The 144,179-nt window shown below is 41.3% G+C and overlaps 4 protein-coding genes and 1 pseudogene across 11 annotated transcripts in view; 2 read left to right on the plus strand and 3 right to left on the minus strand.

Annotated features, from left to right (window-relative positions):
* Window positions 1-5,940: 5,940 nt before the first annotated feature.
* Window positions 5,941-45,750, plus strand: KATNAL2 (katanin catalytic subunit A1 like 2). The gene is made up of 14 exons (XM_059410059.1): window positions 5,941-6,101; window positions 7,441-7,483; window positions 10,911-11,028; window positions 12,391-12,489; window positions 14,775-14,873; window positions 15,076-15,153; window positions 18,614-18,712; window positions 20,660-20,723; window positions 20,922-21,040; window positions 27,323-27,414; window positions 29,559-29,669; window positions 42,984-43,146; window positions 44,069-44,171; window positions 44,889-45,750. The coding sequence occupies exons 1-14, from the start codon at window positions 6,026-6,028 to the stop codon at window positions 45,026-45,028; spliced, it is 1,404 nt and encodes a 467-aa protein (XP_059266042.1). The 5' UTR covers window positions 5,941-6,025; the 3' UTR covers window positions 45,029-45,750.
* Window positions 45,751-51,519: 5,769 nt separating this feature from the next.
* On the minus strand, window positions 51,520-86,187 carry HDHD2 (haloacid dehalogenase like hydrolase domain containing 2). Of its 7 annotated transcripts, none has more exons than XM_059409608.1 (8): window positions 86,045-86,187; window positions 79,398-79,441; window positions 77,820-77,930; window positions 74,188-74,396; window positions 68,657-68,741; window positions 58,913-59,129; window positions 56,719-56,782; window positions 51,520-52,903 (listed from the first exon to the last, which is right to left on the minus strand). In XM_059409608.1, exons 3-8 carry the CDS (start codon window positions 77,918-77,920, stop codon window positions 52,800-52,802), a joined length of 780 nt encoding a protein of 259 aa, XP_059265591.1. In that variant the 5' UTR covers window positions 77,921-77,930; window positions 79,398-79,441; window positions 86,045-86,187; the 3' UTR covers window positions 51,520-52,799. The 7 variants fall into 7 exon arrangements, with proteins under 7 accessions (XP_059265591.1, XP_059265589.1, XP_059265590.1 ...); XM_059409606.1 differs by lacking the exon at window positions 79,398-79,441 and adding an exon at window positions 84,734-85,069; XM_059409607.1 differs by lacking the exon at window positions 86,045-86,187 and adding an exon at window positions 85,705-85,869.
* LOC132024083 (U4 spliceosomal RNA) lies at window positions 82,055-82,212 on the plus strand (annotated as a pseudogene).
* A 3,638-nt stretch (window positions 86,188-89,825) lies between the features above and the next one.
* Window positions 89,826-106,961, minus strand: IER3IP1 (immediate early response 3 interacting protein 1). Its single transcript, XM_059409609.1, has 3 exons — window positions 106,761-106,961; window positions 92,192-92,293; window positions 89,826-91,009 (listed from the first exon to the last, which is right to left on the minus strand). Exons 1-3 carry the CDS (start codon window positions 106,849-106,851, stop codon window positions 90,954-90,956), a joined length of 249 nt encoding a protein of 82 aa, XP_059265592.1. The 5' UTR covers window positions 106,852-106,961; the 3' UTR covers window positions 89,826-90,953.
* A 20,555-nt stretch (window positions 106,962-127,516) lies between these two features.
* SKOR2 (SKI family transcriptional corepressor 2) overlaps window positions 127,517-144,179 on the minus strand; it is a 52,877-nt gene continuing 36,214 nt past the window's right edge. For both annotated transcript variants that reach the window (XM_059409611.1, XM_059409610.1), the window contains exons 7-9: window positions 141,145-141,212; window positions 133,170-133,235; window positions 127,517-128,165 (exon numbers count right to left, since the gene is read on the minus strand). In XM_059409611.1, coding sequence (XP_059265594.1) covers window positions 133,173-133,235; window positions 141,145-141,212 — 131 coding nt within the window. In that variant the 3' untranslated portion in view covers window positions 127,517-128,165; window positions 133,170-133,172. The remainder of the gene's footprint in view (window positions 128,166-133,169; window positions 133,236-141,144; window positions 141,213-144,179) is intronic.

A 144,179-nucleotide genomic window follows, 5' to 3' on the forward strand; every position in this document is an offset into this window, starting at 1 on the left:
GCCCACTTCCCCTGCTTGTGCTCTCTTGATACGATTGGGGTTGTTTCTGTAAAAAAGAAATAGCCCAAAACAACAAACATCTCTCCCAAGGTCTTTTCCTGTTCCCCTAGTAAGTTTTCAGGCTCTACCCAGACTCTCATCTTCAGGACATTCAGAGCTATCAGCCAAACCCAGTGCAGCCTGTGCAGTCCTGGGGACCACAAACAAAATGCTCCTTAGCTAATCTTAGCATCTTACTCATAAGAGAACAGGTGCATCTCTGCCTGTTTAGATTAGGAAGAAGTGCATGCCTCCAGTGTGAAGGATGGAGACACTCTGAAATACATGAACAAAGCAACTAACAGCTGTGGAGCAGCCACTGATCACTGACCCTGCTATGGGCACAGCACCCCACAGTTTGCAAAACATTCTCCAGTTGGAAATGGCACTAGTCAGTATCCAGTGAAGTTCCTCTGGAAATGGACACGGCTCTCATGGCTCTTGTAAGAGACACCATTCATGTGTTACTATGTGGGGTTAGCTAAGAAAGACTGTGTGGTAGCCATGACTGTTTGATTTTAGCAAATTTGGCAGACGGATTTTGGCAAGTTAAAATAGCAGCTTCTCTGTAGTCTGTGGTTAATGGGAAGGGGTAGGGGTGGGGATGGTCGAGGAGGGGGTAAGAGCAGGGGAGGGAGTGATGGGGAGAAGAGCACTGGGTTCTAATCTCAACTCCACAGGCTTTTGAGCAAATCTCTTAATTTATCAGGATCTTGGGTTCCTGAGACTCAATGATCACCCAGTACCTTCTAGACTCTTCAAATTCTGAATCTAAACCCCAAGTGTAAACTTGAGAATTTGTATATTTAGAAACATAGCCCATCACTTTTACTATTGCTTATTTAACAGGTGGTTATATTTTTATTTTGTAAACTTTATTTGGACTGAATTTTGTGATTGTCATCTTTATTATGCAAATAATAATTTGGAACTGACCTGTATTTCATGAAGTGCTTCCCCTCCTAATACACTAGATGGCGCTAGAGGCAAGGCAAATCAGATTCCCCCCCAAAAAAGGCGGGGTTTGGGGGGTGGTTTTGACCAGCAAAGTCAAAGTTATTATATATGGTAAATTCAAAAGGCTTCAGTCTTTATCAAGAATCGTTGTATCAACATCTTCAGAAAGGTGAGCGAATACTGCCAGTGATAAAAATCTTAATATCAGGATAGTGTAAGATTTTTTTGTAGAAGCTTTCATACTGTTAGTGTGACCAACTATAAGATATCTTAGATTGGGGCCCAACACGTATATTGCTAAATAAAATATACGTGTTGCTAAAGCAACAGAAGTGCCACAGAGCAATGAGCAATCCTAAGCTTTATTCCCTGTCATGAATTCTGAGACAATTCTATTGCACTGAAGGGAAGTCTTGGTGGGATAGAGGGGAGTGTAAATGACACGTTTTCAGATGTATTTGATGGTGAGGAAAGTGACAAGGGGCCGTTAGAGGTGTGTTGGTGTTTGAAAATTAGCAATAGGTATACAGAAGAGTAACCAAGCTTAAAAAAAAAAAAATGAGGCAATTATTCATTCCAAGAAAAACAATGTGCAGAAAGGAAACGTACTTTCTGACTCGGTGGTGAACACTGTTTACATGGTTCTAATAATAGAATCCTGGAATACTGATATCAGTGGCAGGGTAGGGGGAGAAGTTGGATGACTCCTTAGTTCTCATCTACCTTAACAGGATGTGACTAGTTAATGCCTAATATTCATGTATCATGGAACACTGATATATTTAGAAACACAGAGGTAAATATCAGCAGAAACAACTAAAGTAGTTAAGGTTGTTGCCTCTAGGGAGTAGATGGGGGGTGGGGTAGAGAAGTGGGGCAGAGACTATTGGTTTTCCTTAAAATGCATAGTGCTATTATTCAGCCTTGAAAAGAAAAAAAAAATTTGGACACACATGACACCATGGATGAACCTTGATGACATTTGCTGAGTGAAATAAACTAGACACCAAAGAACAAACACTGTAGGAGTCCACTTCCATGAGGTACCTAGTATAGGCCAGGTCATAGAGAGGAGAAGGAAAGTGGTGGTCACTGGGGTTAAGGGGATGGGGGGGGTGGTGGAGGGCTTTGTTGTTTAATGAATACAGAGTTTCAGTTGGGAGAGATCAAAAAGCTCCCAAGACAGATGGTGGTGATGGTTGCATAACAAGGTAAATGAGCTTAATGCCACTAAATTGTATGAATAAATGGCTGAAATGGAACGTTGTATGTTAGATATGTTTCTGCACAGTAAAAAAGCAAAGTAAGAAGAAAAATGATTTATAGTACTGCTTGAATTTTAAACAGTCATATGTACATTTTAATTTCATCACATTAATTTTTAGGAAGCTTTGGATGCATATCTGAAAAGTTTTTGTATGTATTGTGAGCTGAGTGTTTGCACATAGATTTTTATGATACGATTTGGGCCACTCGGGCCTTTTTTGTTTTTATCCAGCTCTTACCTGTATTCCCCTTAGATAAAAATGTTAGATAAGCTATTCTCAAGTCAGGGAGGTATTGCTGAAAGTAGGTATTTTACGAATACATTTCAGGGGAATTTGAGATGCCCGATAACTAAATGGAGCCCATGAACCCTAAAAAAATGTGCAGATGCATTTATGCAGGAATGTCCCTTTTCTGACCTCTGCTACTCTTAGTGGATAATCTGGGCATTTTGCTGTGTGGCCACCTGCTGAATGGCTTACTGGAATCTGTGCCCCATTTGTGCTGGGACCGGGTGGGACTCTGAGTGAAGTGAAGTTGTCGTATCAGGTGAGTACCTGTGATGTCAGAGCTGGTTTCTAGGTCATGAGCTTCTCTTTACCATCACTCTCCTGAACCTGGCCCAAATAGGAGCGTATCAATTTGCTTTTTTGCAGTTTGGAGCAATCAGATGCCAGTTAGCTTGGCTGTAAGAAGTTGACTAGTAAAGTACAATTCTAATTGAAATCATCATACCCTCAGTTTGCAAATGAGAAGGCAGCTCTAAGAAGAAGACAATGGAAAATAACTTTATATATCCTTAGAGACCTCAAACTGCCTTCCAGCCTTTAAGTCATGCTTCTTGGTTTTGACAGGTTACATTTTCCTTCAGCGGTTTATTGCTCTAAAAAGAGTGTTCTCTCTCATTGTCATCCCATCTAAATTTTCCTTTTTGTTCACAGTGCGAGATGAGGACAGAAGCACGGCGAAAAAATCTCCTTATTTTGATTTTGCATTACTTGACACAAGAAGGGTATGTTACATTACAAATGTTTACAGAGATGAATCCTCTTTCCCTGACCCCCACTTTTCCAGATACACACTTAACAAAATAGTTCATAGAATTTATTTTTTAGAATAGTTTTCTATTTATAGAAAAACTGAGCAGAAAGTATAGAGAGTCCCACCTACTGGGAATCCCCCAAGCCAGTCTCCCCTAGTATTAACCTCTTGTATTGGCGTGGTGCGTTTGTCACAACTGGAGAACCGATTTTGATACATTAATGTTAGCTGATCCATAGTTTCCATCAGGGTTTACTCTTGGGCTGTAGAATTCCGTGAGCTTTGACAAATGTGTAATGTCATAGATCTGGCATTGCAGTATCATATCCAATAGCTTCGCCCTAAAAATCCCTTGTGCTCTGCCTACCGATGCCCTCATGTTCAGCAACACAGACACAGACACAGACTTTTATTGCCTCATTTACATAGATATTATTCCCATTACGCATTTGAAAATTTTAACAAAGCTACCCTGTTCCTGAAATACCTTCCCTTTCCCATTCAGGTTTCAGCCCTATCAAATAAGATTCCCCCGGGTCCCACTGCTGGGTATCTACACAGAGATAATGCTCTTAGTCCTCAATTCTCCTTCCCTCAAAATAAAGGTATCGCATTTACCTGATGACCTGTGCTTGACTCTCTTTTCTGTGTAATGCCATTTGTTAACTGGTAGGAGAGGAAATGGGAAGCATTTGAGTTTGGCCACCAACCTGATTCAGAAACGGGCAAGCCCTTGCCATGAAGGCTGAAGGTGTTCTGGGTTTTGTGAGGAAGAGAGCTCATCCACTATTTACTTTTGAGTTTTCTTTCTTTCCAAGCCTCGGCCAGGAAGAAAATATTTGGGTTTTAGGCTTAGGGCTTGAACTTTCAAGTAAACGTAGCAGTTCTCAACTGGGGTAATTTTGCCCCTTGGGGGACATTTGGCAATGTCAGGAGACGTTTTTTGACTGCCACAATGGCACCTGGGGGGAGAGAGCAGGGATGCTGGTAAACATCCTTCCATGCACGTGACAGCAACCCACAACAGGGTTATCCAGCCCCAGGTGTCAACCGAGCGAAGGCACTGTATCAGGAAGAACTGTGAAAACAAAGAAAAGTCAGCGTAGTTATCCCTTCTGCTACAGTGCTTACTGTTATTCACCAAGCATGCATTTCCCCTATCTGCCACAAGATGGCCCCTTACATCTCGCATTCATGAAAATTCGACTAGAGTTGCTCATTGTCCTGAGAATCCCTTGGTTAAGGTACTTTTATGAGTGGATTCTCAAGATGAGAAGTAAACTTCCAGAAAAGTAGACCTGCCCTTAACAAAATACTAAGAATTTATCTTCACAAAGAGGATAGATTATAGTGGATTGAAATAAACAATCAGAAAAAGCTTTGTAGAGAAGGTGATGCGAGCTGGTCTTGAAAGATGTATGGAGGATGGAATATGTATGAAGTATGGATAGAGAGACATGACGGACGAGGATGTTCTAGCAGGTGCAGACAGAAAGGAAAGAAAGAAAGAAAGAAAGGGCATGAGCTAAGTGGAACAATTAGGTAGACAGAAAGATCAGAGGTCGACTATCAATTGACACTTACAATGTCTTTAAAATTAGCAGGGTCACCGGAAATAATCATGGCCACCTCGTTTAAGAAAGTCCAGGCTTCCAACTGACCTGAATCTGGGGCAGGGAAGAGAGGATAGTAAATAACGTTTTCTTCTACTTTCCCAGACTGGAACCAAACAGCAAGAACTCTGTCCTGCAGCAGGAATTCTTAATCTGAGGTCCTTGGATGAAACTGTATGTTAACTTGTGCATATCTGCACACTTTTCAGGAGAGAGTTGTTGGTTTCCATAAGAAGCCAAGAGCTAAGATTAAGACCTGGAGAGTCTTTCCACTTTCAGAGTGAGACAAAGCATTTGCTTTTATTGCTAAGACCACCGAAGTTGGACGGCCCTACAACTGAACAGGTTAAAAATGACAGTGAAGAACTCCCGGTGAAGACAGTCCTTACATCCCCAGTCTGGTGCTAGTGTCACGTGTGACTGAAGAAAACACTACCAGGAATAATACATCCAAGCCGATGATGTCTTCTTATGCTAACTTTCCCTCAGTGATATTGATCAACATAGTTTCAGAATTTCCTTCAAAACTCAAAACCTACCCTTTTCAATTGCTTCAAAATCATGGCAGATCTTGCCTCTTGAGGTTGAATTTGGGTTTATCAATTGCCCGATGTTATCTAAAAGGAGTGCTGGTGAATAAAGAGGTAATTGAGTTGGGCAAATACCCACTTTAGGCTAAAAATGAGTAAAGGTAAAGCATAAAACATTTTCTTAGTTGATTTCCTTATTTGACTTTTAAGCACTTCCAAAAACATTTTGAACTTACTCATTAGAGTAAGTATGTAACTTCCCGAGGCAACTGCTTTGAAAAACACTACGTGCATGTCTTTACCATATGTGGGGCTTCTTACTCTATAGGTGAACATTATGTATCCTACTGTCATCTAATGTACCATTTAACATAAGCTTACTATTTGTATTGAACATGTTTAGACTTGTCGTGCGTGTTTGGCTTTATTCATTTCACCCAGAGTCAATTCTTTTGTTTTGCTTTTTTCTTCTGTGAAATGGCCAGATACATCGATGCAGCCAATGCTTTGGAGCAAGAAACTAAACTGGGGTTACGACGCTTTGAAGTTTGTGACAACATTGACCTTGAAACTATTTTGATGGAGTATGAGAGCTACTATTTTGTAAAATTTCAGAAATACCCCAAAATTGTCAAAAAGGCATCATCAGACACAGGTACATGGCTATTTTCTAGAAATAAGGTTTTCTCTCATCTTTAAGATTGGTGTTTCTTCCTCATTGTGTCCCCAGATGGATGCTACTGCCACCCTGCACTGAAAGAATAGACCAGAAAGACCATGTAGCCTCTAGTAGATCCTATACAGATAACGTCAGTGTGATTGTCTGGGCCATGATGTCCCTAGAGCCATGCTGCTATTTGTTCAAGGATTATATATTTTAGGACAAGGAGAGCAAAACCCCAGTGTATCACAGGTACTTTTTAGAAGACCAACACTACTTTCATTTCTTTAGAGATGAAAAGAGCTGTTGGAAGAGGATAAATGATAGAAGACTTTTTCGTTGTTGTTGTTGTTGTTGGGAAGACCTATTATCTATCTTGAAAATAACATGAAAATGAGTATTGGTGAAGCTAATAGCTCATGTATAGATAATGAAATGCTTTTGAAAGCCATCAATCCAGATAATGATCAATAGAATGTAAAGACCCAGTATAGGTTAGCAGTCAAGGAGGCTGGCTGGAGGAAAGATCTAAAGTGTGGGCCCTATGTTTTGTAGTAACATTGACTTAGAAGTCTGTAAGTGGGGGAAGTAATTATAAACCAAGGGAGATCATTGTCCTGTTTACCAGGCACTTGTTAAGCCACAGACTTTAACATTTCATGTGGGGACCAGGAAACTGAGAGGAATGGCGATTAAAAATAGCCGGGGGCGATTCTCCTAGCTGGAGGGGATATTTTATGTGAGTTCCTTTCCAGTGCAGCGTTCAGAGCTCCCAAGTCCTTGGCTGAGTGTTGGATCTGGGTTTTGGCAGAGAAAACACTGATGCCTAACCACTGAGCCACTAGGACTATCGCTGACACAATCTAGTCTCTAGATTTCTGTTCTGATCTAACTTGGAACCATAGTCTCCTGGGATACTGGGCACAGTGTGTTTATTTTAAGGTAAATTGGCAGAGTACAATTGATAAGTCTCCATGGAATTGCCCTGGTGTCCCACAGACCACAGCAAAATGGTGTCAAGTTCATGAAAACTTGAAATGATTACTGTCACCTGGCACACACTGAGGTCGCCACCAGGTTCATGGTTTCCAACACATTTCATATCTGAGGGCTTTGGGATCCTCCTCTGTGTGGAAATTCTTGGCAAACATGGGCTTCTTTCTCTTTGCTGGTAGTTTCACTTCTTTCTACGTGAGAATAGCTTTGACTTCCCAGATTCTACAAGGCTGTAACACAAATTTTAAAAATGATGTGAGAGGACAAACATTACTGACAAATCACTTTCTTTTAAAAATTAACTTTCCTTTTCCTCCCAATATTTGTTTTGTCACAGTGGAAAATAATTTACCACAAAGAAGTGGAGGGAAGACCAGAAGGTAAGATGAATGGTAATTCGTCTTAGTCGACCCAACTCTAGGAGTTTGTGGGACCCCTTTCCAGAAGATTCTCCAGCTCAGCTCCATGTCTGTCTACCAGCAATTGCAGACTATGGTCATGTGACCTTGGTGGGCCCAGCCATGGGTTCTTCTCATGTCACAGGTGCCCAGGATATGGGTCACTGTCTGTTGGTTCTCCTGGTTTTATCACAATTAACTGCATTCATTGGTGCTCTTTCCAAGCTCTGTGCTATGAAGAGTACAGACCTCAGCGAGGAAAAGATCCAGGTTCAATTCCTGGCTCTGCTACTCACCAACTTGGAGCAAGTTTCTGACCCAAAGTGAGGTCCCCACATGTAGAGGGCCCCCTGCGTGCTTCATGATAATACTCTCAGTAATGTTCTGCCTGAGGCTACCTTTGTTTTGTGCTCTTCTTTGGGAACGGTTTTATTGTTTTGATCAAAGTGTTATCCTTTTATTTATAGTTTCCATAAAGCTAGTCAGACTTTGACAATGAATGATAACTACTTTTTAAAGATTTTATTTATTTGACAAAGAGAGAGTGAGCACAAGCAGGGGGAGCAGCAGACAGAGGGAGGGGGGAAGCAGGCTCCCGCTGCGTGGCTCCATCCCAGGACACTAGGGTCATGACCTGAGCCAAAGGCAGAGGTTTAACTGACTGAGCCACCCAGTGCCCCCCGATAATTACTTTTGAACGGAAATGGTGAGGAGCATTTTAAGGGGCCAGCTTTGGCGTGCATTTGGATTCTGATTATTTTCCAGCCACTCACGCCTGGAACTTCCCCAGCATTCCCTATGTGGCAGAACATTCCATGAGCAAGTGTCTTCTGGGCACTTTGCTTCTCTTTAGGGATGGAGCTTGGCAGCCTAGGTGTCTGCAGCTCCTCTCTGAGTAAGTGTTTGTACACAGCAACCATAGAGGTCAGCCTTCAAATGGCTGGAGTCAGGAAGGATAATCAGGAAAGTAATGAATGCTGTTTATAATTTTATAATTGAAGACAGATATTGAAATGAGAGGTTGTGTCATGAGACTGGCCATTAGCAAATGAAAGTACCTTTTCCTAATTTGCGCATCTCACACCAAAGAGCAAGCTCCCAGTGTACCGATTTGCCCATGACCCAGGGGAGGTATGGTTATTTCATGGGATGGGTAACAGAATTAGGATGCCAAAAAAATCTTGGCAATTTGGAAGATGAGCCCCAAATAACAAGATGAAATTGAACGAAATAAGGTATAAGCTCTAACCAAAGATTAAGACAAATAGCTCCTTCGTTACAAAATCAGAGACCTAGAAATTTGAGTTAGCAAAAATGCAGTGTGAGTCAGCAGAGTGATGTGATTGCCCATGTGATCTCGGCCTCAGCAGAAATGCAGTGTCCACAGAGTGGGAGGTGACTGTTCTGGTCAGAAGACAGTGGATAAGGGAAAAGTGACCAGGATGAGGATGACTCTCAGAGCAAGGTAGTCTTTTTTTAAAAAAGATTTTATTTATTTATTTGACAGAGAGAGAGATCACAAATAGGCAGAGAGACAGACAGAGAGAGAGATGAGGAGAAGCAGGCTCCCTGCTGAGCAGAGAGCCCTATGCGGGACTCAATCCCAGGCCCCTGGGATCATGACCTGAGCTGAAGGTAGAGGCTTAACCCACTGAGCCACCCAGGCGCCCCAAGAGCAAGGTAGTCTTAAAAATGACTGGAGCATCTGGTGATGTTTAGCTTGAAGAATGGAAGACTTGGGGAGGAGGTGCCCCTAGAACAACATGGTACGGGTCTTCACTCTCTAAAGAGGATTGAGCCTTCTTTGTAGAATTCCACAGGGCACACCTGGGAGTGGCAAATAAAGTTACAGTAGGATGAGTTTGGTTTCATATTAGGAAGAATTCTACAATCATTAGAGCTGACAGGAAATGAATCACGCTGCTCTGCACATTAAGCACTTGTCTTTGATTGTGTTAAAGCAAATCTGTGAATCACTTGCCTCTAAAGGGAAATCAGAGTGGGGAATCAGACTTCCAGTTGCCAGCCCTGCAATGACGTTAGGCAAATATATATATATATATATATATACATATATGTATATATATATACATATATGTATATATATATATGAAACCTCACTTCATTTAAATCAATACTATTAATAAGGGTTTACACTTATAAAATGTTTGGTATTCATTTCCTAGATAATTTCATTTTTGTGCCAGCTAAAGGCCCGAGGGACAGGCTTTTTTATTCCTAATTTACAGATGAAAAATAAATGCCATACACCTCTTAGGACGCTCACCCCTGTGGGTGAACTCTGGGGTTATCGCATATGGACACTGAGGGTATCATTGGTGTGGGCGATCTTGCTGGCCAAACATCTGTTTACATTAGACACAAACAACTTTTTCTTTCTCGGCAAAGACATGGAGAAATAGCTGCTCTCTGAGACCCCTTAGAACATGGGAGACACGCTTCCAGTGAAGCTCCTGCAAACACATCTCACGTGTAAGGACAAAGGAACTGAGAAAACTAAACAACTTCTGCTATGGGGTGCCCTCCACGCAGTCCTGCCTCTCTCTGATTCCATGTCCTATCCAACAATATTCCAGTACTGAATTTTAGGTCTCATGGTGAGGACCTCATGTATAAATTTGTTTTACTCTTGCATTGATGTAGGTAAAACATGTAACATATATGCCATCCAACCCATATATATACACACATGCTGTCAAACCCATATATGCTCTTCTAAGTGCCACACCCCAGCACCCCCCGCCTCCCAATAGGCTCCCTTTCCAGCCAATACTCCCCATCTCCACCAGAGGCAACCACTGTCTGAATTTCCAGCCCCATTGATTTGTTTTGCTTTAAGTGAACAATATTTGGTGAACATTTGTTTTGCAAATGTGAAGATCTGTGACAAAAGAGATGAGTCAAGGTCTGCTTCCCTTCCGCAGATCCCCTCTAGGTACACCCCGCACACCAGGCCAAAACCACTGGCAAATCCCTAGGCTTTCTCTTATCTCCCCACAACCTGCCCCCTGGTCTGCTACTGTTCTTTAAGGGAAGTGGGAATGTTGGAGAAATGCTTATGAAGCCATGTGTTCTTGAAATACAGAGCTATGTGCAGAAGGGCTGGGGTTGGGTGGCATGTGGGGAAAGGAAGAGGAAGTCAGGGGTCTCTGGGAGGAGGTGGACACTCTAGCCTGGTCTTGGAGAACCCTAAGGGGTAGCCTGGAGCAAGCCAGAGCCAGGACGGATGGGGTGGAAGGACAGGGCAGATGGAGACCCCAGCTGGGGCACATAGGCCTATCTTTCCAGAATGCCTTTTTTTTTTTTAAAGGTGCTAAACAAGTTGTTTAGTTACCTCAAGTTAAGTGGTTAAGATAATTTCCTCCAAGGTCTTTGTTCCCTCCCCTAGAGTGATGAGCGACAGCTGTCAAAATCTTCCCAAGATCAGTCAGCAGAGGCCACGGTCCAGAACCACAGCGGGGAAATCAGGGGATGCCAAATCCCTCCGTAAGGAGCATCCTAAACAGGTCTGGACAGCTTTGTTTGGTGTTGGTAAAATTATAGGTGGCTGAGAAATTGCTCCAAGAAAAAAAGTCACATTTATTTATTCAAGGACATATGTTTTTAAAATGCTGTGTGATTGTGTTAAATTGTAGATTTTCTTCTGGATTAAAACCGCAGGCAAATCTCCAGTCTTCCTAATGTCTTCTAATTTGAGTGGGAGGTCTCCTTCCTTCCCTTAGCCTTACCCCCCTGGTCAGAGTCCTGGATGACAGGCTTTGAGGGGTGAGCCCTGGACCCAGAAAGAGCAGGGGGCCTGGTTGCTACAATGCTCAATCATCCCATTTAAGGTAACTGTAGGTGACAAGTCTTCCTGTCCCAAAGCACATCCAGGATGAGGCCAAAGATTAGCCAGAAATGGTTCCTCCATTCCATGGACTTCTCCAAAGCACACATGGTTGGTCCCCCTCCGGACCAACACACTGGACCATCTCAGGAACAGGGTGGGGAGAAAAGGCAAGAGCCCAGCAGGGGGTGAGATCAATGGCTCCTGACTCAGGGATCCATACCTAGAAGCTCTTGGGTTCAGACAAACATACCAGGTTTCAGAGGAAAGAAAACCAAGTGAAATTGTGAAAAGGAGGGGGTGCCTGGGTGGCTCAGTGGGTTAAGCCTCTGCCTTCAACTCAGGTCATGATCCCAGGGTCCTGGGATCGAGCCCCGTATCGGCCTCTCTGCTCAGCGGGGAGCCTGCTTCCTCCTCTCTCTCTGCCTGCCTCTCTGCCTACTTGTGAGCTCTCTCTGTCAAATAAATAAATAAAATCTTAGAAAAAAAAAAAAAAAGAAATTGTGAAAAGGAATGGCAAGAATGGCTGTCAGAGATGCCTGGCGGTATAGAAAGGCGTTTAATCATAAAATTCAGTTGTCGGAAGGAATCTCTCCCTCTCAAAGAGGTTGTACACTCCTGGCCAGTGTAATCTGCCTCGCGGGGAGGGGAGGGGGGTGAGATGGGGCAGGAGAATCCCACAGGTGGCGGGTTGAATATCAGCTCTGCTCCATCTCTGAACTCAGCCCCTCCCACATCACACACCTCTGGTCACAAGAGAAAAGTCAGTGAGTGGGTCTGGGTTGAGGCACCATATGGTTTCCTTCACTGGAAAAGCTGCTTGGAGCCCATGGCTTCCACTGACAGCTCTTCCACACGGCTCAGGCAGGGAGTGAATTCATCTTGCTGGGACTACACAGAAGTGGCCCAATTACACACGGGGTTTCCTTTCACTGAACTGAGAGCCAATGTGTGAATTTTGGATGATGGAATGGGCAGTTTCCGCCAACATCTGTCACTTGCTTTCCACGGCTGACTTCTCACTGTCTTCCTCTTTCTTCAGGAGGCTGTCAGTAATTCCCACGCGGAGAGTGCTGACTTTGGCTTGAGCATATCAGGAATCAACAAAGGCGGTGGAGAAGAAAACATCCGCCCACAAAAAGTAAGTAGAATTCATGAACATAGCACCAAAATGGGAAATTGCTTTTCTTTCTAAAAACAAAAATAAAAAATGTTATCGTTGTCAAATAGAAAAGCTAATAGAGAATGGTCAGAGCCTGGCTGTTAGGTGAGCTGAGGAGAGCACTGGCTGGGGGGTTGAGCCCTGGGGTTCTGGTCTGAATCTCCTTTCTGGATGGATGGTCTTGAAAGAACAGCCCCATCTCTAAGAAGCTCAAGTCTCCCTATTTGTAAGCTCAGGGGTTTGGCTTCTAATGTCACGGTCAGCTTAAACGTCCTGGGACTGAAATGGGAAACACTGGTGTTCTGGGCTATTGAAGGAGTTATGGTGGTGCACACATCCTTCTCTTCCTCTCTGTGTGTGGTACCTGACTAGTAGTGGCCCCTTTCCTCCCTGGAGGTGTGGCTCTAGGCTTGAGTGTCATTTCATGTGAGCCATGAAACCTCAGTTGAAATAGGGTGGATAGGGGTGCCTGGGTGGCTCAGTGGGTTAAAGCCTCTGCCTTTAGCTCAGGTCATGATCCCAGGGTCCTGGGATGGACTCCCACATCGGGTTCTCTTCTTGGTGGTGAGCCTGCTTCTCCCCTCTCTCTCTGCTTGCCTCTCTGCCTGCTTGTGATCTCTGCCTGTCTAATAAATAAATAAAATATTTAAAAAAATAAAAAAGAAACAGGGTGGATATTGTCCCTAAGAGATAGCTCTACCCCTTTCATAATGAACCTCATGTCTTGATCCATCAATAAGAGCGGCTCAGACAGAAAAGACTCAGACTGGGTAGATGGAGGCAAAAGGCTAGTTAACACATGTCCTTTGAGGATGAGAAGAAGCAGTATCAACATCAACAGATTTCTCTTGACTGTAACTTCCGGGGTTGTATTGTACTCCTCGTAAGAGCCATTGTTCTTTCTCTGGGCAAGTTCTCAGACTACAGGACTTGGATTTAGCTCTGGCCAGCTCTTCTTGGATAAACGAGACTCTGGCTGTGTGTGCCTGAAGGGGGCGCTGGGAGCATCTCCTTGGAAGTCAAGGAGCTCTCACTGGCCTCCAGAGGCTCCCTGGAAGGGCCTCGGTGATACGGGTGATCGCTGGAGATGATGCGTTCAGATCAGTGCCTCCTGCGGAGAAATGCTTCCCGGTTTACCTCTGCCAGTGTCATTGTGTTTTGAGTCACTTTGGCCTAGTAATTCTGTGGCCCTAGTTTCTCCCATGAACATCTCGTGTTGATATGAATAGTCATTTCTGATCGGGTCACAAGGAAGGGACTCCTTAACCCAGCACTTAACCTTTGAAGGAGTCTGGTTATAAATTCTCTTTCCAGCAGAAGTGTCCTGAAGAGAGTATCCTTAAAATGCAGATGGGTTTCTCCCTAGCACTACAAATGTTCATAAACTGAATTAGGGTATATGGCCAGGGGCCCATCTCCAAAATGGGCCTGTCATGGCCATGTTAGGGTTCCTAGCTTCGGCGTTCCTGGACCCCCTACAAATTTAGTAGGCATTTCTTAAAGGCAGTAGTCTGTTTGCCTAGGTTCAGAACCCTGCTCCGACTTTCTCAGCTATGTGACCTTGGGCAAGTTGCTCAATCTTTCCAAGCCTCGTTTCTCTTTCTCCGGAAAATGGAAATAATCAGTGCCTGCTTTAAATATCTTGAACGGAGAGTGTTAGCCTCGTGCCCGGTGTATAAGATGGAGGTCTGCACATATACCCGTGTATGCTGGCTACTGCTGTTAAACTGTTTTGTTTTCTGCATGCATCCTTGCTTTTTCTTTCGGCCTGTCCCTTGCGGGGACCGCAAGGGGCACGGGGAGGATGGGGGACAGACATCTGGGTTTGAATTCTGGCCTTAAGCCACTTGTAACCTGGGACTCTACTGAGTAGAGAAGGTACACGACTGTAAGTAAGTGGGCGCTCTTGTCACTCTTGTGCCAGTGGATTCTTCCTGGGTGCGGGATGTTTCAAAGGATCAGACGATGAGGGGAGGCAGACCTGGAAGGAAGCAGAAGGCATGGTGTCAGAAAAATGCTTGTGAGTTTTCATTCAAACAACTTCATTCTGAAGGGTTTATCTGCAACTTAATTTTCTTTTCTAGAGTGTCCAACTTGAAGAAATCATCTCGTTCATGATTAGTGCAGGTCCTTTTTAAGGCCTCCCTCTAAGTTTGCCCTACATACCAAGATACATAAATGTGTCTTGATTTACTGAAGCTGAGCTATCAGGGATAGTCTTCCCCCATGTCTTAATGGTGTAAGTAACCATTACTCCGTTTCAGGGCCAAATCGTTGACTTCCGAGGGCTGCTCACAGATGCCATCAAAGGAGCAACCAGCGAACTTGGCTTGAACAGCTTTGACTGTAACCCAGACCCCTCAGTAAGTGGCTAAGATGCGACATTGCAAACTGCCAACCTCCAGACAAACTTCAGAAAGATAATTTTGAGTCCCGAGAAACCCTGAGATCAAATCGAAGGTCACAGCAGCCTGCTAACACTTATGTCACCGAGATCCATGCCCCCTTTCGCTTTCTAAATTATGAGGAATATTGTAACATAAAGCTTTCTGTTCCCACCATCAGGAACGATTGTTGAAACCTCTGAGTGCATTTATTGGCATGAATAGTGAGATGCGAGAATTGGCAGCCGTGGTGAGCCGGGTAAGATCTGATATTCAATTCACAAATTTACGGAGGCGGATTGGGGCTCCTGGAGCATTGTGGGCTGCTTCTTTTATTAATAACAATAAATATGATCATTTATTTATAAAGTGCCCCCACTTGCAAAGGCACTCATATTGTTTAGAGGCACAATAATGCATGATAAATAAATTATAGAATCATAAAATTACAATACAAAAAGCCCACCATCTCACTACAGAGGCCAAGAAAACCAAAAGGGAAAAAGACTTAGAAGGGAAGGGACAGGTGAAAGGTTTTAGAGCAGAGCCAAGAGTTAAGGAAAGAAAGCCTCTTAGAGAAGGAAAGAGCACACCTGTGTCTGGTTTCAACAGTCAAAGTCTAGAAACACAGATGTTGGCAGTCTGATGATTTCATAATTGGAAATTTCCACAAAAAACAAGATTAGTAGTAAAGAGCTTATCATGTGGACTACTGATTTTTAAGCTTACCCTCCAGAATTTATTTAATTTTCTTCTTTCTTTAAAATTTAAATTCAGTTAGCCAACATACAGCACATCATTACTTTTAGATGTAGAGTTCAGTGATTCATCAGTTGCATGTAACACCCAGTGCTCATCACACCACATGCCTTCCTTACTGTCCATCACCGAGTTACCCCATCCCCCCACTTACCTCCCTACTCTCCAGAATTTAAAAGCAGTGAAGTCTCCTGGTGAGTGACACTGGCTCTGGAATCAGTTGAGCTGGATTTGATTTCTTTATCCTTCTCTTTCTAGCCATATGACTTTGAACATGTTCCTTGGGAACAGAATACCTTCCTGAGTTACAGGGCACTTATCTGATACCCAGCAATCTCATATTTAATGAAAGACTAGAACCTAGGCAGACTCCGAGAGATGTTTAATATGCTCCAAGATGCACAGCTTGTCTGCAGTGATTAAGGGTTCCCTAGCTCTGGCTGTTCTCTTTGGCAGCTCTTCCTGTCCCTATTAGCTATCAAGCTGGGGGGTGGAAACACAAAGATGAACGAATCAGACACAATCCTTGCCTACAAGAGTCTCTCATGTCATGGGTAAGGAGAACAAAAGGAGGGGTATTTTGTGTCAAAGTATAGGGAAAGCATTAGGGAAGAAGATACACAAGAGACAGGCGCATGGAAATGCACAGGAGGGAGGGTGGAGGATTTTGTGTCAAGCAACATGCCTGCAAAACTGTACAGCTTTTAGCCGAATGAGCCACAAGGAGCAGTGGGAAAGGAGGCTGCAGAGAGAGGTCACAGTTTCTGGGTAAGGGGCACAGTGAGTGCTAGCCCACGGTTGGAAGTGGCCTGTAGGACATGGGGAATCTTCGAGAGGTGTCCATCAGGAGAACGGGATGCTCAAATGTGCTTTTAGTGTGTCCTAATGACAGTGCGGTGGATGGAGAGCAAAGAAATGGAGATGAGGAGACCAGCTCTCAAGTTATTACCAGTGAGAGAGGATGAGGTCGGAGCCAGGCTGTGGTAATTAGGATGCAAAGGAGAGCAGAGGAAAAAAAAAATGATGCCCATAAAAATCAATAGTCTAATTACTGTTTCTGCAAAAAGACAACATGACTGGTGATGACAGAGTTGTAGAGTAGAACTGGCCCCAAATGATTCCACCTGGCATCTTTTCTCCAGTACCATGGGAAGTAATCATCCAGTCCCTGCTTGAATGTTTACAGTGATGGGGAGATCACCACCTCATGACTGATAAGTTTTGTTACTATAAGGAGGAACTTCCTTTTAGGGAATTAAACATTGCTATGTGGAACTCACTATCAGCTCTAGACGAGGACAAGAAATACTGCTCTGATATACGGATGCTTTGAATTCCAAGGTAGATGAATCCCCCATCTGTGCCAAGCTTTTCCTAAGAAACTGTGGTAATAAGAGTGTGTGGGGGGGGATGCCTGGGTGGTTCAGTCAGTAAGCTTCTGCCTTCAGCATGGGTCATGACCCCAGGGTCCTGGGGTTGAGCTCCACATGGCGGGAAGCCTTCTTTCCTTCCCCCACTCCCCCTGCCTGTGTTCCTGCTTGTGCTCCTGCTCTTGCTGTCTCTCTGTGTCAAATAAATAAATAAAATCTAAAAAAAAAAAAAAAGAATGTGAGCGGGAGGTAGGCTAGCCTGCAGATCCACAATATAAAGATAGGGGGCGCTCTCCCAAGTTTGTTTGTTTTTTTTTTTTTGGTTTTGTTTTGTTTTGTTTTTTGGAAGACGGAGTCCTTTCTCTGTCGCTGTATCGCAGGATTATGCCTATTAGGCACTACCAAAATCACTCGTATGAATACTTTTGCTAATAAAAGTGGTCAGGCATGGTGGAAGGATGTGGGAGGACAGGGGACAGGGATGGGGACATAACATCTCACCAGCACTGAAAAAATGTATTTTTATATTTTAAAACATGTTTATGTATTATTTAAAAATTAGATAATATAGGGGTGCCTGGGTGGCTTAGGTTAAGTGTCTGTCCAGCCCTTGGTTTCAGCTCAGGTCATAATCTCACTGTCCAGAGATTGAGCCCTGAGGTGGTCTCCACGTTCAGCAGGAAGTCTGCTTGAAGATTCTCTCTCTCTCTCTGCCCCTCCCCCCATTCAGGTACACAAACTCTCTCAAATACATAAATAGATCTTTAAAAAAATTAACTGAATATAAAAATAGTTACCAGATTGTTCTACAGTCACTCAAAGTGACTTCTAAAAGGAAGCCTTTTCTGTCTGATATGACTCTTGATACTCACTACGCCTGGAACAGCTTCTACTGAGAAAGGCCCTGAGTGGCTGTTCTGAGACGTCCTGTGGAACTGAAGTTTGGAAACTGTAAAGTAGTTATTAGTAAAAGCTGCCTTAATTGATTGTTCCGGCTGGTGGCTACAGGGTTCCACTAGGAGAGGGCAAACCGCACTTTTGCTTGCTTGTTGGCTTCCTTGGATTTTGTAGAAGCAATTGCTCCTGATGGGAAGTAGGGAGGGAGCATTGGGGGAAAGGAGACATTGGTTTCAGAGGAGCATTATCTCTTAGGTCACAAAAAAGCGTTTGTGAGATCAAGGAGCAGGCGAGGCCAGGCCCTGGTTCGGAACTCTGTTTTGCAGTAAAAGCCAGTGTAATTTGAAGGCACATTCTGTAGCTTCTTTGATTACAGTCATAAATCAGCATGGTTTGCTATTGACTGAAGACAGGTATAATCCATCGTTAGGAGATTTTGTTTCCTCTTAAAAGTACTGTATTATCTCATCAATCTCCTCTTGGGGGAAAAAATCACTGAATGTGTTCATGGCATCCATTTTGGTGAACTAGCCCGTAATTACCATGTATATATACACATATATCTAATATGAAGAGTTTTTATCACCAGCACTTTATGCCCCATTGTAAGTCAAGTACTCTGCTGCTCCTGTGTTTATTACAGCTATGGAGGAAAACATTAGTTTTAACAAAATGATCAAATGTGCATTGCAGGACATTTATCTCCATAATCCTAACATAAAGTGGAATGACATTATTGGACTCGATGCAGCCAAGCAGCTAGTCAAGGAAGCTGTTGTGTACCCTATCAGGGTAAGGATGGGAAGCCTCTTGGGGGTGGTTTCTGTTCATTGTCCACCGGACAAACTGTATGTCACACACCCATCAGGAAGAGGACAGGATGTTCTTCTGTCATCGCCTTAACTTTTGGGCTGTGTCACAATATTTGGTTAAACATGGAAGTACCAAGGCCCAGGCCACTGCAGGCAGTTCGAAATCCTGTTACATACTGGGTCAAGGCAGGGTCTGCTCAAGTGATCATTTTAGATCTAAGACTTGTCAGTTCCTACAGATTGGTTCAAATTAGCCTGCCTCCCTAAAAATATACTTACTATAGTAGAAATGCCTCCTGTAGGAGAGGGCCTCTCACTTTGTTTCTACAGATCGCCCTCCCCCTTGACCCCCTTCATCTAGGGTTCTGTTTCTGACTTTTTGTAAACACCAGGCAGCCCCTTCCAGGGCACTGGCCAGGAAAGCCATTGTATCATGCTCACTGCTCTTTCCTGACAAGTCTTTGTGCGGAGCAGTTCATGAAACAGGAAGGAAAAGAGAAAAACAAGACATTCCATGTTGGGTTTGCAAGTGTGGTGATGAGAAGGTCTGTGTACCCCATAGCTGTGGCTGTATAACAGACCACCCCAAGACGTTGTGCATTTGGTAGGCAGTCTGGGTGGCGGGAGGCAGTCTGGGCTGGAGCCTGGGAAAGCTGGTGTAGACAGGATGACTGAGACTTGTCCACGTGCCTCTCCTCCCCCAGCAGGCAGGAAGGTGGCACAGACTTCCCAGACAGAAGCAAGAAAGGGCTGGTGCCACTCCAACAGCATTTTCCACGTCTCTTCTTATAGTTCCTATATTTTCAAGTCTCTTCTTATATTTGCTGATGTTTCATTGGCCAAGGTCATAGGGCCAAGTCCAGATTCTAGTGTCGGAGAAATATACTCTCTCGGTGGAAGGAGCTGCAGCTAATTTGTGGCCATTTTCTGTGATCTCCCGCAGTCAAGATAACACATTTGTTGTATTGACTAATCTATTGATTCTTATCACTGAGATAAGAATGCAGACCCTAAATTTTGGCTGCTTCTAGTCTAATGAGACAAAAATCAGTAAATCTGGATGGTCTCCCTGCCTTTTCTTCCTGTATTCAGACATGGGAGGTAAGAAATATACTGGCATTCAGATTTAGTAGAAATTTATTCTCTTTCCTCTGAGTGGCTCTACAGTACAAGTCTTCTGGGAAAGGATGGACATCTCATTGGAGCTCTGGGAATGTCATCTCCATGGTGTTATAAGCTTTGTGTGTGATGGCATGGAGATTTTGGCAACAGCATCAGCAAGAAAACAGGAGCTTAGTTACAGTTTTACTATCGTTTTTCCTTCTCCCTTGTTCTCTATCAGCTCTACTTACTATCCCCAACTGTCTGGATTTGAACTAATGGGAGAGAATCATGGAAGTTTGTGGAATATGGAAGTCCATGCATGTCCTCTTTGGAGTTTGTGTCTCAAGGCATTCAGCACTGAATGTTCCCGACTTCTAAATCAGGCTTTGCCATAGCTTTGTGCTTTATTCGCATACACCGTTGTTGGCTGGTTTTAGTGTTTACCTTAAAGGGCATTCCTGGTTCACAACATTCCAAAGATTGCCAAATACCCTGTACACAGAACTCCAGGAGAAATGATGTTATGTATGTAGGAAATAACTACTGTAACAGAGAAGGAAAGTACCCACATATGCCTTTCTTTTCCTTAAAACAAATACTGCTCTTTTAAAAGCCACAAAAATTAAACCGGGCATTGCTATTAAGTGTGAAAGTAAAATGGGGAGAAATCAGATGTAAACAGAAGCAAGCAGTGAGCCTCAACAAAAGGAAGACCTGACTCGTTGTGCTGTGTTTCTCCCCAGCTTCCTTCATTTGTCTGTGCTGAGGGTGTGCCGGCTGACATACTGATTCCAAACCTCATCTTTGTTCCTTGTTTCCATAGTATCCGCAGCTGTTTACAGGAATCCTTTCGCCCTGGAAAGGTCTACTGCTGTATGGTCCTCCAGGTAAAGGAATCTTTCTGATTTGGACTTGATGTGAAGTGTGGATGCCGAGGGTGAGCTGGCCTGTCTGTCCTCATTCAGGCGGGGGGCTAAGGACCCCTGGGTGGCCACCTCCTTTTCCACTTGGGAGACTGACTTCTATCTGTGAGCAGAGGAACGGAGTGCAGGGGTCACTCGCATTTTATCCTCATGTGTCTCTAGGCACAGGAAAGACCTTACTGGCTAAAGCTGTGGCCACGGAGTGTAAAACCACCTTCTTTAACATTTCTGCATCTACCATTGTCAGCAAATGGAGAGGGGATTCAGAAAAACTTGTTCGGGTAGGAATTCTTGATTTTATATTTTTTTACAATAAGCTCCAACAGAATACAGTGGTTCAACATGATGTTAGAGCTTATTTGTTTTTAAGTATTTGTATGCTAGAATTTATCCTGGATTTTGATGACCAAAAGCCCAGGAGATAGATTGACTATTATATGTGGATATTAATCCTGTTCCCATCAGCAAAATATGATCTCCTTTCCTTTGGGGATGTGACCAGCAGTGCTTTTTTGATTCCTGTAGCTTAGGAATGGAAGCGGGGACAAAGGTTGTTTAGGAAGTGGAATATTTTTTTTTCTTCCTCCAAGAAACATTTATTTTTAAGCATGTGCAGTATATTCAGCTAACGTTTATCGAGAAGCTACTAGCATACGCTAGTACCTACACTAGATACCCTCAGAAAGAATCAAGAAATTGAAAACAATTATCTTTTTTCAGATGCTCTCAGCAACTTTCCTCCACAGTGCCCCATAGCTTTACAGTTTTTTCCTCTCCTTAGTAGAGAAATAGAAAATATATTTTATATAAAATATAATACAAAATTTTTTACTATAAAATTTTACTATACTTTCTGGCACCTTAAGAGAACATCTGTTTATGATTTAACACCTCAATGTAAGGTGGGTCCTTCTCAGAAATCCTGTTAAACTGTTGAATTCTGTAGAATGCCTGGAAAGTAATCAATACCAAGTCAATGTAAGTACTATATATTTTCTGAAAAGAAATTACTCTAAAATATTATGCTTAAGTTACATTCCCTTGGATGATTCATTTTCAAAATATTATGGCTTCCTTGGAAGTCATAATGGAATATTTTTATAGGATTGATTTACCTAAAATGGTCTATCATTTATTACTTTGATTCTTTTCTCAAGTTACTTTAAATGTGTAAGTTTTTACAGTTCTTATCACCGCTTCACGATTGTAATTCGTGGAAATCCACGTTGACATCTGTTTCTTTGTTCTTTGAGTCTACCCCATCTAAAGGTGGGGTTGGAACTCACCTGTTCCTAAATTTGTGGGTTCTATGTGATTCTAGTTAGTTTGATGTCAATTAGTTAAAATCCAGCTAACTATAAAATCTTCATCAGCCTGAAGACTTTTTCTTTTTTTAACATTCCATTTCTATGGGCTGAAGAACAATAAAACTTTTACAAGATGCCCCCAGAATCAGTTTAGATTTCTCTTCTGTCATGAAAAGTGGTGTTCACAACTGTGAGCACTAAACACTGCAAGAAGCTCAAAGAAAGATTACATTATATTCCCTGGACAGAGAAGAATAAATTCAAATATATTATGATTATTCTTTTTTCTTAAAGATTTTATTCACTTATTTCAGAGACAGAGAGTGAGAGAGAGGGCAAGCATGAGCAGTGGGAGAGACAGAGGGAGAAGCAGATTCCTCGCCAAGCAGGGAGCCTGATGTGGGACTCGATCCCAGGACCCTGGGATCATGACCTAAGCAGAAGGCAGTCACTTAACTGGCTGAGATACCCGATTGCCCCTCTTACGAATATTCTTTTTTTTTTTTTAAAGATTTTATTTATTTATCTGATGGACAGAGATCACAAGGAGGCAGAGAGGCAGACAGAGAGAGAGGAGGTCTCCCCCTGAGCAGAGAGCCCAGTGTGGGGCTTGATCCTAGGACCCTGGGATCATGACCTGAGCTGAAGGCAGAGGCTTTAACCCACTGAGCCACCGAGGCGCCCCTCTTGTGAATATTCTTAACGAAGACTGAAACTACTAAAAGAATTATCTTGTTTAATGTTGGATAACCAGAAAAGTCACTTAACAGGGATTCTCCATTCTGTGAACATTTTATTTAACTAAAGTTATCCTTTGCTTCAGTATTATTTTGTTAGGATTCTAAGGGTGAGGAAATGAGTCCTTCCCCCAGTTCTCCCCTTCCTTTATCATATATTTGAAAAAAAAAATAACTAGTGTTGGGGAGCCTGGGTGGCTGAGTCAGTTAAGCGGCTGACTGACTCTTAATTTCAGCTCAGGTCATGCTCTCAGGGTCCTTGGAATCAAGCCCCACATCAGGATCCACAATCAGCAGGGAGTCTTCTGAAGGATTCTCTCTCTCCCTTTCCCCCGAATCACACTCCCTCTCTTTCTCTAAAATAAGTAAATATTTTAAAAAATAACTAGTATTTTTGGGAAGAAAAAAGGGTACAAAAGGAAATATAGACCCCTGAGTCCTCTTCCTAGAGGCAACTACTACAATCTGCTAGTGCAGCCTTTTAGAAAATTTATCTGTATCTATATTAAGACCAACAATTTCATCCATATCTCCTTCCTTATTAAATACAAGTAGGAATATACTACACAATACCCTTCTTTTACTGAGTTTTTTGTTTGTTTTGTTTTTTTGTATAATTTTTTATTTTTTTAAATTTCTTTTCAGTGTACCAGAATTTGTTGTTTATACACCACATCCAGTGCTCCATACAATACGTGCCCTCCATAATACCCACCACCAGACTCACCCAACCTCCCACCCCCCCACCCCCGTCCCTTCAAAACCCTCAGATTGTTTTTCAGAGTCCATAGTCTCTTATGGTTATCCACGCCCAACTCCCTTCTCCTCTCCATCTCCCCATGTCCTCATGTTATTTCTTATGCTCCACAAATAAGTGAAACCATATGATAATTGACTCTCTCTGCTTGACTTATTTCACTTAGCATTAATCTCTTCCAGTCCTGTCCATGTTGATACAAAAGTTGGGTATTCATCCTTTCTGATGGAGGCATAATACTCCATTGTATATATGGACCATATCTTCCTTATCCATTCATCCATTGAAGGGCATTTTGGTTCTTTCCACAGTTTGGCAACCGTGGCCATTGTTGCTATGAACACTGGGGTATGGATGGTCTTTCTTTTTCCTACGTCTGTATCTTTGGAGTAAATACCCAGTAGTGCAATTGCGGGTCATAAGGAAGCTCTATTTTTAATTTCTTAAGGAACATCCACACTGTTTCCCAAAGTGGCTGCACCAACTTGCATTCCCACCAACAGTGTAAGAGGGTTCCCCTTTCTCCACATCCCCTCCAACACATGTTGTTTCCTGTCTTGCTAATTTTGGCCATTCTAACTGGTGTAAGGTGGTATCTCAATGTGGTTTTAATTTGAATCTCCCTGATGGCTAGTGATGATGAACATTTTTTCATGTGTCTGATAGCCATTTGTATGTCTTCATTGGAGAAGTGTCTGTTCATATCTTCTGCCCATTTTTTGATATGATTACCTGTTTTGTGTGTGTTGAGTTTGAGGAGTTCTTTATAGACCCTGGATATCAACCTTTTGTCTGTACTGTCATTTACAAATATCTTCTCCCATTCCGTGGGTTGCCTCTTTGTTTTGTTGACTGCTTCCTTTGCTGTGCAGAAGCTTTTGATCTTGATGAAGTTCCAAAAAATTCATTTTTGTTTTTGTTTCCTTTGCCTTTGGAGACATATCTTGAAAGAAGTTGCTGTGGCTGATATTGAAGAGGTTACTGCCTATGTTCTGATCACCAAGACAGCACGGTACTGGCATAAAAACAGACACATAGACCAGTAGAGAGCCCAGATATGGACCCTCAACTCTATGGTCAAATAATCTTCGACAAAGCAGGAAAAAATATACAGTGAATTAAAAGACAGTCTCTTCAATAAATGGTGCTGGCAAAACTGGACAGCTATATGTAGAAGAATGAAACTCACCATTCTCTTACATCATACACAAAGATAAACTTGAAATGGATAAAAGACCTCAACATGACACAGGAATCCATCAGAATCATAGAGAACACAATACCCTTCTATACCTTTTGTTTTTTTCCCACACTCAACAATATAACTTGGTTATTGTTCCAAACTATTATAGACAGAACAGTTCTTTTATAAGTCCGCATGGCATTTCTTTGCCTGAGTATACCAAAAAGTATTTTACCAGCCTTTTCTTAGTGGACATTTAGGTTGTTTCTAGTCTCTTGCCATCATGAACAAAGCTACAGTAAACAATCTCACTATATACATGTCCTTGCATGCATAGTAATGTAGAACCATTTCTCTGAAGTCAAGTTGCTAGGTCAGAGAGAATGAAAAATCATCAATTGCCAAATTGCCTCACAGCAGCTTTGCACCAGCTTGCACACCTATCAGTGATGTGCATGTTTGCTTTCCCCCACCCTGGTCAACACTGTGTAGAACCCCAATTTAAAAATCTTTGTCAATCTGATAATGAAACTAATATTTTGATGCTCAAATATGCATTTATTTAATTCTGAATGAACTTGAGCATCTTCTTATAAGTTTAGAAGATATTTATATTTTCTTATTTTCTGTAAAATGCAGTTTTGGTTTTGGATATTTAAAAAAATGTTTTCAGGAGGAAAACAGATAACCTCTGCCAACCTTGAAAGATCTCATCTTCTGTCCTTTCAGAAGTTATTTTCTGAGCTCTTGGAAGGACCCTCACCTGGAAAATCTTGGTCATGCTGTCAAGATCTTTACTATGAAGCTTTCAGATAAAGAGAGCCCTTCAGAGTCTTCCTCTAAATCAGAGGCACATTCCTACCATTTGTTTCTCTTTCTAGTCCAATTAAAGAGTTATTTATAGGGAACTCTTGGGTTATGTTCCTCCCTCCCCTCCTAATGTTCTTGCCTCCTAGGAATTGATGCTCTTGAATAGTTGAGTGGTCTCTTCAGCAAATGCACACACCTGTTGGTGCTTACATCTTTCAACACTCTTCCCTGCCCCCCAATCATATGATTTTACTTCCTCCAAGTACTTTAGAAGATTTTAGACTAATGCTTCCAGAGCACTTACCCGGAATTCTATATATTCTCTGGCACTGGAAAGAGCAGTGGCGTGGTCAATATGGAGACATGGGCTCCAGATGTGGTTCTCCTTCCAACTGGTTGTTTGGTTTTTTAGAGCCTCTCAGTCCCTATGCCCTTTAGGGAGCACCTTAAAAACACGTGTGGTTCTATTAAAAAGTTCTGATATTCCACTTTTCATTAAGTAGATGCTGCTTTTGCGACATCCTTAATATCAGTTATATTGGGGCGCTTTTTTTTTTTTTTTTGGTGATAAGTGAAACAAGTTGCTGGCTTCTAATGAGAGGGTCTCTATAGTGTCTTAAGAGACATTTGTGAGGTGTGTCCCAGCATTGACACTGTTCCTTCAGTTCATTAGGCTGAGCCAACTGTCTTGGCCAAATTAAGTAGGATTCTGTGAAAGGAAAACACTTGAGGATGAGCATGGTCATACCACACGTGCACGCAGCAGTGAAGGTGAGGGATTTCTGGCTCAGTGACAGGGAGACCTGTAAGGGATAACCTGCCACTACTCATGAAAGCCACAATCTGGCCTTCTCTGGGCTCTTCTCCTCTCATTTGTTCTGCGCTGCTTTGCTAGTGCTAAGTGACATGGAGAATAAATCCCCTATGCCTATTAAAGAACCTCTATTCTTTTCTAAATCTCTACTGCTTTCTCCGATCAACCAGTGAAGAATTGTATATGGTGCTCAAGAGATCAGTTTCAAGGTTAAAAAAAAAAAAAGGTTTAGTTTTTTATACTCTTTTCATCACCACCACATCTCCCTTTAGAGCTCTTTATTTTGTTTTTATATGTCTGTTCTTTTGCTGGCTGCTCTCCTGTTCTTGTTCAATCTATAATATTTTATTTTGGAATGGAACATTTTTTTTCAATTGGGAATTGCCTTCAAGCACCTGAGCCTACCAAACAGCAGTGTTTGGAGTGGTATGGGGACCCCACAGAGTAATCTGGGGAGCAGAAAGGGGCAAAATTCTTCAGCCTTGTTACCCAACATGGGAACTGTATCCACTCCCTACAGTTCTTCCTTCTGAGAACAATCTTCATTGTCCCTAAAGGTTAAGGGAAAATCATCAAATGACTTTCCACATTCCAAGGCTTTTGTGTCCTTATGGAACATGTTCTTGGCAGGGAGTCTCAGGGGCTAACTAACTGACTAGAAGCTCAAGCACTGAGTTTTATCTTAAGCTCTCCCATTTATGGTTAGTAACCTTGAGCTAACCACTAACTCTCTCTGGCTCTAATCTTATCAAGTGATAAGTAGAAATAATTGGACCACCCATGGGATTTTGCTAAGGAGAAAAATTGCAATGATTATAAAATTACTGTGGAAGAACAGAGTGCAGCATAAATCCTTAATAGTACAGCCAGCCTAAGCTTTTCATCTCTGGGAGCATCAGTGAACTTGAACTTAAGTGTATGAATTTGAACATGTGGTTGCTTTTCTCCCTCCCAGGTGTTATTTGAACTTGCCCGCTATCACGCCCCCTCCACCATCTTCCTGGACGAGCTGGAGTCAGTGATGAGTCAGAGAGGCACTGCTCCTGGGTAACAGACAGGGGGGTTTTTTGGGTCATCACTTCTCCCCTCTTGTAAGTGTGTTTGATGGTCGGAAGCCCATCGACATTTACCAGCAGAACGAGCCTATTAATAAGCCCACAAATTTTCTGCAGACACATGGAAAGGTCTTTAAATTAGATCCTGTTAACTGAATAGCTGATTTAAGTAGTTTTTATAACCGGAGGAAATGTCATCCTCCCCACAGAGTGGTTTTCAGGACTGAAGATCACCCAGCCCCATGATCCCCGGCTGCCATCACGGTCTCGCCGGCCCAGAATAGCTGCCTGTGACCACTGCCTCTGGAGCCAGAGGGGCTGCCTGTGGGGAATGGGGCTGCAAAGGCTAAGGCCAAGGGGCAGCCCTTGACAAGGTGTGTGAGGCCGGGGAAGCCACCACTTCTCTGTGACATCAGGTTGTGGCTCAGCCTGATTTTAAATATATCACATACATTATCTCTAAAGATGAAGTGTCCACTAATGTCCCCAGCAGGAAAGCACACATCTCAGACTGCTGTGAGCCTCCTATGTGTGTGTGTTTTAAGAAAGTCTGTCTTCGTCAGAAGTATTCTTCTTTGAAACTTTTTACTAAACCTGGCTTGGAAAAACACATCTCTGGCAAATCTCAACACAGCTGCATTTATTAATGGCCTCTAATGGTCCATTATCAAGGCCGAACTAATAGTAATAAAAGGCAAATATTTAGCTTCTTGGATGTATAACTACAATATAATTTATGAAATTTTACTTATTGAAAATCATTTTCCTAATGGCAAAGCAACCATTAAGATGCACCCAAGAGACATGGCATTGATGACACTGATTGAAATGGGACAGTTGCCATGGCTTAATGGGTGCTAGTGAGCCCCAGGCTGGGACACCCTGTCTCTCTCTTCAGGACCTGATGGGAACAGACCAGTGCACCGGCACCCACCAGACAGATCAACCACCCTACTGGTCATTCCCTCTGCAAAGACCCGGCCCACCTGGCCTGCCTCACCAGAGTGACCTGTGTGCTTGTTCCTTCTCCGCTCCCAGGGTTCCCCCCAGCTTTGAACAGGCTGATTTGGGAACTTCATCAACTGTCCTAGGGTGTACTCCAGGGTTTGTGTGGAACGTCAGCTTCCTTGTCTGGAACTTGGATCCTAAAACTAGAGTCTTCAAAGGGTCAGGGAATAAGGGCAGGTGCTCTGAAGATTTCATGGGTCATATGATGTTAAAAGATTAATTATGAGTCATTGATAAATAAATATATAACTATGTTGTGAGACTGTCCTTTCTCTTAGGACAAGGCAGTTTGATGGTGAGTGGCACAGTTCTTAAAAAAAAACAAAAAACAAAACAAAAAAAAAACACATACCTAATCTATGCTGCCACCGTGCACATGCAGAGATGAGAGGCTGGCTGTCGTGTGGTCCAGGAAACGGATTTTTTTGTCCTTTTACTTTAATCTTTACAAGAAAAGAGGAAGGAGAGCCTGCTGAATGTAGTCAGTACTTAGAGCCAGTCTACATTGTTAGGTCCTGTACTGAGGTCCTTCTTGCTGGAGGGGTCTTGGCCGTGATGGAGGAGGGGCTCAGAAGGTGAGTTTGCATGGAAGACAGCCCTCATCTGCTGTGTGGGGCAAGCATACTTTCTGTGTCATTGTCTTGTCTCTTATTAGAAGAGAATGAAACAGATTCATCATGGTAGCTCATTTCTTTTCTTCAATAGATTATATCCACAAATTATACTAAAGGAAATACTGTGTATAAATGTACTTTCATGCCTGCTACCAAAATGGAAGGATTCTTCTCAATTACACCGTGTTTACCAAGGGCAGATAGCGCTGTAGGGGAACATGGTTGCTTTGAGTCCATTGGGGCTACTGTCTACTTTTCAGCTCTTTTCTAGCACACTGCCAGCCTTTGGATTTCTTTTCAATATTGTCACTATATTCATTTACTTCCTTTCTATCACCTTCTATGTGAAAATAGTACCATACTGTTTGTTTCCTCCAACCTTAGTACGAGTGGCTCCTTAGAATGAGACAGGGAACCTGTTCTACAGAGACAGTCATTGATGTGAGTGCCAGTCTTGTCCTAGAAGCAAAGGCTCCACATCTTGCAATAATCTCCCCTCTGTGTCCCTTTGTAGCGGAGAACATGAAGGAAGCCTTCGGATGAAGACAGAGTTACTGGTGCAAATGGATGGGCTGGCTCGCTCAGAAGATCTCGTGTTTGTCTTAGCAGCCTCTAACCTGCCATGGTAAGAGATCTTAGTATATTTTAAATACATTTTTAATAAAGATTTGAGAGAGAGTGTGTGTAGGTATGCAGCAGGGAGAGACAGAGAGAGATGGAAAAGGAATCTTAAGCAGACTCCCCGCTGAGTGCAGAGCCCTATGTGGGGCTCAATTCCACTACCTGGGATCATGACCTGAGCCAAGACAGTCTAATGCTTAACCGACTGAGCTACCCAGGTGCCCCTTGATACATTTTCATGAGCCAGTGAGTACAGATGAAGACACTGTGTTGACCATTTTGGGCAAAGTCTCATGGTTTGGTTCCTGCCCTGGAAGATTAATCAGAAGTCTTTCCTGGTCAAGTCCTCAGTCCTTACTATCTGTACCAGGAAAGAATCTGCCTTAATAGAAGGAACATAGGCCAGGACTACCACTAACAATATTCAAAATGGACATTCTGGGGTGTCTGGGTCACTCAGTTGGTTATGTGTCTGACTTCAGTTCAGGTCGTAATCTCAGGGTTTTGGGATCGAGGTCCCATGCTGAGCCCCACGTCAGGGTCCATGCTCAGAGGGAGTCTATTTCTTCCCCTCCCTCTGCCTCTCCTGCTTGTGATCTCTCTCTCTCTCTCTCTCTCTCAAATAAATAAATAAATAAATAAATAAATAAATAAAATCTTTAAAAACATAAAATGGACATATATTTTGAGTTTCAAGTCAAATTATTTACTCTAAGTAGGGTTTTGGCAGAGAACTATAAAGTGCTAAAATCTTCAGGCAGGATTCAAGGAATATTCCAGAAATAATATGCTTATACTTTAAGAGTATTAAAATCAAACTCTTTTTTAAATTAGGAAACTCTTTAATGTTGCATAGTAAATAGAAAGCTAAATAATCTCTAATTGAAAATATAATCTACTCACAGAGTCTTTTATTCAAATTGTATCCCAGAGTGGTTTAAGAACAGTTCTAGAAGTGGAATTGGGAAATAAGAGAGGTTGACTAGGGAAAAACAATATCTACTTGGAGAGTGTATTTTTAAAAAATAATGATAATCCCTTTATAGTTCCAATACTATTTTCACATATATTATTTCTTTTGAGCTGCAGGTAAGACAGGACACAGATAAGGAAGTGCTATTTTTCCCATTCAAAGACAGGTACCAAAGTCAAGGAAGGTCAATCCACCCAAAATCCAAAGCAAATCTGCCACGGAGCTGGGACTTGTAACTTGTATCCCCTCACACTCACCCCTACCCCATCCATTTCTGTTTCCACATTCAAAGATGAAAGAGAAACTCTTCTGCTGTTTCTCTTGCTGGTTATCTAAGCTCCCAAAGAAGTCACTGAAAAGTTATTCACATGTAATCTGTTATTTTAAATATATTCTTAATTTCAACCTGGCTCCAACTCCCCTGAAATTTATAAGACTTCACTAATGTGTAAGGTGATCAGCACTTTATGTGTTCACGATAGAGGTATTTACATACAATATTAAAGTGAAATCCAAGCAGAGAACTGTCATTTAAATGTGATTGTGAAATCCCTCAGAGAAAGAATCTCCATTGCTTCATCCATTTGAAATAGGGTTGATCATAAGCACTTTACTCCTATCCCAGGTGATGTGGGAGTCAGCTGGAGAGGGTCTGTGTATGGCTCCGGGAACATCTGTGTGTGTCCCCTGGGGAGACCTACACATTCTCTACAGGAAAAGAGAAACTTCTGCTCCCAGGGAATATGTAGGACTTTGTTGAGGAAGTTACTGTGCTGCCACAGTTTCCCTGAGGTCATCAATTTTTGGTAAACACCAACTAAAATGATCAGAGAAGAAAAAAAAGGCTAACACTCAAATATTAAAGAAGTCTTTAAAGGCTTTTCCAAAAGAATTGCCCCTCATCTTGGCAAATAGCAAATACATGGCTTTGCCTACATCATGACAATGTACCGTGGAACCAATATGTTTTTTCTGTATGTTTCTATATGTTCTATAGCAATGCTGGGCTCTAAAAAAAGCTTATTACGAAAAATTCCAGACACTAAAGAAGAGGAGAAAGCACCCATCATTTCCCAGTTTCAGTAACTAACATTTGCCTGATCGATAGATTTTTAAAGATTTTATTAATTTGAGAGGGAGAGAGCATGCACAGAAGGAGAGGGAGAAGCAGGCTCCCCACAGAGCAAGAAGCCCAGCACGGAGTTTGATCCCAGGATCCAGAAATCATGACCCGAGCTGAAGGCAGATGCTTCTGGCTGACTGAGCCACCCAGGCGCCCCTTGTCCACTGATTTAATCTATTCCTGCCCCCTCCCTCGTTTTGCTACGGTACCTTAAAATAGATCCCAGATTGTTCTGTCCCTATTGTCATGTCACTTCTCACAAATATACCTCAGTACACATCTTTCTAAAAAAGGACATTTTCTTCCATTACTGTACAATGCCATTACTACCCCCAACAAAATCAACACCAATTCCTCCATATCACTTACTACCCAGTGTTTTTTCAGATTTCCCAGATTGTTCCAAGATGTCTTTTTACAATTAATTTACTAAATTGATATCCAAACAAGGTTTGCACTTTGTGATTTCCTTTAAGCATCCTTTGATCTAGAACACACCTCCTCTCCTTTTTTTCCCACTTGCCATTGACTTGATCGTCAGGGAAACTGTCCTGTAATACGTCTGAAGAGTCTGGATCGTACTCACTGTATCCTTTGATGGGAAAAATAATACTTAGGGAATAGCAATCTCATGATTTCAGGCGCTCCTTGCTAACTGGATTATCATTCTTCCTTGGCCTCTTGATCGGGCAGAACTAGGGAAATACATAGTTTTAAAAAGAAGCAAATAATGACGTCATACTAGTATTTCCCATTCAAATTTAAGATTATCAGAGCTTTAGTTAAATTATTTGATTTTATGTTTGTACCTTTTCTCTAATTGTGAAAATCCTCTTTCTTTTTTTTTTTTTTTAAGATTTTATCTATTTATTTGACAGAGAGAAATCACAAGTAGATGGAGAGGCAGGCAGAGAGAGAGAGAGGAAAGCAGGCTCCCTGCTGAGCAGAGAGCCCAATGCGGGACTTGATCCCAGGACCCTGAGATCATGACCTGAGCTTAACCCACTGAGCCACCCAAGCGCCCCTGAAAATCTTATTTCTTAACACTAATATAATTAATATGCACTCAATCCTAGGATATAGATGTATTTTGTATTTGTATATGGAACACAGTTTCTCAGTAATGATACCAATACTCTTATGACAGCAACATTTTGATGAGCATGACGGTACACACCTGGCCTGAAACGGAAGTGCTAAACCCAGATTTCTTTACCCCAGCACTACTGATATTTTGGGCCAGATAATGCTTTGTGGGGGCCTGTCCTATGCATTGTGTGATGCTAGGCGGCATCTCTGGCCTTGCCTCACTAGATACCAGTAGCACTGCTCCCTATTGCAACAAAAATTATTTGTTTTCAGACATTGCCAAATGTTCCCTGGGCAGTAAAATCCTCCCCAGTTGAGACTCACTGAACAGAAGTAAGTGACAGACATTAAATAGAGACAAACTGTCACATGCTCCACAGATGAACTCTCAAGGTTTCTTTTAACTCCAAAAAATAATTGAATTTGGTTACACAAAAGGTGGCGTATGGTATAAATTGTTCTGTATCTTGATTTTTTTCTGAACAAAATATTCTGAGCAGAAAGTTCATTCTTATTCCCTTGATAGCTGTGTATGTTCCATTTTGTCCATATGATAATCTATCCCTATTACCCAGTGATGGGCATTTGGGTTATCCCTACTCTTGCTATTATGAATAATGTTGCAGTGAATAATGGTGCACATACATCACTTTGTGTATTTGCCAGTGTATCTCTGGGATAGGTTCCTGGAAATAGAATTGCTAGGTCAAAGGGTTAATGTACATGAAATTATAGTAGAGATTGCCAAATTTCCCTCCATAGAGGTTGTACATTTTGTATTCCCACTAGTGTCCTGCTTTCATTACTTAACATTATAGTGAGAACATTTCCAAAGTCATTAAATAATCCTTGAAAATTGGATTTTGTAATGGCTGTCCAAAATTCCCACTTGTGAATATACCACAATTTAGTTAATCATTCCTTTCCTGTTGAACATATATGATGCTCCCAACTCTTCTCTATTATAAATAACACTGAAATGAACTTCCTTGAGTAAAAATCTTTGACCAAAAAATTTTTTTTTCTTTAGGACATATTTCTGGAAGTAGGATTACCGTATAAAAGAACATGGATGGTTTTTAAGCTCCTTGCTATATACTGTCCAAGTCCATCTGTGAGGAGATACTATATTCTTATTAAGGCTATTGGAACAGACCTTTATCTTGGCTTCAGGGTCTTCCATGAGAGAATAAAATTATCTGATTAAAGCAGAATGTCCTTCTGGGGGAAATAACTAAATGATACCAAACTATATCAAAACCCAATCTTAAAATCCCCAGAGATTCTTCATGGTTAGTTAGTGGTAGTTCTCACCCATAGCATCTTTCAGGGCACAAGGCTATCATATACTACTCGTTAACTTACCATTTTCCATGGGGGGAGTCCATCTGTCTCAAAGGGTTGGTCATTTCTCCCTTCTCAGCAGTGAGACAGCGTGCAGCCTCCCTCCCAAGGGGCACCTCCCTTCATTTATAGCATCACAGAATGGACCAGAAGGAAGCAAGAAATAACTGTGGCTGTGTCATTCGCTGTGTAAATCAGCAATAAGGAGAATAACAAATGTTGCACTTGTAATATATTATCATTAAAATAACAGCCACGTAAGAAATGTTTAGTGAGCACAATTAGGGCTAATTTGACCCACCTCAATTGTTAAGTATGCACAAACTCAGGCCTAAGAGCCTAGAGGGAAACAAAATACTGAACAGGGTCATTAAGGCAAACACCATCTTTAGATGGCTATTTAACTTGATGGTAGTTTGTACAAAAAAGGTGTGAAAATTTTATATGCGAAGCATGCTGAAGCTCATCTCCTACTTCCTTCTGCAGAAGGGCTAGAGAGTTCGCTATCCTTGTTAAAATTAAACACCACTGAGTATGACCAAACTTTGGATTAAAAACAAGTAAGCCTCAAGCCTAATATTCAGAAGAAAGCACAAGATCCAGGAGATTATTGCACTGGGAATGTTCAAGAACTTAGATAAGTAAGAACTTACCTTATGTAAGAACTTACATAACTTACTTCTTTAAGTTTAAAGTAAGAACTTTAAGTTCTTACATAAGGTAAGTTCTTACTTATCTAAGTTTTTGAACTGACTTCTTCTTGTAGGAGCTATCTCCTCTCTGATGAGATATTTCTATAAAAATGCGTGCATGGGATTGAAAAGCTCAGTACACACAACCCCAGTTCATTCCACAATCTCTCCATGCATCTCTTGTGCTCTAGGGAAAAGCCTCATGCCTTCGTCATCATCACCCTTTAGATCAACATTTCTCTGAGTAGTCTGTCATAAGTCAGCAAGCATTATCCGAGGATAGAATCTAGTGATCTAATAAGCTCAAGAGATACTGAATTAAAGATAGCTCAACTATCTTCTCAGATCTCCTCAGTGCCTTTAAGATATTATTGTGTGTTGTTGACTTTCCTAGAGAAGCTTCGAGAACGTGCTGAGCAAGTGGTACTTTCCGTACTTATTTGACCCTGGAATCCTTTCCTCAACGAGCATTTCACAAGACCAGTTTTCCATTTGAGAATGCTTTGGGAGACAGTGGTTTGCGTGAACTCACTCTGATGATCGCATCTTTTTCACTGCAATTGTATTCAGTCACGCTTGCAGGCTTTTTATTGTTCACTGTATTTTTGTGCCTACCAGTGGTCAAACTGTTTTGCTTGAAGTTGCTTCTGTCCATATATAATGCCACTATCCCATGCAACAATATCGAGTCCATGATCCTCCACGTGAGGTTGATGGGTGACTCTAACACAACCAGGAAAGGGTGTGGTGCAGGACTGGCTGAGCAGGAGGTTGCTTACTAGTAACCTTGTCTTTGTCCCGTTCACCTCTTACTCCATTGGCTTGGTTCCGTCAGACAGAAAGAAGTCTTTCAACCTGGCTCTACCGTGGCATTACTCTTTCTTCTTAATGGTGCAGGCTGACTTGTGAACTGTAATTTTAAAACTAAATTTTATAAATTATACAATTAATATAACTGTTTTATGGGAAATTTAAGAGCTGGAAAGAAACACTCATAAGTTTACCACTGTGACACAGGTATTATTAGCTTCTTTGTATAGGCCTTGTGGTGAAAGTGGTTTTGATATTATCATTTGTTGCCTGTGTGGCTTTCTGGGGTAGTTTTTTTTCTTCCCAAAGGGGGAATAGTTTCACTGCTTCAGCTCTGCAGAAAAGTAATACATGCTCATTAAAAACATAGTATATGCGTCAGTATTGCTTGAAACTGAACGGTCCCCTAGAGCTGTACCTTGGCAAATCTAAACCCTCCCAGAGTCTTGTGTGTGCACTGTAGACACATATACACACAAACACATATGATAACAAATGTCATCACCCTGTGGATGCATATTATTTTCTTATATGGCTTGTTTTTTTTTTCCTTTTATTTCATATATTGTGGTCAATTTTGAAAATCTTCCCAATTCCATATAGAGTTCCACTGTATGGGTAGGCCATAATTGATTTGATTTTCCTTTTCTTTTTCTTGAGAGTTTTAATATGGCATCAGCCTACTGGGTCATGCTCTCCCCACCACGACTCAGCTCCCAGCTCCGCGCCACAGATACTCTTAGGTGGGAAGTAGTTTTTTTCCTTTACTGTCTGGCTGGAGTAGGGCAGGTTTTATCAAAAAAGGTTTTCATAGCCTTTTGGATAAAAGAGAAGGGGCTTTTGCCTGGGAATGTTCATGGGCGTCCCCAGTACCCTACTGGGGATATGTGAGAGGCAAAAAGCAAACCCACAGAAGCCACTGTCACATCATCCCTCAAGTCCCGAGGTGCCCGGCCTGTCCTCCTGCTCCTTTCTACCCTTCACCATTTCCTGGCATTTGTTTGCTGTATCGTGTCCAGGGATTTTTAATTCTGAGAGGGTGGGCTCTTCCATCTTGGCCAGAAGTGAATGTCTCCTCTCTTCTCCTGGACTCCCTTTTATCTTTTATACATCTTAAACACAACAATTTTATGCTCCAGGTCAGTGGAATCTAACTCTGTTAGTTTATCCTGTTTTCATTCATGGTGGTTTGTTATAAAGGTCTTGTAATTTTAGACGGTGAGCTTGCATTTAATGAAGGGGACTCCGTCTGAGTCTTGCATGTGCCCTCGCAGAGAAAATTTGTATTTGACTGTATTAAGCTTTAGACCCTTTTAAGCTAATCCTCAGTTTAAGGTCTCTCTGATCATGCCAATGAGGGTACGTATGTAGTTCTGAATTATGAAGGAAGACTTTTTCCTGAAATGCAAGACAGACAGCTTTTCTGTTCCTTTCTTGGTAGTGGACATATTTTTCTAACCCACCCTTTCCTAGAGGATGTGCCTCTAGTTGTTTTATGTAATGGGCCTTGACTCCACCTCTCATCTTGAATGGGCCCAAGACCTTCCATGCTCTCCCACATGTAACTTTCAGATCCAAACCTTTTTGTAACAAAGAGGCAAGCACCCCAAGTCAGCCACAGCTTCAAGTTCAATTGCTCAGTGTGGATTTTCAGCTTCTTCTTCATTTTTAGTCCTTAAGAATTTTGGCCCTGCTTCCTTGTGGGCTCATTTATTGTGTTTTCAAAAAGTGTTTCTATAATTCATCGTTTTAAAAAGGGGCTTTATAACAAGAGATTTCTGGATATCTAGAGTTCTTCACTTTGCTGGAAACAATCTTCCTATTTTTTAAATAAATTATTGATAAAATATTTGCTGGTAAGAGTAATGGGAATATATCTTCTTTGTTGATATTATAGTAATTAGAAGTAATTTTTACTCTTTATTATAAAGAAATGATGTTCTTAACCCAAATACCAGTAAGGCCTACACTGAACTGATTGCTCCAGATTTTCCTAATGGAGACTCTTGTCTCAGGCTTGTGAATTCACACCTCAGGATAAGACGTCTCTGGAGATGAGAGGCTGGAAACTCCACCTGGAGAAAACATTTTTTAAAAAAAGATTTTTAAAAAAAGATTTTATTTATTTGAGAGAGAGACAGAGAGAGAGAGAGAGAGAGAGAGAGAGAGCGCACCTGTATTAGCAAGGGGGGGATCAGAGTGAGAGGGGAGCAGGCTCCTCGCTGAGCAGGGAGCCCAATGCGGGGCTTGATCCCAGGACCCTGAGATCATGGCCTGAGCTGAAGGCAGATGCTTAACCGACTGAGCCACCCAGGCACCCCAAGACAACATCTTTCATCTTCAAAAGTATTTCCCAGCCAAGCCAATTTGATGAATCATCCCCTGAAATCTTTGTTTCCATTATTTTCACTAAGGATGAAAATAGAAAGTTTTATTCTCTTTGCCCAAGTTGATGCTGATTTTCTCTATTAATAAGAACTAATGACTAGACAATCCCAATTTTCAACAAAACAGATAAACCTTCATAAATAAAGGCTGGGCTTTAAGAAAGCAGATCATTTTACATGAGGCCAATAGTCCTGCCCCAAAAGCTCATTCATTCCTCCAAGCTGTATTTATTGAGCACCTCTTCTGAGTATTCTGCTTGATGGATGGACGGGAAATTCAAGAAACCTGGTCCATGATCACTGGCCTCTGAAAGCTGGCTATCTGATGGGACATGAATGACATAAACACAAATCATCTGAGATGGGGAGATAGCCAGTACTAAGCAAATGGTACAAAAAATAAGTAAAATCCACTTGTATGGGGAAGAGGCCATTTCGGAGAAGAGAAATTTAAATTTAAAAAAAAAAAACAAAAAACCTTTTTGGACCAGAACACACTTGAACTGGGCTTGTAAAAATGACCTGGCTCTTGGTAGACAAAGTGGACGAAAATCGCCTGAGTAGCAGCTCAAAGAGAATTTGGCAAAACGCAGATTCCAAGAAGAGCAAACGGACCAGCTTGGCCCTCGTGGGAAATGTAGCTAAAAGTCAGCGTATGCGGGATTCACTGTGGGAGACAAAGTAACCTGCCATGCTGTATTCTTTGGCTCCCCGTTATCTGCTACAGAATATGCAGTTCCTTATTCTGCTTTTCAAGGGCGGCCATGATCACTACCTTTTTATGGGTTGCGGACATACTGGAAAGGCTGCTTACAAAATGGAAGGTTCCTTTTCCTCCCGCCATGCTGAGATGGTTTGAACTTAGTGTGTTTTAGCTATTGAATGAATGAAATAGAATTACGTTCTGGTTCAAAATTCTGTAACATCTGGAATTAACTCTGTTCCAGAAACCACACAGTTTAACAGGGGAGACAGGCAAAGGGGAGGCCCTGAGTTCAGGTTTGGAGCAGATGCCCGGGAGCTTGGAAGCAAGGCCTTAGGGCGCGGGCGACTGCCCGGGAGGCCAGTGAGCATAGGCCCAGCAGCCCAGGCCTGAGGCCTTGTGAGGCTCCGCTGTGTCTCATGTCACTGTTGCTAGTTGGTTTTGCCTTCCGAGGTGATGAAGGTACCAGAGTAGCAAAATAGAGGACACATGAGAACCGAATAACTAGTCGAAAGTCAAAGTGTAAGAGCTAAAGGGAGTGTTTTCTGGTTGCCACACATTAAATTTTTTCATATAACTCTATTGGCATAAAGAATAATTCCTGGGTACATTCCATTTGTCCTTTGTTTCCTCCCTTGTATGATTATATGATTATTGATGTCATTAAAAGTGCATTCATCAGACCTGGCTGTCAGAGAGTTGCACTTATTTTATGCCCACAAGCAGTTTTGAGGTAAATCTCTTGCTTTAGGGCATTAGTTGATCAATACAGACATCTATAGTGAGGTATTGTTTCCCACCTCCTGCATGACTCCATTTTCCTAAGGCATTCTGGGGATCTGGTCTTCCTTTCAATAAGAAGTCACTCCAGATGGGATGGGGAGACCCAGGAGAAGGTACCCTACAAAATAACATTTCTTCTGCAGTCCCCTGCCTTTGCAGGAGGGGCAGCTGGTCCAGGGAGAGGCCTTGAAAAGAAATATAACAACTGCCTGTCACCCCCAACTCTATAATTTCCTTCAGGGTAGTCTGTTTCCTTCCTGGGTTTTAGTCCTATCTCAAGTCCCCTTTTGATCTTTGATATTTATAGGACTAACATTCTTGCAGTCCAAGGCCAAAACCTCCCCAGTATTGCCTCCAGTTACTTATAAGGAGAGAATCCGTCTCATTAAATTCTGTATTTTGAAGACTTAGCACTGATAACACACTTGGCAATGGTCAGTATTGCTGAACTGAACTCCTAAAATGTGAGTTTAATGGTTTCTCCTCTGTTAAAGTTTCCTTCTTGCCCTCTGTTCCTTTCCCACCTTCTCCTCCCATTCAGCCACAACTCTCTGCTGTCTCAGTCCGCTCTGGGTTCATTCAGACACACCAGGTATTCAATTTCATCTTCTTGGAGCCTGGTTTGCCAGAACCTACTTTTAACACCAAACTGACCTGAGGTTCCTCTGCACCCAGTACATAAGGAGACCCAGGGAGCTCACCTCATCATCCTGGAAATTTCCTTTCCTTTCTGTTTCTTGAATCCCACGAAGCCCTTTGGTTTGGTTTATGCTCTCCCTTTGGTCTTCTAGTACTTTCCTGAGAAAAGGTGTACGGGAGGTACATACTCACAGGCTTTGCATTTTGAACATAACTTAAGTCTGTCCCCTTAGTTGTTTGATCAAGATGTAGACTTCTACATTGGAAATTATTTTTCCTCAGAAGTTTGAAGGTGTCGCTCTATTTTTTCTTACTGTCTTGCACTGCTGATGGGAAGACTTATTACTGATCCTTTGTCTGTAACCTGTTTTTGTCTCTGGAAGCTTTAACAATCCTCTTTGTTCATGGGGTCCTGAGACTTCACCATGATTGGAGTCGGCAGTCTGCTTACAGTCTTGGTGCTGGCATGAGACCAGAATCCGAGCCACAGGCCCTGGGCTCTCACCATTTGGGTTCAAGTCCCCTGCCACCGTTCTCTAACTTTCTTACCTCAGGCAAGCTACTCAACCTCTGTGCCTCAGTTTCTTCACCTTAAAATGGCTTAAAAAATAGTACCTAACTTGTAGGGCTGTTGTGAGAATTCAGTGAGTTATTATCTATAAAATGCTAAAGCCAGTGCCTGCCACTTAGAACTACTCCATAAGCAACAGTTTTTATTCACATTTCAAATACAAAAAAATAGTTTCCTCAACTTGCGCAACATTTCCTTGACCCTGTGCCTTGAATAGAAATCTTGGCCTTGAGAGGGGGAGTGGCTGCACAGAGGGAGAGGGTCTGGGTCTCAGATGTGAAATGAAATTTCAACAGGGCAAGTACGGTAAAGAACAAAGCGGATGCAAAAAAGCAAGAGGTGATTGTTATGGCTGCGGAAGCACCCCCAGACTCTGGATTCTCAGCTCAGGACTAGAGGAATAATGAGTAAGGAAAAAATAGAATCTCTAAAGAAATCTAGTCACCCCAAATTAGGACTCACATATGCTCCCTGAAAGGGTGTTTTCATTTTCTGATGCAAAAGGGACTATCAGGACAGAGATTCAGAATGAGAGTAAGAAGAACAGGAACACCTGTGTCTTTATGAGTGAGAGACATCTGCTGATACAGAAAGGCATTGCCTAATTCCTGGACCAGGAAATCAAATAGATGTTGCTCTCCCGTCTAGGAACCTGAAATTTTAACATATAAAGAGTTTACAAACTCACACATAAAATCATCTATGAATAGGAATGGTAATTCAGGGTAACCAAAGAGCCCCAGTTAATGAGGGGGAAGCTCTATCTTACTAAATAGTGCCAAATAATACATTTGGAATGAAAAAAATTTTTTTAAATCATGATTTTGCACCACTCTTATGAAATAACCTATTCAAAGATCATTAACAGAAGCTAAAACCACTAGTTGAAAGGGGTTGGGAAAATAGGTATGTACACAGTGCCAAAGTATTGTACATAGGATACTTATTACTTTATAGTGGAGGTCAACAGATGATCCCAGTAATTGAACAGCACATCACTAATTGTGAGACATGCTAACATGTGGATCCCGACATAATGAATTTGAAAATATATCATCATCTATGAAATATACTTGCCAAAAATCATTACCCTGATTCTAATTAAACTTTTAATCTAAATTCCATCTTAGAGGGCAGGGCACAGAGGAACCAGTTACAACAATACTGTGAGGAAAACATCAGGAAAGTCCAGAATGTGCCTTATCTTGGTCAAGGCAAAGTCTAAAGAAATGGCAAGGAGACTGGTCTAGATGCTAAGAGATTTGAGATATAACGAAATGTAATGCATGATTCTTGATTAGATTTGAGTTAGAAAAGATATTTCGGGGATCACTGGAGAAATCGAATATGGAATGAGCATTAGACATATTTTGCAATCAGTGTTAATTCTGTTGGGTGTCATAATAGTACTGAAGCTATGTAAGAAAATGTTCTTACTGGGGGAAATGCATGCTAAGGCATTTAGGGGTGGGGTTTCATGACGTAATTTGAAATGATTTCGCTGGATAAATAGATATGAAGCAGATACAACAAAATGTTAATTGCTGTTCAGTCAAGATGGAAGGTTTGTGGATATCCATTGCTTTATTCCACTTTTCTGCTTGGAAATTTTATATTAAGAAGTTTAGGGAATTGGCTTGCAGATGCAAATTTGTATAAACCTGGCCTGACAGTGTTTTGGGAGAAGAAGGCATGCAGGGCTCAAATGGCCACATTTCCGTTGGGCACGCTGGAAGGAGCTTTGCTCTTTTGAATTCCGCAGAGCAATGGCGTGAGACAGTCATTCACTCCAGAATGTGAGAGAGTTTGGGAAGAATTAATGCACATTCCAGAGTGCCCAAATTATTGTCAGGAATAATAACTCACTGGCAGCATCAGACTGAATTATTCATGGTACGAAAGCAATGGGAATGCTCACGTGCGGTGGTTGTTAGTTGGAATTTTCCCCCAAATTAAGTCACTTTAAAATTCTCTCTTTTACCTAAGGTATTGTGAGGATGTATTTTCTTTCTTTCTTCTTCTTTTTTTTTTTTTGGCCAAGTCTTTCTCCCAAACAACGTGAGGTAATTATCCTGTTCGCTCAGGTACAGATGTAAAGTTAAAATGCAGAACTGCTTCCTACGATGCTAAACTGTTCTTAAAATGTTGCTTAAGAAGGGAGTTGACTGCTCTAACCGGTTCCTCTGTTTCCCACATGATCTCAGGGAGCTGGACTGTGCCATGCTACGCCGCCTGGAGAAGAGGATACTGGTTGATCTCCCCAGCCAGGAGGCCAGGCAGGCCATGATCCACCACTGGCTGCCCCCTGTGAGCAAGAGCAGAGCCCTGGAGCTGCGCACAGAGCTGGATTACAGTGTGCTGAGCCGGGTAAGCTGCCTGGAAGGCGCCCCTGCAGGCCAAGCAGCCGCCGCTGGAATCTTCTGAGCAGGGTTCTTGTGAGCTGGTTTGGGGCATATTCCTGGAATCACTTAGAAAAGACTCGAGCAGCCCCAGCAATGCAATGCACCTCTCCTTCGTGAGTGAGCTCTCTGTTCCTCAGAAACATTCAAGCAGGGAGAAATAGTATGACGTAGAGGAAACAGCATAGGGTTTTGACTCAGAGAACTATGTTCACATCCTGGTCTTGCCCCTTACTAGCCGTGAGGTCTCAGGAAAACCACGGACTTTCTCAGTCTGTTTCCTCATCTGCGAAACAGGTAACCAATATGCCATGAAGGATTGCTGAGATGATTCAAGTCTTTCACACATGGAAATGGAGGTACATGTATGCTCCGCTCATTGTCACTGGCGTCACTCGCTGCCTCCTCTGAGTGGACCCTGGAACAAACATCCTCTGGCCATCTGCATGATGTTCTTTGAGGTTCCTCAAAGGCAGGTGTGATCTTACAAGAACAAAAGTGTCTACCAAATTTGGTCATGCTTGGATGTGAGCACAAGGGCCCCATTAGGCTACCGTGGATGGTCTAGTCTTTCGTCAGCACCTTCCAGCGTGCATCTGGATGGGGTCAGGAAGCCGTTTACGCTCCAGCGTCTCAGGTCGCCAAACACATAAGCAGCCCCAGACATTACAGATCTGGGAATCTGCGTGGTGTTTGTGGCGGACGGAGACAGGTTCTAAACAGGGGCTCTTTTTATTTATTTAAGTTCAGTTAGCCAACATATAGTACATCATTCGTTTCTGACGTAGTATTCAATGATTCATTGCTCGTGTACCGCGTCTTGCCTGTGAGAGCGTAATCACCACCGGCACTGCACCTGCTGACCCACGGCTGCTCTGCGGCTGTTTCAGGAGACGGAGGGCTACTCGGGCTCCGACATTAAGCTCGTCTGCAGGGAAGCGGCCATGCGGACTGTGAGAAAGATCTTCAGTGCCCTTGAAAATCACCAGTCAGGTATGGTTGGGATCACAGCGGGGGTGCTCTGGGAGAGAAAGCTCTTTAAAAACCCAACTTTCCCCAGCAGATGGAGCCTTGCTCCTGTTCTTGGCTGTTCTTTGCGCTTGCGAACGTTCTTTGGTCCAACTGTCCTCGGCGTACTCAACTCATTTCTCCTCTGGTGTTGTTTTGGATCAACTTCGCCCCAGCTGATCAACTCCTTAAGGCTCAGGCTTTTATTTCTTTGGCACACTATGACGTGGGCGGGATCCATCTGCTGCACTGTGTTACTTTTAAACACTGCTTTGATAGGGAGACATTTAAGTCCCATTTTTTTATCTGGGCTTCAGGGGCTGAGTTGCGCATTAAAGAATTCCTTCCCCAGCTCTCTTTAGTCTTGCCTTTTGCTGCATTAACGATTAAGAATGCTGCATTATGCAGGGGCGCCTGGGTGGCTCAGTGGGTTAAGCCGCTGCCTTTGGCTCAGGTCATGATCTCACGTCCTGGGATCGAGTCCCACATGGGGCTCTCTGCTCAGCAGGGAGCCTGCTTCCTCCTTTCTCTCTCTCTGCCTGCCTCTCCAACTACTTGTGATTTCTCTCTGTCAAATAAATAAATAAAATCTTAAAAAAAAAAAATGCTGCATTATGCATTGTCTTGAAAAAAGGTCTATTAGCATTTTAAGAGCGCTGATGGAGGTAAGGTCAGTTACTGTGCTGTTGTGTTTTGATCCAGAGAGCAGCAATTTACCTGGAATCCAGCTGGATACAGTGACCACTGCTGACTTCTTAGATGTGCTAGCTCACACCAAGCCTTCAGCAAAGAATCTGACTCAGAGATACTCCGCCTGGCAAAGTCAGTTCGAGTCTGTATGAAATCACACCGACCCTGACCGGGCCACAAAGACCACCATGGAGGCCTTCCCATTTATTAGTGTAAACAGGAGACGAACATGATGGTTGGGAGAGAAAAGAGAAAATTATACTTGAAGACTGAGTTCGTTTGAACAACTGGACTGTTTTGGAAATGAGAGATACTTTTGTTAACCTTTCCTGCCTGATGCCAGCAGAACATGGAAGATGTCAGTTACAGGTGTTCAGGCTATTAGTCGCGCGATGCAGACTTCTCCCCCTCCCACTGAGACTCCCTACACTTTGATGAACTATTTCTTACGGTGTTCTGTGTTTGTGAGTTGGTGTTTTCATTCTGAAGAAAAAGATGTAGTGTTGGAAGCTGTGCTGGAATGCACAGTGCCTCCAAGTTGGGAGGTGGTGGGAGGCCCGTGGAAGCAAAGCGTGACAGACCATCCGGCCAGTTGACGGGCTTGCGGGGGGTTAAGAAGGGGTGCGGGAAGGACACATGGTGTTTTTTTCTGACGACGTCCTGAGTGTCATCAGCTCTCCCTAACTCTGACCCCAGCCAGTTTTCTCAGCAGCAAAGCCTCAGCAGACTAGCCCCCCCAACGGAAGTCGCTGCTCTACCTTGGGGGGAGGAGCTTCAGGAGCCTCCAGCCCCCAGCTCCCAGTCCCAGCGTCCCTAACATCTTCCCACTCTTCAGGGCACGTGTGCTCTGCCCTCTCCTGATGGCCACAGCTCCTCGGTGGATCCAAAGCTTAGGGAAGGGGAGTCCCAGCGCAGTCATCCTGGGGCTTCCCTTCCCTTAGGCTCCCCTGCATCTCCTTATGGGGTTGTTAACGGAAGCAGTTCCCTCAGAAACTCGTGATCTGGGCCACCTACTTTAAACCCTTGCAAAATGCCGCTAAGTGATGCCACCACCCCTCTCCCCCGCTCGACCTTACCTGTGGCTGTCCCCTCCTTCTTCCCTTCCTCGCGCATTTTCTCCATCCCGCTGCAAGGCACCCTCCTCCCCTGAAGGAAAACTTGCAGGAAAACGGGTATTTTGGATAGCTAAACATTCCAAAGGATTTTATCCTAATTTTAAACAAAAACAAAGCATTTGGGGGGTACTGATTATTTTGATAATATTCTTAAATGCCTTTTAAAATGCCATTTCATGGGTAATGCAATCAAACTGAAAATACACATATAACGAATTAAAAACAAAAAAGACATTTCATCTTACTATATGCTCAACTTAAGCTTCTTCACGACCATGGAAGTCTTATAATACCCAGCACTAGCCCTACCCTAGATGTAGACGTCTCTAAATGGTCTCAGACATCTGCTTCCCATGTTTGGGGTCATTTTTTCCTTCCTTCCTCCCTCCCTTTGTTTTCTTCCTTTTCCTTCTTTTCTTCCCTTCCTTTTTTCTTTCCCTTTTTCCTTTTCTTCCCCCCGCCTTTTAAAAAAGATTTTATTTATTTATTTGACAGACAGAGATCACAAGCAGGCAGAGAGGCAGGCAGAGAGAGAGGAGGAAGCAGGCTCCCTGCTGAGCAGAGAGCCCGATGCGGGGCTTGATCCCAGGACCCTGAGATCATGACCTGAGCCGAAGGCAGAGGCTTAACCCACTGAGCCACCCAGGCACCCTTTCTTTCCCTTTTCATTTTTTCTTTCCTTCCCCTCTTTCCTTTTCTTCCCGTTTTCTTCGCCTTCTTTCCTTCCTTTACTATCTCTTTCCTTTCCTTTCTTCCTGCCTTTCTTTTCTTTTTAAAGATTTTATTTGACAGGAGAGAGAAGCACAAGCAGGGGGAATGGCAGGCAGAGGGAGAAGCAGGTTCCCCGCTAGGCAGGGAGCCCGATGCAGGACTCGATCTCAGAACCCTGGGATCGTGATCTGAGCTGAAGGCAGATGCTTAGCCACCTGAGCCACCCACGCATCTCAGGGTCATTTTGTCAGGTTGTTCGGGGGTGTTTCTTGCTGCCATTAGTCCATCCACTTGGGGCCACTACTGTCCTTTCTGATTTCATACAATCTCAATCGGATGGAACCTCAACTGTTGTTGCTACCTTGTTGTGATTAGAAGTAGGTATGTTTGTGTGTGTGTACTTGAAAGTGAACAGGTAAAGGGGCAAAGGAGACAGCCCCTATGGATAAAAGCTTTGTGACAGTGTTTGGCCCCTTTTAGCTTACTGCTCTTTACTTACTTCAATCAGCGTAAGCGTGGTTTTGCCATCCCTCACGGCAAATACACACAACCCCACACACAGCTGACTATGTACCTGACACACCCCCACATCCTTCCTGCATTCCTCCTGAGAATCTCCAAGTTCATCTTCGTAATACTTCCGTCTACTTCAATTGCATATTCAATCCTCCTCTGTCCCTTGGAAAATATGTCTCTAAATAATAATTCAAGTATGTTTGTGAGTCATGCTGTATTTCATGGACTCCTTTGTACATTTTATACACTATCTAATGACTTCCTGCTTTGGATGAAATGAAATGCAGCTCTTTCATCCCTCTGCTGTGTTCCCATCATCGCCAAATAGTTATTTTAGGTTTACTCGATAATCGGTATTTTTTTTAAAAGATTTAATTTATTTATCTGACAGATCACAAGTAGGCAGATAGGCAGGTAGAGAGAGAGGGAAGCAGGCTCCCCACTGAGCAGAGAGCCCGATGCGGGGCTCGATCCCAGGACCCTGAGACCAAGACCTGAGCCGAAGGCAGAGGCCTAACCCACTGAGCCACCCAGGCACCCCAATAATCGGTATTTCTATGGGAACGTGTACTGTTCATGCAGAGCCCCCAGTGAATCAAAATTACAATTCCTTTATATGTTGGTTTTGTCTTCCCAGGAATTAATAAGTGCCTTGCCAATATCAGATAGACTGTCAATTGCATTCCCATATCCTCTGGTCTTGGTGTTTTAGGGAGAAAGGAACCAAGAGCCCTCACAGAATAAGCAGACATGTACCTAGCCCCCATCTGCAGCCCTGTAGCTCATCCTGGCTCACTACCACACCCACTGTCCCCAAGGCCTTCACTTCATGTTTCCTGGGACTCCAACCATTTTGTTTACCAGCTTTGAATCTCAATCCTACCTCACACCTCACCTTCTCTCTACCTAGTCTCCAAGACTTCAATATTTGAGTTTCTACAGGATGAGTTTTGGTTGTCTTTCTTTGCATGGAGTTTTGTTATCAACAACCTATCCACGTTCCATCCTTCAAATTATTGTACCCTCTCATCCACTTGTGCCCATCTGTCCTCTTGTGGGCTCTCCTTGTGAGTTTATAACTTCTTTATCCCTTTACTTTGATTTTAGTGGGCTCTGAGAAAGAGAGACCAACCAAGACATATGATTAGTTTATGTTTAGAGCCTCTTATTATTTAAAAAGTAGATCAGAAGTACATCTAAGTTTACAGGGCTATAGGAACCTGGCCTATTTTCAGAGAGAAATGTAACTTCATCCAACATGCGGTACACTTTGTCCTAAAGCAGAAGTCACAATGCCTGTAGGAACACGGAACACCCGGGTAAGTAAGCTGGGTGTAAGACGAGGAAGAGGAGGGGCTACGATGGAGGGTGAGATTACCTGAACGACACAGCAGTGGTGCAGCTCCCACAGCTTAGACACTGGGACCCAACAGCGCCGATCTTCCAGTCTTCCTAGGAAAATCTGTAGTAACTGATGTCTGCATTTGAGATCTCCTGATACCCAATATTGGCCACTAAGGCTAAGTATCTACGTTAGGATTCGTGGCCTGTCCCTGCATTTCATTCAGGTCATCATCAAAAGCCTGGTGGACTTCTACGTACCCACTGGACTGGACTCTACTTATCCAAAATAAGGCCCTCCCTCGTTTCTCGTCCTTCATGGAGCCATACAGCTATTGTGTTACACAGTTGTGGGTACGTTTTATCGTCTTGTGCCCAAAACGTTAGCCGCAGGGCTGTGGTACTTCTATCACTGCCAGTGAATGCAGCCAACATTCTTTACAATGGAGCGCTGAGTCTGCTTCCCACGCAAGAAGCTGTGATGACTGTTCCGAAGCACTTAGTTCACTGCACTCGACCTCTTCTCTGAGAGCACTTACACGACACACCTTTTACTTTACCCATAGTTGGTGTTTCATAATTTGGTTTTCTCGGGCACACTAGCTGGTGAAACAAACAGGAGTTGAGACGGGTAGGATGTGAAGGTAGGCACTGAAAACAGTAAGATACTCAAAATTGCTGGATTTTAACAGATACATAACTTAAATGATAAATGATTTCTGGTGTTCTGGTGTCTTGTTCTGGTTGTCCCTTCAAGAGAGCAGCATGCTGTGGGGTAGTCAGCCCTGACGGCTGGCATGACCAAGTCAGCCAAGGTCCTATGCATTTATGCCAAAGGAAAGTTTTTGGGACTACATCAAAGGAACCTGGTAACACAAAAGTGGCTTTATGCGAGCAACCACTGATGTGAGAAAGGGATTCTGCTGGCAAAGTGTTTCGGCGAAAGAGACTAGTACACTTTAAAAAATTCCTTACTGTAGACGCCCAAGGATTTCAGTTTCATCCTACGTGAACCACCACTGATCTCAAACCAGATGAACACAACACATACAGGTGTGTTTTTGACTTCCCGGTCCAACGTGGTACAGTACTTTTTAAACGTGGGGTTGAGAGTGAGGTGATGATGCTACCCTTCCAAGGAGTTTCTGACATCCATGGCTACAAGTGCTCAATGGCCCCGATCAGCTCCAACAGATGCAGAATGATAGGTGGAATAGCTATAGCAAAACAAGCCAGTTTTGGAGGGAGAAGAGTGAAGCAGTGGGGCAGCCATCGGTCTCTACCACTGGTTCCGCCTTCTTCCAAACCCAGCACACACCTGGCTTCTGACAGATGCTCAGTAATCTTCTCCTGACACTGAGTGTTCCTTACTGCCCTTTCTAGTCCCAAAATGGCACTTGTTTCCTTTTCTGGGCCTAGGAGAGGATTATAGTAAAACTGATACAAACACTGCCCTCAAGGTCATACCATTGAAAGAAAGCCCTTTAATGGGATCGCTGGAAAAACGAAGTCTTTTGGGGACTTCACTTATTAAATCTCCTCCATGAGGCCCATGGCAGACCAACCAGCTATGCTGGGAATGTTTACAGTAACCTGGATCTAAAACCAGATTTTCATTTATCCTCATGAACCTCACTGTGGACAGGTCAATTAACAAGACCTATATAATGCTTGTTAAAGAAATAAAACAAGAAACAAAGATTTTAATGGCCCAATACGGCCGAACTAATATGCAGGAAAGAAGCCACTTCTCTTGGCCCGGGACCTTATGCTTACGTGGTCTTAACCTCTTCCTGCCCCTGTCTGACTCCTGACACATCAGTGACGTCTACTTCTTTGCTTTAGCTCTAACCTGTCTCTAAAGCATCAGATCTGTTATTTCTGAGTGTCTAATGGGGCCTCCCCTATGGGTAACCAGTCTTCTCCTCCCTACTCCCAGTTCTACCTTCTGACAGTAAATTCCTGTAGTATTTACAGCTAGTTTGTATTGGTTCGAGAACCATCTGAGTAACCAACTATCTTTGTTGCAGGAGATATAAAAAAGAATGAGCCACAGTCCTGTGTTGGGGGAGAAGGGACATGTAAGGACCGAGGCCACAGTCCCGTGTTGGGGGAGAAGGGGCACATGGGGACCGAGGCCACAGTCCTGTCTTGGGGGAGAAGGGACATGTGGGGACCAAGGCATCATGTAACAAGCGCTCCCTCCACCTGCAGTCAGGCGGACATCACAGGGCAGGCCCTGGAGTGTGGAGAGCAGCTTCTCCACTCTCCCTAGCTCCTCCACTCGTGAGGGTCCTCAGGACAAAATCCTTTCCTTACACGCTCTATTATTTCCTAGCGTGGCACTTAGCGCGTAGCAACCAGCAAACGCTACTCAGTGGTGCTTGAGCCAAGGCATCCCTGAGCCAGGCGGCCAGGTACCCGGTCCCAGGCGCATGGAGCGCAGCCGTCAGCGTCAGGCAGCACGCTCCAGCCGCACGCCCGGCTGACCATGCCTCTGTGTGCAATGGAGTAGCATCTCCTTTTCTTAATCGGGAAGACCTCCCCCATTGAACTGACTGTGGAGATGAGTTCTATCAAGATTTATCAGATTATTTAGTGTGGACAGTGGCACTATGTCTGCCTCCTCATCGGCGCCGAAGACACAATGTGCTTCGAAGATGCTGCAGAATGTGGTCCTCAGCATTTGGCCAATTCTACTCTCCGCACTTACTACGCTGGTCACACATTTAACCCTCATGACAAGCCTGCGTGGTGGGTGCCGTCACGGTCTCCATTTTACACAGATAACTACAGAGCTAGTTAACTGCTGGCGAGGCCCCCAAACCCATGCTCCTGGCCATTCCACTCGTGGCTCTGATCGGTGGTGGCCGTCCTATCATGCTGTCCTTTGCACTCAAGGCTGTGTTAAGTACTAAGTCAGGGCATCTGCAAAAACAAGAACCGAGCGAACACCAAACCACCAGAAGGAGAGAGGGCTGCCATTTATTTAGCTCTGCTCCCTGCCATCTAAGACCAAGCTGATCTCTAAACAAGCATCAAAGCCCGAAGCTCATTAACATCAGCGCGTGCTTCAATAAGGTGAACACTACAATGATATACAATTACATGCTAATAATTCAATGCCCAAGAGCCCTGTAAAACAATTGCAAAGGCCCAGGATGATCACAGTATGCAAATGCACGAGGAAAATCATTACCTACTTAGGCCCCTTCATTTTGGTGGGTTTAACATGAGAAGAATAATCCAGGCTACAAGACGAGATTTCATTTTACAGCTGTAGTAACCAAGTACATAAAAGCTTGAATCTGTCCCAATAGCTTCTGAAAGATTTTTCCCATAGTGTCAGAGGCAAAAATAATGAAATCTTGCAAATGTACAGTTAATAGGACCCCGGTGGACACTAACTTCAAAAATGCATGGTCTATAAGACATTAAAGGCTTGATTTTAGTTTCTGCACTGTTCCTGTTAATAACAATGTCTAATTAAAACATCTGTAAAATACTGATAGTTTTAATTTTACATAAAATTTCCAAAACAACTGTTACACAGTATAATAGGCATCTGCAATGAATAGGTTATTAATGGAAATATTATTTTAAATTAAAATCAGGTTCTAAATTTAAATTAGTCATCTCTGGCTAATGAAGAGAAAAAGAAGTCACCCGTGCTGGGAATAATACGGTAGATAATCTAGTTTTCAACATCCGTTAAGGCAAATTCACTTGATCACTTGGGCTAAAGGACAATTTATTTTGCCGCTTCTGACTTGTACTCCACTTGGCACTTCTGACGGATTTCACAGTTGAACTCAATATTAAAACTACAGCCGAAATGCACTTTCCAACACATTATTTTATAATTTAAAAAAAATGCCATTCAATCTCCTTCACACTCGGAACACTCCCCCCTCCGGGCAGACCAGCGAGGAGGCAGCAGAGAACGTGATGCCCACAGGAGGCTCTCCCTCCCAGCCCTGCCGGCCTGATGAATATTTTAAGAGGAATGGCATAAAATCTCGGCTTTCCCTTTCTCTGGGTCTCATCTTCTTTTACAAAATAAAACAAAAGGGATATACAAGGCATAGTGGCTGCCTGCGATTCGATGCCTTTCTTCCTAATTACTGCACAACAGAGGAGCACTGCTCCGCGCCGGTCTGGGCTGGCACGGACACGGGGAGGGATTCGTTCAGGACAACGAACAGCTGCGTCTCCGGCTGCTTCTGAGTGATGTAAAGGATCACAGGAGATGCTGCAGAATGTGGTCCACGGCATGAGGGAAGCTCTCGCAAGTTAAGTAAGGAGGCGGATTAATTTTTTCTTCATCTGCTGCTCGGTATTTCCCTGAAATGAAAGGAGAGCCAGTGAACAAAGGCTACTGCTAGAAAGCCACATTCATCACGTCCCGTGAACACCGGCGCCACCTCCGAAACACCCTGGCGAGTACTGGAGAACTAGGGGCTCCTCATCTCCCAAAACATCTCTTAGTGGAGCTTTTGGCTGCGATGAGGCAGTTCAAAGCAGTATCACGTCCAGCATCTTCCCCCAGGACTCCGGTCCTTCATAATGGACAGTCGCAGGGGCCACGACACCTGGCCGTTAAGGTTTCCTTCAGATCTCCACAGCTGGGGAAATCATTTTCCTCCCCATCAGCCCTAAAGATAGGAATGGAGACTGAAGCAATGCTTTTCAGTGGAAGCCAGGACAGGACAGGGAGGAAGACTTATCAGCTCCTAAGAGAGACTGGAGACAGCATGTGCTGCCACCCAGGGACCCTGAGAGCACCCAGGGGTGGGGACAGAAAGAGACGAAGGCACACAGGCCTGGCTCATTAGGACGGCGCGCCCAGCAAGTGCACTGCCGCAGTCTCCCTGGGCTCTGGAATGTGGGACACATAACCGAAGACCCCAGCACAGAGAGGAACCCTTCCACAGAGTAGTCACGGGCAGCTTTACAAATGTTTAAGTCGGATGATGCATGGTCCCTATTTAAACACCCTTAATGGGTCCCAAGGCCCTTCAGAAAGAACCCAAATCCCTACCACTGCCCTTTGTCATGTGGTCCAGCACCCCTCCAACCTCAGCACGTGCTACCTTCACAAGACTGCAGTCCTAGACGGTACCTGGCTCTTTGAGGACCTTCACACCTGCTGTCCCCTTTGTTGGCAACAGTCTTCTCACCCCACTCATCACCTCCCGCACGCTTCGGGTCGAATTTCATATTCCCATTCCGGTTACTTCTCCTCCCTGCCTTCCCCCTAGACCCTGCTCTTTGCCTCCACATTTATAATGCGTGGCCATTCATGTATTTATTTGCTTAAGGTCTCTCACCCAAGACTGTGAGTTCTCTCAGAGTAGGGACCCTCTCTGTTATCTTCCCCATTGTGTTCATTCCCAGCACCGAACACAGTGACTAACAGAGGTGAGCACTCCGCGAATGCAAAGAAGGAAGTGAGGGAGGAGGAGGGAGGAGGAAGCGGGACACTGCGACACTACTTCCCTGGGGAACAAGGCCAAGTGCCCTGGAGCCACGGGGGCTACCTCTGCCCTTTCCCCTTCTCTTTGCTCTCTCATCCCTTTTCCTTTGATCTCTCCCCTTTAACCCTCTGCATTCTCCAGCACTCTCTGCCTGAATCCAGCTCCCCTAACAACAGGCCCACCATTTCCTACAGTTCCCGCCATTCTCCATTCACTACCTCTTTATGAGGCTTTGCTCAACAAACAGAAAGCCTGAAAATCCTGCTCCACACCTCTGCGCTGTGGCGAAAATATTTTCTGCTTTGACTTACTGACTGTGAAGTCCCTATAGGACCCGAGCCAGCATCAAATGCACAAAGCGAACAAACACCGGCCTCATTCACCTCATCCAGGCACCTGTCCATGGTAGGGGCCACACAGAAACCTCTGCTGCTAGTTCTTCCTCACCCTTAAATTCCATTAAGTACAAACTCTTGCCACATCTCTACTTGGTCTCAAACAGAAGTCACTGACTACTCCTCTACCATACCACCTACTTCCCGGATCCAGTGGCCTAAGGGCACATATGTGAAAGTCAAGTTTCTGAGCCACAGAGTTAAGGGCTTGCAGAATGCTCTTGCCATCTGGCCGTGCAAGTGGGGGCTTCTACAAAGTCCACACCGACACAGTGGCTTACAGACGTGGGTGATAGCTCCAGCACCTCAAATGGCGGCTGGCACGCAGCAGGGGCTCACTGATGTGGGCTGCGTGAATGAAGCAGGACACCAGCATGCACGCCTGCCTCACTCACTGTGGCAGTCTATGCTCTCTGGGATGATGAATTCCTGGAGGAGTACAGGAAGCCATTTTGAGAATATTAGATCAAGAATGACCCCATCTTTTCTAAGTGACTATTTTACATGCTAAGCAAATACATTCTGGGCAGGACTAGTCACAAATCTTTAATAACATCGTTGGGCAAATGCACACTGAGCTTCCACCAGGTGCCACTCACTGAGAAATAGAATTGCTCAAGACCATCCACAAGAAGCACTTATTATGGGATAGATTAACACCTTTGTGATCATTTTCAACATTGGGGAGCCTAGTACTTGTGCAAATGCATGGATTTCAAATTCACCAACAGAGCCAGCCATTTTGTGTGCTTTTAGAACAGTGGGCTTACTTGGACTTGTTTCTGACCAGACAGAAACAGTACAAATGGGCCTGTTTCCCTGCACTGGACTTGCTGTTTACTGGCTATACGTTTTCAATTCGGTTGTGTTATGCTGCTGGCTTCTCTAAGACCAACTAGATGGCTCCGTGACAGGCTGACCACAACCAACTGCCAGTCAGGAAAGAAGGGACAACCAACAGAAGCCAGCCAAGACAGAGGAAGCAGGGCCCACAAGACACTGGCATAGGGGGTTTTCATACTTAGTATAAATCCTTAATGATGTGAATTGAGGAGAGAAAATGTTCATAGGGGTAACAGACAAGAGGAGAAATAGTTATCTGGAGATTTCCTCAGTGACCAGGAAATAAAACAGTGAATGGCAGGAACTTGAAAATTAGCATACAGGGAGGGACCATGAGTGCGATGACTTTTCTGGACTTTTTCTTTCTTGGTACTTCCTCTTTTTTGCTTACATCAAAGGGCAGTCATGTTCGCAGGAGGCTGCTGAGCATTTTGAGAAGTATAAACAAACACCCTGTTCGCTCTGGAAAGATGAGTCCCTATCTGCAAGGCTCGCAGGACTCCCTCCAGAATCCTGGCACAGCCTGTACTCCATTCACACAGGGCCCTGCCAAATGTTGCTTCTTCAATGCTAGCTGTAGCTATGCTTTCCAGTTTCTACTTTTAAATTTAAAATAGCTTTTATGCAACCACATTTTCTTGAATATATGTCAGTTGGGAGTAAATGTACTTTTTCTAAAAAATGTCCATGCTGTGGCTCTTCTGAGACTTTGTTTAAATCTTCCTTCTTAGGAACAGCCTCTTAAATGGTTCCGCTAGCATTCTATGAACCTGGGCACTCTATGAAGTCCACTCACTGTGGACTGAGGCCAGGACCCAGCACACTACTGGGTCCTCTGTCGTCATAATACCATATTAGTTGAGTCCTCCCCAGGAAGTTCCTATCTTAAGTTTATTCTGAAGGGCCACAAAGAGTATACCTACTTTCTTTGGGTATAGGAAATAATTCCTAAAACAGTAAGTAAAAGTTCTTTGTGTGATTTAAAAAAAAAAAAAATACAAGTGTTAACAGAAAGTATCAGATCACTTAGCCCACAAGTTCCTAAGGAGACCAACTTTATCATCTTTTGCTGGCATCAAAAAAAAAAAAAAAAAAAAAAGATACTTTTATAGAACATCCCCAAATCAGTCAACTTTGATCCATTCCAATGTGCTGATTTGTGTATCAAGAAAATCATATAAATAGTAATGGTCAACCAGCAGAGTTATCTCTGGTTAAGTTTTAAAATAACCTCTGAATTCTCTCTGATCTTTCAATTTTTATGCAGCATGGGCCCTCCCACAATGTCTTTCCCTGAGATCCTGAGCTCCTTTTAATTTTGCTTTGAGGCAGAAAGAGAATTAAAGTGCCCAGTGGGCTTTGTCGTTTCTGCAAAGACTGTTCTTTAAGCAACTGTGTGTTTTACCATCCTATTTGAGAGGAGGCTTATGCAGAAGATACATACCAGTTTTTACTAAGATACCCAGCATGCCGACATTCTGAGCCCCACCGACATCATCCCTGCAATCCTAGAAAAGGACAAAGAAAGCATTTAGTTCAAAAAAAATACAAGAGAAAAGGGGGTAAATCCACATGGGACCCACTGACGAAGCATGCCATTTGGAGAGGGAAGTGTTGAAGAAGTGTAAGGTGTACAACAGAGTAGTAAGTCTAGTGACCAAGCACAGACAGCACATCTACAGTTCGTGTTTTCCACATGCACATCCGTCTCCTCTTAAAACGGATCATGGGAAAAAGCCTCCTATTCATCTAGCAGCTCTGAAGGTGAATGATCCAACTGTAGACCGTGAATGGACAACCTTTGGAAGACGGCTCTGCTGCTGCCCATGTAACACACCACCCTTACTCTCCAGACCGTTGTCCCTCGAAGGTGGAATCAAGCCAAATCAGAATACTGAGATTCTCTGAGATTCACTTCACACTTGGGGATAACAGGTCAGTTAGAGTAGGTAGCTCCTCTTTCCAATTCTTACCCAAGATAGAGATGAATACACTTGGTTGACTGTGATGATAAACACCAGGTAATAAAAATCCAAGGACTCGAAGAAATATCAAGAAAAACAACCCTTGGGGCCCCCTGGATGGCTCGGTTGGTTAAGCATCCAAACTCTGGACTCCGGCCCCAGTTGTGATCTCAGGGCTGTGAGATCCAGCCCTCCACCAGGCTCCACTGGGCGTGGAACTTGCTTAGGATTGTCCTTCTCCCTTTCCCTCTGTACCTTACCACCCACCCCACCCCCCCAAAAAAGAAAAAAAGAAAATCAACCCTGCCATCTTACGTCTTTATAGGACTTTATAGACAGGATTCATTCAGACCACGTCTGAAGAAAAGTCTTTTCCTCAAAAATCGATACCATTCAACAACAGACCTTGGGGATGAGTTTTAGAATATCAAAATCCTCATCCAAGGTCTAACTTGAAACCTTCCATAGCATCTAAACTTGCCCTAGTGAAGTAGCAGAGATGGGGAGAGGGAGAGAAGGAAGAAGGGCGGTGGGAAGCAGTGGTCGAGGGCAGGGAAGGAAAACCTGCCGTCTCTGGGGTAACAAGCGACCCCGCGGGCAGCGGACCCGCTGCCGTCACATGTCCTTCCCGCCTCCCACCCTGTCCCCATACTGGTAACGCCCAGGACAAAGAATTCTGACGTCCCCACTTCTTCAGACATGTATTTGCCTGGAAAAGTCAGTTAAAGATTTGCCAAGAGGAAAAGATGTGACCGAAGAGGTGGTTTCTCAAAGCGGCCTCAGGTTCAGTGATTATCGTGTTCGGGTTCAGGTGAGCAAGGAAGGACATGGACAGGAGATGAGGAGCACTGGGCTGTACCACCACAAGTGAGCCAGGCAAGGGATCCGTAGTTCGTTCTGGAGGAAGTACGGAGCCTTGCATTCTGCTTCTGGCTGGGCCACTCAGCTGCGGGAATTCAGGCGTGGAGCTTTACCTCTCTGGGCTCCAGCATCCCAGTCTATCAGATGATGAAGTGTGGAGCAGACAACCTCCACGGTCTTTCAGCCTAATGTATTGACTTAAAATTGAAATATGATGCTTGCCCCTCTCCTTGACACAAGGTGGTGTGCTTTCCAGCTCTTTCCCCCTCACGGCACACGGAGACCTGTCCCCAGGACACTGGGGTAAACTGGCAAGATGCGCCCAGCCAGAGGTCACTGGCCAGAGCTTCCAATCGTCCAGGTCCAGCCCTACCACTCAGAGGGCCGAGGCAATCGATATCTGTAGCTATTTGTGGCACACTGACTGGGAAATTCTTCCATAAAGCATATACTAGGAAAAAAATCAATAATGGTAGAATTCTGTAGGTACACATCGCTCTCTACATACATAATATTCAAAAAACCTTAAGTCTGTGTAGAGGTTTTCTTCAAAAAGACATAAAGCATTTGACTGACTTGTATTTAATGGTCTTTTGATTGTATACACCACACCATGAACAATGTTAGAAGTAATCAGAATTTCAGTTCTTTACAAGTGTCGCTAACCAGCTATTGGCAAGTCTGTTTATAGGCACCCACTTACTACCACCTGATACCACAGCAAGAGTCTTTTTGTGTTTCAAAGCAGTGTGGCGAAGCTGGCTCTAGCCTGCAGACGTAAGCTCTGGCCATTTCCTGGGCTTCTCTACTTACATCTCCTATCATGACAGCCTCCTCAGGTTCACAGCCAGTTCCCCGCAATGCTTCCAAAAAGAACGTCTTCTCTGGTTTTCCCACGACTGTGGCTTTGGTGTCTGTGGCATACTCCAGAGCTGTCACGAATGGTCCAGGCCCCAGGGCAAGGCCGTCTTTCCTCTTGTAATACCTGGCTTTGTGGATTGCTATCAGAGGGGCCCCATCCAGGAGTAAGCTAGGGAGACAAAGAAAATGGAAAGTGGCTAAGAAAGCAAGGCTTTTATAACTGGAAAAGCATGTCAGGCTCACAAAGTGGTTTTATTCACACTCACGGAAACAAATAGTTTCTTATTAACTTTTAATGACTTGCTGTCTTCTAATGAATTCGCGAAGAACTGCTGGGAATTACACTCAGATACGCGAAAGAAAGGTGATAGATTATTAAATTTGGGATTGCTTCAACCTTTTACCTTTAGCGGTTTCAGACACTTTACCCAAATCACCAGGGAAAGAGAATGAAGAGAAGTAAAGCTAAATAAGACACTCGAGGGAAGAAGCTTAACTTAATGAGACAGGTTGTTTCAGCCTTCCCTAATGGCAAGCAGGAGGCTCTGGAGCCTTTTCCAACGCGAGACAACTGTTGCCGCACGGATGGTCTCGCTAATGCCGGAAATACCTGCATTCCTCTTTTTCTACTCCAAGATGTGAGTTTCTTCTTCAGTCAGAAATTCAGAAGACCATTTTACAAACACTTTCTCTTGTATGTTTACCTTTTCATCCTACCTTTGACTGCTTCAGGCCATCTTCCCTGAAGAACACACCAGTGAGGCTTAAGGGAAGGCCCATACTGTTAAGTCCCTTCCTCTGTCCTGACATAGGACTAATGCCCTGAGACCGAGGGGAAGGGCAACCGGAGTTTGAGACCCAAACTCCACAGAGAGCTAAACCCCATCCCCAAACACCTGCCACCCGCCCCAACAGCGCCGCCCGCAGTCACAGGGCAGAAAACAGCCACGCACATACTCTCCTCTAATGGAATCCGGGACAGGATAGATTTCTTCAACTGCTTTTAGCCAATGTAATAAATGATCTCACTGACCTGATTTACTTTAAGTCATCTCCTTAGTTAAAATATTTAGTATGTCCATCGAGGAGGAATTCATCACATCTTACCCTTCACAATTATGAGTAATTAAGCGCTCAACTATGAAACTGCTAAATTATTCTTGTCAGTGGGCACAGAAACGCCTTCCTGTGGGAGATGCAGAATTCAGACATTCATGATTAAATATTTTATTAAGTAAAAACCAATAGTGGACTATTACAGGGCCTTATTGTTAGTTACTACGAATTGCTCACAGCACAGGATAGATCCTTCAAATGTATTCACTAACATTCATACAAATTAACTTCTTAAAGCAGATCCTGAAATCCTAACTGTTAGGAAACCTGATAAAGTCAATATGTTGGCCTTAAAGAACCACTGCTGATAACAGTGAGCTAATACTGGTTGATTTATCTAGCCCCATTTCTTGTCACCCTACCCCCAATCCCATCTATTTGCTACTCTACCACGGAACTGGAATTCTTTATGCAACAGACCTCAAAATTGCTTTCCACTTATATAGCTAAACTAAAAACTCATTTGATTTAGCTTTGTTAATATTTTATCATATATTAACTGGGGATAAGACTTATCAGCTTGATTGATGTGTGTACTTTAATTCCCAGGCAGTACTTTAGTGCCTTCCCTGGAAGGGCTGAAACTGCGGGTTCGTCCACATTTCTCTAAATGGGAACAGGTTCTCCATGAGGCTGGAGAGGATAGGCATCTCTCAGGGAAGTGGTTCCTGCTTCTACCTTCCTTCTGTGCACAACATGGGCTTTACCGAATCTTTGAAGAGCCAAGCCATATTCAGGATGGACTGAAAGATAAACGTGTTCTAGAACACAGATTAGAAGATCTTTTATAGAACATTTTTAAAAATATCAAAAATAGACACCCCAATACTGGGAGTATTTTTACACTTCCTAGACAGGGCCGCAAAGGGTCAGTTGCTTTTGTTATAACAAAGAACGCATTAGCAGGAAGTCTGACAATTTTCTGTCTGTATCTCACTATAAAACCACTGAGGTTCAAGAAATAAAGGGAGGGAAAAGGCACAAAGAAGGCCTGATTCAAATATCTCTGGCTGCAAATCCCATGTAGGCCAAGTACAAAACCTGTAACATGCCCTAGCCAAGCAGGGCCACAACACAGAAACCTTAGGCAGAGCAGTGAGAGGAAAACTAGGGGGAGAGCTCACATTTACAGCTACAAACCACTGCTGAAAGGGACCTCAAGGAACATCAGGTCCAACATGCCCTGTCGTTGGATGAAGAGATCATCCAGACATGTTGGCCATGATCGACTGCACCACCAAGGAGTACTATAGCCCAGAGAACATCTGAAAACCAATCTAGTCCTCTTCCAAATGCACTATACTGTCTTTCTAAATAACTTTTCTAGGAAAACAATAAACTTTTCATCATTTCCATGGAAGATGGAGCATATGGAAATGAAATCACATGGCAGCTTAAATGATTGTCAGACCTTTCCTATATGTCCAACATCAAACTAGGGAGTCTCTTCCTTTCTGCTCCCCCCAAAACCATGCCCCAATCTCTCCCATCCCAATATATTCACCCAGGCCCTCAAACCAGACACCTAGGAGCCATCCTTGACCTCTCCCTTTCACCCATCCCCCTTCACCCCTACTCATTAACATATCCAGTAATTTCCAATTCCAAAACAAAAATTAAAATATCTCAAAACTGCCTTCCTCCTCTCCTGAACTTCTGCAACGGTCTCCCAACCAACCTTCCTGCTTTCTATTCTTGCTCCATTCTTCCAAGCCATTGTACAGGCAATATGGGAGTTTTAAAAGTACAGATGGGATCACATCCCTCCCCTACTCAGAAGCCCTCAACAACTTCTCACTGCAAATAGTCTAAAACCCTAAGTCCTCACCGCAACCTACATCTCCAGTCTTAAGTCACCTTCTCAGTCGATGGTCATGTGCCAGATACAGCAGTCTCTTCCAACTTCTTAAAAACCATGCCACTCTCTTGCGCTCCAGCCTACACCTCCTGACACAGCTCCCCATGGTTTTCACACGGCTGTCTTCTGCTCATTCGTCAGGTCTCAGCTTCAACATCAGCACAACGAGGAAGCATTTCCAGCCTTCGCATGTAAAGTGGACTTCTTCCTCGCCTCTGATCTCTTCTCTCATCACCCTTTTCCCTTTGTATCACTTCCCAGAGTTCACCATCCTTACTCAACTGTGATTGGTCTGTCTTCCTCACCAGAATATAATTTCCACTATGCCCATCAGTTTCACTCATCGCTGTTATCTCTGACTTCCAAAACACAAACAAAAAAAAATGCTGGCACTTCTCCCCAAATGTTTACTGAATTAATGGATGAAGCTCCGTCTGTCTCGGTCCTGATACATGACACGAGGAGTAATGCTTACCTTCCTAGGACTAGAGAGGATCTATGCAAACCTTTTCAGACAATGTCTGTCTGACAATAATGGCAATTATTATTCTTCATAAATACAGAAGTATGGGAACCATGCTACTTAAAATAGCTAAGAGCAAATCACTTCATATTTGTGGGCCTTGGTTTCTTATCAAACAAAGAGGCTGAAACAGATCAGGTCTTTTTCAATCTCAGTACAGCTGATATTCTGGGCTAGAAAATGCATTGTTGTGGTGCCTATCCTATATGCAAAGGACGTTTAGCAGCGCCCCTGGTCTCTCCCCACTGGATGACAGCAGCAGCCTCTTCCCCAGCTGTGACAACCAAAAATGTCTCCAGACATCACCAAATGTCCCCTGGGAAGCAAAAGTGCCCCTGGTTAAGAACCATTAAACTGGATGACTACCAAAGCCTTGACACTCAATACATTTAAAACCCGTCAACCTGAGAAACACAAACTACCAAAAGCCCGAATTAAAATGATAGTAAATCATGAAACATATCAAAGGAAAATCTCACTAACAACGAACTGTATTACTACATGCAACAACTTGATTAATCTCAAAAACAGACAAATACGCTACAATTATATGATTTCATTCATATGAAGATCAAGAACCGGCAACACTGACAGCAATCATAGTGGTGACTTAAGGAAGGCGTAGTGTTGACTGGGATAGGGAGCCTTCTAGGGTGCTGTAGATGTTCTGGTCCTTGATCAAAGTGGGGGTTACACAGGTATACCTAAGTGTAAAATTTCATTGAGTCATATACTGACAATTTGTATACCCTGCCATGCATGTTATACATCAAATCAAAAAAAATCAGTAATAATATATTTATGTGACTTACTCACTGGAAGCTTTTATTTGGAGTAGCAAGAGCTGCCTTGACCATAAAAGAATCTCCCCATTGATTAAAAAGTAAGAGTCGTTTAGTGGCCGATAATCAACTCAATTCTGTATTCTGATTTTCAGACTGGCATATTAAGCTGTCCTCCTGCATATATAACTCAAGTTCTTAAGTCTTAAACAATTTCTTACTTACAAAGTGTTTTATTTTTATAGTCTGGACTTCAATTTAAAAAACTGCATCATAGTCAGCCCTTTCAAAAGAGAAAAAGCCCAGAGAAATGATTTTTACTTTAAGGCCTGCTGCCACATTGTTCTGGAATTCCTCATGCCCGGGGCTCTGAACACCCGGAAGAAGTTCAGGAGTTCCTGTCCAAATGCACTAATAACCGAGGCCATTACTGTTGATTTTTTCTTCCCTTTCTAAGGAACTGAATATACTGGAGTAATCAAAATAATTTTATTTTTTCTTAAGGAGATAGGGAAAAGAAAGCAATTCAACACCGAACAGAAACCATCCTCCCCCAAACCAAAACCCCCTAATTTCTGCACACCTCTAAGACTTTGGGAGGACTCCTGTACCTGGCAACAATTATAGAAGTCACTAACAAAGTTTCAAAACATTATTACTAAGCACACTTCATCTCTGCATTTAATTGTGAAAGTTTTGGTATCATTGACCTTGTTATAACGATATTTTAAGAAGTTCCTCTAGAAGCTACAGGTAGCTGCTCTTAGGGGAAAAAAAAAAAAAAAAAACGCCAAAATTACAACTTTTCCTAGGTTAAGCAATTCTCTGTAGTTTTCCTCCCAAATCCTTTTGACCCAGCAATAGATACTTCTGAAAACAATCTTAGGGAATAAATATAAATACTATTTAAAGAAACGTGCTTTCATTTTTCAAAAACTAACTTCAAAATCCTGGAAACAGCCAATAGGATATGTATTGTACTCTTTTATTTTTTTATTATTTTTTTAAAAGATTTTATTTATTTATTTGACAGAGAGAAATCACAAGTAGATGGAGAGGCAGGCAGAGAGAGAGAGAGGGGGAAGCAGGCTCCCTGCTGAGCAGAGAGCCCGATGCGGGACTCGATCCCAGGACCCTGAGATCATGACCTGAGCCGAAGGCAGCGGCTTAACCCACTGAGCCACCCAGGCGCCCTGTGTTGTACTTTTTAAAGTGGAGTATGCTGTGGCAATCGAATGTGTTTTGGAGGACTAGTAACACAGATAAACATGCACAAAAGTGGAGTTAGCCAGTGAACCCAGAGTATACATATATTCTCATTTTTATCTGGTATTTATGGACATGGAAACAAATGAGCTATGTGCTAGCATATTAACTGGGGCACTCTTTATGTAGCAGGATTACAAGTAATGTTATTTTTTCTCTTCTTTTTTGAGCATTTAAACTTATCCACAATGAAGACTTTTGAAAATTACTTTTACACTGATTTTTTTTTTTTTTAGTCTTGTGACTAAGTTAAGTGATCTGTTATTAAGTGATCTGTTTACCCAGCAGCCTTTCTCCTAATAGAGATCATCAGGCTTAATTATAATTGGTCCATTACTAAAATGCTTAAACTTTAGGTTTCTTACTCAGGTCAGCAGATGAAAAGAGACCTTGCCACAAGCAAGTACTACAGCTGTGCAAATGAATGTCCTGGAGCTGGGGATATTCGTGGTGATGAATCCAACAGTATTACCAGGGGATAAAGCACACTGATAAAGTAAAACACGCACAAAATACTACTACTTGTTGTGTAGGGATACCTGCTGTATGCGGTAAGTGCAAAGAAATATATGACAATGATCAACACAGAATTCATGACTGTGGTTACTTCTGGGTCTTAGGTGGTAAAGTCAGGAACATACACGCAGGGGCTATCAAATGTGCTGACAGTTTGTATTTCTTAAACTGACTGACAGGCATATGAGTGTTCCTTATATTACACTTTGTATCTTTCAGTGTTAGATAAAAGGGGAAAAGCCATCCATGGCTCTTAGCATTTGAATGTCTTCTAGAACCCAAACCCAAGGATTTCTATTCCCTATAGCTGGTTCTTATCCTTCCCCAAAATCAATTCTTTAAATTCAGGTTTTTCATTTTCATTCAGACATTTAAGACACATTTGTAGACAGGCTGTACTATGTATGTGTGTGCATGTATGTGCTTGGGGCTTACATACATTTATGTATGGGTTTACATATGGGTTTATGAATGGGTTTACCCATTCAAAACACAGTAAATAAGAGGCAGTGTAATGTGGAAGGTTGATGTGTCTGCCTCAGGGTGATATGCCCCGAAGCTGTTATTCAAGGCAGCGATGCAACGGGGTTTAAAATCCAATGTTTATTCTCATTATCAACCTGAATAGTAATTTAACTAATCAGTGGTTTATTTGAGATGTCTATATTTGCCACACACAATCCAAACAGCTGTAGTCATTGGTTGGAAGGCACAGTCTCTGTGGAGACATCAATATGCAAAGAAGGGCAAGACCTAAAATCCTTCTGTTAATTCTCCACCCAGCTGTTAAGTGCATTTGTGAAATTAGAGTTGACCTATAAGTGCACTGTAATGCTTTAAAATGTAGTGTTTAAAAAAATCGATATGGTTAGGGAAGTGTACTAATTAGACAGCATCCGAGCAATTACAAAGTCAGTATTATGTCAACATACATTTTTATTACCCTGAGTCTAGTATTCATCTAAGACAGAGACCTCCCAACTTCCTATTAAATATGTCCTTCCCAAATTACCAACTAAAATCAATCAATACCCTCTCCTTGATTTCTGTGGTTAAAGAAATGGATAAAAGATAGTGGGTTAAGTTCAAAAGTAAGAAATCATAGCAGATTCTCCATTTTACATGAAAACTGATTTTGGCATAGCAGTAAACCTTACTTAAGGAGCAGCTAGATAATCCACCCTCCTCCCCCCAACCCAAGAAGCTAAAGGAGGATAACTGAAGTAGGTGAAGCAAGAAGAATCTTACTACCAGACACCCCAAAGTGTATCTTCACGCAGTGCACCACAGCAATGGATCTTCAGGAAATACATACAGCAAACGGATACCGAACAACTATGAAAAGTGAGTGTTTCTTTTAAACAAAGGCTTGACTATCACAGTGACGGGTAAGAGAGTCACAAATAAAAGTGCATTAAGTAGCCAAGGTTTCTATTAACCAAGGATCTAAAATAAATATTCATACAAAGAGAAAAGGTAGTTACTCCCAAAGTGCTATTTTTGGCCACAAAGATTTCCAAGATCAGCAGCAAATAATGAGCCCAGATGTCTGAACCCTGCAGTGAGTTTTAAACTTTCCTGCAAACATTCTGACTACTGGACATCTACATCAAGAAATGACTTTTACATCAAGTATGTCAGAATGAGGGCACCTGGGTGGCTCAGTGGGTTGGGCCGCTACTTTCGGCTCAGGTCATGATCTTGGGGTCCTGGGATTGAGTCCCGCATCGGGCTCTCTGCTCAGCGGGGAGCCTTCCTCCTCCTCTCTCTCTCTGCCTCTCTGCCTACTTGTGATCTCTCTCTGTCAAATAAATAAAAATAAAATCTTAAAAAAAAAAAGTATGTCAGAATGATTCTTACAAATCTTCATACTAGTAAGAAAATGATGTTTTTATGGCATTCTTTGTAACTAAATACCAAAAATTTACCAAACCATTACAAAATTTTTTTACACAAGTTCAGTATATCCTGATGCAATATTTAGAACTACTGAACTCGTCATAAACTTAAAGGCAAATTACACGGTTTAATGGCTTGACAAGAACTAAAAAAGATGAAAAATGAAAAATCTAAGGGGAAAAAAATCAGTCTCCCTCTAGAGCATATTTGTGGGTAGATTCTGCTCCAATTTATCTGAAGTGTAAGAACCAGGATGCTGTCTTCCTTTTGAAGCAGCCAGTGCAAAGTTCATGTAACCAAAATGGACACACAAGTGAAGATTCAGAACATTTTCCATGTTGTATTTCCCCACATTTCTATTGGCAGCCATTGGAACATTTCCAGTTAAACACCCCAAAGGACACACAGCCCCAACCTAAACTTATCACCTCCTGAACCCCGACAGGGGGTGTCTCTGTCATATGTGCTCAGGTTAGCAATCTGGACATCAGCCTTGATTCACTGGTCTTCCTCACCCCTAAACCCAACCATCCATCAAGTCATGTTGACACGACCTGAATCTGCTCCTTCATCCTTACTGCCACCATCCCAGTTCCGACTACCACGATCACCTATCACTTATCAAATAGTTTCTTTGAAAGTGTGGTCAAATGTGTCAACTTCTCTCCAAACCCTAGACTATCACTAGAGGAAGAAATTGTGTGTATTGTTTTTGGAGCATTAATCGGGATGATATACCTACCTTCAGACAATAGCATAGTCCATGGAGAATCAAAGGAATGATAATAAAAGATAAAACTGAAACTCTTTCCCACAGGATGAATGAGGTTAAAATGAGCAGAAGGTTTAAAGCTTGTTTTTCAGAGACCTGTTGCTCCCTCATCAGTCATTACATATTTTCAGATCCTACTAACATATCCACTAGCTGTCTCTCCAGAAGCCTGGACTCTAGGTCATCTGACAGGGTTCCAGACTAGGAAAAGCCACGCCCAGCATTCCTACCCTGAGATAAGGAGGCCAAAACCCCATTCAGTTTACACCAGTTCTCAGAGCCTGCCCATAACCACTTCTACTCTTTGTCCCAAGATAACCTTCTGGGGTTGAATTTTGCCTCATCCTGGGGAGATTTAACCCCATTTAACCCCGAAGTGAACATGGGATGTTACATCTATGTTTGCTCAGTGATCACAGTCCATCTTTTCTCATGAAGAGTCATGTAAGTTTCCCTGCCCTTTTCAGCACTATGTACGGAATCTCAAGCCCTCTGATCATAAAACGCTTGTTCTCTCCCCCTTTGAGGAAGCAGACTGGAAGCTTATCCTCCAGTCTCTTCCTTTGGCTGCTTCTCAAATAAACTCCTTCCTTGCTGCAAACCTGATGTCTCAGGGACTGGCTTTGCTCCCCACCAGGCAGATGGACTTGGATTCCATTACAAAATTGCTAACTTCAGAGCTGCAGTATTATTATGAATTTCTGCCCCAGGGTATTGATTCTACAAACCAGAAAAACCCCAATGATCATCACATTTTAACATATTGATTATTTCTTAAAAACTAAGCAAGATAGTAATAAATATGATTTAATGTTGATCTTGAAGTGATCTTGAAGGCATCTACCCTCATGTACAATTTGGGTGGCCAGAAAGTGAAATACATCTATAACCTTACATGACAGAGACTCAGGAAGGGAAGAGAGGAGCATATGATCAGATGAAAAATAAATAGCTAGAGACTTACCGGAATGCTTGATTCAGTATCTGATAATGAAAATGTTCTGGTGCCAATCCTATGACCACAGCATTGGGATCACTTGTTTGTATTCCTGGGAATGGAAAAAATATGTAATTATTGAAAAGTGCAGTTAAGAGTAATGATACATTTTATAATAAAATAGCTTTAGTCAATGAAATACAAATTTTTGCTATAGCCATAATCTGAAATTTAAGAGATTATTCTGCCCAAAGTACTTTGGAGGTATAAGCAATACTTTAAATAGTTTGTTTTCATTATTTTTAATTTTCTAGTATTTCTGCATATTCCTTTTCCACTATGTCACAATGCTCAGTAATCAGAAGATCCCAATGGAAACTTACAACTTGATGCTCTCAAACAAGGGACAATTTCTAACTTTTAAAAGCTTTACTGAATACAATCAACAAGAACAGCCACGAGTTCTCTATGAGCTATCAGATCAATAGCAACTGATAAGGGACTAAAAGTCCAAGAGCAAGGGAAATTAGACTTTCTAATTGACAGAGCTGAGGTTAACACACTCATGATAAATAAGGAGTGCACCGTAGATTCTACAGTTTTTTACTTAATGCCTCATCTACTCTCAGTTCCACAAATATTATTCTATCATTATTTTAAGGCCTTGGTATCTGGTAACAGAACCTTAGATATGACAACTGAACAAGTGCATTCACCATCGCGGTTATTAAAGGTCTGATTAAAGGTTCTGCAGATTATCTATATACCAATTCCTATTTGCCTCTCTCACTGCCTGCCTTGAAGCATCATCACAGAGTCCACCAAAATGGAAGGGGAAGAAATAGAAAGAGCAGATACCCAGATTTCCAATTTCCTCCTTACTAGTAGCCACAAATACTGAGTAGTTCAGAAATGGTAGTACACCACCAGCAAGCACTGGCTGTCACTGCTTCTAGGCCTTTGCAGTGCAAGATCTAGAGAATTTTTTTTTTTTTAAGAGAAAAAGGGAATTGATAATGGTATTTTTAATTCAAAATTGGTAATACACGGCTTATTTGATTTTTATATTCTTATCTCTTTTCACTTATACATAAAATCACGGGTACCAATACTAGTAATACTAGTAATTACTACTTTGTTTTATCTTGTATCTATAATTTAAAATAATAACTAACTACATTACTAACAACACTAAGACTACTAAATGCAGTTTAAGATTTCTTTGCAGTTAATTTTTTATTAATATATAATGTACTATTGTTTCAGAGGTAGAGGTCTATGATTCATCGGTCTAATATAATACCCAGTGTCATTACATCACATAGGCTCCTTAACATCCATCACCCACAGTTATCCCACCCCTTCATCCCTCTGTCCCCTCCAGCAACCCTCAGTTTGATTTCCTATGATTAAGAGTCTCTTGTGGTTGGTCTCCCTCTCATCTCATTGTCTTTTATTTTTCCTCTCTTTTTCTATGATCCTGTTTTTTTTCTTAAATTCCACATATCAGTGAGATCATATGATAATTGTCTTTCTCTGATCAACTTATTTTGCTTAGCCTAATACCTTCTAGTTCCATCCACATTGTTGCAAATGGCAAAACTTCATTTTTTGATGGCTGAGGAGTATTCCATTGTATATATATATATATATATATATATACACCATGTCTTTATCCATTCATCGTTGATGGACATGTGGGTTATTTGCATAGTTTGGCTATTGTGGACATTGCTGTTATAAACATTAGGGTGCACGTGCCCCTATAGATCACTACATTTGTATCTTTGGGGTCAATACCTAGTACTGCAATTGCTGGGTCATAGGGTAGCTCTATTTTCATCTTTTTGAGGAATCTCCACACAGTTTTCCAGAGTGGCTGCACCAACTTGCATTCCTACCAGCAGTGTAGGAGGGTTCCTCTTTCTCTGCATCCTTGTAAGCATCTGTCATTTCCTGACTTGTTAATTTAGCCATTCTGATTGGTATGAGGTGGTTTTGATTTGTATTTTCCTGATGGTTAGTGATGCTGAGCATTTTTTCATGTGTCTGTTGGCCAACTGGATGTCGTCTTTGCAGAAATGTCTGCTCATGTCTTCTGCCCATTTCTTGATTGGATTCTTTGTTCTCTGGGCGTTGGGTTTGGTAAGTTCTTTATAGATTTTGGATACTAGCCCTTTATCTGTCATTTGCAAATATCTTCTCCCATTCTGTCAGTTGTCGTTTGGTTTTGTAAACTGTTTCCTTTGCTGTGCAAAAGCTTTTAATCCTGATGAAATCCCAATACTTCATTTTGCTTTTGTTTCCCTTGCCCTTGGAGACATGTCTAGCACAAATCTGCTGTGGCTGAGGTCGAAGAGGTTGCTGCCTGTGTTCTCCTCTGAGATTTTGATGGATTCCTGTCTCACATTTAGGTCTTTTATCCATTTTGAGTCTTTTTGTGGGTGGTGTAAGGAAATGGTCCAGTATCATTCTTTTGCATATGTCTGTCCAATTTTCCCAACATGATTTTTTGACAAGAGTCTTTTATTCACTGGACATTCTTCCTCGCTTTGTCTAAGATTAGTTGACCATAGAGTTGAGGGTCTATTTCTAGGCTCTCTATTCTGTTCCACTGACCTATGTGTCTGTTTTGTGCTAGTACCATACTGTCTTGATGATCACAGCTCTGTTATAGAGCTTGAAGTCCAGAATTATGATGCCATCAACTTTGGCTTTCTTTTTCAATATTCCTTTGGCTATTCAGGGTCTTTTCTGGTTCTATCAAATTTAAAGATTATTTGTTACAGCTCTGTGAAAAAAGTTGATGGTATTTTGACAGCGATTGCATTAAATGTATAGATTGCTCTAGGTAGCACAGACGTTTTAACAATATTTGTTCTTCCAATCCATGAGCATGGAATGTTTTTCCATGTCTTTGTGTCTTCCTCAATTTCTTCCCTGAGTGAACTATAGTTCTATAGCTCTGAGTATAGATTATCTGCCTCTTTGGTTAGGTTTTTTTCCTAGGTACCTTACAGTTTTGGGTGCAACTGTAAATGGGACCAACTCCTTAATTTCTCTTCTTCTCTCTCATTGCTATTGTATAGAAATGCAACTGATTTCTGTGCATTCTGATTTTATATCCGGAAACTTTGCTGAATTCCTGTATGAGTCCTAGCAATTTTGGGGTGGAGTCTTTTGAGTTTTCAACATACAGTATCATGCCATCCTTTGCAGTGCTTTTATCCTTAGAATTTACCCCTCTATGGAACAAACCATCAAAATACTATATTTTAGGGGCTCCTGGGTGGCTCAGTAGGTTAAGCCTCTGCCTTCGGCTCAGGCCATGGTCTCAGGGTCCTGGGATCGAGCCTTACATCGGGCTCTCTGCTCAGCAGAGAGCCTGCTTCCCCTGGTCCCCACGCTCTGCCTGCCTGTGATCTCTGTCAATTAAATAAAGTATTTTTAAAAAATACTGTATTTTAAAGTCATTTGAAGTAAGTCTCTTCTCTGAGTGAATATGTCACCAACTTGATACAGAATTAAATTTATTTGTTCCAATTTGATTTTGGTTTTCAGGGACTGGCTTGTTTTTTACTTTTTAACCACCTTTCAAACATGCAAAACATTTACATGGTTCCAAAGGCAACGCTATAAACAAGGTACTTGCAGAGAAGTCTTGTCTCCTATCACTTTCTTCCTTCCTCCTGTTTAGATAATCACTCTTCCTAGTTTCCCACGTATTCTTCTTTAGATTCCTTTCACAAATATAAGACAAACACATATCCATTTCTCTCTCATTTTCTTACGTAAAAATATGTAAGGTTTCCTACACCCTGCTTTTTCACTTAATATATCCTATGAAGACCACTCCTTATCAGGAGACAGAATTTGCCCTTCCTTATTTTCCAGCTACAAGCCATTCCGTTTTGGGGACATATCATAGTTGAAACAATCAGCCTCTTCCAATGAACATTCATATTGTTTCCAATCTTTTGTTATTTCAAATAAGGCCATAATGAACAATTCTAATCACATGCCATGGTGTATTTTTGTAGCTACCTCTTAGGGATGGATTCCTACCAGTGGCAGCTCTGCTTCATACCCGGTTTTGCTAATGCCAAATTCCTCTCCATAGGAGGTGCTCCATTTTATATCTAGTCAGCATTCGGATTCTTTTTTTTTTTTTTTAAAGATTTTATTTATTTATTTGACAGACAGAGATCACAAGTAGACAGAGAGGCAGGCAGAGAGAGAGGAGGAAGTAGGGTCCCTGCTGAGCAAAGAGCCCAATGCGGGGCTCGATCCCAGGACCCTGGGATCATGACCTGAGCTGAAGGCAGAGGCTTTAACCCACTGAGCCACCCAGGTACCCCAGATTCTTTTAATAAATATATTTTCTGTTTAGTTCAGCCAAAGTTGGCTTTCTGTTTCAAATAATAACTCTGCTTGATACACTGTTCTACTTCCTGATAGGACAAGTTTCAAGGTTCTGCCGAACAATATAGTCACGCTGAATTTCCCTCATCATTATTTGTAAAATCATCGTAAGATTTTATAATGAGGTACTTATATCCATTTTTCTATATTGTGTCATTTCACTCTGAGTATCATTTATAAAAAGAAGTAATGTGGCAAAGCTTCATAAAAAACAGGATATTTTCCCAGGGTCTGTCAATTTTTTTAAAGAAAAAAGTTTTATTTTATTTTGATTAAAAGTATTTTATGCATTGTAAAAACTTCACATGATACAGAATATCTATTTTTTTTCACAATATTATTAAGATTTATTCATCAGCCTCAAAAGCCAAACCCATCATAAACAGAAACTACTCATAATCAATCATTTATAAATGAGATCATATTAGTTCCATTAAAACTGAAATAAAATGTAAGATTCTAACATATTTCATTTAATCAAATTAATACAGTGGCTCCTGGATTGAGGATTATAATACATAAAGTGATTCTGACCTGTGTTTTTTCAAACTGTGGGCCATGATCCATTAGCAGATTAAGAAGCTAATTTGCAGGGCTCTAAGCAGCATCAAATTCAAATAAACAATAAAGTAAACCAAACAGAAAATGGAGTACATCTCATATAGTAGGAGTAAGTATTGTTTAACACACATAAACACAAATACTTATCTACTGGGTTACTATATTATGTGTGCATATTGTGGCATGTAGTCAAAAGAAGTCTGAGAGGGGTGCCTGGGCGGCTGAGTCATTAACCGTCTGCCTTCAGCTCAGGTCATGATCCCAGGATCCTGGGATCAAGCCCCGCATTAGGCCTCTTGCTCAGCAAGAATCCTGCTTCTCCCTCTCCCACTCCCCCTGCTTTTTTCCCTCTCTTGCTCTTTCTGTCAAATAAATAAATAAAATCTTAAAACCAACAACAAAGAAACCAGATTTGAGAAACATGAACTTATTAAAACTATCTGTTGACCATTTCAATAATAAGAGGAAATCTGACAAAATGTCCAGTTTTAAGAATGTTTTAACGTCCAGTTTTAAGAATGACTTAGAAGCAAATGTGAGGAACCAATTTCTGTATATTTCCAAATGTCCCCTACCTTTGAAATCAGGGAGCGCCCGATCATCCACTAGCAGCATGGGTCGAACTTGTTTCTGCTCTACTAAATTTCTGGCTGCAGTCAGCGAAGTGAATATTTCATCTTCAGAGATATCAAACTCCAATTTTTTCAACCTATCCAGTAGGTCTTGCTTGCTCTCTTTGGTTGTATTGGTCACAAACCTAACCATTACAGAAGCTCCACGCAACCTGGGAAAGTCAAATTCATATGTCAACAAGCAGCTTTTACACTCTAGCCCCATAAAACCGGATTTACAAAAACGTGCCAGAGGTCAGAAAATGAAGAGTAAGTCACCAAGCCAATGTTTTTATGGCCAATAAGCTTGTTTTTGTAACCTATCCAGATTTTTACAAACCATCCGCACCCTGTGGACTGCTTCATCTTCGAAGGCTGCACCGTCTAACTGTAAAAGCTATCTATGTATGTCTACCTCTCTGAAGGCCTTCTGAAACTGAGTTTTACCTCAGGGTTTTAGTAAAGAAATGAAAAAACAAAACAGAGTTTAGTAACCACTGTACTCACAGATTATGAAAGAGAAAGTTATTTTAGAGATTATCTACTAGTGCAGTGTTCTCTTAAAGACCGGACAACAGAAGCCAGGAGTTAAGTGACTGCTCAGCTCTGCACAGAAGGGGGTCAGTAGAGCCCATGGGCAACTCAGATCTATGTTGTGGTACAACTTCTGAACTCCTATGTGAAGAAACAGGGGACACTTCAGTATGCTTATTCCTTCTTAGCAGTCAATCAGAGTCAGGCTAAACCCTCTGTTACTAAGTTAACAGAAACTATCTGGAATGCTCAAAGAAACATTCCAGTTGTACAGACCTAAACGTGTTTTCCCCTTGAACTACCTACATACAGGATTGTTTTAATTCCGTGATCTGCTCCTGGAACCTAAACTGGCAGCCAGAGAGAGAATTCGTGATAGTCTAGCTTTCTTTAAAAATGGAAATTATTTTCTTAGCCTTAAAGTATTTTAATCTAAAATCCACAAATAATTTTAATTTAACCACAATTTAAAATTTTGTATCGATACCCTGTTGCTTTTTATTTTATGCCTCTCTTGAATGGACACAAAACATAACAGCACTAACAATTTAAAACAAGCAAGCAAATAAATCAGAAAAAACATTTTTAACTATTCACCCAAAGAACATTAAATACATTTCCTTGATTAAATGGTTCACTGTAATCATGATTATCTGGATAATATCTGTGTGATAGCTTTTCTGAAAAACACATTAAATTTGGTGATTTATCTCTCAAAAGAAACTGATGACTTCAACATAACTACCATCAACATAATTAAAAATGAACCAGTACAAGAATGGAAATTACCACATCACTTTTAATGAGGATTTTTAAAAACACTTTTCTTTTGACTAGTCCTTCAACTTCCCTTAGTTTCTTTTGTATCCACAGAAACACAAACCAGCAATGCAAGATACAGTGATTTCTTTGGGATGGAAAGCCTGCAGTGCCAGTAAGAGAATAGTGTGTAGACTCCCGTTCCCCAAGACTGGCAGGCTCACAGCTTATTGGGCAACTTAGAAATGTTGTCCACTGTTCACCAGAAAGAAATTCTTTGGATCCACAGTAGAAAGCTCATCATCTAAGCAGCAAAAGCTCTTACCCAGTAGAATGGACTGAACAACAGGCATCCTTTTCCCTAGAAATCCTACCTAGGAGAGCAACTCTGTCAAGAGAAAGTCCAACCCTACAATGGGGTTTCTTTTGGTTTTAAACATGTCCACCTCTAACAGATATCATAATTCTAACAAAACTGAGAGATTCCAACTGAAGTCTACCAGATACAAAAGCCTCTTCATGTTTACTGATTCCCCCAACGGGAAATAAGCTCCTGGAGAGTCCAAAGTCTGTGTCACTCTTTTGCTTTACTACCTGGCCCTGTGACCCTGGTCACGATATTTTCTGAATTAACAGCGTACTATGAATATTTTCAGGTTGGAAAATGATAAGCACCACAGGCTCATTACTGCTGATTTCTGAAAACTTCCCTAAATTATTTCAGGATGAAAGTACTTAGTAACATTATTAGTTATGTCATATCAATGAGTATCTTTTTCAGAACTCAGAAGCAAACACATTTGGTTCACTTTAATAAACTTTTCCCATGTCCCCAGTTTGTATGTAGACTTGTGTTAAGTACTGTGATTGATACATCAGAAATAGAAGAGCTCAGTCAGACAGCCGGAGATGCTTCTGGAAGTACCAGCACGATGGCTGCCCAAGGAGAACCCCAAGTCCAGTTCAAACTTGTGTTGGCAGGCAATGGTAGTACCAGAAAAACTATGTTCATGAAACATCATCAGACTGAATTTGAGAAGTATGGAGCCACCCTGGGTGTTGAGGTCCATCCCTTCATGTTCCATACCAGCAGAGGACCTACTAAGTTCAATGTATGGGATACGGCTCATCAGGAGAAATCTGGTGGGCTGAGATGGCTGTGACGTCCAAGCCCAGGGTGCCACTGTAATATTTGATGTAACGCCAAGGATTACTTACAAGAATGTGCCTAACTGGCATAGAGATCTGGTCCGAAGGTGTGAAAACATGCCAATGTGCTATGTGGGTGTGTGGCCATGTCTGCTGCTGCCCCACCAGTGGCGGACACGGAGCCAGCTCAGCCAGCACAGGAAGAGCACGAGCCGGAGGCTGCTCAGACACCTGCACCCCGGGGTGAGAACAGTGACCCAAGAAGAATGGTAGCTGAAGCCCAGTGGCAGAAGTCTAGTTCTAGGATAACTGTCCTATGATGTCAGTGGTGCAACATGTCTGCCACTTTATGATACAGCCGAGCTGGACACGTGCTTAACCTTTGGATGCTGAAGGAGATGAATGGGCTTTGGAGTGAATGTGGTCGTTTAAAAAGTACCTTCGTTTTTTTGGACCTGCATATTTAGCTGTTTTGGAATGCAACCATACCCTCCTGAGTTTCAGATATGAGACTACTCTAATCCCATCACAATATCCAGTGGCGTAATCTCGTCTGTCACTGTCATTCCCATTCCTCTTCATTTAGAATCAGAGTAAAGTTGTATTTCAAATTAAAAAAAAAAAAAAAAGAGAGAGAGAGAGAAATGTAAGCTAGTCTCTAGCCTTCAAAAGCATTATATGTAGCTGACAGAAAGCAATATAAAATTTCAAGCCTCTTACTAAATTTTACTCAAGCAGTTGCACACTCAATGCTAAATTCTGGGTGAAGGGAGTAGGCAGAACTATGCCTTTGTGTATGTGTGTGTTTCATTTTGTGATTCCAGGATTCATTTGTGATTTTCCAATGGGTATTTATTCCATACTTTAGAATCTTAAGTTTTTATTCCCAAATTTACATTACTGAGTTAGATAAAGACACACACACACAAAGAACAAAAGCACTAGATCAAAAGGCCAAACCTAATAAAGGTTTAGAATACAGTGTTTGGAGGATATTACAGTGCATACATCTTCTAGCTAAACCCAAGGCAGTTCCTGTATATATGGTAAGCTGGTGAAATGCCATCGTAAGGCCATCCATTTAGCTAATGATCTGCCTTGGTAAAATGGCACTTACAAACATATTTGTCAGCTGAACCTGGAGAATAGCTTGCCTTTTAAGAGCTTCCTGGGCGCCTGGCACAGCTGCATCTTCAATGTGAAGTGTGCCATTGAGATCCACCAAAACAGCTTTTAACGCACGGCGTGCTGCCATCCTTCATTCCCTAGGAGAGAGCAAATGAAATTAAAAATACAGTTTAGGAAACAATGGACAATTAAAAACTGGTAAGTCTTCAAAAATATCATTCATATCCAGAAAAATACTGCTTCATGTTAAGCTGATTCTTTTAGGAAAAAAAAATTGTTTTAAAAAATAAAAAAATCTAAAATTTGACCCATAGAACTTCTATAATGTTTGATTTTTCTTAAAAAAAAAAATCTTGAATTAAAACCATAGGAAGGGGAATAATAAAAGAGAAGTTACTATTTACTTTCAGATTTCTTAAAATAATTCTTTGGTGGAACAATTCATTCAAAAATTTATTTTAAATATGAGCAAATGTACTCTGAAGAATGGGTGAATGGAAGCCTTAAATCATGGGCAAAATCTTTTTCATCTTTTACTATATATGATGAAAGTGCTGAGGGGCGCCTGGGTGGCTCACTCGGTTCAGTGTCTGACTCTTGACTTTGGCTCAGGTCATGATCTCAGGGTCGAGGCACAGAGCCATGTCAGGCTCTGGTGGAGTCTGCTTGAGATTCTCTCCCCTTCTTCCTCTGCCCCTCCCTCTGCTTACATGCAGGTGTGCACACTCTCTTTCTATATATGAGTAAATTTTTAAAATCTTTAAAAAGAAAGGAAGGAAGGAAGGAAATGTTCTGCTTGCCCATCTCCACCATGATAGCCTGATATGGTATATGTAATCAAGGAGATATCAGTGTTCACAGGTCACTGAGAAGGAAATTTCAAGCTATAAAGTAATTTTAGTCAGGAGATGTTTCCCTTACCTTAACCACATTCAACTTTCCTTCTGCATTTTTTCCCCTTTAAAATTTTCTTATTATGAGCTACATCATATATACAAAGGCATATAAGGTATATGTACTGTTTAAAAATTACAGAGTGGATGAGAACAGTAGGGAAACTAAAGAGATGAGAATGGGACTTCATTTTTAGTTTTTTTAAGCTTATTCATTTTTTCTTCCATTTTTGTTTTTATAATAATAAAATATTTCCGACATACAAACAAGTATAAAAGACATCCCTCTATAATGTCCCCTGTGTACCTCCTTTATAGTCAACTGCTCTCTCCTCCACCAACTCCTGGCAACAATTGTTATTCTGTCCCTTGTTCCTTTTCAGAATGTCCTATCAATAAAATCATAGAATATGTAGCTTGTTGAGGTGGGCTTCTTTTACTTAGCAAAATGCATTTAAGATCCATCCACGTTTTTGCTAGAATCAATAAAGCTCATCCCTCTTGTTACTGAATAGTACCCCACAATGTGGATATACCACAGTTTATCCATTCTCTGGTTGAATTTTACCTTTGTCTCTTTGGTTTTCAGTGATCCTGAATAAAGCAGTTATAAACATTCATGCACAGGTTTTTAGTATATGTGCCGCCGAAGCGAGCACCATGCACAGGTTTTTGCGTTAAGAGAAGTTTTCCATTTATTTGGGTAAATACCTAGGAGTGTGGTTGCTGGATCCTTTGGTAAGCCCAAGTTTCACCTTTAAAGGATGAAAAATATAGGTAATAAAGATATTTAAAAGATTATGTTACAGCTCTGAAACCAATTCCAAAAAAAAGATTCTAAATATATCTTGGGCAACGGCAGAAACTTGTAATCTCCTATGCTGACTCCTTTGAAAAGTAAATACGTATTTGTGGATGAATAAACTCTGGTATGCTTCTTTGCTTAAAAACAAACAAAAACAAACAAACAAAAAAAACAACTCGGGGCGCCTGGGTGGCTCAGTGGGTTGAGCCGCTGCCTTCGGCTCAGGTCATGATCTCAGGGTCCTGGGATCGAGTCCCGCATCGGGCTCTCTGCTCAGCAGGGAGCCTGCTTCCCTCTCTCTCTCTCTCTCTCTCTGCCTACTTGTAATCTCTCTCTGTCAAATAAATAAATAAAATCTTTAAAAAAAACAAAACAAAACAAAACAAAAAAAAACCAACTCATTCTTGGACTTGGGCTTCCTATAATATAGCTGGCTAAGTGACCAAATTAATGCTCCAAATGAAACCTAACAATACTAGATTAAAACACACACACACACACACACACACACACACACAAACACACACCCCTTGAATGACACAGGGGTTAGGGATGCTGACCCCTGCACAGCTGGATATCCAAGTATAATTTCTGACTCCACCAAAACTTAACTGCTTTAACAGACTGCTGTTGAATAACATAAGCACTAGGTTAACACATATTTTGTATGTTGTATGTATTGTATATTGTATTTTTACAATAAAGTAAGCTAGAGAAGGAAATGTTAAGAAAATTGTAAGGAAGAGAAAATACATTTACAGTATTATACTGTATTTATGGGAAATAAAGTCATGTAAGTGGACCAGCGCAGTTCAAACACATGCTGTTCAAGGGTGCATATGTATGTATATGTGTGTGCGTGTGTGCGCGCGCATGCGTGCATGTATGTAAAGCTTCAAGGAGTAAGGAAGAAAATAAGGATTTCTTAGATCTGAATAAAGTAACAAACCAGAAGATGAGCAGAATACCACAGCCTGTTTTGGCCCTAAGAGCATCTGCCCACACTAGGTTACCTTGAGTCCCCCAACTCCTTGGCCCCTTCAGGGAATACAAAATAAAACTCAGAGCCCACCTGAAGAAAGAGATCCTCCCAACCTAAGTGCAGAGCCTTCCCTGTAAGGATGAGCCAGAAATAAACCATCACTGGCACTCCCACTCCACCATCTCAGGCGACTACAAGAAAATCAACTGCTATGAAACTTGGACCAAAGAGTGAAAGGAAGAAAATGCTACAGAGAATGTGGAAACATAAGCCAGCCCTGGACCCAGTCTGCAGACTAAACTCACATCATCGAAGGTAAGTCCTCAGAGAACCTTCAAGATTTTAATTAGAATGACCTTGACTAGCAGGTGCCTGCTGAAGCAAATGCAAATCCTCCCCAAGATATGACTTTCAGCCCAAACAGCAAAGAAATCCCACAAATCAAATAAAATAAAATTCTAAGCACAATGAGCACGTAACCTAAAGAAACAAGGACCATAAGGGAGAAGAACCTGCAGAAACAACCGAGCATAAAGCTGTCCTGTAAGGGCTCCTGTGATAAATGTGATTATCAGACAAATCCACTGGATAAGGCCTGCAAGTTTAATGAATAAAAGACTGAAAATCTGTGCAAAACAGACTGAGAAAGCCCAACGCATTCCAAGCAAAATAAAAAGAAGTCCATTATCTAAACTGCTGTATACTGAAAGCAAAGAAAAAGATCCTGAAGGCAGCCACGGGAAAAGATACATTACTTTCAAAGACCCAAGAGACTGATTGATAGCTGACTTCACACTAGCAACGATGACAACCAAAACACATTAGAATAGTATTTTCAGTGTGCTGAAAGAAAATAACTGCCCATCTAGTAACATATAATAAAAAATTCATTACCAAATTGGGGTTATCCTATTAATACTAGGTTGGTTTAAATTAGAAAACCAATCACTGTATTTACCACATTAACAAATGAAAGAAGTAAAATAATGTCTGATCATATCAATTCATGCAAAAAAAGCATTTGATAAAACTCAGCACCTATACATACTAAAATACTCTAAGCAACATAAAAATGGCAGGCAACTTCTACAAGCTGATAAAGACTAACTACAAAAGCCTACAGCCAACATTAGACTTATCAGTAATACTGGAAACATCTTAGAGATAAGAAAAACACAAGGATGTTACTAAGACCACTTCCACTTAACAGTGTAAATCATATCCTAGTTAGTGTAGTCAGGCAAGAAAAACAAGGTATAAGAACTGGAAAAGAGAAAACTATTGCTATTCATACATGTTATGAGTGTATATACAAAAATTTAAGATGCTGAACCAGCAGGAAAGTATAGCAATTAATATTAAAAATCATTATCATTTCTATGTCACTAAAAATATTTAGAAAACAAATTTAAAAATATTACTTGCAACAGTGTCATAAAATGTAAAGTAACCAGGAAAGTCTAATGATGTCGACATTTTTAGGTCAAAATTTAAAAACTTCAATGAAAGCCACAAAAAATGAGTTAAATATATAGATGTACCATTTTCATGGATTAAAAGACCCAATATTGTAAAGATGTCAGCTTTGTGCAGTGGCAGTATCGTAGCCAATGAGGTTTATCCGAGGCGCGATTATTGCTAATTGTAAAGATGTCAGTTTTCCCTGTAATGATCTATTTAGGCTCAGGGCAATTTAAATCATTATCTCAAAGAATATTTTGTGGAACTTGGTAAGCTGATTCTAAAAGCTAGACATCAGTGCAAATGGCCAGAGATAACCAACATACTTCAGCCAAGACTGGAGAAGAAAAAGAAGATGGGACCTTGCTTTACTTAATATACAAATTTTATTAATGAGGTCTCATAATTAGTTAAGATGTTGTGGTATTAGCACATAAGGAGACAAAGTAATCACCGGAACAGAAGAGAGAATCCAGAAAAAGACCCCCATCCCATGTGTAGAAACCGGACATGACAGAGGTAATTCCAGATACATGAAGAAAGAATGATGTGGTCAACAAAATGGTGTCAGAAAAAATTAAACTGCACTCCCATATAGCACCACACACAATTTTTTCCCAGGTAGATTAAATGACTGCATGTTTACGGCAAAACTGTAAAACTTTTAGATAGAATATCTTCATGACTTGAGAATCGGAATGGCTTTTTATTAAGCTACAAAAAGCACCGGGGAGCCTGGGTGGCTCAGTCGGTTAAGCTTTTGCCTTCGGCTCAGGTCATAATCCCAGCGTCCTGGGATTGAGCCCCACATAGGGCTCCCTCCTCAACGGAAAGCCTGCTATTCCCTCTCCCACTCCCCTTGCTTGTGTTCCCTCTCTTGCTGTGTCTCTCTCTGTCAAATAAGTAATAAATAAAATCTTAGGAAAAAAAAAGATATAAAAAGCACCAACCATAAAGGAAAAGGCAGATAAATTCAATTACTGGAAAAGAGTTTTTAAAAGTACTGGAAAGAGAGAAAAAGAGTGAAAACATACAGAATGAAAAACAAATTTTCTCTACATGTGAGGAAGGACCAAAATCCAGAAAATATAAACTATAAATATTAAGACAAACAACCAGTAGAAAAATGGGCAACATCTGTACTCAAAAAATGTTAACTCTGAAGGTAATAAAGAACAAAATATAAACAAGACTGGACAGACAACAAAAGAACTGCAGTTAAAAAAAACAACAAAGAACAAAACCTGTACAGCTAGAGCCAGCAAATGGTCATAATAAATACTGATAATATTAATCCTTATTGAAGTATCCACATGGGCTTAATGTTACCAAAGCATTTTAAAAGGCTATTTTTGCTTTCATCAGTTCCACAGAACATAACTTTTAAATCCTAAAATGCTCTCTGGAGCATTACATATCTGAGAGTGACTGACAGGTCTAGAAGAAAAACAAAACAAAACAAAACAAAACTGAGATGCCCCACTCAAACCTCAAAACACACTTCCTTAATTAGTCCCAGTATAGGTCATGGCCACTTCTGCCATGACCTCGTCTGAACCCCTATAATACTTGTTAGTTGATCTACAGGTCAGTATTTGATAAAATATAATTGTAAAATACATGTGTCACCTCCAAAGAACAGGCAAAGGCTTTGGAAGTAGTCCATGTCTTTTTTCTTGGGTCCATGTCCCACCGTCTCCCATAGTTTGAACAGGTTATAGGAGATTTAACTTAGAAAGCCATCAATCAATAGCTGATAATGAATGGCCCATATTCAGTGCAGAGAAGAAAAGTAAATCCTCTCTCATGCCAAAAGGAACTTTTCAAGATACTTCAGAAGGACATCTCCTTTTGAATATTGTGGTGCATCTCAGGACAGCAAGCCCTCTTTACCCTCCAAGCTGCTCTTTCCTACAATCCTTATGAGGGAATGGCCATCCCAGCAATCCAGACGTAGCCACCAGCCTCTCCCACTCCTTCCTCCCACTCAATCAAATGCCAAGTCACCTCAGCTCTGCCTCTTTTGAATCCACTCACTTCTCTCCATAATTACTAAAACGATCTTGGTTTTTTAATTATTTTTTTAAAAAGATTTTATTTATTTATTTGACAGACAGAGATCACAAGTAGGCAGAGAGGCAGACAGAGATGGGAAAAGCAGGCTCCCTGCCAAGCAGAGAGCCTGATGCGGTGCTCAATCCCAGGACCCTGGGACCATGACCTGAGCCGAAGGCAGAGACTTTAACCCACTGAGCCACCCAGGCACCCCATAAAACGATCTTGGTTTTGAAACTACGTCTCATCTAGCCTATTTGAACAACTCCCTAAATGTCTTCTTTGCTTCAAATCTTATTTCTAGCCCCAAATCCGCTACCTGAAGCGAAGTAGTTTAGCGAAGTCCAAGAACAAAGGGGCTGCACATGGCTGGGTTTGAATGTCTGCTCACTAGCTGTGTGAACCTGGGCAACTTTCTTAACCTTTCAGCCTCCGGCTCTTCATTACGAAAGTAGAAAGAATTACACCCAACTCTAGGGGTTGACAGGTCAATTACAGAAAGTAACACGTGTTGTGAACACTGCTGTGCACACAGAAAGGCTGTGTTAAGTATGTGGGGGGAGGGGAGAGAATCTGAGGCACACGTCAAGGCCAACAGAAATCACAGGATACATATGACACAAAGTCCTAAAGCCTCAGAATAAACTGAGAATTTGAGAAAACATTTTCTACCAAACCAAGTCTATACTTTGGCATATCATTCAAATATTGAATAAATATTTAAGACAAGAGTTTTCAACAAACCATTTTCTCCTGCGAAGTTGGGGCTTTTCAGGATATGCCTCCTAGACCTCCTGGGGAATACTAACTCTCTTTTCTTCCCTATGTATTTCTGGTGAAAAAGTCTGGAACCATTGTATGCACTCCATAAATGACATTAGTTTTCAGTCACCATCCAGTTAAAAATCTTCCAGTTGGGGGCGCCTGGGTGGCTCAGTCCTTAAGCGTCTGCCTCAGGATCAGGTCAAGGTCCCGAGATCCAATCCCACACGGGGCTGCCAGCTCTGCGGGATGCCTGCTTCTCCTCTCCCATTCTTCCTGCTTGTGTTCCCTCTCCTCTGTCTCTGTCAATAAGTAAATCTTAAAACAAACAAACAAACAAAAAAAAAAAACTTCCAGTTGCTCTGCAAGGTCCTCAGGGAAAAGTCTTAACAATGAACCCTGCTGTGAGGAGCCCTGGGTTCACCTCTCCAACTCCTTCCCCTCTACTCGACGCCCAAGCTCCACAGCACTGCAGGAGGCTACCAGCCCTATACTCTACCTCCCTCATCGCTGGACTTTGGAAATCCTTTTGTTTTCTGACTTCTACCACACCTGTCCCCTACATCCTCCTTTCTCCTGGACAACTGCAGTTTATAGGTCTCAGATTAGCATCCTTTCCTCTGGCATTCCCGAGTGCAACTCCTTTCGCCCAAGGACCGGCCAGGAGCTCCTAGCTTGCTCCTATCACTCCACTTAATCACTCGGTCCAAAGTGTTAAGCTCTATGAGGAAAGGAGCTGTTGTGGCCTTTTCCGCGGCACTACTGACCGCTCAGTATGGGCTTGTGAGTTAACCCAATTCATGAATCCCGGTCTCAGCTGACCGGGAGGATTCCAGGAACAAAGGTCTTTCAGCACTAACAACTGCGAGCTCCTCCACCTCCTGGATGGAGGGCCTCAGGACTGGTCACTGCACTCCGCCCCACTGCAAAATCCAGGACCTGGCCAGACTGACCGGAAGGGACATCAGCTTCGAAAAACAGTCCAGGGGGCAGGTCCCGTGGGATGTCTACCACACCAAAATCGCGATGTGCTCCAGGACTACAAACAGCCCCGCACCACCACGGCCCCCAAGCCCCGCGGAAGCGCTCGGAGCCTCACTCCGCGCATGCGCGCCGGCCCAGCGGCCACGGGAATCGCCCCCGCCCGGAGGGGTGGGACCGTCATCTCAGAGCGCGAGCGCGGGTTGGTCCGCGGCCCAGGAGGGGGGTGGCCTGGAGACGCACCCAGCATTTCACAAAGAAACGCAGCCTTCGCACGGGTGGGAAGTCGCCCGTCCCAGAGCGGCTCCTCACCCCTGCTCCGCACGCCGTCCTCAGCAAAAGCCCCGCTACCAGGAAAGTCAGCACAACCCTGCCGTCCGCAACGTCCTCAAGGCCAGTCCAGGCAGGCAAGCAGCCGCTAGACACCGGAAACTGGGCCGACAGCCGCACCGGAAGTCCCGCCTCTCCCCCGTCCAACTCCACCCCATCCGCCCTTGGCTGCTTCCGGGTTGCGGGCCCTCACTCTAGAGTGTAGGCTTGCTCCTTGCCACTTTGGAGGTGTAAAAATTGTCTTAAGACCCGCTCCCTGAAGGGCACGGCCTGCTTAGCCCCAAGTGTAGGAGGATAAACGAAACCTCTGTCTTCGCTCAGCAGCTCTTTACCCTTCTGCAGCCCCATTAGTGAACCAAGTACTGAGTACCTTTCTTTGCCGCCACCCTCTCTCGCTGCACCACTTCATGCCCATTCTCGAGGTGTAACTTGGAAGTTAACTCCGTGATGCTTTCTGTGAAATATCCGATCTCTTAAGTCATTTTATGCTTTGCTACTTGAATAGCATCTGGCATTTGCAGCTGTGTTAACCCCTACCTCAGGCAACGAGGTTCCTCTTTTCCTACATCAGCTGTTCCAAAACCTTAAGCTGCCAACTCTCCCATCCTGCCTCTCATTAGAGAGCAACCCCAGGCCTTGCCTATCGTCCCTAGTGGAGCAGTATCTTGAGGTGGCGTGTAACCATCTCCCTCACTGCTCCTCTCCCACGCACCTACTGGGAGTCTCTGATCCACATTGGCTGCCTTCAAATAAGTAAAACTTCTTGAGTGCAGATGTGGTCATCTTATGCATTCTCTATGAAAACGACTAAATGAAAAACTTTCTGGAGCAGTCTGACTTAGTAGGATACACACTCTGGTTTGCATATATGGAACTCCTTGCCTGGGGGCTACCAGAACCCATCCAACACCCCCTCTGCCCAGGGCTGCAGCCTATGTTGTGAGCTAGAACACGTTCTCTGGACTAGCGACCCTCTACTTTTCCTCCCCACTCGGTCTGAAGGTTGTTTTTGTTTTATTCATATTTGTTAAGTCTGTTTTTTATGTAAGGGCATACTTGGTTAAAGGAAAAGGAATCTGCTCCTTCAGAACTAAGAGCTACGAACTAAAACAGCACTGAAGGATTTTAAGCAAGTGCGTAATGTTAAGACTTGCATTTTTCTAAATACTCTGGCTGCAGTATGGAGAATGGATGGGAGAGGGACCAAATTGTACAGGAGACCAGGTAAGCTACTGCAGGGCTACAAGAGCAATTCTTGCACTAAATTGTGGGGAAACAAAGCAGACAAATTCAGGAGATCTTAGGAGGTAAAACAGAAATTATTAGAGATTGAATTGGTAAGGGAGAGGTAGGCATCAAGATAACTACTAAGGGGGCACCTGGAGGGCTCAGTCGTTAAGTACCTGCCTTCAGCTCAGGTCATGACCCCAGAGTCCTGGGATCGAGGCCATCCGGCTCCCTGCCCAGCAGGAAGCCTGCTTCTCCCTCACCCACTCCCCCTGCTTGTGTTCACTCTCTTGCTGTGTCTCGTTCTGTGAAATAACTAATCTTTTAAAAAAAAGGTAACTACTAACTTTCAGGCTTGGGCAGTTTGGTAGTGTAAGTGATGGTGTCAGTGACTATAATGTGGCATGACTGAACAGGACTAATGGCTTCCTTCTTGACTCGAGTGCTTTTGCTTGCCAAAGGCCAAGATGAGTCAAGAGGGATGGGATGTCTAAACAGATGGTGACTAAACTCATGGAGTGAGCATTGCATCATGTACAGAACTGTCAAATCGCTGTTATACACCTGAAATTAACATTACACACCAACTATACTTCAATACTGAAAAAAAAATTTTCAGTTATTGACAAAAAAGGAAAAAGGAGGGGCTGAATTTGGAAAAGATAAAGATGGTACTAAAACACAAAGGGGGAGTAAAGAAAGCAGTGTCAGAACTGAAACAAAAACAGCAGGATTCCACAACTCACCTTGAGCGATACCCTTGGACACTGGCCATTATGCGTCTGAAGTCCTTGCACAGAATGTTTTCACAATATCTGGCATCTAATGACCAATCAGGAGCCAAGAAAAATTTCAGCAAAAAATAATCCCATTTTGCTTAGTATCAAAATTTTATTGGTAATAACTTTGAAACTATGAGGCACCGAGAAAGTAATTTATTTCACTAAAAACATTTACTTTGGGAGAACATCTCTTTGGTTGAGGTACACCTAGCATCAAAGGTTAGTGACCTGGAAAAGGTATACATATAAAAATCACCTGGAGCAGATTTCTGTTCTGAAATAATTCTTGACCAGTTTTACAGATGAAACAACAGAAAACAATTGAGGTCTTAGGAAGTTTGTCTTAAGTCATGATAAAAGGTTTTGCTCAACATGTTACAAATATCCTGCCTCCCACTCTTTTTACTACTCAAATATATTGCTTTCTCTCAAGTCCCTTGATGAGTACCTATACACTCAAGTGATAGCATATACCAGTATACTACAGATCACACTTCCTCCTCTAAAGCTGGGATTTTTTTTTTTAAGATACTCATTTTAACTATGTTTTCAAAAACTTGGGGGAGTTTTGTGGAAGGACCTTAGAAAGGATGACAAGAGTGGGGTGGAGGTTAAACAATGGGCCTTTGCATCCCTGTTTCAACTAGAAATAAGTAGGCTGCTCTCATCTGTTTCAAATAGTGGGGCATTATAGTTCTGTGTTATCCCTTTTGAAATCTGGTTCTACCATTAATAATCAATACTTGAAAACAACTGTATTTAACTAAGGATCAGGGTATACGTTTGATTAACATCTACACTTGAGCCAAGATCCTTCATGAGATAGGTCAGAGGAATATAGACACAAGGTCAGCATACATTAGGACCATAAACATCATGGAGATTTGGAATCTAGAATGATCACCAACTGTTAACAAGAATGGCAAGGGGGAGGATGTGGGTAGGCAAGCAGACACCGAAGTTACTGTCAACTAAGTAAGATACCGTGGTTACCGAATCTCTGCTCTGGGGACATCAGGGCTACCCTGCGAAAGCTTACAGACCTTCAGGCACTGAAGCTAGCATTGTGTTAAGTGGCCTCCAGAGATGACAGATTTTGAGATTCAGTGCTTCAGTTTCCTCAGACCCACTTTGCTACACAAAACTCTGATCCTGCCGTGCTACGACTGCTCTCCGCTGGAGTCTGAACTCGGACAGTATCCTGCCACTAAATGAGCATGAAGGTGTGCTGTGAAGTTTTACAAGAAAATGGCATCAGGCCAAGGTCTCTTTTCTTTCCTTTAAAAATTCTGAATGGTCTGTGGAGAAATGGGAGTGCTCTCAATTAACTGCATGTATTGAACCTGTTCAATAACTTAAACTTGGACGCATGAATCGGATCTTTGTAAGGCCAAAGAACATTGCTTCTAGCTGCCAAATATGTTAGTTACTCACATGAGCCAGATAATCAACTAAGAATCCCTGGTACATCTCTTTGGTTCAACTGCAAGCCTGCAGCCCAGAGATCATCTATCTCTAATTCAGGCATGGCCAATAGGCATTCAGTACCTGCTCCAAAGTTTTAGAAGTAACGTAGTCATAGAAGAGAAGTTGCTCTTGAGTCTCCTTGATGTAATCAGCAATTCAGTTAACTCACTGAAGGAAAAAAAGTGACTGTAATGTTTACTTTCATTAAATCTGTGCTCTGTGATTTTATAGCAAAGAAATGAGATTAATTCAATTAACACTGACAGGTAAGGTACAAAAACAAGTACTTGACTTGGAAATTTAACTTTATTTACAAATGTTCTCCTATAAACAAAGATGCCAATCTATTCCTTTAAACTATTGTAACTGGTAGTTTTCAGAAAAAAACATTTACATAATTTTAATCTTCCTGCATAAACTGTATTATGGGATGAGCAAATATGGAATGGTCTAAGAATATAAAAACAAAACGAAGACTTATCTAACATGAATCTCTTCTGACAGACAGAATAAAAAATTAAGAACTACACCCCTTAATGTGCTACTCCAGAGAACAGAAATGTCATAATTTGGGGAGAGGTAAATGCTTCACAATAGTCTTCTTACATAGCACAGTTTAATTGTGACTGTTTAGGATAGCTCTTGCAGGCTAATATTTAGGCTGATTTTTAAAAATAAATTATTATTGTAAAAAGGGCATAGACTTTTCTACACAGATTTTTCTACCAATGGAAATATGTAGATAGGGATCTGAACTCATCATTCAGGCCAATTAATAAAATAACAAACACATGAAAGAACTTAAAAACACAACCTATGTGACTGACTTACAAAATCAGAATTCTCCCTGAAGTCAGAGAGTATTGCTCATAGTTGCTATAAATTTGAACTTGTCATAGTCGAAATGATACACAGACAAAATAAAGAGTTCAAAGAGTTCAAAGTAAAACTATCCAAATTATGTAGTAATTGCTTTTAAAAAATTCCTTTAAATTTATCTAGGAAGATAATCACTCTCACATCATAGCTAAGTCACAAAGAACTTCAAAACTTTGAAAAAAAATTTTTCCCTGAGAAAGAAGTGAGAGAGAAAAATCTCTAAAAACACACAAGTGACAGTCCTGTACCCTCTGAACAATCTTTACCATAAGATGAACTTTTATTACCAATTAGCAATCAAATGTATTCCAGTTCTGGATAGTTACTGCCTCTGATGACCTAATCTTTTTGTAATGAAACTGTAAGTGCAACATTTTTTTAAAAATCGGATAAATAGGGACTCTGGTTTTATTGTCAGATTTACATTTTTGTCACGTGCAAGGACGACCAGCTATAACATGTATATCCCATAATGACCGAAGTAATAACTTCTGCTGGCATCTCTTCTTCTGAGTCTCCATTTCCCCCACTGTTCTTCACCCAAATAATAAAAGTAATACAATGGCAACTGAATTTATGATTATCAATGGCACTGTAAAGAAAAAAAAAAGTTTGTTACTATAAAGAAAATAACAGGAAAAAACTAAGTAATAGTTATTAGCATCCAGGAAGGATGGAAATATCAAACAATATGTCATTCATAACCATGTGGCAAATTGTTGTAACAAAGGAAGATGTACTGGATCATAAAATCCAAAATTTATTTTAAAGAGGGCTTGTGTGACTGGTAGAACTAGATCAATATGGGACATATGTGAATGGTGCTAGTGCAGGGCTGGGAACACAGAAGCACACCAGGCCCAGGCAGAAGAATACCCACATGGCTGTGACACTTGACATAAGAATAAAGAACAAAGAATGGGGCGCCTGGGTGATTCAGTGGGTTAAAGCCTCTGCCTTCCACTCAGGTCATGATCTCAGGGTCCTGGGATCCGGCCCCGCATCGTGCTGAGCAGGGAGCCTGCTTCCTCCTCTCTCTCTGCCTGCCTCTCTGCCTACTTGTGATCTCTATCTGTCAAGTAAATTAAAAAAAAAAAAAAAAATTTTCTTAAAAAAAAAAAAGAGCAAAGAAGATTCCACAGTTTCACCACTAAATTAAGAGTGAACTTATTTACCATTCTATCCAAAGTTGTGATCAAAACACCTAACAAAGAGGGAGACAGAGAGAGACCCTAATTTTAATGGTTTTAAATAGAAACTTTGAACCCTTCTCTCTCCAGTTGCTCTAAAATACTATCCAATAGAGACGCCAGTTCAGCTGGTGGATCGAGTACCACGTCGGGCTTCTTGCTTAGCAGGGAACCTGCTGTTCCCCCTGCTTGTGCTCTCTCGGACAAATAAATAAAATCTTTAAAATAATATCCAATAGACTGGCAGACATGGGACCTTTATTTTCCTCTCAAAAGCCTTCTAGGACTCTAGATGAGGTCACTACTTGAAGCAACATAAATTTCAAAAAGTAAGAACACTGCTTTGAAGTCTGAGAGGCAACACGTGAACAGATATACCACTGAGCATTCCATTCACATCAAGTGGTTTAGATGGAAGAGGCAAAACTAAAAAAGAAAATCAGTAACTTCTATAGTAAACCCAGGTTGAACAGAAAAAAACTTCACTACAAAAATGGTATGATAGTATTCACACTCAGAAGCTTTGCTACTTAAACACCACAAAATTAAAACTTAAAGAGTGTATCACTAGTTTTTCTTCTTACCTCTCATCACAGTTCTTACAGATCGAATAAGGTTCATTAGCTGAGATTTAATTCCTGGCTCTTCTCCGAATCCACCAATTCCCTGGTCTGCTCCCCAGCCAACTGCATAATATAAAAATGATTAGCTGTGTTAAAATTTATTATGCACTTGCCTTGCTCCCTCATTAGTCATCTTCTAAAAGATTAGCTTGAGACTTTGTTAAAGACATAAAATATAGTCATCTGACTAAAAAGTTACCATACTGATTAAATACTGTAGCATATATTTTTTACTTTTGATAGCAGCAATCTTATTTCATTTCCACACTGATTTTATAAAATAAACTACAGTGTGAACTACTCCACAGCATTTAATTCCGTGAAGATGATTGTTTTGACACCCTGATTGGTTTTTTCCCTTTTTTCAAACAAAACATTTTCAGGTCAGGACTGAAAACCAAGGCATACTGTCAAACTCGATAATTAGCTCAATTCAGAATTTATAAAATCTCACCCACTGAGCAGTATAAAAATGTTGTAGCTGAGACACACTAACTACATTCCTTGGGGAAAAGTGAATGCACACGTGCTCAAGGCTTGCTTAGGCTTTCCGAGCACTGTCCGTCCTGCCAACTGGGGCGTATCTTTCCCCTGTCGTCACGCTCCTCATTTCTCCACTCCGGCTGAGCAATTTGGCCTATTACCCCACTTATTCTCTGTAGAAGAGTCTTTCACCTTCTTCTGTGTCACTTTCCTGATATTATGCATTATTATTTCTTCATCTTTATCTGCTAGTTCTTGCTTTACTGCCATACATTCTGCTAAAGGCCTACAAGTCCTCATTTCTGCAACTCCTCCTTCTCTGGTTGGCATTTCAGGCCCGCTTTTCATATCTTACATTGTTTTGTATCTCTGATGACTATAGGACTTACTTGCTGACATGTTGGCCCTTAAACTCGAAGATGATCTTTATTTTATACATGAAAGAACCACGTTTCAGGAAACAAGACTGCACTTCGTTTAATTAACTTTTATTTGGTCAACATAAAAGTCAAGAAAGAGTTGGCTTGCTTCTTTGGTCACATCAACCCTGAGATTTATTGTGGGATAAAACTACTTTTAAATTCAAGTTCCCAAAAGAGGTGATTTGTGCGGACTCGCACTCCCCCTTCGAGGCCTAGCTCAGGCTCTACTGACAAGCCCCTGCAGTCCACAGGGCTGTCACTCATTGCGCTCCCACACTGCAGCCACCATCACGGTGGTTTCGATCAGCCTCTCTGACGTCTCTCAAGACTCTCTGAGCAGATGCTTCTGGAATCTAGCTGTCTTGACTCCTTGAATTTTTTCGCTTACAGGGTTAGATCTTTCCACCACCTGATCATGCGATGATTCCCACTGCCTACTGGATATAGTCCAAACTCCTGAAACTGACATTCTAGCCCTACAGCCCACCATGACCTTCCAAGAATTCCTACCCACACTCAATGCCCACTAATCGCGCTACACACTAAAGGGAGCTTCTGAATCTAGGTGTGACCTCATCCTGAGGGCCTCTCCTAGTTCCCTCTCATATCATAATAAGCCTTCTTTCTCTTTGCTCCCCAAATAGCCTCCTAATCGTAGTAACTGTGCTCTCCTTGGTTAGTTGTTTTCAAGTGTCTTATTAGACTATAAAATCCTGGAAGACGGGGACTAAATTTAGTCTTTTTTCACCTTCCCACTCTCCCGCACCCCCACCCCACAGCAAGTACTTAGTAAATGTTTGTGGAATTGAAGTGAATAATGGTAGACTGAGTTAATCTGGGACAAGGTGAAATAAGGTAAATTTTAGGATCACAGTTCCAAAGAACTCTATTTCTGAATTTTTATGACACAGTAAGTTATAATATGAACAGATATTCCACTATAGCTTTAAGAGATGAAGACAAATCTTCCATATTAAATGTACAAATCCATCCAAGCTAAACGCAATTTTAGAAAATAGACCTGCATATTGACTGGGCAACATCACCCTCCTACTTCAGGATCGACTGTGTCCAGCAAGCAAATAAACTGCCACTTCTCCAACACTTGCTTCTACTCCACTACGAGTTTTACCACCATGCCTTTCCTCCAAATAACTGTTTCACTGTTCTGATAGCTCAATCAGCACTGCCCACCAAATGGCAGTCCTCTTTTTGTAAATCTTAAGTTCAAACTGTAGCATGAGCCTTCACCTACTTACAGTATGGTAAAAACTATTTCATATTCCTCTCTAGATGTAGAGGACACACAAAATGACCACCCACCATCAGCTGTGTCAGTTTCCAACCTGCATAACTGCAACAGAAGATTTCTGTGAGAAACCCACATCGCTGGGATAACTTACTTACAGAAACTTCTTTAAGAGCTCTGTACAATAAAAAAGCAGTGTGGTGCTGGTTCAACCTGATGGGGTCAGGGAGGAAAAAGTTAACTCTGACCCTCCAGGGGTCCCTGACTAGGTCTGAAAATTACACTGATAAAGGGTGCCTGGGGGCTCAGTCAGTTGACTGAGTATCTGACTCTTGATTTTGGCTCAGTTCATGAACTCAGGGTTGTGGGACTGAGCCCCGCCATCTCTCCCTCTCTCTTGTTCTTTCAAAATAAATAAAATATTTTTTTTTTTTTTAAGATTTATTTATTTATTTGACAGAGAGAGATTACAAGTAGGCAGAGAGGCAGGCAGAGAGAGAGAGAGGAGGAAGCAGGCTTCCTGCTGAGCAGAGAGCCCGATGCGGGACTCGATCCCAGGACCCTGAGATCATGACCTGAGCCGAAGGCAGCGGCTTAACCCACTGAGCCACCCAGGCGCCCTAAAATATTTTTTAAAAAGAAAGAAAATTTACACTGATAAAAACAGATACATATGAAAAAGCATACAAATTCTATTAACTTCTCACATGTACATGGGAGCCTTCAGAAGAGAAAGTAGACCTAAAGAAGTGATTATAGCAGGAAGCTTTTGAGACATTTTTGAAGAACTGATAAGACAAAGGAGTTTGAACTGGGAGTGGGGGTAATAAATGGTGGAAAAGTAACAAGGTGTGTTTTTACAGCCTTCCTCTCTGGTGATAAGGATGTCTCCCCTCCTCCTGATACAGGGAGGGTACCTTTCACATGGGAGATTAAACACCAGGCTTTGAGAAAAGAGGGCAAAGGGAGATGGGAGCAGACGGTGAGAGTGATCTTCCTGCTTCTGCCATTTTCTCGAGCTCCTTCAGCTTAAGATACTCAATACGGCCAAGGTGTCATATTTTGGGGCAGCATGTCCTAAACCTTGAACCTCATCAATGGATATACATTTTTAGCTTAGCTTTGTCCTGAAACCCTACTAAAAATGACAATAAAGGATATATGTTAACAAAAGAGAAGTCTCCAGACAAGAGAAGTCAATCAAAATTTAGACATTAAAAAATAAATGAAGTAGGGTAACTGACCTAGCGGAGAAAGCTGAAACCTAAACTCTGTAGGGAGCACACAATACAACACTGGGGAAACTCCTGCTGAGAATGAGAACCCTGGGAAGGTGAGAGAAACCTCAAAGAGCCAATGTGGGCAACAGGGGCGAAAAACAGGAGGACGCACTGAAGGTGGACCTAAAAGCGGTTCGCTGCCCCCTGCCTTCCCATCTCCTTTCCTAGACTTGACTGATGGAAGAGTATGCCACTCACTACATCAAAGACGAGAAGTTTACTCTCACCAGAGAACCACAGAAGCTCTGGATTTGGGGATGTCCACTATGAGTGGACGGAATGAAAGTCTGCACACCAAAGTGTCAGACTCTTGCCCATCTCCTCTGCTTGTCTCTAAGTCTGATCATGTAACGCTTACATTCTGCAGGCAGGAAGTTAGAAAAATACTTGGAAACTGTCCAGCTCCCCAGGAAGAAAGACTTCAGATACTGACACTGGGAGGTGGAGGGAAGGGTCAACAAGACAAATTCTTTAAACACCAGTGAGACCCACTAGTAAACAAGCCCCAGCCACAGAGCACAGCTTCCAATGAACCTTTCTGTGCCCTACACTTAAAAATGGAGTCAGGGGGCACCTGGGTGGCTCAGACATTGAGTGACTGCCTTTGGCTCGGGTCACAATCCCAGGGTTCTGGGATCAAGCCCCGAATTGGGCTCCCTGCTCGGTGGGAAGCCTGCTTCTCCCTCTTCCACTCCCCCTGCTTGTGTTCCCTCTCTCTCTCTGTGCCTCTGTCAAATGAATAAATAAAAATCTTTAAATTAAAAAAAAAAAAAAAAGAACTGTCAGAAGAAACAATCCTTAACATGGAAGACAGAGCAAAAATAGAAAAAGGAAACTTTGAGGAAGAGACAAAGCAAGAAGTCAAAGACAGTATTTTTACTATTTTTTTAAAGTGACTGTTTTATACTTTATTTTTTTAAGTAATCTCTATGCCTAACCTGGTGCTCAAACTCACAACCTCAAGATCAAGCATCATCTGCTCTACCGACTGTACCAGCCAGGCGCCCCAGGAGAAAATATTTTAAAAATGAATATCCATAGAGAGTAAAGCTACTATACCTATGAAACAAGAATAGGATGCCATAAAAAAGGAACATTAAGGAATTAAGACAGAGCCCTTGTTCTTGCTACATTAGCCTAAGAAGTTCAAGAGGTTGACAGATTAAGTTGAGGAAACCTATTAGACAAGGCTAAAGGAAAAAGAAGAGTATTAACCTGTCAAAATAACTGGAGTTTCAAGACAGAAGAAAGAACAGACACGAAGAAAGATCAGAGATATTAAGAGATAATATTAAGAGATAATATTGCAGAACTGAAGGACATGAGCCTTTAAGCCAAAAGGGCCCAATGAGAGAACAGCCCAATAAATGGGGGGGCGGGGGAAAGGCCTATATGTTGCCACATTTGTGTAAAACCTCAGCCCTCTGAAGACAAAGAGAACACCTTAAAAGCTTTCAGAGAGACAACTCAGGTTGTACAAATAATCAGAAACAGAATGGTATCAGACTTCTTTATGTCAATACTGGAAATGAGTAAAGTGAAAAATGTCTTCAAAATTCTGAAGAAAAATTAGTTCCAATCTAGAATTCTATACCCAAACCACAAATCAACTAGAGGAAACACATCACTGTTTTTTTAATTGTTCAGCTGTGAGCAATATTCAGTGATAGTAATATAAATATGGAAACCAATATCACCAGTAATTGGTTGGAGATAAGACAGATGGAGGAAAGGAAATGTGTGTGTACTTGGGCTCCCACAAGTACAAATGCACTGCTGATGGTATAATTATACTAAGCCCTTCCACAGCAGTAAGTCAGTGAACTTGGAAAATAACTGCTTTTGAGAAATGGGGCTCAGGCTGAAGAGAGATGGGGCAGAAGGTTTCTATCTTTCTTTACAAACAGAAGAGCTTTTAGACTTTAACAACCACACACACACATTTACACTGCTTTGATAAAAAGGAAAATGAAATTTAAAAAGCAAGCCTGTAAAGATGCTAACCCACTGGAGAAATCTCTATGCAATTAGGCTTTCCTCTCCAGGGCATGAACACCATGAGGGCAGGGACAAGGTCTGCAAGTGGGAAGGTTTCATCCACGAGTCACTCTGAATATTTAAAATTATGTTTTAAAACCAGCTTTAAATTGTATTGCTGGTTTCATTTCCTTTACTTGCTTTTTTAGAATTATCATTGCTAAAATTATCAAGCCTTTCCACCCACAGCCACAATCTCAGATGGTAAAAAGGACTTGTTTTTAGTATGTTATGGATCATGCACTCAATTTTTGTTAGAAAGCATAATTTCCACACACACAAACACACACTGGAATATATCTCAGCCAAAAAAAGGGATGAGATAATGCCATTTAAGACGACAATCTGGGCCTCGAGGATATTATTATAAGTAAAATAAGTCAGTCTAAGAATGACAAATGCCATAGGATGAATGGGCAAAAAGCAGAATCAGATATATAAATACAGAGAATAAATTGATGGTTTCTAGAAAGGAGGAGAGTGGGGGAATGGGTAGAATGGATGAAGGGGAGAATGAAGTACAGGCTCTCATTTATGGAATGAGTAAGTCGTGAGAGTAAAAGGCATTGAAGGAATGCAATCAATGATACTGTAAGAGTGATCTACTTATGGATTGGGACAAATGGTAAGTACACTTGTGGTGAACACAGCATAATGTATAAATCTGTCAAATCATTATGTTGTACACCTGAAATTAATGTAATATTGTGTGTCAATTACTCAAATAAACCAAACAATAAGAAAAAAGAAAGATAATTTCCAACAATCTTTTTTTCTTTTAGACCTGTTTCAGAAATGTCTGAATGAATGTTTTTACCTAATAAGTAGAGTGACTGCCAGAAAAAAATGTATTTTCCAACACTGAGTAACTGCTCTTCAACAAAACAGGATAAAACTACAATACTGGGAGTACCATATTTTAAGCATCAGCATCAAAGTATTTTTAAAAGTATTAAGTTACCAGTTAATTTTAGTCTAGTCTCTATTCTCAAGTCACCAGAATGAAAACTAAATTCTGGGCAGAGAGAGTAAATCATTTGTTTAGATATTCCATGGACAAACACAAAGGTGACAAGTAAAGGACCAGATGCCATGGATTATCTTTTACTATAACAAATAGTTCTCTCTCCAACTGGTATTTAGGGAAGTTGTTTTTCTTTTTCTTTTTCTTTTTCTTTTTTTAAGATTTTATTTATTTATTTGACAGAGAGAGATCACAAGTAGGCAGAGAGGCAGGCGGAGAGAGAGAGGAGGAAGCAGGCTCCCTGCTGAGCAGAGAGCCCGATGTGGGACTTGATCCCAGGACCCTGAGATCATGACCTGAGCAGAAGGCAGCGGCTTAACCCACTGAGCCACCCAGGCACCCGGGAAGTTGTTTTTCTAAGGAAACTGGTCAAAGCTTTAAAGAGCTTTGCCTTTTTTTTTTTTTTTTTTTTTTTTAAGGAGAAAGATTTAATTCTACCACTCTCTTGACACTTCTTCCATTGCTAGAGAACAAATGGGAAGACCAGCCACCACTGGTCCCTGCCATAATTTCAGGAAGACAATTAAATATAAAAAGTGACTTACTGCAAATACCAAAAATGTTCTGCCCAGACTTCAAGTCATATACAAAATGGCAATCCACACAGATTCAGACAACCACCCTCAGCCAGATACTTTCTCAAGAAAAGTATTAGTATAGTTAGTGTTAGTATTAAAAGTATTAACACAGGGGCACCTGGGTGGCTCAGTGGGTTAAGGCCTCTGCCTTCGGCTCAAGTCATGATCCCAGGGTCCTGGGAGCGAGCCCCACAACGGGCTCTCTGCTCCGTGGAGAGCCTGCTTCCTCCTCTCTCTCTGCCTGCCTCTTTGCTTACTTGTGATCTCTCTCTGTCAAATAAATAAATAAAATGTTAAAAAAAAAAGTAATACAGATTTAAGGGCTGGCTGACCCTATTTCCACATATGCAAAAGAAATAAGTGTGGTTCACTTTGTCAGTGTCACCAAGTTTGCATGGGAATCAAATGCTATCTCCACAATAAAGAATTCTGCTAACATAAAGCTTAAAATATTACCTTGATCAAAAAGATCAATGTTGAAGTAAACGATCTGGTATATTTGGACTAATCCCTCTTGGATCAATGTAATTAATTTCCAACACAACATAAAACTTTAATCTGGGATGAAATTCAACAAATTTTTTTTGGAGTATATATTTACAGAGAAGTTTTTTTACATGTCTACATGGTTTTCTCAATGTTCTATAAGCTGCCATGCTCACATCATGACTATCCATACATGTAGAATGCCTCACTCATTTCTCTGTATTTATGCACACCTGATTTACTGTTTAACATCTACCTCCTTTAGGAATTCTCCATCCATTGCTTGGACTCATACAGCTCTCGTTACTCTAAACTCTAATGTTACACTGGCTCTGGTGTAGTCATTTAAACCCTGAATCAGTAATACCTTATAATAAAAATTTTAACTATTTGCTATGGACTGAACTGTGTCTCCCCCCAAATTTCTGTGTTAAAGCCTATGTGGAGATGGGGTCTTAAGGAGGTAATTACAGTTAAATGGATGTGAAGGGTAGGGCCCTAATATGATAGGGCTTTGGCCTTACAAAAAAAAAAAAAAGAGAGATCTCAATTCCTCCCTGCTCCCTCCACCTAGCCATGTGAGGACACAGTAAGAAGGTGGCCATCTGCAAACCAGCAAGATAGCCCTCTCCAGAACTTTACCTGATCTTAGACTTCCAGCTTTCAGAACCAGGAGAAAACAATTTCTGTTGGTTAAGCTACCCAGTCTATGATACTTTGTTCTGGCAGCGAGAGCAGACTCATACAGTGTTTCATATATGAAATGTTTCTTCTGTAGCACTCATAAATGCTACTGGATATACCTGTCAAATGGATCCATACCCAGCACCATAAAAAAACTAGTAAGAATAATTTTTACAGGTATTAAAATTCACTATGTGCGTTTATTTTTTTTTTCTTGTACAGAAAGGGAATCTGCATCACTGTGGAACACTAGAAGAAACACAATCTGCATTACAGTCAAAATATTAATTAAACTATTTGTACAAACATATAGTTCTCAAATCAGGAGTTGCAACAATATGATAATGGTAACATTATTCAGTTATTTAGAAGATATTCACTGACTGATGGAATTGAAAAAATGAGAGAATCCTTGTCATTAGTCTATTGGGGAAGACCACAAAGGAACTGCAGTGGGGCTACAGCCCATGGAATAGGTCAAGGGTGGTTTCTGGGAGAGGCAAATGGTAGATAGACCTTAAAGAACAGTCTGAGGTAAGTCAAGGTCATTGAAGGCAGAGATAGTATGCATAAAGCTCAGTAGCAAAGAAAAGCACCCTGGTAAGAATGGCATACAAGGTAAATACTGGGGAAGGGTAAAAGGGAAGGACAGAGAAGGGACACATTATGATGAGCATGTCAGTCACACAAGGTGGTCTGACTTTTATATTGGAGGCTGTGAGTATTAAAGAACTCAGGAATTTCAAACCACTGAGGAACATGTTCAGCTTCTCTTAGAAGGTAAAACAAAGAAACAAAACTGGAGGGAGGGTGACTAGTGAGGAGGTTACTATAAAAATCTAGGCAAGAGTTAAGAGCCTACATAAACAATATTTAACAAATACTTAAAATATTTTAAAATTCTATTTTAAAACACACTTAGGTATTTCACTTTTTATTTTTTATAGTAATCCCTATACACATGTGCTGTGAACTCACAGCCCCAAGAACGAGTCACATGGTCCTCTGAGTCAGGCAGGCACCCATGAATTAAGGGAGATTTTAAAAATTGGCTCCATGACCAATGCGGGGCTTGAACTTGGGACCCTGAAATCAGGAGTGGCATGTCTCCTGACTGGGCCAGCCAGGTACCCCTTAGATACTTTAAAACCACAGCTTGGTGCACCTGAATGGCTCAGTGGGTTAAAGCCTCTGCCTTCGGCTCACGTCATGATCCCAGGGACCTGGGATCCAGCCCCGCACTGGGCTCTCTGTTCAGCAGGGAGCTTAGTTACTCCTCTCTCTCTCTCTCTGCCAGCCTCTCTGCAATCTTGTGGTCTCTGTCAAATAAATAAATAAAATCTTGAAAAAAAAAAAAAAAGATTTAAAACAACAGCTTATTTACTTAGACAAGCCAAGGTAGTGTTTTCCCATAGTTCTGGGACCATATTCAAAACACATGTTCAGATAAAATATCTGTGCTACTTCTGAAGAGAGGAGGAAATGAAGACAAAGTTCTAGGGGGCAAAGTATTAACAATTCTGGGCCATTCCAACAGTTTGTAGCAATGATTTTCATTTGGGGCACAAAGCTAAGTAACCTGCAGAAATTTTTGAAAAGACACTGCTGAACTTCACTTCTGGAAAATTTAAATGCAGGTCTGGAATAAGGTCTAGGCATTGTATTCTCTTTCAAGATCATTTTGGGAATTCTGGGTCCATTTCCTTTAGGAGCAATTGTCAGTTTCTGCAAAAAGACAACTGGGATTTTGATAGACTGCATTAAATCTGTAAATCAATAATATTGTCTTTTTTTTTTTTTTTTAAGTCAGAGAGAGAATTAGCACAAGCAGGGGGAGTGGCAGGCTTCTGAAAGAGAAGCAGGTTCCCCACTGAGCAAGGAGCCCCATCTGGGACTTGATCCCAGGACCATAGGATCATGACCTGAGCTGAAAGCAACCGCTTAACCAGCTGAGCCACCAGGGGTCCCTAAGTATTGTCATCTTAATGATATTAAGTCTTCTGATCCATGAACATGGATGTCTTTATTTTCTTTAATTCCCTTTAAGAATATTTTTATTCTTTAATTCTATTCAATAATGCTTTATATTTTTCAGAGTACAAGATTTGCTCCTCTTCTGTTAAATTTATCACTAAGTATTTTGTTATTTATATTGTAAATGAAATTGTTTCTTTAATTTCAATTTCAATTGTTCATTGTTCATGTATAGAAAAACAATTTGCTCCTGACCTCATATCCCGCACTCTTACTGGACTCACTTATTCATTCTAATAGGTTTTTAGTGACCCCATAGTGTTCCTCAAAAAATTAAAAATAGAACTACTGGGGCACCTGGGTGGTTCAGTCGGTTAAGCATCCAGCTCTTGGTTTTGGTTCAGGTTGTGATCTCAGGGTCACGAGATCTCACTCAGCACTGGCTCCCTGCTTAGTGGGGAGTCTGTTTGAGATTCTTGCTCCCTCTCCCCCTACCCCTCCCTCCACTCATAGGTGCATTCTCTCTCTCTCAAATAAATACATCTTTTTTTTAAAGATTTTATTTATTTATTTGACAGACAAAGATCACAAGTAGACAGAGAGGCAGGCAGAGAGAGAGGGGGAAGCAGGCTCCCTGCTAAGCACAGAGCCCGATATGGGACTCAATCCCAGGACCCTGAGATCACAACCCGAGCCGAAGGCAGAGGCCTAACCCACTGAGCCACCAGGCGCTCCTCAAACAAATAAATCTTTTAAAAAATATATATTAAAAATAACACATTACCATATGATCCAGCAACTGCACTACTGAGTATTTCTCCAAGAGATGAAATCACTATCCTGAAGAGATATTTGTACTCCTATGTTCACTGCAGCATTATTCACAATAGCCAAGACATGGAAACAGTCTAAGTATGGCCTGACAGATGAATGGGAAAAGAAAATGTTGTGTATATATATTAAATGGAATATTATTTGGCCATAAAAAAGAGAAACCTGTCATTTGTGACATGTGTAAATCTGGAGGGTATTACAGTAAGTGAAATAAGCCAGACAAATATTATCTTACTTACATGTGGCACCTCAGAACATCAGACTCTTGGGCATAGAGAAGTATGGTGGTTGCCATGGGCTGAATGGTGAGAGAAACGGGAAATGGGAAATTCCTGGTCTAAAGGTACTACCTTTCAGTTATAAGATGAGTAAGTTCCAGGGATCTAATGTACGGCATGGTGACCACAGTTAAAAATACTGAACTGTATACCTGAAAGTTGCGCTGAGACGAAATTTTAGATGTTCTTATCCCCACAACACAGCCAAATTATAATTACGTGAGGTGGAGAACAGTAACTGTGGTACGCATTTTGTAGTATATATATGTATCGCATGATCATTGCTCACTTTAAATTATACATTGTTATACAGGCCTACCTTGTTTCAGTGCTCCCTTTACTGCACTTCCCAGATAGCGTATTCTTCACAAACTGAAGGTTTATGGCAATCCTGTGTCAAGCAAATCTATCGGTGCCACTTTTCCAACAGCTCACTTTGTGTCTCAGTCACATTTTGGTAATTCTCACAGTATTGCAAAATTTTTCATTATTACTGTTATTTGTTACAGCGATCTCCCTTTTATCACTTTCTACCCACTTCTCACACATTCCAATTTGGATTTTATCCACTGTTGTAACTGCTTGTGTAAAATCACCAATGATTTCTATTACCCTGAATCCTTAGGACATTTTCTGGCCTTCTCTGATTTCCCTGAACATTCCCCTGCTGTATCATGTCTCCTTGACTTCTGTGAAACCCCACTGTCTAGATTTTCCCATTTCTCTTGTTTTGCTCACTCATCAATTTCTCCTGTCCATTCTTTCAGCTCTACCTACACATTAAAAATTGGAAGATATTCTGGGACTGTCCTGGTCACCAATTCTCTTTGTACGGTATTCTTTCCCTGAGCAATTTCATCTCTTCGTATGGCTTCATTTATCATCTGTGGTTGACAAGCTCAAATTCAATCTCCACTGTGGCTCTTGCTTCTATTCTACAGACTTAACTCCAACTGACTATCCCACACTTCCACTCACATATCTCACAGAAATCTCAAACTCGCCATATCCAAAACTTATTTCACTATCTTTTCACCTTTTTAACCCACCAATGCTGCCCTCATTTTTCCTCCAGTACTCTCTACCTTGGTCAAGGCACTACGCTTCACTCAGTTGCTAATTCAGAAAACCTAGAGATCTTTGCCTTTTTCCTCTCCCTCATTCCTAATGTCCAAACAGTGAAATTCTGCCTTTTCTATCTTTAAAATATCTTCTGATTTATATAGTCTCCTAAGACTACCTTAACAAAATGCCACAAACTGGATGGATTAGCAGAAATTTATTTTCTCATGGTTCTGGAGACCAAAATCAAGGGGTTAGCAGAGCTGGTTCCTTTTGTGGGCTCTGAAGATCTCATCCATGCCTCTCAATGCTGCTGGTAGTTATTGGCAATCCTTGGCATTCTCTGGCTTCTTGCTGTATCACTCTAACCTCTGCCTCTATTGTCATTTGGCCTTCTTCCCCTATGTTTTTGTATTTCTCTCTCCTTACATGGACACATCACTGGATCTAGGGCCATCCTAAACCAGTGTGGCCTTATCTCAACTTGATTACACCTGCAAAGACCCAATTTCCAAATAAGGTCACCTATACAGGTACCAAGGGTTAGGACTTCAATATATCTTTTGGGGGGACACAATTCAACCCCCACATATCTTCTACTTTTCTGTATACTATAGTAGTAAGGAGATGGACTTTTGAGTCAGAATGCCTTAGTAAATCCTAGCTCTGCCACTTTCTAACTGTGTGATCATAGAAAAGTTACCCACTCTTCTTTTGTACTTCTGGTTTCCGATCTGCAAAGTGGGGATGAAAACAGTACCTATCACATAGGGTTGTTGTGAGGGTCATACAAGTTAATCTATGCAAAGCACTTGATACAGATTCTAGGATGCGGTATAAAGTGTTAGTTGTTACTATTATTGTACCCACTCAACTGATGTTATAGCCACCATTCTACTTGCCCTGTTTGGAATGGTGCTTCCCACACCCATTATTCTACCTTTCCAATCTGTTCTCCACACTGCAGTAAGGCTCTTGCAAATAACACAAATCCGATCTTGTTTCTGCCCTGCTTAAAACTTTAAAACTTCATTTTCACCTGCCCCAGTTTTCACAAGAGCTCTTACTCCTCACCCTCCCAACCCTTCACCTAATTAATGCTTACTCACTTATTAGATTTTGGGTTAAACACACTTCCTCTACAAAGCTTTCAAAGATTCACAAGGCAGTGCTTCCCTGCACTTCTCTTTCATAATATTCTGCATACTTGTCATTGTTACTTGCTCATATTTTACTTAACTTTCATTAGAAGAGCAAATGACTTCTGTAACCTCAGCTCCTAATTACATGGACTCGGCACAAAATTTGTGCTCAGTAAATCTGAAGGAATAAATGAAATGAATCAATCTTGCTCATGGGATTGGGTTTCCGTGACTCACAGAGACATATTTGGCGTCCTTACAAATGACGGTGTATTCTGTGATTAGGTATACTTGCGCAGACAAATGAGGCACCTCGTGCAGTATCCTGTCTTAATTTTGCCTCATACAGCAATTAGTGGCCCGCCCAGGATGGCATGGAAATCGCCGTATTGTGGGATGACAGGCATAATTGTGTCTTCATCTTGGTATTCTTTGGTTCTAGCTTGGCACACTGAAGACATCCAATAAACTGGGCTGAATAAACTTCACTTGGAACGTGGGTGTCTGGATGCCATGATAATCTGAACACCCTCCCCTTCCACCTAGCCTCAAACACCAGGAATCCCCATGGCCCTCCATCAGTTCATTCTTCAACTGCCGGTGCTCCAAAATGAGCCACGCCCCTCCCTCTGTAACTAAAACCTCAGACCCCAGGTTCCTGATCATTAAAAGCGATCACAGAGGAGGACATTAAATTACTAAGCTACACTAATCGCAGTCAGAGGCGTCCCCGGCTCTTCTCTACACCCCTTCCCATCCCAACTCCCGGGGTCCCGCACACAGGCGACATCTGTTCATCTTCCTCCCGCTGTTGAGCTCAAACTCGGTGAGACGGAAGTGGCTCGGATTCCTCCCTCCAAGGAAAGGCCGCCAAGAGTGGAGCCCTCGGGCTCTCGTCGGTCGCGGCCCAGGGTCTCCCCTCCCGGGACCCACCTCTGCTCCGCACGCCCCGGGCTCCGCCGCCGCCCCCTCAGCCCGGCCCCGCGGTCCCACTCACTGTTCTTAAGGAAGCGCTCCTCGTGCAGCACCGCGATGGCATTGACGCAGAGCAGGGCCGCCTGCAGTAGCGAATACAACGTAAAGGCCATGGCCTCCCGGAGCCGCCCCGAGGCCCAACTGATCTTTCTCCCGCCGCCGCAGGGGACGTGGCGCCGCCACGGCCGGAGCTCTCCTACGGGAGCCGGGGAGGCCCCAAACGCGCTCTCCCGGAAGCTCCGCCCCGACCTGCCTAGGACCCGCCCCTTACGTCAGCGAGGCGCGTGTGTTCGGCTGTGTAGACCTCCGCAGTCCAGGGTTGGAGCCACCCACGCGTGGCTGCTGAAAGCTAGAAACGTGGCTGGTCGCAGTTGAGGTGCTGTAAAGTGTATATGACTGTACACACCGGATTTCAAGGACTTAGGACGAAAACAACGTAAAATCTCCCATTAATTTGAAAATATTGGTTACATGTTAAAATGATATTTTGAATATATTAGGTAAATAAATTGAATAATTAGCATAACTTTTACGGTAGGGGCGCCTGAGTGGCTCAGTCGGTTAAGTATCTGCCTTGAGCTGGGGTCACGATCCCAGGGCCCCAGGCCCCTTTTCTGGTTCCCTGCCCAGCGGGGAGCCTGCTTTTCCCTCTCCCTCTGTTGCTCCCCGTGTTTGTGCCCTCTCATAAATAAATAAAATCTTTTTTTAAAAATTAACTTCTACTGTTTACTTCTACTTTTTTCTTTTCTTTCTTTCTTTTTTTTTTTTTCTTTTTTACTGTGGCCAAGACGACATAGATAACTGCATGTGAGGCTTACACAGAATTGCAGTTGGACAGCACTGTACCAGATGCTCCTGAGAGCCGCAAGGGATGTTAATATTCCTATTCTACAGATAAAGAAACAGAGGCTTTGGCAAATAAGTGTCTTTTTTAAGTAAAAAAAATGACGTACTAAAACCACTCAGTGAGAAACATTCTCTCCGTGATTAAACTAGCCAGTCTCCTCTAAACCCTCTTAATTACATCTCAACCTCAGCCTATTAAAAACTACAAATTCTCAACACAAATGATTTCATCCACTCTCCTAGCCCTGCATTAAATGACTTAAACAAACAGTAACATAGTTTCTAACAGCTCAAGGCCAAATCCCTAGGATGACCCCAGGTCCCCCCTAAAAGTGTCTGCCTGAGAAAACTCAATGCTGCCAAAAGAATTTACAATTTGTTCTAGCCAACCTGAAAATAGGCCCCTGACCATGCGGTCCATATATACTATGGAGTATTATGCCTCCATCAGAAAGGATGAATACCCAACTTTCAACCCAACTATCAACAGGGACGGGACTGGAAGAGATTATGCTGAGTGAAATAAGTCAAGCAGAGAGAGTCAGTTATCATACGGTTTCACTTACTTGTGGAGCATAAGGAATAACACGGAGGACATGGGAAGATGGAGAGGAGAAGTGAGTTGGGGGAAATTGGAGGGGGAGATGAACCATGAGAGACTGTGGACTCTGAGAAACAAACTGAGGGTTTTGGAGGGGAGTGGGGTGGGAGGTTGGGTGAACCTGGTGGTGGGTATTATGGAGGGCACATATTACATGGAGTGTTGGGTGTGGTCCATAAACAATGAATTCTGGAACACTGAAAAGAAATTTAAAGGATTGGGGGGTGCTACAAAAATAAATAAATAAATAGCCTACAATTGTGAATCCTTCTCCTGTCTCTTGAGATGTGTATGTATGTCCTATAATTCAGTAGTGTCTTTCTGGCCTAAAAGTCATTCCTTTAAAATGTAATCATCAGGAAGAATAAAGCCTCTGTTTCCCAGTGTCTGTGGGAGGGTAGAATCCTAACTTTAATAATTGTCAGCTAACCGTCACAACTGGCCTGTCAACATTTACACTGACCACCCCTCTGTAATTTGTCACTTCTCTGACTCTACTGAGCCCCTGTTCGCCTCCCTTTCTTCTCCCTTTAAAATGCCCAGTCACCTCTGTACAAATTGACATTGAGGTCAGTTTGCATTTGACCCTCTTGCCTATTGCAATAGTATAATACAGATTAAAATCTGTGTTTACCATTGTAACTGGTGTCTAGCTTTGTTTATCTTTCACAGCAGCAGTAATAAACTGAGTCTGATTATGTTGAGTTTTAGATATTGTTTGAGGTTGAGTATGCAAATTAGTCACCTTCTGAACTTCTCATGGTCCCCTAAAATAGAAAATAGAAAAGCAGCACATTAGTCCCAGAAAGGACTTTGGAGATCTATGTGCTTGCTGCTGCTGGAAAAGACACTAGCCAAAACTAATAATAATAGAAGAGGAAGGAGAAGAGGAGTTGTTAATCTCCCAGGAAGAAATTAAGCTTTAATAGGCCAACTAGTTAGTACCTACAGGGAAGAAGAGATGTATTATTTCCCCCAGACACATAGGAACACTACCTCCAAAATTGGCCCCATATGCAAATCAGGTAGGGAAAGACACAGGAAGATAAAGTAAAGGAAATAAAAGAAACAGCAAGATACCAACAAATCCTCCAGTTTTTTAAGATCCCACTGGTGATAGAGAAGGAAGGTTGTTCTTGTAAGTGGACAGTGACCAATCCAGGATATCTACCCTGGGCTGGGAGAGGGGAAAGAGCACATTGGGGCCTTGTTTGGAAGCTTTGGTTGAGCAGTAAATCACAGTTTTTACTAGCTTGTATATTTACTGAGGAGGGGGCAATGTGGGATAGATGTAGAGGAGGTGGGGTAAACTTCTCTCACAGTTACCTCTTTGTGTCACTTGCCCCTGGGTCACAGCTCACATGATTCAGTTCTTGTACTTTCAAAAGAATCAGGTTAACCTCTCTGGGCCTCTGTTACTTCATCTATAAAATTAGGTGATTACGATCTCTAAGGCTTCTTCAGCTCCTAAAATCTCTAGATCTAGCAAAAGAAGCTTAAAATATAAGATAGGGTACGAGTACTAGTACCACATTTACTGATCTACTATTTTTCAAAAATCCAGGCTTGTAGACTAAGCTGATAACAGCAGATTACATTTTTTTAAATTGTTCCTCGGATGTCCTTACTTCCAAATAAATTTTAAAAGCTTGGAATTTTAAAAATATATTTATTCAACAATTGTCTCAGTTTAGGAAAAAAAAATATTTCCCCAAACAAAGAAAAACACATATTCTATATCTTAGTAGCTTGGAAAAGAAAATCCCAACTCGTGTACTTTACTGAAAATTAAAGCCTGCTGCATGCTGCTGAGATTCTGAGGTCTGTGCGGTCCATTTTTACCAATTCATGTAAGATTTCTTAGCAGGTGCTGCTGTCGAGTGGTTTTCAATTTCATATACAGATGGCTCCTTAACATTTGCTCTCAGTATTATTTATTTATTTATTTATTTATTTATTTATTTATTTTTAAAGATTTTATTTATTTGTCATAGAGAGCGAGCGAGAGCGAGCACAGGCAGACAGAGTGGAAGGCAGAGTCAGACGGAGAAGCAGGCTCCCTGCGGAGCAAGGAGCCCGATGTGGGACTCGATCCCAGGACGCTGGGATCATGACCTGAGCCGAAGGCAGCTGCTTAACCAACTGAGCCACCCAGGCGTCCCTATTTATTTATTTTTGTATTCAGGCTATTACAAGGCACACGTTGGCATCTTGGACCATCTCACCACAGACTTTCTTTGTAACTGGTACTATGGAGTCAATGTTTTCATTCCTTTGACAAAAATCAAAGAATGAATGCCTTCAGGAAAGTTCCTTTAGGCAATGGGGAGCAATGGTTATATAATGTCTAGGGTAATCTTTACGTTTGGCCCCTGATTAGATGAGGGGGGGGGGTGCTGGTGGGTGTAGAATTCAAACTTACCTTTTAAAGGTAAGTGGTCCAGGATGGACTCAGTCCTTGGACTTGGGAGAAACTGCATTACTGAACTCAATTTCTACCCTTCCATGTATGAGTGCCTTTGCTTTTTCATTGGGCTGATCCTGAACTTTGAGTTCAGCTATATGACTTATTCTGGCCAATAGAATAAGAAGGAAGTTGTGCTGGACCAGCTCTGAGCCTATACCTCAAAAGGTCTTGTATGTTTCTTTCTTGTGCAGCTGAAATTGCCATGAGGTGTGGGGGAAGGGGAAAAACAACCATGCTTTAGCCAGTCCACTGGTTCTAGGAGAAGGATGAGAGTTACTTGAAACAGAAGAAGCAGCAGAAGAAGGAGAAGCAGAAGCAGAAGCAGAAGCAGAAGCAGAAGAAGAAGAAGAAGAAGAAGAAGAAGAAGAAGAAGGAGAAAAAGAAGAAGAACAAGAAGAATCAGAAGCAGAAGCAGAAACAGAAGAAGCAGTAGAAGAAGCAGAAGAAGAAGCAGAAGCAGAAGAAGCAAAAGCAGAAGCAAAAGCAGGAGAAGCAGAAGCAGGAGATGAAACAGAAGCAGGGCAGAAGCAGGAGAAGAAGCAGAAGCAGGAGAAGCAGAAGAAGAAGCAGAAGCAGGAGAAGCAGAAGAAGAAGCAGAAGAAGCAAAAGCAGAAGCAGAAGCAGGAGAAGCAGAAGCAGGAGAAGAAGCAGAAGCTGGAAAAGCGGGAAGAAGCAGAAGCATAAGCAGGGAAGAAGCAGAAGCAGGAGAAGCAGAAGAAGCAGCAGCAGCAGAAGAAGCAGAAGCAGCAGAAGCAGAAGCAGCAGAAGCAGAAGCAGCAGAAGCAGCAGAAGCAGCAGAAGCAGCAGAAGAAGCAGAAGCAGCAGAAGCATAAGCAGATGAAGAAGAAGGAGAAGAAGAGTTGTTAATGTCCCAGGAAGAAATTAAGCTTAAATAGGCCAACTAGTTAGTACCTACAGGGAAGAAGAGATGTATTATTGCCCACAGACACATAAAAACGCTACCTCCAAAATTGGCCCTATATACAAATCAGGTAGGGAGAGACAGGAAGATAAAGTAGAGATGAAAACAGATGATTATTGTTTTAAGTCACTAAATATTGGGATTGTTTGTTCCACAGTATTTTTGAAGCAACAAATTTCTACTCACAGTCACTCCCTTGGTGATCTAATTTATTTTAACAGCTTGACATTTGTATACTCTGAAGACTTCCAAATTTATATCTCCTACCCAGAACTCACTCATGTACTCTTGGCTGGTATTTCCAGCTGACTATCACTTGGGGGTCTGATAGATGTCACAAACTTACCTTGTCCAAAATGGAATTCCCAATTTCCCTCTGAAACCCACTTCTCTTATAGTCATCCATTTCGGTTCGTGGCAAGGCTATCCTTCCAGTGGTTCAAGGAAAAAACCTTGAATTCTTCTTCACCCTCTTTGTCTCATACCCTTTATACAATCTATCAGCAAATTCTTTTTATTTTAACTTCAACATAGATCCAAATCTGACTACTTCTCATCTTCTCTGCCACCCAAACCCTGGTGCAAGTTACCATCATCTCTTGCATAGATCAGCACAGTAGCTCCTGACCAGACTCCATGGTTTTTGCTTCCCCTCAGTTTACTCTCCCCAGAGCAGCCCAAGTACTCTTTCAAAGTTAACTAAGGAAAGTAATTTATTTGTTGAGAGAACTGGGTCATTTGTCCTGTAAAACTTCCCACATTCTGAATTTTGCTTGGTTGTATCCCCATGGTCCTGGCTGACTTAAATATTACGCACAATACCTGAATCCTCTGTAATTCATATGAAAACACTTGATTGAAGAAAACAGTCACTATTGAAACTGACTAAAACTTTTCACTCACTAAATGGAAAATATCGAGTATGAGGTAAAGAAAAAATATTTGCAAGTCGGATCTTAGAATAAGTCTATAATAAATGTGCTGGAAGCTCTCTTTCTATTCCTATTTTTAAATCTCAGCATTTCTATTCCTGTGTTCATTAAAAACTAGCTCTTTAAGTTAAGGATTGTGTATGTTATTTATCAAAAATTCAGACTCACCTTGAAGAATGATAAAAATGGATTATGAATTTTTAACATTTTTGTCCTCATATACTTTAATAGATATATTTATTTTATTGTCTGTCTGAGATATGAATCAATGATGACTGAGGTATGTTTGCTTTTAATCTTGTTATTTACAATAGCAACCTTGAGTTTAAATGGGCTTATGGCAGCAGAATTCACCTAAATGGGTTCTATTTGAGGTAAGCATTGGACTAAAATAGGAGAATCCCACAAGAAGAGCCTCATTCATGTTTATGGATTCATACAAGCTATTCCTGGTATGAGACTCAAATGAAACCATTTGCAAGCTGAAAGCTTGTGCATTACGGAGTATTTCTGGAAATAGGGCTCGTGGAAATGGAAAGTTTCCTTAAAAAATAAAAGTGAGTCACCGTATCTATTTTTAAAGGGAATTAATTCTGAATGGCTACATATAGCTGACTAGTTTTATTTCAAAAAAAAAAAAAAAAGAACCTACTGAGTAAGTAAGAGCAGAGTAGATACTAGAGAAACTACTTACCCAAATGCATATCATTCCTTCACTTGCTCACCCCTTTGTTCATTCTGTTACTCAAGGAGAATTTATTGAACTTCTAAGCCATGCCTGACAGTGTTCAAGGGTTCAAGGGTGAAGGGCGGTAGGCTAATCACAAAGAATCATCAGATATGCTCCCGCTGTAATGAAAATGATCAACTAGTAGGAAAACTGAGGCATAGAATGCAAGGAGTTACAAACCAGTAAACATTCAGTGCTTAAAATAAAGGGTAAGTAAGAATAAAAGACAGTTTTGGGAGACAGTGTCTCCCAAACTTGTCGGATCATAATCACCAGGGGGGTGGAGCATAAGGAATAACATGAAGGACATTAAGAGAAGGAAAGGAAAAGTGAATTGGGGTAAATCGACGGGGGAGAGGAAAGATGAGAGATTGTGGATTCTGGGAAACAAACTGAGGGTTATGGAGGGGAGGGAGGTGGGGGGATGGGGGAGCCTGGTGGTGGGTATTAAGGAGGGCACAGATTGCATGGAGCACTGGGTGTGGTGCATAAACAATGGATCTTGGAACATGAAAAAAATTTAAATTAAATTAAGATGTTAAAATAAAAGTATATAGGCTCTTCTTCTAGTTCAAGACGACACATCAAGTGCATGTTTTTCTCATCACTACTTCCCGAGACTCCATTACGTTACAAATGAAAAAGTGGCGGGGAGACTTTTCTAATAATATAGATATAGAGGAACACAAGAAATTTCAACAGTGTATGGAAGATAAGAAAAGAAGGAAAAAAAAAAAAAAAGAGGAAGGAAGCATATTGATGGATGACACTCAGTGGAAGAACTTGTCGCCCAGAGCAAACCATGGAGGGGTTGCCACGCAGGGGTAGAAGTCATTGTCCTGAAGAATTTTACAGAATCTCCCCATTCTGAGTTGGAGGTACAACAGAGATCCAGAAGGAGAAGCCGGGATGAAAACACATGGGTTGATTGATGATCGTTATACACAATACTTAGCCTCCCCAGCCCTGACTCCCGAACTGCTTGGAGGATTCAGCAACCAGTCTGCATTTTGCCCTGGGCAAGACTGGAAAGACCTTAACCCTCAGAAAATTCAAATATCTGAGAAGCGCTAAGGCTTCTAACATGTGCATTGCTGCCGTAGAGTGGGGCTGTTCTTCTAGTGTTTGGGAAGCTGTCAGCTTGACTGCTGACACCCTACTAGTTCAATCCACAGCTAAGCTGCTGATTTCATGCTTCTCCAAGTACACGGAGCTCCCGGTTAGCTGTTTCTCCCCACACCAATGATCTAAATATCCATTCAAGTTTATTATAATAAAAAATATATCTATTTTATTATATAAAATATAAACAGGCCACCATGACAAAAAACCAGCAAGATGAAAAGGAAAGACAAAGATGAAAAACTCAGTAAAACTGACTTCGGATGGAGACAGAGATAATTCTGGGGGGAAAAAAAGGGCTGTATACTTGAAACTAACATAACACTGTGTTAATTATACTTTATTAAAAAAAAGAAAAAAGACCAATGATAATTCAAGTGATTTGATAGCCATTTAAAAAATTATTTTCAGGTATTTCTGTATAGACGGAACAATCAGAGAAAAAGAATGAATTCTTAAAACAAAAATCACGATAGCCCTCCAAAAAGGTTCATTGGAAGATAAAGTTCAGTAACTATTTAAGAATATAGAAAAGAAAAAAAAACAGAGATAAAAGTATGAGACAGGGACAGAAATATAGAAAGCACAGGGAAAATGAGAGTTTCATAAGGACAGAAGTACAGAACAGGAAATAATATAAACAAAAATTTCCAGAGATGAAAATTACATGAGTGATCAAACTGAAAAGACTAAGGACTTACCAGGGACACAGCAAGTTAAATGATAAAAAAGATAAATAAATGAATAAATAAATAAACATTTAAAAAACAAAAAAAGTGTTAGCCAAACCCATCATTATGAAATTTCAAAAAACTTACTAATCTTAAATTTAAAATCCTATTAAGGATTCTAAAAACTTCAAGGGAGGAAAAATGTTACTTACAAAGAAATAAGAAGTCAATTAGCGCTAAATGTGGAAGATAATGGTGCACTCTTTTCAAGGTTTTGGAAAGAAAATAATTTAAACCTAAAATTCTATAGTCAATCAAACTATGTATTAATGTTGAGGATAAAATATTTTTTTAGTTTTATTTATTTATTTGACAGAGAGAGAGAGATCACAGTAGGCAGAGAGTGGGGGATGGGGAGCAGAGAGCCCGATGTGGGGCTCGATCCCAGGACCCTGAGATCATGACCTGAGCCGAAGGCAGAGGCTTAACCCACTGAGCCACCCAGGTGCCCCAGGATAAAAAAATTTTTTTAAAAAGACTTATTTATTTATTTATTTGGCAGACAGAGATCACAAGTAGGCAGAGAAGCAGGCAGAGAGATAGAGGAAGGGAAGCAGGCTCCCTGCTGAGCAGAGAGCCCAATGTGGGGCTTGATACCAGGATCCTGGGATCATGACCCGAGCCGAAGGCAGAGGCTTTAACCCATTGAGCCACCCAGGCGCCCCCAGGATAAAATATTTTTAAGATAAAGGCAAAACTAACATTTAAAAAAAGATCTTATTTATTTATTTATTGACAGAGAGAGAGAGAGAGAGTAAGAGTATAAGCAGGGGGAGCAGCAGGCAGAGGGAGAGGGAGAAGTAGACTCTCTGTTGAGCAAGGAGCCCGCAAAGGGGCTCAATCCCATGACCCTGGGATCATGACCTGAGCCAAAGCAGTTGCTTAACCGACTGAGCCACCAGGTGCCTCCGTACTAACATTTTTTAAACAAAATTATTATTATTATTATTATTATTATTATTATTATTATTATATTTTTATTTAAGTAGGCTCCATATCCAACATGGAGCCCAGAGCGAGGTCTGAACTTCATGACCCCAAGATCCAGACCTGAGCTAAGATTAAGAGTCAGATACTTAACTGTGTGAGCCACCCAGGTGCTTCAAACACAATTATTATTATTATTTTTTATTGTTTTGGGGGAGGAGCAAAAAGAGAGAGAAAATCAACGTGGGACTCCATCTCACAACCCTGAGATCATGACTTGAGCTGAAATCAAGAGTGAGATGTATAACCAACTAAGCCACCCAAGCACCCCCCAAAATTATTTTTTAAAAAGACTTTTAGACGTGAAAAACACTCAAGAAGTTTTTGCCTAGTTAACAAATGTGTCCTGTGTACCTATTTCGACATTCTCTCAGACAGTAGAGATACAAGAACAAACATGACAGATGTCCTGCCTTCAAGAAACTTATATTTTAGGGTGTCTGGGTGGCTTAGTGGGTAAAGCCTCTGTCTTTGGCTTGGGTCATGATCCCAGGGTCCTGGGACTGAGCCCCACATCAGGCTCTCTGCTCAGCAGGGAGTCTGTTTTTCTTCCTATCTCTCTGCCTGTCTCTCTGCCTACTTGTGATCTCTTGTCTGTCAAATAAATAAATAAAATCTTGGGGAAAAAAAAGAAACTTATATTTTAAAGGAGGTAAGTTTCAAGCATTCTTTTAGAGAAATTTATTTGGAGATGTACTGTAGCAGATTAGTAAAAAACCAGAAGTTATAAGAAGTAACAGAACTAAACTAAGCAGACAATGAATAATCCAAGAGGAGAGGTATGTCATGGTCCTAAAAAGCACTGACCCAAATTCTAACAAGAAGTCATTATGCTCCATGAGGAATCTCTGATAGAAAAAAGAAATAAAAGTAGATTTCACGTTATAAATAAAATGAAAATCCACTGGAAGATAGAGGAGATAAGGCATTGTATTGACTGTGTTCAGAAATATCCAGTTAAATCCTTCCTAGGTAATTAGGATGTCTACATTTTCAGTTTTCCTTATTGTTTGTTCCCAGTGTAATTAAATTCTGGCCAAGGGAATGTGTATATTATTTTCAGGCCAGGGCAGTTGAGAAATAGTGGATTTTCCATTTGATCTTTTCCCCAGTGTTAGTTGGCTAGATGGACTGGATCCAAGGGAGAGCTCCAAAGATCTCAGAGGTGTCAGAGCCAGAGTATGGACGAAAACTTTCTCCTGTGGACCATGGACTGTGGTGATCTGTGATATGATCAAGAAATAAACTTTTGTAATGTTAAGTCACTGGCCAATTGAGATTTCCAGGTTTTATTTGTTGCTCTAGCATTTCATAATCTACTTTAACTACAAATACAGTGTGTGTGTGTGTGTGAGAGAGAGAGAGAGAGAGAGAGAGAGAAAGAAAGAATGCACCCCTTTTCTCTCAATAAGAAATAAATATACTTAGGACTCAAAATAAAATGCTGAACAACAAACTCATGATCCAATACAGAGTCCACTTAAATGTGACCATTGTCAGAGCAGAAGCTAGGTCCTGGGCACAAACAAATCTGTGAAGAATTAAGAAAAAGAAATTAGTGATGACAGGAAGGCGAAAGGAGACATCAGCTTGAAGAGAAGGCAGAGTTCAAAACAACTGTGGTAGGTTCATTTATCCTTAAACCCACTGGCACCATATCAACTACACTAGAGTCATCTGCTAGTGTTATAGATGAGTTAACCTACTTTGGATCTGGAGCAAAGCTCCATAATACATAAAAGTTTGAAAGTCAAGAAGCATCTGTGTGTATATAGATAATAGAGGACAGAGACTCTCAAGGACAGGTGGGAAGTAGAAAGGAGCAGTGATAATGAATGAACTGTGGCTCCAAAAGCAGATTAGCTTGATTGGCCACATTCTGTATATTGAGTCTCCCCAAGTTCTGATAGTTCTTTACAAATCCACATCCAAATTTAGAGCATTTGAGACATCCAAGTCATCTGCATTAGGAAACACTTCTGCAGCCAAGAAGAGTGCAACGTAGGACCAGGACTGTTCGTTCCCTGCCCTGAAGGAGTTTATAGTCTCACTGGGCATACATTAAGATAGGGAAGGAGCAATGAGAAACCGAAGGCAGCACATAGGAAGTATCAAGTGACTGGTGCAAAAAAAACCACATATTCTTAAAAGGGTTTAAAGGGGGGAGAAAATCTAAGGGTTTAGAGAGCTGGGCGGGGAGGGGCATTGAGGGGAGAGTGGACTTGAGCTGTTTGATCTTGAGAGTTAGACAGAAGAAGGAGGAAGGAGGGCCTTCCAAGTAGAAAAATGGTGTCAGAAAAGGCAAGAATATAGCAATTAGGGGCCAATGTTAGGAAGAGTCCAGCTACGAGATGGTAAATGTAAGTTGGGTCCAAAGTGTATAGAGCCTTAAACAACGGACAGGATTTGGGATTTATTCTGTAGATAATAGGTAGCATCAAGGTAAAAGTGGTGGTACAAAATCTCAGATCACACTGATTTTTCTAGTACTAGGTTTGAACCGTTATCTGTGGGGGAATACTCCCCCCAGTTAGTTTTGTTCTGGAGTAGCTATAAAGGTCAGTTAACCTTGCCTTATTGGGAGTGAAGAATGAAAAGTTCTGTTCCAGAAGATAATACACCCACATCTGCTGTTGCCAAGATTTTTCCTTCCTTGTTACTTAATGTTAAAGTGAGGAAACCGGGCGCCTGGGTGGCTCAGGGGGTTCAAGCCTCTGCCTTCGGCTCGGGTCATGATCCCAGGATCCTGGTATCAAGCCCCACATTGGGCTCTCTGCTCAGCAGGGAGCCTGCTTCCCTTCCTCTATCTCTCTGCCTGCTTCTCTGCCTACTTGTGATCTCTGTCTGTCAAATAAATAAATAAATCTTTAAAAATAAATAAATAAATAAAGTGAGGAAACCTCCCAGGAGTTCTGAGAATTAAGTAGTAACTCCCAAGGGAATTTCTTATGCCTGTTATTTATGTAGCTTATTAAAGAAAGAAAAGATGTCTTTTATAAACATGACCTTATTAATATTTGTTGAATCCACTTCACACAATCAGGAAAGATGGTGGGGGCCAGGGAGTATGGAAGGAGACCCAAGAATACCAGTCATTCTAGTGGGTATGCAGTGGTATCTCATTGTGGTTTTAACTTGATCTCCTGAGGACTAATGGTGTTAGTCACTTTTTCTTATGTTTACTGATAATTTGTATAATTTCTTTCATGAAATGTCTATTCAAATCTTTTGCTGAGTTTTAAAAAACATCTGATTGCTGTTTCGTTTTTTTAAGATGAAAGAGTTCTTTATATATCCTAGATACAAGTTCTTTGTCGGATATATGCTTGCATATGTTTTCTCCCAGTCTGTGGCTTACATGTTCATTTTCTCACTGGTGTTAACTTTTAATTTTGATAAAGTGCAATTTATCAGGTTGGTTTTTGTTTTTTTGGCAACTACTGCTTTGTATGTCTAAGAAATCTTTGCCCCCCTCCTAGTCATAGAGATAATCTCTCACGTTTTGTTCTGAAGTTTTTATGATTTTAAGTTTCACATTTGGGCCTGTCATCTGTCTCAGATTAAATTTTGTATATGGTGTGAGGTAGGGGTTAATTTTTAGAAGTTAATTTTTTTCCCATATGGATGCAGAATTATTTATTCCAACACCATGTTGTTGAAAAGACTTTCCTTTGTCCATTTCTTTGACACCTTTGTCAAAAATCAAATGATCAGAGGCGCCTGGGTGGCTCAGTGGGTTAAAGCCTCTGCCTTCGGCTTGGGTCATGATCCCAGGGTGCTGGGATTGAGCCCCGCATCAGGCTCTCTGCTCAGCGGGAAGCCTGCTTCCTCCTCTCTCTCTGCCTGCCTCTCTGCCTACTTGTGATCTCCTTCTGTCAAATAAATAAATAAAATCTTAAAAAAAAAATCAAATGACCATAGAGGTGTGGCTTATGTCTGGTCTCTCTATTCAGTTACACTGATGTTTGTCAATCCTGAAGCCAGTACCACACGGTATTATGATAGCAATAACTTTATAGTAAGTTTTGATATCAAGTAGTATAAATTCCTGAAAAATTGCTCTTCCTTTTAAAAATTGTTTGGATATCCTACGTCCTTTGCACTTGTGCTTAATTACAGAGTCATCTCGTTGGTTTCTCCCAAAATCTTTCTGGGAGTTTGAAATTGTGTTGAGCCTATAAATACATTTGGGGAGAATGGATATCTTAACAACAAATCTACCAACCCATGCATATAGTATATTTCTCAAGTATTTTAAGTCTTTTAAATTTCTTTCAATGATGTGTTGAGGTTTTCATTGGAAAGGTCTTACATACCTTGTGCTAAATTTATAAAGATTTTTATATGAAATACCCATAACATAAGATTAACCATGTCAAAGTGACATTTCAGTAATATTCAATTCATTCACAATCTGGGAACACCACTACCTCTATTTAGTTTCAAAACATTTCCATCATTCAGAGGGAAGCCCTGTACCATTAAGCAGTTTCTACCAATTCTGTCCTCCTCTTCACCCTTGAAAACCACCAATCTGATATCTATATCATTGGCTTTGCTATTCTAGAATTTCATATAAATGGAATCATGCATTATGGGACCTTTTATGTCTAGCTTACTTCACTTAGCATAATGTTTTTAAGATTCATCCATGTTGTAGCAGGCATCAATACTTCATTTCTTCTCATGGCTGAAAAAGTATACACTATATTTTGTTTATACATTCATCAATTAATGGACATATGAGTCATTTCTACCTTTTGACTATTGTAAATAGTGCTACTGTGAACATGTGTATAAAAATATTTGAATACTTGTTTCCCATACTTTTTAGGTATATACCTAGGAGTGGAATTATTTTTTTTAAGATTTTTTTCTTTCTTTCTTTTTTTAAGTTTTTACTTTACTTTCATTAATTTTTTTTTCATTCTTTTTTTTTAGTCTTTTTAAAAAATTTCTTTTCAATGTAACAGAATTAATTGATTATGCACCACACCCAGTGCTCCATGCAATACGTGCTCTCCGTAATACCCAACACCTAGATCCCCCAACCTTCCACCCCCCACCCCTTCAAAACCCTCAGATTGTTTTTCAGAGTCCATAGTCTCTCATGGTTCATCTCCCCTTCCAACTTCCCTCAACTCCCTTCTCCTCTCCATCTTCCCATGTCCTCCATGTTTTTGTTATGCTCCACAAATAAGTGAAACCATATGATAATTGACTCTCTCTGCTTGACTTATTTATTTGACAGAGAGAGAGATCACAAGTAGGCAGAGAGGCAGGCAGAGGGGGAGGGGGAAGCAGGCTCCCTGCTGAGCAGAGAGGCCGATGTGGTGCTCCATCCGAGGACCCTGAGATCATGACCCAAGCCCAAGGCAGAGGCTTAATCCACTGAGCCACTCAGGTGCCCTGATAGGAGTGGAATTATTATGTGATAGAGTAAGTCTATGTTTAACTTTTTTAGGAGCTGCCAAACTGTTTTCTGTAGTGGCTGCACCATTTTACATTTCCACCAGCAATGTACAAGGGTTCCAATTCTCTCACGTCTTCACCAAATCTGTTACTGTCTTTTTAGTAATAGTCATCCTAGTAGATGTGAAATGGTTTTTGTAGTGAAGTGAAGTGTGTTCATTGGTTTTAATTTGCATTTCCCTGATGACTCATTGTGTTGAACATCTTTTCCTGTGTTTATTGGGCATTCGTGTATCTTCTCTGGAGAGATGTCCATTCAAATCTTTGCCCATTTCTTATTTAGATTGTCTTTTTATTATTGAGTTGCAAGAGCTCTTTATATATTTTGGATACAATTTCTTATCAGGTGTATAATTTACAAATATTTTCTCTCATTCTGTAGGCTGTCTTTTCTTCATTTTCCTGGTGATATCATCTGGAGATCTAAAGTTTGTGATTTTTATGAAGTTCAATTTATCTATTTTCCTTCTGTCTCTTGTGCTTTTGACGTTGTGTGTAAAATACCATTGCTTAGGGGCACCTGGGTGGCTCAGTGGGTTAAAGAAACCATTGCTTACCCTAAAGTCGTAAAGATTTATGTTTTCTTCTATTGTTTTAGCTTTAAGCCACCATTCAAGTAGCACTGTGCTAGAAGTACTTATATTTCCAGGAACATATAATACCTTAGTTAAAGAAATCATCCTAATGGAGAAATTTCAGCTTCAAGTGCGTTTGGTGAGGAGAGAACTTTTTGTTTAAGAGAGGTCTTTAGGATCCTTCAAATTATGTCAGTGAGGGCACTGCCAATTCACCTCTGTGTACAAGGCTCTTGCTCTGGCTTACTTGGCTCCCCTGGCAATGTGTACTGGAGTTTAGTGGTTAAAAGCAGAGGTTTTGAAGTCATAATGTCCAAAGGCTCAAATTCCTAATTTTCTACTTATCAGCCAAGTGACTTAACTCCTGAGATTTCAATTAAATAGTTAAATAGTCTCTGCCTTATAGGGTTGTTTAGAGGATTAAATGAAATAATGTGTTAAGACACTTAGCACAATGTTCCGCTTATTGTAATCACTCAGAGAAAGTTGGCTGCTGTTATTATTATTGGCTGCCAAGTAATTGGATGATAGTGCCATAGAAGCAGAGGAATGAGAAAGCAACTACATATAAAATCACAGTTTCACCAGTGATGGTTTAGTACTGAATTGAAACAGTATTTAACCATGTTTTAAAGCACACAATTTGGGGTAAATGTTGATTCTTTAAAAAGTCAATCTCTAGAGGGCCATAAAAGCTATTTTAATCACTACAACTAATTACAAGGAAGTATAAATCAATAAACTTTGCTAAATGGTCTAAAATATAATAAAGAAAGCCATCATTAACAATCATCCAGGAAGCCACTGTCCTTAATAGTGAGATGATGTAAAAGTTGGATGAGAAGAATGAATTTTATTGTTTGAAAACTCCAGACGTTAACAATGCTTTCGGGGAAGTTTCTAATTTGGTACAGAGTCATGGCTTTTCAGAATGATTATTTACTTTAGATAACATGAGTTCATTACTTCTAAATTGTGTGTATATTAGGCCTGGTATGGAAATAAGTGGCCATTTGCAGCAAGGTATTCTCAGCTCTTAGTATTTTTTGGATCCTTTCTCAGCTCAAGACCAGCTGTCTTTCCATTCTTTCTCCCGAAGCTACAGCATTGTTTCAGAGCCAACATTAAGACTGGAGTCCAGAGGCATCTAAGAAAGCCTTAGCAGCCTTCTAGTCCTGTGTAATGGTGACTGCCCCATGTCTAGGGGTCCCAGGGCTTTTACCTGGTCTCCCAGTGTATGTTGTTGCCCTCTGACTAGGAGAGCCAATGACCACATGAGTTCTTGAGCCAAATTCCTCTCTGACAGTCATAGCCCTAAGTCAAGCACTGGGCTTGCTTCTTGCCGCCCTATTTATTCTCAGTGGTGTGTTTTCCCAAGGCTGGTACATGACTATGAATACCAAGTGAGAAGCAGGGACCCCTTATCAAAGATGATGATCGCTGATAACCTCCTGCTCCTGGAATATCTGTGCTGCTGGGCTCTATTTCCTTTGTGGTCCTGGCTACACACCAGGTCACAGCTTTGCTTGTATCACACAATAATCTGTGAGGCCTTTTGGACAGTGTACCTTTCCAACCCAGTTCCTGTTCTGTCCTGGGGAGAAGATCAAGTTTAGGTCCAGCCCCTTCTGTCATCTTCACCTACATATATTGCAATAGGGGATATCAGAGATGTTACAGACTGGTTCAGCTCTGATGGTGAGGCCAAGAGATTGAACAGGAAAAGCTTACTATAGAAGTAAGGAGAACTGGATTTTGAGTCTTTACTCTGCCACTAACCAGCCTTCATATCCACTGACATCCCTTAGCTAAATCAAAGGGCTAATGAGAATGTAAGATCACATAGGTGGCTTTATACATTGGAAAGCTGTCAACACTAGTAAGAAGTTGTGTTACTGTTGGGTGATCACTGAGCCCCAGATAGAGAGAAGGATTCTGTAATCAGTTAACAGAAAATCTAAAATAACAGTGGTTTAAACAAGAGAGAATTTGATTTTGTTCCAAAATAAAAAAAAGTTTGGATGTGGGCAGTCCAGAGTAAAAACGTTGGTTCAGTAGTCTTTGGGGACCCAGGCTTCTATTATCTTTCTGTGCCATACTAGCATATGGCCTCTATCTTCAAAGTGACCTCATGGCCCAAGATGGCTTCTGGGGCTCCATCCATACTGCAGACATCTGGAAAGAGGGAAAGGGAACCGAAAAGGGAAACACTGCCTAGGTCAAACCCTTTTGAAGTGACTTTCCTGAAAATTTCACATATTTCTACTTATATCTTATTGGGCAGAATAGAGTCACGCAGCCACATCGAATGGCAAGTAAGCCTGGGAACTATAGTCTTTCATCTGGGTGCATTGCCACCAAGAATGAAAGCTGTTGGACGGTAACTGACATTTGCCATATATAGTCATTGGAAAAACCAAATGAAATGTCAGCATTCCTCGAGAAAGAATTTAAAATGATAACAATGAAACAATCTGCTTTTGTGATTGGCTCAAATAAAACAAATGATGTCCACTTAATCAATAAAAATATTTTCTGTGGCTACTACACGCCAGGGATTGTGCTCGACAGCAGAGAGATGGTAGTGAGCTGAAACAAACAACAAACTCACAAAGTGTGTAGTGCACACCTTCCTATGAAAGGAAGTGTGTATAATTCCAAACTGTGGTGTGGGTTGTGCATGGCGAATTGTGTTAGGCGGTCAAACTTAACTTGGTGCCCTCAGCTGTGTAGAGAGACAAAGGACCACTGTCATTGGGCCTGGAATCAGTTGGACGGATCCCCACTAAATGATGTGGTTACACGTTCTTAGCACACTGGTGGAATTCTTCTCTGAACCTTCCTCACTGCTGACCAAAGCTGTTTTAACTCTTACCCTTCAATGAAAGAGATCCTATCTGCTTGGTCATATTCCCTGTAGGTAGGAGAGAATTCTCTTTTCCACGGAGCTGAGGCTACACTCATTGCTTAATCTGAGGAAACTGGGATGTGATACCGCACTCTCCTTGCCTGGGGCAGATCGATGAGCAATTACTCAGGCATCCTAAGGATCGAAAGCAATGTCCATCGGCAATGTCTACCCAATAGGAAATGCTTTATTATTTGGGCCTGATTTCTGGGTTGATTGACTATGGCCATTTCTGATCTCATGATTTCATTTGTGATTGAAATAGAGAATTTTATTTGTACTGCCCTCATTCTTCATTAGCTCATAGTTGGCTTGACCTTGGAATTTTGACATGATAAAACAGTCCAAGAAAAGAGTACAGCATTTTTCTGCTGTCATTTTGTGAAGCCAAGAATTTTTATTTGTCCTTCTGAAGAGTGACTTTATTTTTAGACCCCATGCAGCATTTTAGATGGATGTCCTGTCTGTTTCCACAGGGCAGCTCAGATAACCCAGTCACATCCGGTATTAGGGACAAATTATTTTTGTTCCAATTTAGGAACATCAAGCGTTGCTAGAATGAAGAAAAGGTTTTCAAACAATGAGTCTTGGAACACTGAAAAAAATAAAAATAAATTTTAAAAAAAGGTTTTTGCTCTCCTTCATGAGAAAATATACGAATCAATGATGTTTCCATATCATATGTTGGACTTTTTTTTCCTCTGAAGTTTTTGGGTTTGTTTGTATAACTTCATGGATTCATGGAAGATTCTTGGGCTCTAGACTGAGTCTGATAAAATACCTCCAGATAGGGGAAGACTCAAAGGTGATGGGAATAAAGACAATGGCAGTTTCCCAAGTGCTCTGTTAAAGATGCACAGCTGGGCTTCTACAGAGCCTGGAGTTTAGGAGGAGAACCAGAAGGCTCAGTGTGGCTCAAACTTATTGCTTCAAACTTATTTGCTGATATTGCTTGACTCTGAGACATTTCAAGTTGCAATCAGGAAAACAAGAATGACATTTCAGGCTTGTTTACCCTATCAGATGATACAGCTGCAGGAGAAAGCCCTTCAATTCATCTGTAAGTCTGTGAGTTTTTTCAGCCTGCCCAGTCCTTGTTCTGGCTCTGAGAAGCCAGGTCCTAGCACTGGTCTCTGAAGTTACACTGGGTTCTGCAGAAAATGACCATTGCTGTCCTCTGGTGGTAGGTCATGAAGCCAGGTTTGTGTTCTCACAGATGATTTTCTGTCACCTCTGGCAGTATCAGTTTCAAGTACAAAGCTAAGGGTTCTGGGCTTCCATCCCTATATGTAATGTAAAGCTCACATGGAGAAAATGCCCCACTAACTTGAGGGCCCAGTTACCCTCCTAAGCACAGCTGCCATTTTTAGAAACATGTACCCTGTCTGAAGGGTGGCGTGAGTCTTATGCTCAGACACAGGCCAGAACACCTCTGAGTCAGCATCCGTCCTGTGCGGCCAGTAACAGCATCCTCATATTGTTTCCACTAGTAATCACTAGGAATCTGTCCTCAGATTCCAGGACCGGGTTAGATTCCTTCTGTGACCAGCTTCCTAGGAAGAAAATCACTAATAAGTAGCTCTCCTTTGGGTTCTTCATATGACAGCCAAAGGTAAGAAAATTTGTCTCTAAGGCAGATTGCGAAGCCTTTTTTGATAGTTCATAATAATGAAGGTGTGGGGTGGAAAGTATCAAATACCATGGTGATGCATTTTAAGCCTCTTTTGAAATCTGCCATGAATGCCACTGGCAAGGTGCCTGCGCCTCTTCAGTTAGCATGGTCTTGGGCAACCTCATGGTAAGACGTCTCCCAGAGTGGATTTCTGCACAACTCAGCGAACTTAGAAATCCTGGCCTCAAAGGAGTTACCATTTTGGTCCTTCTATCTCATCTGAAAGGCAGAATTTTTGGCATACAAAGATCTTGGGGGACACTTGGGAGACTCAGTTGGTTAAGCATTCGACTCTTGATTTCAGCCCAGGCCCTAATCTCGGGTCATGGGATGGAATTCTGCATGGGGCTCCAAGCTCAATAGGGAGTCTGATTGAGAATTCTGTCTCCCTCTCCTTCTACCTCTCCTTCCACACACTCTCTAAAATAAATAAATAAATCTTAAAAAAAGAGAGATCTCGGACTTTGATTCAACATCACAGTAAGGAGGGAGGCATAGTATCAACACCATCACCAAGGCTGTCAGAAGACCTAGCAGGAATCCAGAAGCCTTCCTTAACCCTACAAAGATCCTAACATGATGGGGAGGATTCCAGCTGCTGACAGTGGCCAAAAGCTAACCTAGACTTTAATAATCATTTTTGAAGGAATTCCATTTTCAAAAATAATTTATTCAAATATTTTATGCCAAAATAATTCTAAAAAGTATTCATTTTTATTAGTTGCCCCCAATCAAATGTGCATTTAACTACATGAACACCACTATTAGTTCATAGTTTTTTTATTATAGACTTTTTTTTATCCACATGAATGTTAAAGAAACTACAACAGAGTTAAATACCATTTTTGATAACATGATTATATTCTTAATTACACTCAATATTAAACTGTAAAATATTTCCAGAGGAATACAATCTTCATTCATACAGCAGGCAAAGTACCAGAGAGGAAGGGGCCACGTGTAAGTCTGTCCAGTTTCCTGTGAAAAGCGGGTCTGTACGGCTGACGCCATCCCAGGTGTCAAAACGTGATCCCCACTCCTAGGACAGGTCTTGTGTTTCCACCAAGAATCATGTCTTCAAACGCAACAGATAGTCTTGCTCTCTCCACATGTGCAGCACTGAGATCACTTGGAACTGTCCACGGATTGCCCACCCCGGTTGGCTAACAGCACTCTCACAATCTGGTTCAGTTGGCCTTGAAAAACACAAAGACTCAAACTTTGGTTCCACCAAAAGATGAGACAAGCATTGGCTGCTCTGGTTGGCGCCGACGAGTGGCCACTACAGTCGATTTTCCATGGTTGTCCATGCTGCTTTGAGGTCACTTGTCCTTGGGTTCTCCAGAACCTGATTTTGTATTGGATTCCCAAGCCCTTTCAATTTGCAGTCTTTATGTGGGTCAGAAGTGCTCAGTGGCAGGCTGTATCTTACAAGAGAACAAGAGTAAGTGGTTCTGTGCACCTGGGAGAAGACAAAAAGCACACAATGAAGACTTCAGCACCATACAATCATGTCAAGGAACATTTAACATATCCTGAGAGAAGACATTTTTAGTACTGTTTGGATAAGATATTTCAACAGTGACTATGAAAGCACCTTCTTTTTTACATCTATTTGCCTGCCATCTTCCCTTAGGCATCTCCGCAGACATTGAGCCAAACTAGAATGATTACATCAGAGTGTGCTGATTTGCTATGCCTTCTTTGCAATAAGGCCATGTTTGCAGGGTTCTAGAAGCTCCAGGTTGCTTAAGACAGCCTGCAGTGAAAAGGGCAGACAGACTATCATGCACCAGTGCCCCGCTGGCTTCGGCTGGATGGCCTGGTACATCCACTTTTCTTGTCCTGAGGTGTCAGGGCAATGGCAAAGCACAGACTAGAGTTCTTGTGACTCAACGTCAACAAAACCATTGGATTGGCTATTAGCTGCATATTTATCACTGATAATAGAAGATGTGAATTAAGCCACACTCTCTGGGTATGATTCAGAGGTGAATAGATGAAGTGTGGGAGATAAAGCCAGGCAACCTGGCTCAAATCTTGCTATGTGCTCCCAGGGAGACCACAGACCACGTACTCAGCTCCTCTGCATGTTGGCTTTCTCAGCTGTAGAATATGGTGAAAGGAGCAGTCCTTCTCTCAATGGGCTGTTTTGGAGATTCAATAAGATAATAGACACAAAGCATTGAGCAGAGCAGGAGCACGTTGTCAGTTTCAATGGAGACTCTTGAAAGAACCTGGTCCTCTACGTCTGACTACAGATGAAAGAAATGGATATGCTAGTCCTTCCCTTTGTCTTTGATCTATACAAAAGGAAGATGCAGAGTGTTCTATTACAATCCCTCCCTATCCTTTTAAGAGCTTTTTCTTGTTATTATTGTTGTAGCAATTATTCCAAAACTGAAATAAAAGTAACAGGAGTTTACCAAAGAGGTAGATATTGTTAGTACAGGAAGAAAAATTCTCAGCCTCTCCAGAAGTATGCAAAGGAGCCATTTGTGTTTAAGAAAATGCAGATATAAAGTGAAAGTATGTTTGTCATGCCCTAAGATGTTATATATGGTCTTGAGCATATTTAATAAAAGCAGTTCCTTTATGGGAAAGGAAAGAGCATGGCGGATGTCTGGTATGCAAGAGTAATAGTCAACATTGTAGACCAGGCAGAGACTCTAATCAGACTTGGCCTCCCACATTTTACAGATGAGAATGAGCCTCAAAGAGATTGTATGACATTCCACTCAAGATAACATAGGGAAGGAGTGTCAGATACAGAAGGCAGACTCCTTCCAAACCAGCCCAATGATCCTTGGGAGACAGAGAAGTGTAATTGAGTCAAACAGACTTGGATTGAATCCTGGCCCTGTCACTTGCTAGCTAAGCAACCTCAGTGAACCTCAATGTTTCCTTGCATGAATGGGGATAATAATAGAATCTACCATATAGAGTTTTAAGGTTCAAAAGAGATAGATAATATGGCAAAGAATTTAGCCCAGCCATCTGGCATAATTAGTGCTCAAGAAGTGATAGTTATTACTATTACTATTTCTGGCTTGATCACGAGTTTCTGTATGACTATGAACAAGTCATTTCCCACCATCCACTTTCCACTTGTGTAGAATGACTGAAAGACCTGGGTGCTTCACCATTTGTATAAGGTTAAAAGTTGCCTGGGGGGGTGCCTGGGTGGCTCAGCTGGTTAAGCGGTTAAACAGTTAAGCCTCTGCCTTTGGCTCAGGTCATGACCTTGGAGTCCTGGCTTCCAGCCCTACATCAGGCTCGCTGTTCAGCCTCTGCCCCTCACCCCACTCACGCTCTCTCTCTCTCTCATTCCCTCTTTCTTTCTCTAAAATAAATAAAATCTGGGGGACAAAAGGTGCTTGGAAGAAAAAGAATGCATATTGATAGTTACATTAGTGTTGACGTCATGGTACTTCTTTGGGAGTACAGATTTCACAAAGATTACATTGGGTGTCTCCGCAGGACATGGATCATGGAAAAAACTACATGTAGGAGAGACTGTCAGGAATAATTCTGGTGTTAGAACCAGTCCTAGATGCAAGTATAATACACAGAGCATTTTAAAATATTTTTTTCAAATCATTTCTGTTGTACTTGTGAGTTTACGAATGAAACAAACATGCAAAGTAGTCCAATGGCTAATCTACTAGGGCTTGTTGTAGGAGGTAGCTTGAAAATAAAGAAAGCAAACTACACTTAACACAGCTGGTTGCTAAACTAATAGAATTCATTGCCCCAAAGGGGACGATGCCTAGGTTGAAGAAAGGTTTAGATAAATCCATGGGTAATGGGTCTTTAAAGAGTTATCAAGGAAAAAGCTAAGAGCATTCAGTGCACATGCCTAAATTTTGAAGTTGGTATTTTTAGGAACAACAACTTGGCTCTTGTAATGGAATTACCCAGTTAGTATCCTGGTCTGGGTGGACCTTTATTCGACTCGACTTGGAATTTCTTCTGTCCTAATGTAGGGCAAGAAAGATTTGTAGAGCAGTGATATGTGGCAATACTTGCTTGGCTTATTAAGTGGATTGCCTGTGGTTTTGAAAAGCTTCCTCCTCTTAATAGTCACTGGGTGGCAAGAACACAGCACACTACCTTAAGGGTCACTCTTGCATAAGACATTAATGCATCAGTCCCTCATTTGGAAACCTGTGGTCACTCAGCAAGGCAGAATTTGTCTCTCTCCCTTGGTGTAATGATTTTTATTTTGTAATCTCTCTTGGGGTAATTCCTTGCAGGCTTGGCATGTTGAGAATCAAATACCGCCTCTAACAATATGGTCGTGATTCTCTGCTTGGCTGATTTAGCTCAGCATTTAAGTAACCACTAATCTTCTGAAAGCACCAGGGTCTACTTAGAGAAATCCCTGTTGTCTGCAAGGATGGAAACAAAATCAGCATGAAGGAAGCATTAGTTACTAAACACAAATCAATCTTTTTTTTTTTTTTTCTTCCCACCTAGCTGTACTCGATGTCACCATCAGAGGCATGGTTTCTGGGCAGTGAGTCCTCATTTTGTAGGTGCAAGAGAAGTTCATCGTAAGCAGGGAAGATGATTTGGGGAATCAGAAGGAGTAAAAAGAGAGTTTGCTGGAGTTCCTGAGGGGAAATGAGACTACATTCTAATGGACAGACCTCAAAAACACGGATTAAAAGAAGCCATATACCAGAGAACATTCTGTATACCGTCCTTCACTAAAGCTCAAAATCAGGCAAAGCTGATCTTTATTGGGTTGGGGGATGCCTAGGCGGGGATACAGGGGGGCAGTCTGGGTGCTGGAAACCTAAATGAGTTCATCTTGTGAAAATCCACTGAATTTTGATTCGTCAACTTCATGACTTGAATGGCTGGCTGATCTCTGGATTTTCATGAGCGTGTGTTACACTTCCATAAAAACGTTATTTAAAAAGAACACATTCTAATATAGTTTCTTTAACTTGAAAAAAAATCACTTTATTTTCAAATTATTATCCCTATGAGTTTACTTGGGTGATTCTCGCCTTGATTACCTTCGTGTTCTGGGTTAAGATTTAGTGAAGTCTGACTATTTTTAAATGATTCATTTCACCCAGCTGGTATAAACCTGTCTTCTTTAATGGGAAAGAAATGCCCAACATCAACTTTAGGCTTAAGAAGAACATACAGAACAGAGCCAACTCACAGGCCCACTTGTGTATGACTTCATGGAGATGGAAACACAAGGACTTGTTACTTGACTGTCTCTCTTGCAGAAACAACTGCCCACAAAGGACAGGAAGTGTGTACATGAGAAAGCTGGCACTGAATCTAAGGTCAGGAGCCCTAGGATCTCTTCCTAGTTTTGCAACATGCACCGAAAACATCACGACTCTCTTCTCCATACCTTAGTACGTTGTGTGTAAAATTAAGGGAAAGCATTGGACTGAGAGACCGTCTTGGATGAAATGTGGGAGACATAATTATCACTATTTAAGATAAATGCTGAAGATTATCACTAAAAAAGATGATGACGAGAGGTGGGATTTTCATTTGTACAAAGACAGAGGAGACTTGTGATATACAGAGAGAGACATGAAAGAAAGAAAGGGAACCACAAGCCTGTGTTGTTCAGAATTCTTTTTGCCAACACATTCTATTAAGTTCAAAACATGTTCCAGAGGGAAGGCCTGGGAAGAATGATTCTGATGAGAACAGGTCAAACTGATAAATGACTGTAATCCTAGTTGGCCACAAGCACTTACAAATGCTCCCTCTGACATCTGAGTTTTTCCCTGATTTAGCAATTCCAGTTGTTAGGTCATCCTAATGTATTGTTACAGAACCAACAAGCCACAGTTTTTGTATCCCTTAGATTCTAACAATTATATATGTCTTCTACATAATAAAAAAGTTGCTTTTAAAATGTTTAGGTCTGTTCTGACTATAGTTATTGAATTTTTACTGTATTCCTTGCCTTAGGAGCCCAGAGTGGTTTATGGAAAGAATGAATAACTCTTCCTACAGAAGAAGTTCTCAAAGGTCCTCATTGCCTGCAAATGTTCACAACACCGTCCGTCAGTAGCTCCCTGGAAGCCAGATTTTGGGAAGAATATTGGAGGCATAGGAGACCACAGAGGAAGAGGAGACACAGTAACTGTGGTCACTGACACACCACTTTTGTGTGGATGGGCAGTAATCTGGGTGTCAGAGAGAACCAGAGAAGAGACAACCTCAAAACAGAAGGAAGATTGCTTCTGCAGAGGAGTATAGAATTTCCTTAGTTTTTAATAATTTTCCAAAGAATCTATAAAATGTATATGGTCACTCACTTAGGAAGTCCCATACCTGGGCATAACAAAGTTCCTCTGTATATTGGCTGAAACACAGGTTGCAAATTTACTAATCTCTTGAGCTATTTCAAATACACCAACTAAAGAACATGGCTGAGCAATAAAAATTCCAAGTTCAAGAAAATCTCTTAAAAGCTTACCTTTTAGCTTTTGCTGAGATGGGCACCAAGCTTTTCTTTCCTGATCAAGCTTGCGGCATAGGGGATCTGTAAGATAAAAATAAGCAAAACTATCCAGATAAGCTAAATTTAAAGACGGATACACATGGAGACGCTTCATCATGCCTAACAACTTGAATGCGGGTGAATTCCCCCCCGCCCCTGCCAAGGAGAAAAGGTCTCTATCCGATCATCAACAGTGTGGAGCTTCCAGATTATAGAAATTCCTAAGGCCTAATAAAAAGCATATCAAGGACAGAAATGGAGATCACATCAGACTCTTGCTAGAGCTAGTCTCTGAGGCAGTATATGACATTTCATTTTCAGAATTGTTTTCAGTGTGTACTTAATAATATGGTCTTACTATTTTTTATTTAGGTATGAAAATGAGCTTCTGATGTTATAATATATGTCCCAAGTAAAGGGACAAGGATGTGATTACAAACTAGTTCAGTGCTATCTTTCATTTAATTACAGTGACAAAATATGCTGTCATTATAAATCACAAACAAGATGAACTATCTAAACACAAATTATTACTCTGGTTAATTTCCCAGTAACTCCCAAGAAGCATCAGAAATAATTGCACTGAGTGGAAAATATGACCCCTGAGGATGCTACCTGTATAAACTTGGAAAGCACTTTTCAGTGCTGGGACTTTGAAGGAAAGCCTATCTCATTTGAGATGTTGCTTTTCATTAGAAGATTTGAATGGCTGAAATTGGACCACATGTTTTATTTAGATTCACCTTTATTCATATCCAGTTAAGGTATTCTATCGTTATGTGACTTATCTTCTTCATGATAAGGCTAAACTCAGGACTCTAAAGATTTGAACCTACTTTACATTTAACTGAATATCCAGCCTCCTAGGATGCAACATGAAGCATGGCTGTTACATGAAAGCAGTGAGGGGAATGCAATTATTTTTATCTGGATTAGGCAAGGTTTTTGGATACTGATACATACATGTCCTCCACGTTTCCAGCATATTTGTGTTTTGTTCTCCTGATCCACCATCCATAAATATCCACAAATATGAGCTTTTTCTAATGGGAAGGAACTATGAGTCTACGATGATGTGAGTGTCTAAGATTGGCTGGATTATTTTGTCCTAATAACCAGCCAGTTGAATCAGGTGTTTTAATAACCAAAAAAAAAAGACTAACAAAATCATCTCACTATTTTGATAGACAAACACAACATGGATACGTCTGATAGGCACATATCTGATAAAGGCCACAGACAACAGTAATAAATTAATGATTCATTCAGTTAGAGCCATCAAAAGCTCAGAGTCCCAATCTCACATTTTAGGACGTGAGCTGAGATGAACTGGATAACTATGATAAGAACAGTGACACAGGGACCTACTCTGGTTACCTCTTCTTCTCACTCTAGGTCATGCTACACCTGCTAATAACAGAGACACACATTTTCCATCACAGTGAGTGTTGTGATACACCAAAACACATGGATCACCTCTCTCTTCAGATGCGTGATATAACGAAGCCTTGAATGGAATTCTATTACTTAGGATAAGGCGTAGAAATGATGTAAATCTCAGGGTATGAGGAATTACCTATACACTGTAATTTCTGCCACACTCACATTTAGAGAAAGTCCTTGACCCCAAGATTCAGTGCCACAACGATTTGGAAAGCGTCTGTTCCATCCCAGGCACCACACAAGTTAACATCACCTTGAGCTCTCACATCACCTTGAGCTCTCTCATCAAAGCCAATAAACTACTCATTCTAACCCAAAGAAAAGTGCCCGAAAGGCACTGCTTTCAGATCTATGTCAGAATGCCCTGTTCCTTCCTTCCTTCCTTCCTTCCTTCCTCCCTCTCACCCACCCACTCTTCCTCTCTCCCTCCCTTTCTTGCTTTTTCTTTCTATTTTCTTTCCCCTCCAGAAACAACACTGTAGCATTTCATTAAGGTGGGAAACTGAGAAGGAAAAGAAAAAAGGACTTGGCAGGGGTGGGAGGGGAGGACATTTCCACATGTGAGCCCCAATTCTCCAGAAGGGAATTTAAATCTGAAGAATCACCCCCACTCAAACATCATCGCATTCATGTCATTAAAACAAAATGAAATAAAAACCAAATGAAAACAAAGACCCAAAAGCTTAAGGTTGTAAGCTAAAAATCATGTATTTTTTTTTAGAATTTCCCTCCTTTTATTCATTTTTAAAATTAATATATAATGTATTATTAGTTTCAGGGGTACAGGTCTGTGATTCATCAGTCTTACAAAATTCACAGCACTCACCATAGCACACACCCTCCCCAATGTCTGTCATCCAGCCACTGCATCTCTCCCCTCTACCCCCAGCAACCCTCAGTTTGATTCCTGAGATTAAAGTCTCTTATGGTTTGTTTCCCTCTCTGGTTGCATCTTGTTTCATTTTTCCTTTTAATGCTAAATCCTAAACCATGAATGATAAAGACTATATTAGCACATGACTTGACTGTTCATAGAAATTACCCTATTTCCTTGATCTTAAAATACATTCCCCCCCATTTTAACATCTCTGAAATTAGATGTTTTATAATTGATGATATCTTAGAATAATAGTTGGAAATTTCTTTTCTTATGATACATCAAGTAATCGTGCCTCCTATAAATGACAGTTCTTCGGGTTCCATGAGATGCAATAGTGGATTCACAGAGACTTCGGCAAATACTCCTCAACTTGGAAGCTCAGACCTGTAGAGGCTCCGTTTGAGCTAATTACTCCATGTAAATATCCGGTCCTAGAACATATAAAACCTTTCTTTTCATTTTGACCAGCTTAAAAATCACCCAAAAAAATCCCTCAAAGTTATATAAGTTCTAAATTAATTACCTAGCTGGTGCTAGTCTATTAAAAGTACAAAAGGATAACTTCCTAGTTTGTATCAAGAAAGAATTAACCTGACCTCAGACATTCTGGTGGGTTAACATGTCAAAAGGAGAACGAGGATAGGGCCGCTTAACTAGGGAACCACTAGGGATCCGTGATTGCCTTGTCAAGATGCCTGGCAATTGATCAGTAACAGGAAAAGGACCCACTGTAGACAAAGTCTGCCTGCTGCTGGAGGACGTTAAAGCAGCATCATGTCCTCTGACTTGCAGGGACCTTCTTTTCCTGCATGTTTAGCCACAAAAGCAAAACCATACGGGCTTCAGGATTTTTTCCTAAAAACATAGTGCCAAGCAGTAATTGTTGTATCCACCTTAAAAAAAAAAAAAAAGTGTCAAAGACCACACTTCAGAAACTCTCTGGGTGGAGATGATAGAAGTCTGAGCAGGTTCCCATCCTAATGAATCCTGGAGAATCTCCAAGGAGAGTCACTATGGAGAAGAGTTGCATCCTTGTCAAAGAGGGAGGGCCCCTCCAGCAACAATAAAGACCTTGCTCTTTTCCCTGCGAGGAAGCACTGTGCTCCCACCAACGGGAAGCTGTAAATTGCTTTTTTACAAGTCCACAGCGAACGAAACATTAGTACTAAATCTATGGATTGAGCGTTATTTTAATTGAGGCTTTTAATGAAGAACTTTGAGACCAGCTTCTGCGGGCTGCATGAGACTGCAGCGTTCTGGGGAAACAGCAGAGGGCACTTGGAGACTAGCATGTCTTCTCCATCCACCCGCTTCTTAGTAGCAATCCAGCAAGTTCGAAGGCTGTCAGTCTGAATGGAGCCATTTATCACAGGCTCTCTTTTGCAGTTTCACAATGTCCTGCAAGAATTAGGACTAAAGAAGAGTATGTCTTCGACAAACCTACACTAGTTGCTGCTACACAGATGCACTTGCTTGAAAAACACTCTTGCCAAATTAGCGATGAAAAAAAATTATCAAGGCATCATAATGTGTAAATCATATTTCAGTCCTTGAAAAAAACTTAATCAAAAGGTTATACATGGAGTAAAATGTCTTCACCTTCTTTTTTAATTTTAAAAAATTTAGATATCGTTGATATATAACATTGCATCTAGCTTCTTTACCACCTTCTTGATTGTACAGGGTAATGGGTTTTGTTTTCAAAATTGAATGAAGTTTTCTGAGAATCATAATCCCCCTGTGAATGAGAAATTTTTCGCTCTGTGCTATACTACACACTAACATTTTCATGACCTTGCTAAATTTTAAAACTTTCGCATATGGTTCATAGTGAGAGGAATATATTTCTTTGCTTGTATAAATAACTCTGGCTTAGCAAAGAAAACATTGTAAGCATTTGATAACCCAGGGCAGAGGTGGAAGATTTTAACACAAACTGTGTGAAGTACTATAAACTCTAATTTTAAGCTATTTAAAAAAAAGTTAGCTCGTTGCCCATGTATAAGTGTTAAATAAACTGCATATGCTTTAAATCTCACATTGAGAGAAAAGCACATTCATTTATAAGTGTACAAAGACCGTCAATTATTTGTATAGTCATCACTACTTTGCATTTAACAAACTAAAAAAGGAAGCAGTGGGGCAGAAATGACAGTCAGCAGAGAATCTAAAAATGCAGAAGCCAAAGAAATTCATAAGTTTTCTTTCTATAGCAATGATACCCAAGATGCTTTCGATATAATCTTTTGAATAAGAACACTGTGTAACAGCATAGGATAAATGCATTGTGGGTCTATGGGAATTGTTATAAAATATGATGGCTTTAATATATTTGAATTCTTCATGACTGCAGGATGGGAGAGGTTTTTATTTCATTTAAAGGGAAAAAAATGCCTATTCTGTAGGCAAATGACTCTTTTATAATACATGTTCCATAAACCTTAAATAAAAAATAATTTAAATATAATACAATCGAATAATTCTGAGGGAATTGCCCTATTCCTAGGAAGCAAAACATGTAACCATATTTACTGATGAATTAGATCATGCAACTAAAAATATTGAGAAAGTGAATAATTGTGATACCTAGCAACTTCTTGAAGATCTTGAGGTAGACTTTCTAAAGATATTACCCTCTAAGTACTTCAGCAAATAAAACAAGCTGAATAAAGGATTTGATAAATTTCCATTCAGGCAAACTTGAGTTTGCTGTTTCAATTCCAAAGCAGACAGTATAAGGTGAACACAGGTTCTTCTTGCACAAAAATCTGTTTAGCCACCAGAACTTGAAATCCCTACTATTAGAGGTTCTGCTTTGGGAAGGGGTGTGCCATGAAATTGATTCCTCATGCTCTCAGAGCTTCGGATGACATCCATGGGCATTTCACATTGATTATGTACTTGTGCCTTACTACATCCCCATCGGGGTGCTAGGTGAGACCTTACAATGAGTTCCTTTAGTTGAAAGACTGACACTTAATGGACTATATGGGAGTAGTCCTGAACTGAAGTTTGCAGACCTTCCAGCTTGTGTCTGGGGGTACTAAGGATAGTGCGTCCCATAATTCACTAAGATGACCTTCCTTAGTCATTGTAGCAATAGTTTCTTAGCACAAAAGAAAATTCGAGGAAATCAGGAGCAAGCCAGGGAATCTGGAGAAGAATTAAGAGGGCTATCCTATAAGAGTATCAAAGTTGAGTCAGGGTCATCCCTGGGTGAAGATTCATTTAGCAGTTGTTTATTGGTAGGCATTTGATGCTAGACACCAATGCTAGGTACTGGAGGCAAGATGAAGACCCTCTTGGTCTTACAGCAGGAAACACAAGAGAAGAAGCAGAAGGGACAAATCATGTCTATTTCACCTGTTTTCTTGTTGTCAGCCTGCATGTGCTTTTGTGCATTTCAGAAATTACATGGTAACTACAGGGCTAGGGGAAATATTTCTAGCTTCTCCCAAAGAATTTAATTTGTGACCAGGAACCATTTACTATCTAGAGAAATCTGAATCAATAACACTTGTCTAAATAAATGAATATATGATGATAAAATATTTTGCGATACAGTGTAATAAAAATGTTTAGTAATACCAGTTTATATCTTCCAGGTACCAACTATCTCAAAAGACTTTTTTTTCTTCTATTAATACTGTCTGCTTATTATATCGATGCAGTATCATTTTCTCTTTCACTAAAGCAATTGAATGTCAAAGAGAATTAAGACATTAAAGTTACATAACTGACCTTAAACAAGGGCACTGAAATAAATAATTAGTCCCCTTTTCCTAAAGCCCGTGTTGCCATATTCGACTCCCCGCCCAGGAAATCACAAATTTTTGGTTGCATGTGTCTCGGTTTTTGTTTTAAGAGCCTAAAAGTGATACATAAAATCAATACATCCCTGTCTCCAAATCTATATTTAAATTCTTTCTTTGGATTGGCATGCCTGGCTGGCTAGGTTGGTCCAGGATGTGATTCTTGATCTCAGGGTTGTGAGTTTGAGCCCTCCGCTGGGTGTATATTAAAAAAATAAATTTGGGGGCACCTGAGTGGCTCAGTGGGTTAAGCCTCTGCCCTCAGCTCAGGTCATGATCTCAGGGTTCTGGGATAGAGCCCTGCATCGGGTTCTCTGCTCAGCAGGGAGCGTGCTCCCCCCACCCCCGCTGCCCGCCTCCCCACTGCCTGCCTCTCTGCCTACTTGTGATCTCTCTCTGTTAAATAAATAAATAAAATCTTAATAAAAAAATAAATTTGTCCTTTGGACAAAGAAAACAATAAGCACATTCACAGCAAGTAATTAATAGCTCTTATTACCTAGGTATCAAAAGCTAAGAATGTAGATACATTTTCTTTTTTAACCTCTTTCGGGGCTTAGTTACCAAACAATGAAGAAGAATCCTTCTACACTCCACCCCCTCCTATGACTTCAGGTGCAAACAAAACTAATACAAACAAAAGCAACACAAGATGAAAGGTCCTGTTTAAAAGGCATTTAACATTAAGGTGGCTTTCAGAACAGAGAATGTTAACCCAGTACTTGAGGCCAATGAAAATCAGTGGAAGTGTTTAATGGAGCTCCCAGAATGGGGGAAAACCTCATGAGCTCCACGGCTTTCTTAAAAATGACTCCCAGCAATCTCCAATAACACGAGCGTGATTGCTCTGATGCAGAAAGAAAACATTAATACCTATCTTCCTCAAGTTACCCCGATAGAGAGCTAGCTATCTGGCTCTCTAGACAAGACAGGCAGGTATGCATAGATACACGCTTAACAAGACAAGGGCAACACGGACCAGTTCAAAAACATCAAGCCATCCAAATTACAATAGTCACACCGGGAATACCACCAAGGACCGGCGTATGTCTTTATCCGAGTGACTAAAAATACCTTACAAATCTGGAACAGAAATTATTTTCCCCATTGTACTCATGCACATGAGAGCATGGGATATTGTTTTAAAAGCACTAACAATTAATACCCAATATATTTGCATGGGGAGGAAGGGCAGTGAATTCACAATGAAAAAAACCTTAAAAAGGCAAGAAAATGCCCCACTACATGTATTTGCCAGGCACCTTCCTGCTTTCCTGATTCCACATAAATACATCTCTGCATCCACTTTTCAACATGATTAGGAGAGGGTGAATAACACACTTCATTTGGAAATTATTACTTCTTTTCATCACCCTTCAAGCGAATTTAATGGATTAAGTGTATTTATCCCAAGTTTATTGGCAGCAGAGGGCCTGGCTTAGGTCTGGGTAACAAAAGGAGAGAAAGAGAGAAGACAATTGCCCTTCACTGAGCTTCTAGTGCATCCCAGAGCCGTGTTCACACGTTTGCACAGTGGGAGACAAGGCAGGTACCTCTGGTTTACCCAAGGAGACAATTTACACATCTGTCTATTAACACATGGTAGGTAGTTACATTTCGAGGAAACTCACTGACACATCTGTTTATCCTGTGTCTAAGTAAATCTTGGAGTAATTAGCATCAAAACCAGCTGAGAGGTAAGTGGTAGGTGGACCAAAGAGTTTCACAGCAAAAATTTAAATGGTTTCAGAAAATTGGATGCTTTGAAAACAAACCCATCAAGGGGCATACATTTTTTAAGTAGAAATCATCTTACAATTTGTAACTGTTGCACCATTTCTTCTCGGTAGGCGAGTTCCCTTTTCATCTGATCTTGAAAATTATCTGGTAGGAGAAACAAATAGAGAAAGACATTAATTAGAGTTGCAAAATCTTCTTTAAGTATTTTTAGTAAAAATATTACTGATGGTCCCAGAGAAGCCCTTTTCCCTTTTTGATATTTTTAAAAAGGATTGTCTTTTTTTTTTTTTTTTAAGTAAATAATGTGGCTGTTGGAAGGGAAGGCTGTAAGGCTCCATAATCAGAACAGGCAGCAAATTTTGAGATAGTAAGGTCTGTATCTCATAGTTCACAGCAACCCATAGCCCATCTAAATAGATGGTCCCCCGCGTATAATTACGAATCAGGTCACCTGGGTGGCTCAGTTGGTTAAGCATCTTTCTTCTGCTCAGGTCATGATCCCAGGGTCCTGGATTTGAGCCCTACAAGCCCCAAGTCCTTGGGCTCAATGCTTACTTCTCCCTCTCCCTTTGCCCCTCCCCCTCCTTGGGCATACACGCTCTCTGTCAAACACATACATAAATCTTAAAAAAAAAAAAAATTAGTCACGAACGTCTGATACAGTCATGTTCTCTACCTCTGCCCATTTGAACAGGTCACAGGTAGAGAGCTTTCACTGTCTTAGGAAATGTGGACCCTTATGCATGCTTGCCATGCCTCCTGGGTGATAAGATGAGGATCTGTTACCTCGGCCTGCCTCACTGCACTCCCAAGAAGCTGAGAAACATACTCTGACTCTCCCAGCCTGTGAACTCTCCCTCCCTTTGCATCAGCCTTATTATGTGGTCCTTCATGGGCCAAGAGAGCTCCTACAAACCTTGCCTCCATCTGAGAAGGGGGGAGCTTTAAGAGACATTCTCCTGCAAACTATCTTTGCAGGAGATTATCTATCATTTTTATTGCGAAATGAATTTCCATTGCAACCTCTCCAGGTGATCTTTTCTAAAAGTATGGACCCACCAAAAAAAAAAGGGAGGGGGGCTGGCTAGCTTTGGCATTTTCTGCTTTACATGAGAACCTCACACAATCTCCTATTGACTCCATGGTGGATAGTCAGGGCAGCACTTCGGAAAAACCAGAAACTTTGTCACATTTTTCCTCAGCTCTTCCTTTCACTTCTACAGTCGGTGGTGTGTGACTCCTTCCCGGACTGCCTCCATACTCAACTCCTTTTGCCACTGTCACCTCCCCAACATGGACATCTCTTCCCGGAACAGCTTCCCAACTGACCAGTTGGCCCCTGGTCCCTCCCTCCGCAAATCCCTTTCCTTCTCCTGCTGAAAAATCTGTGATGGCTACCCAGTGCTTTCAAGAAAATAAATCCTTTACCACTCCTGAGATGATGAATACTTAGAAATTAAAAAGTCCTTTTAATTTTATTTTTTTAATTTCTACCTTTCTATACTATTTGAATTCCTTCCCCAACCTCAAGCCTGTTTTAAAAATTAGTTAATTAAATTTAATTAATATTAAATAAATAATATTTAAAATTTATATTAATGATATTAATTATTAATGACATTCTTATTAAATATTATTTATTAAAAATATTTATGTGTAAATTTATACACAAATATAAATATTATTAAATAATAATATTATTAATTATTAATAAATTTAATTAAATATAAACTAATTTAAAATTAGTTAATTAATTAGTTTATATATAAACTATATATAAATATATATTACATATGTGTGTGTATATATACATATATACGTATATATGTGTGTATGTGTGTGTGTGTGCGTATCTATATATCTATATATCTATATATCTATATATATATATATGGGGTTTTTTTTGAGCAGTTTTAGGTTCACAACAAAATTAAGGGGAAGGTACAGAGATTTCCCATATATCCCCTGCCCCCACACCTGCATGTCCTCGCTCATTACCAACAATCCCCACCAGAGTAGGACATTTGTTACAATGGATGAACCTACAGTGACACATAATCATCAAAGTCCTTAGTTTACCTTCGGGTTCATTGCTGGTATTGTATATTCTATGGATTTAAACAAATATACAATGGCATATATTCACCATTATAATATCAGAATATCTACCAGTATAATATCAGAGAAAATACGAGTATTTCCACTGCCCTAAATCCTCTGTGCTTTGCCTATTCACGTCTTTCCTCCATCAACCCCAGCAACCATTGATCATTCATTGTCTCCATAGTTTTGCCTTTTATATATTTTTTAAAAAGACCCATTCCCTGGTCTCACCTCTGAATTTGATATGAGAGGTATTGTAATAGGGGTAAGTACATGGCACAATGCAAGGGTCAAGGGGGAGTTAAGGGGCTAGAAATGCTTAAGCAGAGATGTAGAGAACAGTATTTTAAACAAAGACATGGCAAGAGGCATAAGGAAGAGCAAGTGGCTCAGTTGGTTGAAGCAAAAGGGGTAGAGGAAACCCCTGCATCCCATCACCCACCAAACCTGAATGCGGCACCTCTCTGGGATTCCACTGCACACTGGAATGATGATACTTAGTCCTTACTTAATTCATGCATATTTGTCTATGATTGTACATTTAAAATAGTTCATTAAGGTAAAATTTTTAAAAAATAAAGCCATTAAAGTATTAGAAAAATGGTGAATATTTTTATAAAAATTGGGTAGGAATGGATATCAAAGACAGAAAAACCGAAAAAGGAAAAAATTGATAGATTTGATTGGACAAAAATTTAAAACTTTGGTCTGACAATAAACTACAAACAAACCGAACCCTCAACACAGAAAAGATCATGGCCAACATCTAAAGGTCATTGATATAAACAAAAGAATATTTGTGATATGACAAAGACTTCATATATTCGTATATAAAGTGTCCAGAGAAATCAGTAAGAAGAACACATTAAAAGAAATATGACGAGAATATAATGGGCATTTACAAAACCTACAGCTGGAAAGTAGACATGGAAAGTGCTCAATGTCCCTAACATTGAAAGGAAACAATACGAGCTACCATTTTTCCTTAAGTTGGAAGAGATTAAAAGA

The sequence above is a fragment of the Mustela nigripes genome, chromosome 8 (assembly GCF_022355385.1).
Source record: "Mustela nigripes isolate SB6536 chromosome 8, MUSNIG.SB6536, whole genome shotgun sequence".
NCBI classification, from domain to species: domain Eukaryota; kingdom Metazoa; phylum Chordata; class Mammalia; order Carnivora; family Mustelidae; genus Mustela; species Mustela nigripes.

Excerpts from the sequence above, each read along its gene's own strand:
- KATNAL2 (XM_059410059.1), top strand. The coding sequence starts at position 6,026 with ATGGAGTATGAGAGCTACTATTTTGTAAAATTTCAGAAATACCCCAAA. Across the intron at positions 15,154-18,613 it reads TGGCAGCCGTGGTGAGCCGG|GACATTTATCTCCATAATCC; the intron begins GTAAGATCTGAT and ends TGTGCATTGCAG. Across the intron at positions 27,415-29,558 it reads CAGAGAGGCACTGCTCCTGG|CGGAGAACATGAAGGAAGCC; the intron begins GTAACAGACAGG and ends GTCCCTTTGTAG.
- HDHD2 (XM_059409603.1), bottom strand. The coding sequence starts at position 77,920 with ATGGCAGCACGCCGTGCGTTAAAAGCTGTTTTGGTGGATCTCAATGGC. Across the intron at positions 68,742-74,187 it reads GGCGCTCCCTGATTTCAAAG|GAATACAAACAAGTGATCCC; the intron begins GTAGGGGACATT and ends TTCCATTCCCAG. Across the intron at positions 52,904-56,718 it reads GGGTATCTTAGTAAAAACTG|GGAAATACCGAGCAGCAGAT; the intron begins GTATGTATCTTC and ends CTTTCATTTCAG.
- IER3IP1 (XM_059409609.1), bottom strand. The coding sequence starts at position 106,851 with ATGGCCTTTACGTTGTATTCGCTACTGCAGGCGGCCCTGCTCTGCGTC. Across the intron at positions 92,294-106,760 it reads GGAGCGCTTCCTTAAGAACA|TTGGCTGGGGAGCAGACCAG; the intron begins GTGAGTGGGACC and ends TATATTATGCAG. Across the intron at positions 91,010-92,191 it reads TGTAAGAACTGTGATGAGAG|TGCCATTGATAATCATAAAT; the intron begins GTAAGAAGAAAA and ends TTTTCTTTACAG.